The sequence below is a fragment of the Antedon mediterranea genome, chromosome 6, assembly GCF_964355755.1.
Source record: "Antedon mediterranea chromosome 6, ecAntMedi1.1, whole genome shotgun sequence".
NCBI lineage: Eukaryota > Metazoa > Echinodermata > Crinoidea > Comatulida > Antedonidae > Antedon > Antedon mediterranea.
Window position 1 is genome coordinate 23,245,727 of NC_092675.1, and position 110,655 is coordinate 23,356,381.

At 33.1% G+C, this 110,655-nt stretch overlaps 11 protein-coding genes and 1 non-coding gene across 20 annotated transcripts; 7 read left to right on the forward strand and 5 right to left on the reverse strand.

Moving 5' to 3' along the window:
* Positions 1-2,625: 2,625 nt before the first annotated feature.
* LOC140052086 (membrane progestin receptor beta-like) lies at positions 2,626-12,143 on the forward strand. Of its 3 annotated transcripts, none has more exons than XM_072097480.1 (3): positions 2,626-3,086; positions 9,398-9,489; positions 9,844-12,143. In XM_072097480.1, exon 3 carries the CDS (start codon positions 9,910-9,912, stop codon positions 10,918-10,920), a length of 1,011 nt encoding a protein of 336 aa, XP_071953581.1. In that variant the 5' UTR covers positions 2,626-3,086; positions 9,398-9,489; positions 9,844-9,909; the 3' UTR covers positions 10,921-12,143. The 3 variants fall into 3 exon arrangements, with proteins under 3 accessions (XP_071953581.1, XP_071953580.1, XP_071953583.1); XM_072097479.1 differs by having other exon boundaries at positions 2,991-3,020; XM_072097482.1 differs by lacking the exon at positions 2,626-3,086 and adding an exon at positions 6,274-6,292.
* Positions 12,144-16,766: 4,623 nt separating this feature from the next.
* Positions 16,767-19,451, reverse strand: LOC140052190 (uncharacterized). Its single transcript, XM_072097637.1, has 3 exons — positions 19,073-19,451; positions 18,206-18,476; positions 16,767-17,585 (listed from the first exon to the last, which is right to left on the reverse strand). The coding sequence occupies exons 1-3, from the start codon at positions 19,399-19,401 to the stop codon at positions 16,890-16,892; spliced, it is 1,296 nt and encodes a 431-aa protein (XP_071953738.1). The 5' UTR covers positions 19,402-19,451; the 3' UTR covers positions 16,767-16,889.
* A 954-nt stretch (positions 19,452-20,405) lies between these two features.
* LOC140051283 (uncharacterized) lies at positions 20,406-24,850 on the forward strand. Of its 4 annotated transcripts, none has more exons than XM_072096443.1 (6): positions 20,406-20,843; positions 21,446-21,588; positions 22,152-22,268; positions 22,661-22,927; positions 23,131-23,339; positions 23,701-24,850. In XM_072096443.1, exons 1-6 carry the CDS (start codon positions 20,662-20,664, stop codon positions 24,037-24,039), a joined length of 1,257 nt encoding a protein of 418 aa, XP_071952544.1. In that variant the 5' UTR covers positions 20,406-20,661; the 3' UTR covers positions 24,040-24,850. The 4 variants fall into 4 exon arrangements, with proteins under 4 accessions (XP_071952544.1, XP_071952545.1, XP_071952547.1 ...); XM_072096444.1 differs by having other exon boundaries at positions 20,406-20,819; XM_072096445.1 differs by lacking the exon at positions 20,406-20,843 and adding an exon at positions 20,854-21,117.
* Positions 24,851-29,922: 5,072 nt separating this feature from the next.
* On the reverse strand, positions 29,923-39,506 carry LOC140052364 (uncharacterized). The gene is made up of 6 exons (XM_072097904.1): positions 39,027-39,506; positions 38,757-38,816; positions 33,368-33,475; positions 33,144-33,263; positions 32,432-32,486; positions 29,923-31,995 (listed from the first exon to the last, which is right to left on the reverse strand). The coding sequence occupies exons 1-6, from the start codon at positions 39,216-39,218 to the stop codon at positions 31,793-31,795; spliced, it is 738 nt and encodes a 245-aa protein (XP_071954005.1). The 5' UTR covers positions 39,219-39,506; the 3' UTR covers positions 29,923-31,792.
* Positions 30,146-30,484, reverse strand: LOC140052507 (uncharacterized). Its single transcript, XM_072098114.1, has one exon. It carries the CDS (start codon positions 30,482-30,484, stop codon positions 30,146-30,148), a length of 339 nt encoding a protein of 112 aa, XP_071954215.1.
* Trnat-ugu (transfer RNA threonine (anticodon UGU)) lies at positions 35,020-35,091 on the forward strand. Its single transcript has one exon. It is a non-coding gene; the product is annotated as a tRNA-Thr (tRNA).
* Positions 39,507-39,644: 138 nt separating the features above from the next.
* LOC140052362 (uncharacterized) lies at positions 39,645-56,791 on the reverse strand. Of its 2 annotated transcripts, none has more exons than XM_072097901.1 (7): positions 56,673-56,791; positions 44,384-44,645; positions 44,154-44,213; positions 42,757-42,918; positions 42,494-42,622; positions 41,844-41,898; positions 39,645-41,383 (listed from the first exon to the last, which is right to left on the reverse strand). In XM_072097901.1, the coding sequence occupies exons 2-7, from the start codon at positions 44,627-44,629 to the stop codon at positions 41,187-41,189; spliced, it is 849 nt and encodes a 282-aa protein (XP_071954002.1). In that variant the 5' UTR covers positions 44,630-44,645; positions 56,673-56,791; the 3' UTR covers positions 39,645-41,186. The 2 variants fall into 2 exon arrangements, with proteins under 2 accessions (XP_071954002.1, XP_071954003.1); XM_072097902.1 differs by lacking the exon at positions 56,673-56,791 and adding an exon at positions 44,963-45,099.
* Positions 49,278-60,055, reverse strand: LOC140052363 (uncharacterized). Its single transcript, XM_072097903.1, has 7 exons — positions 59,961-60,055; positions 55,015-55,273; positions 54,503-54,562; positions 52,688-52,843; positions 52,459-52,587; positions 51,749-51,803; positions 49,278-51,448 (listed from the first exon to the last, which is right to left on the reverse strand). Exons 2-7 carry the CDS (start codon positions 55,255-55,257, stop codon positions 51,288-51,290), a joined length of 804 nt encoding a protein of 267 aa, XP_071954004.1. The 5' UTR covers positions 55,258-55,273; positions 59,961-60,055; the 3' UTR covers positions 49,278-51,287.
* Positions 60,056-61,573: 1,518 nt separating this feature from the next.
* Positions 61,574-76,999, forward strand: LOC140051684 (uncharacterized). 2 transcript variants are annotated; one of them, XM_072096974.1, is made up of 23 exons: positions 61,574-62,556; positions 62,999-63,742; positions 64,294-64,336; positions 64,784-64,848; positions 66,084-66,130; positions 68,004-68,164; positions 68,584-68,730; positions 69,135-69,282; positions 69,482-69,688; positions 69,982-70,136; positions 70,881-71,045; positions 71,208-71,281; positions 71,710-71,778; positions 71,977-72,017; positions 72,358-72,518; positions 72,896-73,045; positions 73,470-73,611; positions 73,896-74,099; positions 74,505-74,692; positions 75,005-75,184; positions 75,561-75,631; positions 75,891-76,004; positions 76,277-76,999. In XM_072096974.1, the coding sequence occupies exons 1-23, from the start codon at positions 61,707-61,709 to the stop codon at positions 76,417-76,419; spliced, it is 4,269 nt and encodes a 1,422-aa protein (XP_071953075.1). In that variant the 5' UTR covers positions 61,574-61,706; the 3' UTR covers positions 76,420-76,999. The 2 variants fall into 2 exon arrangements, with proteins under 2 accessions (XP_071953075.1, XP_071953076.1); XM_072096975.1 differs by having other exon boundaries at positions 69,985-70,136.
* A 3,777-nt stretch (positions 77,000-80,776) lies between these two features.
* Positions 80,777-97,900, forward strand: LOC140051661 (regulator of G-protein signaling 20-like). Of its 2 annotated transcripts, none has more exons than XM_072096942.1 (6): positions 80,777-81,064; positions 90,833-91,119; positions 91,343-91,402; positions 91,966-92,027; positions 92,542-92,708; positions 93,409-97,900. In XM_072096942.1, the coding sequence occupies exons 1-6, from the start codon at positions 81,032-81,034 to the stop codon at positions 93,598-93,600; spliced, it is 801 nt and encodes a 266-aa protein (XP_071953043.1). In that variant the 5' UTR covers positions 80,777-81,031; the 3' UTR covers positions 93,601-97,900. The 2 variants fall into 2 exon arrangements, with proteins under 2 accessions (XP_071953043.1, XP_071953044.1); XM_072096943.1 differs by having other exon boundaries at positions 90,833-91,011.
* A 1,437-nt stretch (positions 97,901-99,337) lies between these two features.
* On the forward strand, positions 99,338-106,780 carry LOC140052194 (uncharacterized). Its single transcript, XM_072097642.1, has 8 exons — positions 99,338-99,433; positions 102,262-102,405; positions 103,009-103,185; positions 103,516-103,875; positions 104,053-104,979; positions 105,220-105,291; positions 105,458-105,536; positions 105,732-106,780. The coding sequence occupies exons 1-8, from the start codon at positions 99,373-99,375 to the stop codon at positions 106,123-106,125; spliced, it is 2,214 nt and encodes a 737-aa protein (XP_071953743.1). The 5' UTR covers positions 99,338-99,372; the 3' UTR covers positions 106,126-106,780.
* Positions 106,781-107,442: 662 nt separating this feature from the next.
* Positions 107,443-110,182, forward strand: LOC140051637 (uncharacterized). The gene is made up of 4 exons (XM_072096912.1): positions 107,443-107,667; positions 107,941-108,049; positions 108,550-108,619; positions 108,832-110,182. Exons 2-4 carry the CDS (start codon positions 107,962-107,964, stop codon positions 109,199-109,201), a joined length of 528 nt encoding a protein of 175 aa, XP_071953013.1. The 5' UTR covers positions 107,443-107,667; positions 107,941-107,961; the 3' UTR covers positions 109,202-110,182.
* Positions 110,183-110,655: the final 473 nt, after the last annotated feature.

Consider the following 110,655-nt stretch of genomic DNA (forward strand, 5'->3'; position numbering starts at 1 on the left):
TTTCATTCAATAAAAATAAATTTAAAGGTACAGTTACGTAATTTCTGTGATTTTTCTTGAGAGCGTGTTTTTTAATTAAACAGCATTCAATTGCTTAAATAGACCTGATTTTTTCTTGTTTGAGCTTAATTTAGTTCCATTTGATGAACACTAATAATTTCATTCAATAAAAATAAATTTAAAAGTACAGTTATGTAATTTCTGTGATTTTTCTTGAGAGCGTGTTTTTTAATTAAACAGCATTCAATTGCTTAAATAGACCTGATTTTCTCTTGTTTGAGTTTACTTTAGTTCCATGTGATGAACACTAATAATTTCATTCAATAAAAATAAATTTAAAGGTACAGTTACGTAGTTTCTGTTATTTTTCTTGAGAGTGTGTTTTTTAATTAAACAGCATTCAATTGCTTAAATAGACCTGATTTTCTCTTGTTTGAGTTTACTTTAGTTCCATGTGATGAACACTAATAATTTCATTCAATAAAAATAAATTTAAAGGTACAGTTACGTAATTTCTGTGATTTTTCTTGAGAGCGTGTTTTTTAATTAAACAGCATTCAATTGCTTAAATAGACCTGATTTTTTCTTGTTTGAGTTTACTTTAGTTCCATGTGATGAACACTAATAATTTCATTCAATAAAAATAAATTTAAAGGTACAGTTACGTAATTTCTGTGATTTTTCTTGAGAGCGTGTTTTTTAATTAAACAGCATTCAATTGCTTAAATAGACCTGATTTTTTCTTGTTTGAGTTTACTTTAGTTCCATGTGATGAACACTAATAATTTCATTCAATAAAAATTAATTTAAAGGTACAGTTACGTAGTTTCTGTGATTTTTCTTGAGAGCGTGTTTTTTAATTAAACAGCATTCAATTGCTGATTTTTTCTTGTTTGAGTTTACTTTAGTTCCATGTGATGAACACTAATAATTTCATTCAATCAAAATAAATTTAAAGGTACAGTTACGTAGTTTCTGTGATTTTTCTTGAGAGCGTGTTTTTTAATTAAACAGCATTCGATTGCTTAAATAGACCTGATGTTTTCTTGTTTGAGTTTACTTTAGTTCCATGTGATGAACACTAATAATTTCATTCAATAAAAATAAATTTAAAGGATACAGTTACGTAATTTCTGTGATTTTTCTTGAGAGCGTGTTTTTTAATTAAACAGCATTCGATTGCTTAAATAGCTCTGATTTTTTCTTGTTTGAGTTTAATTTAGTTCCATGTGATGAACACTAATAATTTCATTCAATAAAAATAAATTTAAAGGTACAGTTACGTAGTTTCTGTGATTTTTCTTGAGAGCGTGTTTTTTAGTTAAATAACATTCAATTCAAATCTCCATTTTGTAACCACCATGAGTTCGGGTCCATTTAAACAAGCTGGGCAAGCTGTAAATTGTATTAATCCACTATGTATGCATATTGTTTGTATTATTCAATAATTTTGTAATGAATCGATACCATTAATTACAACAAACAAGTGGTAGGGCTACTTAAAATTATTTATGTGGTCCATAGTTACCAACCGTCTCGCATCGTTTGGGACGGTCCCGCATTTCAAGTGATTTTTAATGAAACACGCGTTTAAACCTAAGTAGGCCTATATACGATGCGTTATCATTTTTAACACAATTTGAGAGGAAAATGCATTTAAATTAATTGGTATATTTTAAAAGTATAGAACATTATACGAGTAGGCCTATTTATATTATTACACCACGCATCAATAAAATACGTAATATCAGGGAAAGTTACAATTAATGTGTCCGTGGTCGCTCGCCGTGACGAGGATGGGCCTATAACCATGTGGCGTTTGTCATGATCGCAATTACACATGACATGATTTTGTGTGCGTTTATAAAAGGAAACCCAATTTTCTTGCTATTGGTTGGTGGATCAGTTCAATTTTTACCCTCCAAAAAATGTTTTTTAATAAAATAAATTCATGAATCCGCATGAAAAACGTTGAATTATAGATTAACAAAAAAAGAGTAATATACAATCTAATAATATTTGCTTCGTTTACCGTACCGGAATACAAGAGGTGCCATTCATCATGAATTTTACGTGCGAGAGTAATATTTCCGGCCATAGGAGTGCCAGTGAACTAAATTTGTTTCCATCGCAAGTCGCCACGAGGGGGTGGGGCCTGTAAATACGTATGTGTCCGATCACGCAGGTTGGTAAGTATGGTGGTCATCGTTAAATTGGTTGTTTAAACAACAATTAAATACTTTTAAGTATTTAATTGTATGTATTAAAATAAGTACAACAAAACAAACTCGCTCTAAAAATAACAAAAATTGCATATTTAACTTGGGACTTTGCAGTAAAAAGAGCATGTTAAAAAGATGAATCTGTCATTGAGTAAGATGAAACTTAAATTGAATTAAAACCGATTTTCTTAATAATCATACTTAGAGATGCAAATCATCAAAATAATATTTATATGAAATTTAAAGCCTATGCATGTACGCCTGTGCCATGTTATGCTTTAAAAAAATTATCCAGTATAGTATGACCCGTGCCGGGTATTTTCTTTTTAATACCGTCGATGGAAAATTGCCTTGATCATTTCGAATTTATATCTCCATATTTTGACCTCGTGTTATTTCTTGTATACGTACGGCAATTGAAATAAAACCTTAAATCATACTACAAAAATACACCGTAAAAGTAGAAATGTGAAAGAAAACACGAGAGAGAAAAAAAACAAACTTTACAGTAGGTTTCTACAATATACAGCAAATAGTATCTTTGAATACAGTTAAAAATCCACGGAATAAAATATATAGAGGGCAGCAATCAGGAAATCGTTTGTATATACCTGCAGTTTTTCAATATTTATTATAAATTTGACTGCAATTACCCACAGTAAAATGGAATAGCCCGTGCTATTCTTTAACAGGCAATACCTCAAGACAAATACAATATATGTATGCCTCACTCTCAGCGACGTGCTGCAGCAAACCGCAATTGGGAGAGAGAGCAGCAACAAACAAAAACCTCCGCCGGTACGTTATGTGCTCTTACCGGCTTCACTTTTTTTAGAAACATTACTTTCTATACTATTATTCTGTGTAAGTTGATAATATAATAATATTGATGCACTTTTGCACCTCTATTGAGAATGTCTTTAGACTCTAGAGACATTCTCAATAATGCACCTCTAGTATTGAGAATGTCTTTAGACTCTAGGCCTAGGCCTACTCTAGGCCTACTAGCCTTATCTACTACTACTACTTTATGCCGAAACTAGTGGGACAGATTAGTCCAAGCCAATCTCCCCGAGCACCTGGGTGATGCTAGAGCGCATCAAGGACTTTTTTTTTAACTTTTGCCTCTAACCCATTTCACTGAAGTTCATCTACCAAAAGATGGGAAAGAAGATTGCAAAAAAATGGTGACACCAACAACGAGTTCTACTGGCTTGATCCTTGAGCCAGCAGGTTCGTCTTGTAGTATATAGCTGAGTGTTGTAACCATCAGGATGGAAATGCGGGTCAAAAGCTCTTGATGAGTTTACACAATTTTCTTCTCTCCTCGCCTTGATGGTGGAGACAGATGTCTCCTCTTGGATTTGAGCGATAGCCAGCTGACAGGGTCTGCACTGCAGTCCTAGGCTGGGTGCCAGGTGATTGGATGAGGGAATTCTTGGCCTCTTTGGCCACCTTGCCTATTCTCTTGAGGTCCATGTGGTTTAGCGACATAAATCATAAACTTGATCACCTTCTATATTGCTGCCTGGAGTTCATTCATGCATCATATCCTTTTGGCTGATGCCCCCTTCATCCTCATTTAGATAGGAGATAATTTTGCCATGGTGGCCTCTGGTCTTCCAATTAAACTCCCTGTTGTTTTCCAGATATTGGAAATGCCTCATGCACAAAAGGTTTTGTGCAACCCAGAAACAAGATTCTACCTCTATGGCCGCAGGTTATGATGATTCCCCATCTACCTTTTGCTACCTCAGCCAGATATTGGTCGAATTGGCATACGGAGGTAAAAATGAAACAATAATAATGTATAATCTTTTCAGGTTGAACGTACCTCAGTCTCTGAATTTTGCACATTTTGGGAAAGAGAAAATCAGGGAAAGAGGTTTTTGCACTTGCCCTACTGCTGGCTATTAACTAGCACATACCTTATCCCCATGAGTTTTAGTACCTTTTCATGTGTTGCTGTGTCTCCCCAAGAGTAGCATGTGCTTCTCAAATTGAAAGATAAGGGTGGTCATGTAGCTTTCAGGTGGTTGCTCGTTAGGAGTGTTACTGGCTGCAAACATGAGGCCAGCTGGAAGATTGATTTCTCGTTTGAGGGAGTTGAGGGTGTTCCCTGTTTAGCAATTAACCAATGCCTGAAGGGCTCCAATAAGCTGCAGTACAAGTCCCAGTCCTGCTGCCTGCCTACAAAGCATCTTACAGCATCTATTAGTGTCAGGCTTTTTGCCATTGGCTGCTGGTCGATCTTGTACTGTAGATCTGTTAAAATGTCTCCCTTGATCAGAGTGAAGTTACCAAAGAACTGAATTTGTTGTCTGACAAGCAAGTGGGCTAGCTTTTGGTGAATTGATCAAAAAACATATTTCCAATAAACAAATTTAAACTTAACCATGGTAAATTTACCAAAGATAAAGGCCCAACGAGTTATGTACCCATTTCATTTGTGAACCTGCATGAAACTCGTTTTAGGGGTAACAACCTTTGTGATCAGTTTTCTTATCATGGTTACAAACGTCACAGGTTAATACATACCTCTTTAGATATATCCCTGGACATACCATACTAGTAGAACTCCAGATGAGACCCTCTTGTATCCAGCCAAAGGGAGGTCGTGAAGTAGCTCCAGGAGGCGCTTGTGCTTTAGGAATAGAATGCCATCATTGGACAGGTGAAGGCTGTCTCAATTCAACCAAAATAACTTCATGCCCTTGTCCATTTCACATGCCTGTGCCACTTCACAGGGCAGGTTGTCCAGTATTCTTAACCCCAGACGAGACAGTAAGTCAGCGTTTGCATTTAACTTTATCCCTTTGATGTTTGTCCACCATAGTGTATTGGCTGAGCTCTTCCATCCAATGGGTCAGCTGCCCTTGTGTACCACAACTAAAAAGCAAAGTCAGACTGACACTGTGGTCGGTTCTTACATGGAAAGGCTTTCCCAGCAGTTAGTGGCCAGTAATTCCTAATAATGGCCAGCAATTCCTTACTTATTCAGTAGTTCTGTTGTTCAGTAGATGTTAGCGTTACTCATTCCTTACCAGCTTGCACATGCAACAATTCACAATTGGTGTGATCTGATGCATCCATGCCAACCCAAGGATGAATTCATCGTTTGTTAGTAGCTAAGCAATGGCTGTACAGCTCCAGCAGCCTTTACAGCAGACCCAAAGTGTGCTATCTGCTCTGTTGAGATGTTATCCGCTCTGTTGAGATGTTATCCAGACCAATTGCTGTTTTTTCTGGCTTCATTGAAGATATGCCCTTTTCCAGTTCTTCCATGGACAGGGGGCGGGTATGCCCAGAATCCTCACTGTGCTTTGATCTGGTGAGTTTGGTCTTCTGTTTCACCTTTCCACATTTTCAGTAGCAGTTGATTGGCAACTTGGTTAGCAGTTACTTTTGGCTGTTGAGGTGGTGTTTTTGGGTCGCCACGAAGCTTTCTTTCTTTTTACTGTTTGTTGTCATGTCGGTTGACTCTATCAGGGTGTGCCAGGTCTTGCGGAGCTCCTCAGAGATGCTGTCTATTACTCTCTTGTCTACTTCTGTTTGTTTCCTCGGAGAAGGGATTTACTTAAAACAAGATGGTGTACTTTTCGTAGAGCTCAGAACTTTCCTTGGTCATTCCAGGGATATATTCAGCTCTGCAGCCCCGTGGGATGTGTTTTCTCGTTGTCTTCTTCACTAGCCTGCAATGAGGTTGGTAGCAGTGAGTAGGTCAGGGTTATAGCCGCGTCTCCAGTGCTTTGAAATGATGAAGGAAGCTTTGGGTCATGAATTAGACAGAGTTGATTATTGTCCATCTATTATTCCACTGCCTCCCCATCTTTGTTGGTTTCTCTGTAGCCCCACTAGGTGCTATGACTGTTGAAGTTGCCAATAATGATGTGCGGTTTACTGTGTGCCAGTGGGAAAGGGTGCGGAAACCGGTAGTTTGTAGACAGATGATATTACCTCGATATTATCATCTTCTGAAACTAATGTGGCTTCAATAACACAACTTGCTCGGACAAAGATGGCACTTCCATACTGGCGATGTGGTCTTTTGGTAACAAGTACCATTCCAGGTATGTTTGGGCGGTTGTTGTCGCTCGCTCTATAAGTCTCCTGTAAGCAGAGTACATCACAGTTTGCTGCAAAGTTCTGCTAAGATTTCTTGTTTGGCTGATGATATGCCTTCCACATTTGCAAAGATGACAGTCAAAGCTGGTCCTAGAAAGGACCCTCTTTGGTCTCTTGGCATGTTGTTAACACGATCTAGTTGCGGTAGTGTTAGGATTACTTCGCTAAAGTAGTAGTCCATGGGATTTAGCTAAAAAATGACCCTTTTCTCACACAAATTGCAAGAAAAGGTTTTTTTGATGAAATGTGTTCTTTAGACCCTACTGAACATATTTATCAACGTTAGGACATTTTTCGACAACGGGAAGTAGCCTAATTTGCATAATTAAAAATGGCCGCCATTTTTGAAAACGTACTCTGTATCTTGAAAACCGCTAGTCACAGATACTTAATTATGGTGTCAAAATCGTTAGAATATATGTTTTTATATTCACTTTATTGAAAAAGTTTGTCCAAAAATGAATGGAAGTGCTATTTCTAACATTATTGACCTTTGACCTTGAATTCTCATATCTCAGCAACCACTAATCGGAGATATACAAATTAGGGCTTAAATTGTTCAGAAACTACACATTTATATCCAGTCTAATGGCATGTTTTTGCAAAAAATGGCGGATTCTAACATTATTGACCTTTGACCTTGATTTATCATATCTTAGCAACCACTAATCTGAGAGACACACAATATGGCTCAAACTGTTTAGAAACTACATATTTATATTTAGTCTAATGGCATGTTTTTGCAAAAAATGGCCGATTCTAACATTATTGACCTTTGAACTTTGCACTACATAAAATCGCATAACTTTGAAAATATTGTACATATGAAATTATTTTTAGTGTCAAATTATTCAGAACATACATGTTTCTATAGAGTCCAATGACACATTATGTCCAATAATGGCCTATTGTATGGTTATTAACATTTGAACTATATTTGAAAAGCCTTTAAACCCGGAATCTTCTTCATGTGGACATCCATTAGAACATGTGATTTGGCACTCTAAAATGTAAGAGTTGCAATGTTGACTTATTATGTTTAGTTTAAAGTAGGCCATGGTACACTAAATTTATAAGCATAAACTATTGCATTCATCCATAAACTGCCTACAAGTTTACACGTTTGTTTATTTTATTTCTTATCGTTTTCGCAGCTGAAGCTGAATTACAATATATTTATATTAAAAGCATTAAAATTGATGATTAAAAAATGGTAAAAATTAAACCACATAGAAACATGGTACATACACAATACATTCACGTAAAAAAAGTACAAAAACAAGTAATAAAAGGTTAAAAACTATACACGACTAGTAGTCGTACTGTATATGGTTATTGAAATAAATAAATAAATTCCATAAGAAACTGAGGTTTTTACTGTATACGGCGAAAATATTGCAAGTGGTGGTCAGCCTAATTATGAGTCTCGATAGCCAATTAATTAAACTAAACTAAATATGTTGCATTAATATCGATCTTTTAAAATTCCAGTTGTCAACAATGCGTCTATTAGTAGAAAATGCCTTCTTAATAAGACTATGTTTCAACCTAATGCCCTCAAGAGTGATGCTATCCTTAGCAAAATATAAACTAAATAATCTTTAGAAATTTGTTTTTTGAATATGCCATTTAATGGCAATTTAATTTGATCAAAATATAAATTACTAACTTGAAAAAAACGTTAATAAACCTGCAAAATGGCATGGCCTATTTAAAGTATGTACAATGTAACAATATATTATAAAAAAACTACATTTTTGTTGGCTCTGTTAATAGTGTCAACACCAACTTTCTCCTGAGTAAGATGTAAGACCTAATTAAAAATTTATTAATAATCCAAACCTATAATGTATGTATACATAGTCTAATATTTTTTTTTTTAAGTGAATATTTCAGTTTTTAAATTTAATTTAAATCAACTGGTTACATGCACTTTAAATTACCACCATATTCTAAACAAGTAGTGCCAAATCACATGTTCTAATGAATGCCTACATGAAGAAGATTCCGGGTTTAAAAATCCTTTTCAAATATAGTTCAAATGTTAATAACCATACAATAGGTCATTATTGGACATAATGTGTCATTGGACTCTATAGAAACATGTATGTTCTGAATAATTTGACACTAAAAATAATTTCATATCTACAATATTTTCAAAGTTATGCGATTTTATGTAGTGCAAAGTTCAAAGGTCAATAATGTTAGAATCGGCCATTTTTTGCAAAAACATGCCATTAGACTAAATATAAATATGTAGTTTCTAAACAGTTTGAGCCATATTGTGTGTCTCTCAGATTAGTGGTTGCTAAGATATGATAAATCAAGGTCAAAGGTCAATAATGTTAGAATCCGCCATTTTTTGCAAAAACATGCCATTAGACTGGATATAAATGTGTAGTTTATGAACAATTTAAGCCCTAATTTGTATATCTCCGATTAGTGGTTGCTGAGATATGATAAATCAAGGTCAAAGGTCAATAATGTTAGAAATAGCACTTCCATTCATTTTTGGACAAACTTTGTCATTAAAGTGAATATAAAAACATATGTTCTAATGATTTTGACACCATAATTAAGTATCTGTGACTAGCGGTTTCCAAGATACAGAGTACGTTATTAAAAATGGCGGCCATTTTTAATTATGCAAATTAGGCTACTTCCTGTTGTCGAAAAATGTCCTAACGTTGATAAATGTGTTCAGTATGGTCTAAAGAACACATTTCATCAAAAAAACCTTTTCTTGCAATTTGTGTGAGTTAAAAGTCTAAATCCCATGGACTATAGGGCGAAGTGACAGTACTACTAGCTTGACTACACACTGCACTAAACTTATCCAGGGCCGCGTGTATATGAATACGGACACTCCTAACTTGGCACCAAAAACATGGTTACACAGGTACTGTGATACGAGGGGGTGACAGAAGTGCCCTGGTATTCCGGCTTTGCCCAGGTATTAAAATACGAGAATATACGAGTGTTTGATTCTTTAATCCTCTCCAGATTTTGTGAGAATGGGTTAAAAACTTTTTTGTTTTGTTTTTTTGTAGGCCTTATATGGAAGACTGGCTGAAAAGGTATCCAATTTTAAGATTGCGGTGATGCAGGCACATACAGGACCGACCATAAAACCCAATAAAAGGTAAAGTAAATAGGTTAAAATAGGTTCGCCAATGCATTATTTTTTGTGTTATTATAAGTGAAAATTTGTATTGACCAATCCACTCACTTTGTGGCGATGTCATAGGCATATAATATACAATACAAACTAGAAGTCATTGTTTAACTCCAGTAGAACACAGGTTATATTATAGAGTTTTACCATTGAGATGCACCACATGATATGGTTGTATCCTATCGACTAAATAAAGTTAGAGTGCAGTTTGAAGTAACACCTCTACACGGATATCAGGAAATTATCCCATTATGACACATTTCATCACCTTTCACTAGTAAGAAATAAATGTTGACTTACTTATTGTACTCTAATTTTCAGATTCGCCTTTCTACATAGACAGCCAGTTTACAGCAGCATTCTACAGTACACCTACCAAGAAACAAAATGTGGTTTATAGACACGTCATTATCAGATTGGTTAAAGCACAAAGAAGATCTTCAAACAGTGCAACAAGTTCCTAAAATATTTCGTGAACCGTACATCCAGTTTGGCTACCGTCGCCCTGACCAACCCCTACTCTACTATTTTAAAAGCCTGTTTCAGTTTCATAACGAGACATTAAATGTATGGACACATGGCATAGGGTGTATTTTTATCCTTTGCAAGTCCATACATTACTGTCAACACCTTGACATTACAGACCAATTTGCTCAAATATTTTGTTTGTTTTGTTTTGCTAGCTTTGTGTATCTGTTCTTGAGTATGTTAGCACATCTGCTTCACTCTCACTCATATTTAATGCATTATGTGAGTTTTTATTTTGATTACATGGGTATAAGTATATATGGGCTTGGTGGAGGTATAGGTTATTTTTATCTTACTTCAGATCCTGAGTTTTTAAGTTACTTAAAAAATGTTTACATGCCACTTAATTGGACCTTTGCATACTTACTATGTGCATGTTGTACTTATGCTAAATATCGTTACGAACGTCCATACCCACCAATGCGTAAAGTATGGCAGATGTTACCTGCTGCGTCTGGATACCTGACAGCTGTTTCCCCCTTCCTTGTACATCGCTTACCCTACGGGCTAATACATCGGTCATTTAATGAGGCTGATAGTCTTCATGTTGCTCAGATATGTCTCTTTATCATTGCTTCATTTTTCTTTTCTGTGCCGTATCCTCAGAAATTGATACCAGGGAAATTTGATATCTTAGGGCATAGTCATCAGTTATTTCATGTGTTTGTTGCTGGCTCGACATCTTGTCTTATGGATGCATTATTTCTTGATTTTAAATCTAGGAGGGAGGTTTACTCAAATTTTCATCAACCCACGCTGTTTGATATATTCGGATACATGCTAGCTCTCATTGCAGCTGACATTGTAACCATCTGGATTTTTAGAGAACTCACAAAACGTAAAATACAGAAAGAAAAAAAGCATTGGTGAATCTGTATACAGAAAAAAAAGTACAAATAAAACATTTAATTAATCTCATTTCAGTGTTCACTATTCAAATTGGCACCATTAAACCATCATTCACTTACAAGAACTTTATAACACCAGATATTTTTTTTTCTTTTTTTAATATCCAACCAATTAATAGGTCATGATCACAGGAAACCTGCAATATGTCCCCTGGACAGGGATGTCTCAAATGAGTTTTACTGTGACACACCAAAAAATTCCCTCCCAGTATTGTGTGTGATGTGAAAAACATTTAAAACTAGTTTACATGTATTTTTTATGTTTAACCTTTCCTGATTTATTATATGTTAGTAGATTTAGTAGAACATAAAAATGTTTTATAAGTGTTTAAGAATTATTGGTACAAACAATGTGTAATAACCACTTGCAATAGTTAAATGTCATTCACACTATAATCAAGGCTGTATCATAATCATTTCTTTGTTTGAAGCCTGAACGAACACTAAATAAATCACATAATGTATTTTAGTTTACCTTTTGTGTTCATCTTTTTTTATTAAGCAATATGCAGTTAGATTGCAATATTTTTTTTATACTAAAGAATTAAAATATGTACTTACAAGTACCAAGTACTTTTGGGTTTAAAAATACAACTTCACAATTTACAAACTTATCATTTATAAGAAAAAAAACAATCAGGCAAATACAGTATATCCATACTGTACTAAAATAATATTTTGTATTAAAATCCATTACAAAGTAATTAAGTGTAAGTAAGTGTATTGAACACCATACCATTATTAGATGATTGTGAAAGTGCAAGTGAGCATTTATCCCAACTTTGTTGAATGGTTTTGGTTTCATTACATGCTTTAAAAAATATTTAATTTTGAGTTCAAGCAACTTTGATTTGGACTTGGCAATGTAAAATATAGGATAGAATGTTTATTTATCATGTTTGTAAAATTTAGCAAATTATGCAATAATAATTATGTAACAAAACAAATTTGATGTGCCCATATATGCACATGATGTCATATCACTACCATTTTTAGGCATATCACTACCATATTTGGGCACATCACACTTTTTTTGTCAGACTAGTTTGATAGTGTAGACAGAGCTTAAGAAAAAATGTTACAATAGTATCAATGTCCATTTCAACTAAATTCTTGTATCATTTAAACCCTTTCACATTGACCAAATTGGTAATTTACACAATAGTAAACTTTTTCTGGAATCTCAGAAACTAGTCCAGTCAATCTACCGATAGACCCAAAACAAATTGCAATAGTTTCCGAACCTTTTTTATTTGATTCTATATGTTCCCGGAAGGAACATTTCCAAAATCTACCAAAATCGGTTCAGTGGAACATACTTTTTTAAGGGGTCAAGAGGTCATGAGGGTCAAATTATATATTTGTATATCTCAGTAACCGCTTGGCCGAACTTGGTAATTTTGGTGTCAAACAATTCAGAAGACCCATATTTATATTCACTCTAATGAAAGTTTTTTATAAAAAATGACCGGAATCCATGTTTTTGACCTTTGACCTATTATTTTGGCATATTCATATCTCGGTAACCACTGGGCGTAAACAAGCGTTTTTGGTGTCAAAATACCCAGGTCTATTTTTATATTCACTCTAATGAAAACGTTTTGTGTATTATGACTAGACGACATCATTTTGACCTTTGACATATATTCATTATTTTATATTATTTCACTAATTAAATTTTTTGTATCTCGGTGACCAATAGGCGTAACTTCGTAATTTTTGTGTTAATCAATTCAGAAGACCCTTATTTATATTCACTCTAATAAAACTTTTTACAAAAAAATGACCGGAAACTACTCTTTTGACCTTTGACCTATTATATTGGTATATTCATATCTTTGTAACCAATGGGCGTAGATGAGCATTTTTTGTGTTAAAATATTCAAAAGGTCTATGTTTATATTCACTCTAATGAAAAAGTGTTGTGTGGTATGACCGGAAGTCATCGTTTTGACCGTTAACATATATTCTTTATTTCATATCTCACTAAATATATTTTTTGTATCTCGGTGACCAATAAGCGTAACTTTTGTGTTAAACAATTCAGAAGAACCATATTTATTTACTCTAATGAAACTATTTTTACAGAAAATGACCGGAAGCTTTCAACTATTATATTTATATATTTGTATCTTTGTGAACTATGGGTTTAGATGCGCATTTTTTGTGTCAAACAACTCAGAAGGATATCCACTCTAATAAAAAATGTCTGTGTATATAGTCAATGCGAAAGTAATTATTTTGACCTTTGATATCTATCAGGAAAACGTTTAGTAATTGGGGCAATATATTGGTGTTATAGTTCTTCATAGATCTGCACCCAAGATAACATTTAACTATTCATTATTCTGTTTATATTTACTCTAAAAACACACAAAACAGAAAAATATCCAAATAGGCCTGGTTGAGAATATTTACCAATCGTCTGATTTTGCAAACCCATTGTTGAATCTTCAGAATCGGTATCTTCATTATTATCTAGTGAAATGTTTGCGCATACACCTCGACACTCACTACATGCCATGGAGCAATCTAATCCATTGTTCCTACAGCTGCATTTCATATTATAGCAGCCTGTTTTGCATTTGCATCTTATGATTTGTATGAGCGATTGTGGTGCTGGGGGGTTGTCCGCCAAATATGGTATCATCCTGCCTTGGCTGATCTTCCATCCATATTTATCTGGAGGTACATTTTCTTCATTTCCAAGCCAAACTTGAACTTGTTGGTACACCCTTAGACTATGATACTTTGCCGCTGATGCCGTTGGGGGTAAAGAACGTGGATGAACTGCTTTAGTACTGCATGCAGTCTTTTCATGAAATTTACGAAACCTCAATTCATCTAGGTTTTCATTATCGCTGCTACCATCAAAGATAAAATGGCGTTATTACCCGCTGCAATTACCTCCTGTCTGTTTGCCTTACAAGTCATAAACACTTTGGCTTGTTCAGAAAAGAAACAGTCACTTCTTACTTTAGTTACTGCTTTGATTTTCCCAATACCAAAAAATCGCGATGTCGTGTCACATCCAAGGAACGCGTGACAAAATAGGATATATTTACAAACATCGCTGCCAAGGTCAAGTCTTGTTGCCGCAATGTTCCAACATCGTTGCACCTTTTTAGTTTCTTTCCTTTGGTTTGGCTTGAACCATACGTTATGTTTGGTGTGACCACCATGGTGGATAAGGAGGACTAGGATGTCTGTATCATCTGCGATGACAACTGTGCCTATTTGTTCTGCACAGGACAGAGCCATCTTCGACACAAGATAGTCAGCGTCAGCTTCTGCGTGGTGAACAGTACAACCTTCTTTTTCAAGACTATTTCCCCAAAATCTTAATGAATCTTTGTTTGTTTTGAACGTTTGACAGAAATTCTTCTTTTTTTGGTTTGTAAGGTCATAGATTGGTCAAAGTGTACAGCTACACCACCACCACCACTTCTCCTTGTATGTGTACAGTCTTTTGTACTTAGTGAGTTATCGTACCCATCAAAACCAACAATGGGTTTTCCATATTTGTGAGAAACATATTTAGTGTATACTCTCATAATGTCACCCCATGAAGCCCCTCTTGTCCATGGAATTTTATGAAGTAGTGCTCCTCCATCTAAGACGTACTGAATTTGATCAGGAGGTTCTGGAGCAACCTCGATTGCTGTTGACCACAAACTATCAGCTAAACTAGCTTTATTTGCAGACCTCATCATATCTGGTGATTCAAACAATCTAAATATATCTGATACATTATCGCATCTTGTGCCGGCAGTTACAAGTCGTTGAAATAGAAGTAAAGGATCTACATTGACCACATCATCTTTTATCTTCAATGCGCTTTTAGAGTTCATTGTAATGGATTGGCTCTTTTTCAGAAATGTGTAGTCGGCGACCTTTTGGTTTGTCATTGATTGCACAATTTGTTGACCTACATGCTTGGCATTGTCACAGTCTACATTGATATGTGCCGTCACTCCAGTTGCAATGTTTGTCTGTGATTTTGTACTGTCTGTATTGAATGGATTTCGCTGTGTCAGATACCTTGATATGTCTTGTACATCACTGAGGTCCTTCATCTTTCTGGCATATGTTGTTTCTTTATGTTGTTCACTGGTAGTATACGAAATGTTAGTGAACTCTTGCATTGAATGATTGATCGTGGCGCAGACTGGAGTTGAAAGGACCCAGACAAGTCGTTGAATTTCTGTTAATCCTCGCCCTCTTGTTAGACCTCCTCTTGTTTTTATGCTACCGTACGCATAAGACACTGTTCTGTGGCAAGATCAGTTGATATTCCAGCCCAACGTCTGTCAGATCGCCGCACTTATTATTTGGTCAAATTTAAAATGTTATACTCGAGACTCGAGATTTATTCATGACACGACTAGAAAATGTTAACGGTCAAAATAATGATTTTCGTTTATATTGTACATTTGCATTTGTTTTCATTAGAGTAAATATAAACAAATATACTGGAATAATAGGTCAAAGGTCAAAAACATAGTTTCTATCCATTTTTTAAAAAACGTTTTCATTATAGTGAATATAAATATGAGTCTTCTGAATCTTTTGACACAAAATTGACGAAGTTGTGCTTAGTGGTTACTGAGATATAACAAATGTATTTACTGAGAACTCTAAAATAATGAATATGTGTCAAAGGTCAAAATAAGTCATTTTACACGAATCTTTTCCATTAGAACTAATATAAACATTGACCTTCTGAGTAGTTTGACGCAAATAACGCTCATCTACGCCCACTGGTTACTAAGATACGAATATACGAAAATATACAATAAAATAGGTCAAAGGTCAAAAACATGCTTTCCCGTAATTTTTGGCAAAAAGGTTTCATTAGAGTACATATAAATATGGGTCTTCTGAATAGTTTGACACCAAAATTAACATGCTACGCCTAGTAGTTTTCAAAATAGAAAAATGTGTAATTTGACCCCTATGACCTTAAAACCCCTTAAAAAGTATGTTCCACTGAACCGATTTTGGTAGATTTTGGAAATGATCTTCCCAGATGCTTATAGAATCAAATAAAAAAGGTTTGGAAACTATTGAAATTTGTTTTGGGTTACGCCCTTTTTTGTCATAGATTGACTGGACTAAACACCGGACATACTGTACAAGAATTACCTAATTTCTGATTTATTCCAAAGATCTAAAAAACCATGATTTGTTGGAATTCAATGTCGTGTGTCAGTATGCATGTTTAATTTAAGTAGAGGCTGAACAAACAGTGGCTTATATACAATGGTGTGTGCGCTTTTGTATTTTGTATGCAATAATAAATAATATATACAGACAGTAATAATAAAAATGCATTTTTGGTGTATTATAAAAATATTGTTTCTTCAACAAATACTAAATGTATTTGCCGTATTTCTGCTTTAAATAAAGCAGAAAGTACTTTATTTACTTCGTAATTGTTAAATAGGTTCAAAGAAAAAGACCATGCATAACATGAATATAAAATTTTGTTAAGACTTGAAGTAGGCTTTACTTGTAAAGAGTCTTTATTAATGGACCATTGCAATACTGCAGTCGAACCTACTGCGGTATAGCAATGGTCTATAATAAAGAATACTTGTTACATCACAAGTTATAGTCAGTGAAGTGCTAATACCGTGTATAGACTGCTTATAGCGAATAAAATAGCATCTCAATGTTTAATTTTCACGACGCTTTTGTGGATATGCGCCAATTGTTTTACGTGATATGCGTGCATAGCTGTATGGTGCGTCATGAAGACGAAAAGTCGCTAATGAACTAAAGCCGGAGCAGGTGTAAAATACAACGTTGAATAAATAATTGTTTATATTTAAATGATGCACATTCATGAACCTTGTTTTTCGCATAAACTGCACCAGGATTAAATTGGAATTGAGCTCCACAAAATAATTTGTATTGGAAGCCATAAAATTATTGATTTTTGAGAAATTCTGTTAGTGCATGTCTTGTTTTTGAGGCTTCAGGAAGTGGACATTCACAATGTTCATTCCTTGATGTACTGTTGTCAATACCAGAAAGCCATGCTGGTTGAAACGGATCACCATTACTCTCGCATATATTATGCAAAGTACAACATGCATGTACAAGTGAATTAATAGAATTTAATTGGTTGTGATTGGTTTTGTTTAAAATCTGCCATCGACCTTTTAATCTTCCAAAAACACTTTGAATATTTGCATGAGTTGAAGACAATTGCAAGTTGAAATGTTTTTGATCTTCTGTCATTTGCTCATCATCAGAGTAACATTTCATAAGATTAGGAAGTAAAGGATACGCAGAAGTTCCAAAAAGTAATAATGGAACCGTTTCTCCTTCAATTAACTGTGTTGGATTTGGATTGAACAGTGTTCCTCTACTTAAGCTTCTATGTAGGGACGACAGTGAAAATACATTAGCTTCCAGTAAAGATCCTGGCTGGCCTACATCTGTATCAATGAACATTCCACGATGATCTACCACAGCTTGGAGTACAACGGAGTGAAATTCATTCTGATTCAAGTAGTCTTCCAATGAGTCCTTGGGAGTCTTAATTGAAATATGGGTACAGTCAACAAGTCCTGCTACTTGCGGAAACCCACATTTAGTGTTGAATTCGTCCACAGTATTCTGGAAAATATAAAACTAGTTAGAGACAATTCTGTTAAAAGTAAAACTCTTGCTTAGCTGGAGATTGAATCTTATAAGACTGATGTAAGACATTTTCAGTGTTAAGAATACAAACCTATTTTTATCTAACCAACCACCAACCTTAGCCCCACCATTCTTGAGCTTGGATAAAACACCTGTTCCGGCACGGTTCCGGTCTGGTGCTGGCAAATCAAATCGAACGTCACATGGCTATGCGCTTAACGATTGGTGCATAGCCACGTGGAGCGTCTTGAAAACGAATTGATGTTCGATTCGTCGGACCGGAACCGTGCCGTAACAGGTGTGAAAGACCCTTAAGACATGACCTCCTCAGACAAATGCTCAACAATATACAATTATTTTGTATGGCTATGGTTCTTATGTTTGTTTTGTCTGTAATAAAGGTATACTGTACATTTCCATACCAAAATATTTGAAACCAAAATAAGGGGTATCTCACATCTCACATGCCTACTGTATATTTTAGTCTATCATGCTATCTATACTAATACAGTAATAGAGAGGTAGGAACGTCTCCTGGGTATATTTTTTTAGTTCAAATCATGCTCCTAATATAGAGAGGTGGGAATAATACTTACAAGTAGTTCCCTATTTTCTGGAAATCGAATAATTTTTGGCATCAAATGCTTTTCTATTGCTCGGCATGTTTCATGCACTATGCAACAAACAGTTGAACGTCCAACTCCAAATAGTTTTGAAAGGCTCATATACTCAATGTTTGTTGCCAGCCGCCATAACGTAATAGCTAACCTGTGCTCTACAGTGATTGGTGTTCTCATGCTGGTGACTTCTTTCTCAATAAATGGCCGTAACTGTTCCGCAACAGCCATAAAGGTCGCTCTAGTCATTCTGCAAATAAAACAAATATCCATTTTGTTATTTAACGTTTATCAAACTGAACAATAGATAGTCATTAGATTGGTGTACCCTAAAAGCAAATTCAACATTATTAATTTATTAAATCTTTAACAAAATACTTTTGCAGACCTCCCAACTGAAAACTGAAATATTGGGAGGCACCCTCTATATCCAAATTATAGAGGATGCTATAACAATTTGAAAAATAAATCAAACCATAGAGGGCACTATTCAGAATAGGAAGATCAGATTATAACCGGGGCATTTATTCTAGGTTGTGTGGGGGGTTTCAGGGGGTAGTTTAACCAAAATGGTATTCTATTGGGGGCCGGGGAGGGGGGCGTTTATTCAAATAAATAGTCATAAAGTTCAAATGAAATTTTATTTTAGTTGAAAAAGACTCAATTTTGTTTGGCTTTTACAGCAAGTTATTTGGTCCGATTGAGAAAACTATGTCTCGGGTCCTTTATTTTTTTCCATGGTGGCGTTCCATACATTTTGAGCAACTACTAGACTAGTATAAAAGCATGCAGTAAATGTATCAACAATAATGACATTTGACATAACATTCGGCTAGCATTCTATACCTAAAATTCGTCAACCAAAATTCATCATTCCATTCTTTTAAAACCATATTTTCCCACCAATCGCGATTTCTTGGTAGAGCCCAACAGCTTCTCTCTTTGTTTCCATAATCTAAGCCTCTAGCGGCCTGCAGCAATATGCCCATTGACAGGACTGACTCTCGACGGTAGTGGAGGTATCGCCACAGCCGCTGTCTGCGCTCCGATTCCTGTCTTGCAACACGCCTATGATAAATTTCTATAAACTCGCTTGCAATGGTTAACAGATAATCCGTATCAGCTACTTTGTCTTCAAAAATGTATTTTGCTAATAAACTATTCATATTTTCCATCGAAAGAAAAGCGTACAATAAAAAACAAAAACAAATGTGACCTAACCAGGGAGTTGTTCTAAGTAATAACAACTCCCTGATCAAAGGACTGTTACTCGTTTCTCACACTTGGCAAGGCAAGCTCAGTATGGTATCGCATCGCAAGTACTTTGATCAAAGAATATATATCACAAGAATGAGTAATCCGCGATTTTCCCTGTAACAGTAATATTGTCCATGTGGTAGGGCGCCGCCATAAGTGTGGATGTATCTGGGATGTATACAACTTTTTGTGACGGTTTCACTAATCAAGGGCTGGACCACCGGTAGTATTTTCATGATAAAAAATGTTATAAACTACATGCCAACATCATGTTAAATACTATTTGGATATTTAATTGTTCGTTTTATGCAATTTATTTAGTAAAAGCTGCCGTATAAACTGTTTGCTTTATCAACCGGGCGCTACGATAGCGTGACCGGGCGTGTTGGTGTTTACGCGTCTTCACGAACGATAGTTTAATAATATTCCTATATTTAACTTGTTTCTGGTAAAACAAATAAATGTTAATGATATTTAACATTTTGTCCTATTAATAACATGTATTTTATACTAATTTATATCATAAAAAAATACTTAATTTACCGGGCGTAGAGTAGTACACGGCAATGGTAAAGAATAGGCCGTGCTGAGTAATATTCGTTGATTTTTGGTGTGGCTGTGTTAGGCCTTTTTTGTGAACTAACTTAGCATGTTAGTAAATAATTGTCTGTAAAAGTGAATAAACACTAGTTTGTTAATAAATATGTATTATAAAATAGTTTACAATTGCAAAATATATTATCATAATTCTATTTAATGTGACATGTATAATATCTATTAAATCAAGTCTTATTTAGTATGTATACATCCGCCCTTATGAGGGCGGGCATCACTCTCTGGAGCTCAGTGTTACAAATTTCTCATGCAAAAATCGCGGAATACTCATTCTTGTGATATATATTCTTTGCTTTGATCATATTCGCGTCGTGATTAATGTATCATCCGAACTGTCGCATGTGATTGGTCAACTTACCTGCGTTTTTGCTTCGTCATTGCGCGTTGCGTCCAAGTGTGAACCAAGCTTTAATATAAAAAGGGAAGCAACATTGCGACAACGGTATAATCAGGAGTTCTCCCTGGTATAATCTCTGCTATTTACACGACAGAACTGCTACTGCAGCAGCAAACGCTATTGCCACTGTGAATTGTTTAGCGTAACCAGTTACATTCATTGTGTTATGTGGAAGGCTGGCTTCATAAGAAGAATTTGTATTCACTTGACGAAGGAGAAGATGAAGATCACACCAACGTTTGGAAAAGTATTTCGCGATTCGGAATATGCACTTGATCCAGATGTGACGTTTTGTAATAATGGGGCGTTTTCAGCTGTCCCAAAGCAAGTACTATTTTCACAGGCTAAGTAAGGACATTTGTATAATTTAAGTAAGGGTACAATTGACGGCGGAATAAACGGTATTATGGTAGGCCTACGGTCACTGCAATGCAAGACAATAAACAGTACTCTTTCAAGTTTGATCAATGTGCTTTGCTTTATTGCCGGTCCGCCAGATAGTCTGATGACTTTCCCGCCTCGACTGTGTTGCTTATATCTCGGATTGCTTTCCTCCAGTCCTGTCTGTTTTCTGCTATTCTCCGAATCGTTTCTATATCTTTTATACTATTGATCCTAGGAGGTAGTGCAGTTGATGATTGCTTAAGCGTGGTTCCCACTAGCGACGCAACACAAGGACGTAACGCAACGCAAGTGAATTGACCAATCACAAGCGATGGCTTATTCGCTTGTGATTGCTAACTGTCTATAACTTCGCTTGTCATTGGTTAAAACGCTTGCGTTGCGTTTATGTCCTTGCGTTACGTTCTAGTGGGAACCAAGCTTTATGAAGGGTGATCATCAGGTTGTTATATAGAGTTACCGATAGTATGGATCGTGGTCGTCCTCTATATTTTTGTTGCTTGCAGCTGATCAATGTAGTTGATAATTAAAATTGAGTTTTTATTCAGATTTAGGTATATGCAGGAAACGGACCCAGAAGCCTGGTTTCGCTATAAAGTTAAAGAAGCCATTTCTAATGCGACGGACAATGTTGCCGACATGTTTGGGTCAAATAAAGAAAACTTGGTTTTAGTAGAAAATGCAACTACTGGTAAGACAACTAAACATTTTTTGAGAACAGCATTGGTGGCCCCAGTGGTTTTTCGAGAATGTTTTAAATTCTATATACTTTTTAGTTTGCTCAGAGGATAGCCTATTTGAGGTTGAAGATCTTAAGTTTGGTTCCCACTAGAACGCAGCGACGTATCGACGCAACGTGTTGTATTGCGTAATGACAAATGGAAACCGACGACGCAAAAGTGCTGCAAACATCACAGGTTTATTTTACCCAGGCAACAGGAGGGCAAACACTATTATTGGAAGGGCATTTTGTAAAGCTTGGTTCCCACTAGAACGTAACGCAAAGACGTAAACGCAACGCAAGCGTTTTAACCAATGACAAGCGAAGTTATAGACAGTTAGCAATCACAAGCGAATAAGCCATCGCTTGTGATTGGTCAATTCACTTGTGTTGCGTTACGTCCTTGCGTTGCGTCGCTAGTGGGAACCACGCTTTACGTTGCGTGGGTTGCGTTAAGTTGCGTCGCTAGTGGGAATCAAGCTTTCGGTCTTGTTGCAAAATAAACACATGCTTTTATTCTTCTTATTCCATAGCTGCTAACACCATTTTGAAATCGCTAAGTTTCTCTGAAGGTGATAAGATACTGATAACCACACACACATTTATGTGTGTTAAAAATGCTGCCATGTTTATAGCTAATAATAATCCAGGTAAGAATAAACTTTTTTTTTAAATTAATTTATTAATTTTTTGTTAATTCTCATTTTAGGCAAATTGCCAAGGATAACCACAAGTGAATTCATTCACTATCCAGTGTACCACTCTGTATGCATTGACCATATCTATCTAGCAGTATATACTAGCCCAAAACTAGAACTAAATTATTAGGCACATAAAGCTCTGTCTGATCTACACCATATTATGGTAGTGATATGCCCAAATATGGTAGTGATATGCCCAAATATAGTAGTAATATGCCCCTATCCATATAAATGGGCATATCACATTTATTGTCACATAATGTTTGATAGTGTAGACAGAGCTTAATACTACTTATTACGCTTTTTGGTATCAAGCCTATCCATTGTCAATGATTGTTTAGGCGTTGAGGTAGTTGTCATGGCTATTAATTTACCGATACTGAGTAAACAGCAATTGGTTGATAGTCTTCTAGAGATGCTCAATTGTCATCGTGGAATCAAACTCGCCATCCTAGACCACATCACTGGCCCGTCTGGCATTCTGTTTCCGATTGAAGACATGATACCACTATGTCATCAAAGAGGGGTAATGGTAATGGTAGATGGTGCGCATGCTCCTGGACAGGTAGAGCTTAATTTAGAAGAAATCGGAGCGGATTTCTACTTTGGTATGTTGAAAATCAGTGTAGTCCACACACCAGGTTTCAGTGACGCAATGTGCGCGTTCAAACATTGATGGCAATGCGACGGCATTTGTACGCGCGCGTAAACTTTCTGTTGACACTGTCTAAAACATTTCCGACATGTCCTGTGTTTTAAATGGTGTTCCATTGCCTAATATTTGCTATTTCCATATGTTTTATTCTTTCAGGAAATCTTCATAAATGGTGTTATTCAGCCCGTGGATGTTCCATCCTGTATGTTAACCCTAAACATTCAGATAAAGTAAATCCATTAGTAACATCAAAGGTAGAATGTCCTCGATTACGTAACAGATTCCTGATGCAAGGAAGCAAGGATTACACCGCCCTCTGCTCATCGTCTGCGGCTGTAGAATTTCTTCAGGACATCGGAGGACTAGTGAGTATGAGTATAGGCCTAAGTTGTATATAGTTGGTTGCACAATCGACGTCAAAGGATGTACGCGCCAATTTACACAGACGAGCGGTAACCGTAAGCGGAAAACTACGTTGCTTGTCCTACGTAGAATCTGTATGATTGTATCCTGAGCGGGAATCTCTCGTCCGCTCCGCGCTGTGTATAAGGAATAACATAGATTCTATATTGTTTATTTACCGTTACCGCTCGTCTGTGTAAACTGGCCTTACTTCTTCGGCTTCTAAATCCGTCATTGTAGTGCAAACCACATCATTGCTCTTTCCTTGTCAAAATTCGAATAATAATTTTTGAAACATTATCATTTCCAATGCTTTATTTTTAGTCTGCTGTAAAGAACTACAACGAGCCAATGTTGAAGTGGGCGACAGACATGCTCTGCAAAGCCTGGAATACCACCACAATTCCCATTCACGACAGTTTAAAGGCACCGTTTATGATTCTGATAAAACTACCTGATATTGAAAACATTCCATTATTAACTCCAGATGGAAGTAAGGCAATAGCTCTGAGTGTATACCAAAAACACAAAGTGCACATAGCAGCAACCCGTGTGAACGGCCGCTTCTGGCTTCGACTCTCTGCTCACGTTTATAATACAAAAGATGATTATTATAAATTAAGAGATGCGCTTATGGATATTTATCTACCTCAATTAAGTTAATATATAAGTGCCCACTATTACATAGAATAATTTATATATTGCATTAATGTTTTATTCTAAATTTATCTACCTAAATTAAGTGAATATTATTTTTTCCACAGTTATGAACTATTCTATAATTTTTTGAAATTTTAATTTAAAAACAAAAACAGTCAAAAACTCGATTAAAACGATTTTGGCTTCGAATTTCAAGCTGCTAAGAATATTTAAAAAATAATTATTTTATTATAAATTAATGGATTTCATGATTTTGAATATTAGGCTAAATTACCTAAATTATAACCTTATGGCCGGTTATGAAATATTTTATAGTACTTTATAATTTGTAATTCATATAGTTGTTGTTAATAGGTGCCCACTTACTATTAAATAGAATAATTTATATAGGGCCTATTGTATTTTGAAATGTTTTATTCTAAATTTATCTACCTAAATTAATTAAATAGTATTTATGGTTCTCAGTTATGAAATATTTAATAATAATTTGAAATTTTAATTTTTTTTAAAACTGTTTCTGTTTCTGCCACTAAATTGAAATTGAGTTCCATTTCATCGTATACCATCCGGACACGGAACTTGATAGGCTTAGTCATAAAGTAGTTACAGAGTTGCAGGGCATTTTATCATTGTTGAATGTTTTGATATTAGCCTAATTGTTAAAACGACCTTCACAACCAAAATATTTCTTTGTAATAAAATCTATTTTAAATGGAACGCTACAAAAATAATCCTCTGCTTTATCAGAGCATGCATACCTAATAACCAGACAAGAACGTGTCTTTATTACATTTTACTATCAATCTATTTTCAAGTCACGCAATCCATTTTCAACAATATAGTAGTATAATAACATTTTGATTGAATAGTGAGGGATTAGTTACAGTTTGACTTTGAACAAACAATTGGTAATTTACTGAAAATCCAAAATGAACTTGTGTTATAATACAAAAAAAATTATTCAATCAAAGAAACGCTCTACTACACATGAGAAATAGATGTCGGTCGATAAACTTCTGACGACGACTAAAACAACGACAATCAGCTAAATGTTAGTAATTTTATTTCATCTCTGGCTTGTTACATTTTTCATGACACATTACCGGACTTCCCCCTCCTCTCGCAATGAACGACAGTACAGATCCTCCCTATCTAGGCTCGTGTATGTAGCATACTACTACGTTATTCACAAATTACGCACGCATAGCAGTGTTACTAGAACCATCACAGATTACCTCTAATGGATCAATCATTCACACATGATTTAAAAAATTCATCGACAAACGAAATATAGCCTATATTCATTCCTTTTAAATATTAGGCATATTGCCAAGGCTAATAATCGATTTGTCCATAATTATTGCGTTTTGCCGGGGGTTTTCCATAATCTAAGGCCAATTTTTAGGCCAAATCATAATTGTGCGTATAGTGTTGTATTTCCGATGCGTGTAGTGTTGTATTTCCGATGCGTGTAGTACCCTATTTATTTTCATTTCCGTACGTTCGTCGTAAATAGGCCGAATTTCCGTAGTTATTTATAGACGTTCCAAAATTTGAACCGTGTTATACCGGTAACAGAGCAAAGTTTGCTTCTTTCTGCAAATTTCCTATCATTATTTTCTTTGTTTTATTTGGAGTGTGGTTTAAAACAACACTTTTGTAAAGTTTATAGTGGATAAATGAAAATGAATTTTTGGAAAATGTGGTTTTAACATCTGACTTTATTTAGCATTTTTAAATGAATTAAAATTCCAAATTATACAATTTAACCTTTTGCTCAATTTTTTTATAGCAACTGCTTCATATTTTTTGTACAACTTTTTAAAATTATTAATTGATAATTAATTTACATTAATTGAGTACAGTTATTAGAATGTATTACCGTACCAAAAGTACCTTAATCGGAGACTTCCCCGCGACGTTTGCATTGAACTAAAAAAAATTATCATAAATTTACGTGCGAGAGTACTATTTGCGGCCATCTAGGGGTGTCATTTAACAATTTGCTTGCTCAAATACTCAGTGTCTACAGCCCTGGAGTCTTTGGGCAACCCTCTTAAAATAGTCCTGCGACCGCCCCTGATAGCTCTATCTATATTTATTTACAGCAATTTGTTGAGGAAACTAAATATATCAATGTAAATAGGTGGTATTGATACAGTTGAGTAGGCCTACGTATCGGCTGGTGGTCTAGAAAAAAATAATCGAATGCCATAGGCCTAATATAAACTACAGTACATGATACCATAGATATTATAGTGTAATATATTAAATTCACTATAATCCTCTATGATGATGATACACTATACTTCATAGCCACACATAAATATTGTAGGTAACCGCAGCGTTCCATTTTTTGATGTACGTCGTCGGAAGGCTATATACTTTATGCATGCTTACTACCAGTGATCGAAACAATAGGTACGCGGTTGTCTACTAGCGGTGTTCTTTGTACGATTCGTTCGTGCCCAAGCTTGCGTCAATATCATGTTACATCCTGGGATCAAAAATTCGTATTATTTTTCAGGTGAAAATCGGCAACCAATTCATTTGTTTAACAATAAGGTATGAGTTATTCACGAACGAGTTTACAAATTTTTCAATTTACAAACAACCTTTTGTATCGTGGGGCACGTATTTGGAGGATTTTCAGAGATGAGGGTGTGGTGAGGTATTGTGGATGTCGAGGATAGGGGTTCGCAGTCGGTTAAGGGGAGGGGGGGTCGCTGTAAAGGGGGTTCGCCCGAACCATAAACCCCCCCCCCCCTGGCTAGGGGCCTGGGACTGGGCACGCGCAAACCCCAAAGCACGTGTGGGAGAACAAAGTATATGAGACGTACTGTAAATCTCCTAATTGTAACCCTGGGTTATTACTCTTTGATTGTTTGATCTGTTCAATTTATCTTTGCCAACAATCATAATCCTCTCCATGGTAAATATTTGGCCAATGGAGACTGTACGTTTGTCGGCGGCTGGGAAAATTAAATAGGCTAGAATGTTTGTTACTGGAATGTTGGGGTATGTGGGTCACAACGGCCTTATGAAGTAGGCCTACGCTTCTATACCCGTTATATGTACAGTATATCTAGGTTAGGACAGTGGTGGCGCCAGCGGGGGGGGGGCCTACGGGGGCTCTAGCCCCCTCGTCGGGGAGCCTAGCTCCCCCTCCCCCCCCCCCTTCGTTGGGGAACACGGATACTTTTTGTCGGGGAATATAATATACAGTAAAAAGCGTTCGCGTTCACTTCGTAGCTAGCTTCAGCGCCTAGAAAACCGCGACGTTTCATTGACCGTGAGAGTACGTCAGAGTGATAGTATGCACTTTATGATGCATTCATTATTGCCAGCGATCTAACTTAATACTAAACAATAGTTAGGTTCGCACTTGTCTGGCGGTATCCCTTTGTACGAATCGTTCAACGTTGGGTCGAGACGCGTGATATCAAGTTCCATCCAGGGACCAAAATGTGTAATGTAGTTATTTTCCAGGCGAAGTTTACCGACGGTTACCGAAGGGAACACGGGTACTTTTTGTCGGGGAATATAGTACAGTAAAAGCGTTCGCGTTCACTTCGTAGCAAGCTTCAGCGCCTAGAAAACCGTGACCTTTCATTGACTGTGAGAGTACCTCAGAGTGATATTATGCACTTTATATGCATCCATTATTGCCAGCAATCTAACTTACTACAAAACAATAGCTAGGTTCGCACTTGTCTGGCGGTATTCCTTTGTACGAATCGTTCAACGTTGGGTCGAGACGCGTGATATCATGTTCCATCCAGGGACCAAAAATGTGTACTGTAGTTATTTTCCAGGCGAAGTTTACTGACGGTTACGTCGTGTACTGCGTCGACGTACGCTACACTACAGCAAAAACGAATTATGTTAATTGTTCGTATGTTCACCAATTTTTTAATTTACAAGTAACCTTCTCTACCGTGGGGCACCTAAAATAAATTTTTCATCCATTAATAAAAAAAAAAAACATGCTATTTTCGCTTAGCCAACATCTTATTATAGCTAACAACCATGATAGGGACTTATATATTTTGTTTCATGTTTTGAAGTATAATACAGTAAGTCCAATTTCCGGGACCTCCAACTCTATTTTTCTAAATTTCTTTGAACTTTTATTTTTTAAATTGAAAAATATGGATTGAAACAGTCATCGCGCATCGTTTTTTTGCACGCAGTATTTTATTTATGCATTATAAAAAATGGAAAAAATGGCTACCCTAAATCTGATTAAATTGACCTCAAATGACGCTAGAACGCGTTGCTTCCGGGGGCTTGGCCCCCTGGGCCCCCACCGGCCCTTGCCGGCCCCCTGGCCCCCAGCCTAGTTATGCTCGCTTCGCTCGCATAGCCCCCTCGTCGGGGAATGTAGCCCCCGTGTCGGGAAGATCCTGGCACCACCCCTGGGTTAGGACTAGTTCATCTCGGATTATATTTATGTTACACACAGTGCTTACTGGGCCTACTGATTGTTAAACAAAAATAATTGGAAACCTGTCATTGCATCCTGAAATGGACAAAATTATAGAAGTGGGTGCAGTAACTAAATAAATGTGAAGAAATACTAAACACCTGCTTTTCACCGTGTTATCATCGCTACACTATCCACACCGGGTCCCTCGGATCCACGCTAGACAATCATAAATGTTTTAAGTACATTAGTTGGCTATACCTTCTTTACTCCATGGCTATACAAACTTTTGTAATGGTTTATACTGAGTAGGCCTATATTATTTGTGTGTAAACGTTTTATAGCTTTCTAAATTATTGATCCTGCTCTGTCGTGCATATTCGATCAGCATTCGGCTCATGTGAAAAGAACGTATATCTCTCTCCCCCAGTCTTTGTGAAAATGTGCTTATATTTTTGGTTAATTTTGGTGAGAAAGTAAAATAAAATGACGTTAAAGAATGTAGTTAAGCGAAACTTGACCAGCTTCTCTCTGCTCGCCGCCAATCGACTATTAGGTTTAATTATTCGGATAGCGCATAGAATGCGAGCTACAGTACATATAGTCCTACATGCATATTAACTTATATATAAATATGAATTTTCAGAATTGAAGCCAGCTAATGGTTATGTTACTTGTGAAGGTAATCTCTGTAATCGGTAGGCTATAACCAACAAAAGGAACATGTCAACTGAGAAAATCGATTATAGGCCTCATTATATTGTACAGTAGTTGACCGGTTTTTCTACCAAATTGTAAAAATATTAAAACAGCAATAATTAACAAAGTAATCAAAGCAAGGATATCGAAAAGTTAGTCTGAAAGCCGCCAGATTTTTTCAGAAAAATATTCAAGAACATGGAGTGACAAAAATTAGCTTCAGAGTTGCATTATTGCAAATAGAAATGTCCATGGAATGCCCCATACAAACATTCAAATTAGGTATATTTATTCTAGGGAATAGGCCTACGTTAGTTCGATAACGGTGCGTTCACACAAGGATAAAAGACATTAGTAAACGGCCTATGATCTGATTCAGATTGTGTTCATTATAGTTTGGCTTTTAATCAAGGATTTGAAGATCTATTTTACTTTTTTCAGTTTATAAAGAGTCCAAAATGGTCCTTTTGTGTGAATTCAACTTAATTCAATTAAACTCTATAAGTAGCAATGAAAAACGAAAATGCAGTGACGTTTTAAAACGTTGATAATAGATTTACCATTTTTACCGCGAACAATCCAATGAGTGTTAACAATGTAGTGACGCATTAAAAGGCTGACAATTAGATTTACCTTAACCCGGAAATATTCAATAATTCTCAAATAAACTGGAAAGCCACAATAAAACTCTGTATAAATATAGTTTTGGTCTTTAAACTGTGTAATACAAAATACAATTGTATATGCTTCAAAATTAACTAAATAAAAAGTATGCCATTTTTATTCATATCGAACTCTGATTCCTGCAATATGTTTTATTTTTTCTTTATATGTTCTCAAAAGAGTAGATTTTTAATATATAAAATAACACTAAACAAATCAAGCACATTTTTGTGCTTACAAACAGTATATTAAAGTCATTAAAACATTCAATACAACAGTAATTAACATAATCATTTCTCTCTCGTCGTTCTAGGCCTATACTCATATCTGAGTACTCGTGACCATTCTGAGGTGTCTCCATTCTTGCCGATCTTGAGCTTCATTGTAGCACTTGATTATTGGTCGGTTTGTAGCACCACTTATACCATCAATCCATCTGAGTCTCTGTCTTCCTCTTTTTCGTTTCCCCTCAACTTTCCCAAACATAATAATTTTCTCCATACTATCTCCATCCCGTCTGGCAATATGTTCAAAGTATTGTAGTTTTTGTTTGATAATAGATTCGATTAATGTGCCTTTCTTGCCTATTTCGTGCCTTACACTTTCATTAGTTCTTCTGGCAGTCCATGGAATACCTAGAAGCTTTCTCCAGCACCACATCTCAAAAGCTTCAATTCGTTTTTGATCTGCAGCATTAATTACCCATGTTTCACATGCGTACGTTGCAATTGGAAAAACTAGATCGTTACAACATAATCATTAACTATTACATAAATAGGCCTACGCATGCGTATAAGCTAACGCTTTCGATTCGCGCGAACAAATTCGCCTAGTAGAAAATCGGCTTAAAAGTCCCATTTACACTAGGACAATAACGATCGACGATAATATATTTTTTTAGATAAAACAAAAGAAATTAGAAAGGTTTTCGTTCTAGAACTATTGGATAATCATTTATGCTGTCTTTGATATAAATAATATTTTTAAAATTCCAATAAAATGATGTCATGATACATAAAATCAATAACATCGTTGTATGTCACGATATCATTGCTCTTACTAATCATGAAGTCATTTGATTGGACGTGTGAAAATACGTGTGAAAATATTGTTTTCATCAAAGGAAGCAGAGATGGTTTTTCTATAGTTCTAGAATGAAAGGTTTTTATATTTCTTTTATTTTATGTATGAAAAATGCATTTTTGTCTATCGTCGATCGTTATCGTCCTAGTGTAAATGGGCCTTAAAGATAAGTAATAATGAACAGAGACTTTACACTGAATTTCAGAACAATAGCGAAAATGATTAGTCTATTATGCGCATGGTGTGAAGTTACTCTGTATGATTATATTATATCTTTATGGCGAACGAACTAAATTCAGAATTGTTCTGAACCGTCACTTAAGTCTATGATTTATTTAAAATTGATATTACTGACATTTCATTATGTACAGATATAAAAGCTCAAGGCATCAGGCACTGCAAAAGGGTAAAATATTATATAAAAAAGATTATAATATCTCTCATTGCAATTGCACAAAAAATATTTAAAACTAACATATTATACATTGTCAATACATGAATACAAAACGGAATGTAAATTTAATAAGTAAATAAGGTCATTTAAAGGGACTGAGATTATCATGTATAATACACACTATAAAAACCAACTAATATTTCAGTAATGAACACATTTGTTTGTTTTGTTTATAAGCATGAGATCTAAACCACAGGAAAATGTTTGGCAATATAAATATTCCTATATTGATAATAAAAGGATTTAAACGATATATAAATCCAATGCTATATAAAACAAAATCAATGGTTACATAATAAGCTTTATATGCAAACTAAACATGTATTCAAAACTGCCTATAGGCCTACATATATCATTTTTTTATACAATATAAAAACTCTGACCAAAACAATTAAAAAGTACAACTGTCATCCATTGTTTTATCAACTGATTTATATTTTCTCTGTTTGTTGGTAACTTGGAGGGGGATAATTGGCAGCAGGAGAGAGATAATTGCCAGCAGGAGGGGGATAATTGCCAGCAGAAGGGGGGTAATTTCCAGCTGGAGGCGGGAAATTTCCAGCAGGATAATAACCAGGAGGTGGTTGGTATGGGTAAGCTGGTTGTCCATACTGCATTTGTTGAGCAGGATAGCCTGGGAAGAAAATAAATAAATAAAAGTTACAAATTGTGTTCTTGTTGAAATAGGATTGCTATAATGATAATGTCAATCTAATAGATAATAAAACTTCAGTCAGTTTACTCCAGTAATTAGATTTTCAACTCCCATAATAACATAGCCACAAACAGTTACCAGGTACCCGTTTGAACACCTGAGGAAAGGAGGCAAAGTGTTTGCCTAAGAAGACAAGTAGGACCCGACAACCATTGGTCTCAAGAACAATCCAACGCCTAACAAACTTTAGAACAAAGAATAAGCAGGTACAGTAGAAGTTGTCACAACTTAATTACAAAAGTTTGATTTCAACACACTGTACATACATTTTTTTCTAAATTGAGTGGGTATTTAAACTAGTTGGCATTAAATCCATTTAGTAATCAAAAAATAAATATATAATTAAAGGATATACCTGTCTGAATGACCTGAGTAGTGGTAGTTGGCATGACTTGGTTCGAAACAACAGTCTGATAAAATTAGAACACAAACATTATTTCAAGAATCATTATTTGCTGGTGATAGCACTATGACCTAATGTATAACATCAAGCCACTGATTAAAACAAAATTGTTTGTACTAATTTTTAAATTAATGAAATGAAGAGTTCTATTTTAAGTACAGTAGATAAAAAATTAGGTGTATGAGAGTAAAAGATTGTTTATATATTGTTTATATATTCATTATGTTCAATCTGTATGATGTGAATTCATGTAACAAAAATAAATTATACTGTTTCAGTTTCATTTATTTATCCATAAAGAAAAAAAAATATCGTAGGCCTATAGAATAAAATACATTAAAAGATGAAAAGGTTCTATCAATAAAAAGCTAAAGTTTGTACGTAGAAATGAATTTAACATTTAACTTGTAGGCCTACAGTATAATGGAATATTATTGATTATGTTAATTAATATTTTTGCACATGACCCTAACAAACATATGCGATAACCAGAGATGGTGTTTGTACGTTACGATACAGATACAGATGTTGCATCAGCGATCTTAACAAATTGAAATTTACCACAATCTGAAATGTTGTTGATGAGTAGTGCAATTAAAATGTAAGTTAGTATACGGGAATGTTGTTGTGACATGTATACTTTGTAATGATATTGAGAGCATACCACAGTAGTGTTTGGTCTGGTACGACAACAGCTGGTTCCTCCACACATGATAGCACTGGCATAAATAGACACAACAAATTCAACGACGGCAATGATGGTCAGTATGATGTTGACAACAAACTTTTCAGTATAATAAAACAAAAAATGACTACTAATAATAATATTGTTTTTAATTTCAACATTAGTGTTCATGTTTATTAAACATGGGTATCAAATATACTTACATCATCATCATAACAATAACTGTCGTCGAAGGCTTCGGACAAACTCACAGAAAAGTGAGAGACACTGCAAATGGCTGACAAGATGGACATCACCATACAACCAATAATCTAACAACATTAATAACAAAGGAGGAATTAAAGTGGAGCAGAGTGATAAAGAGAAGACACTTTGACATAGTGCGGACACAGTCTTCGTCTAGTCTCTGATAACCCAGCGCAAAGAACTTGTATCCAAAACCATTAGAAAAATCAAGACCAAGACGACAACCCAACACTACCTGGATAAAATAATTATAGAGAATGATACGGAAAAAAAACCAACTACAGTAAGTCTACTATGCGTATTCTGGCCAAGATGTCGTGATGATGAAAATTTCTTAGAAATATGGCTTTACCAATTCACAGAGCTAAAACACATCATTGTCATGTTCGTATATACTATTTTTAAACTTGAGTAACCTGTAAATTACACTGTGTCACATGACAGAGTCACTTTTCTCTAATATGGCTTTCCATGCATTATACCACCATTAGTTTAATGCTTTTTGTCTTACGTGGGTTCATCCAACTTTTATTACTTCCATAAATACATAATATAATAATTTTACAGTACAGTTCTTTTGAGTTCATCTTTTTTATTGTTATCTTTGAACACTTAACTTTTTTTGTTTATTTACAGTTAAACATATTATGTTTAGAGTATTTACCTTTTTTTTTTTAATCCATAATTTATTTTCCAACTAAATACATAGTTTATTTTCCAACTAAATACATACTTTTATGTTCAACATACATTTCTACTAATGTTATTCCATTTACATATATTTTATAGCATAAACATAATTTGATTTAAAAAAAATTATGTTTGTATCATCATACATATATTTTCTGCTTGAATTTTTAAAATTATGTTAACTCATAAGATAATTTATCAACATGTTTTATTTTTTAAAACTTTCTGTATTATCTATACAGTATATAATCTTTGCTTGTATTCTTCTCCTATTACATTTTTTTTTCTAGTTATCCATTAATATACATATTTTGTATTCGTTAACATACATTTTTTTTTTTGGCATTTACATATATTTTCACTTACATTACATATTTTTTTTTTTTTAATATATTTTGAAAAATCATCATAAACATATTTTCTGCTTGTATTGTTTTCTCTTTTATGTTAACTCATAATATAATTTATCAACATTTCTTATTTTGTATTTGTTAACATATATACTAAAGTTTTGTTTTCTTCTCTTTTTATTTTGTTTTCTTCTTTAACACATGTTAATCTATTATATATATGTTCCTTATAATTTAACACATTTCTACTCGCATTTATTTCTTTAAATATATTTTCATAAACACTTTAACATTGTTTAATACTCCTTTATTTATTATACAATCCATTTTTTATGCATTTAGTTTACATAGCCTATATCCTTTAATAACTCTATAGGCCCTACTCATAAGATACAATTTACGTTGTATATTTATATTACAGATAAATAATATTGTACCTAGCCACTAATTGATATCACAACTTTGGCTATGAATACATACTCCTAAACATATCCTCCACTGATTGTGAGGGCGTTTGTTGTATGAGAGAATGTATCTGGTGGGTGAAAATCTGTGATAATACCATACATGGCTCTGTGGTCTAGTGGTATGATACTCGCCCTGTAAGCGAGAGGTTGCAGGTTCGAATCCCGCCAGAGACATGTTTTCATACAACTAAAAAAAAAATACGGAACTTTCGCCAATGAGCTATGCTCGACGCGATTATGAGATCATGTTCCGAATATGAGCACTGTTTCTATAATTTACAGTATGATTTATATATATAAATATATATACATACTGTATATGCATTATGCATCTTTTGTGTCATTCTCATAGCATACCTTATATTTTCAAACATTTCATAATTTTACATTTGACTGTTCATCTATTTAGACAATATTCTAGACGATTATGATCTAATTTTTCCCATTTCTTTCTAGACGCAAGATTATCAATTGCGTATTCAATTTTTCTTAACATTTTTATTTCTTTAGTCAATAACAACCATGCATTTACAATTTTATTTTCTGTTCGAAAAAGAACACTTGCCTTGTAAATACAAAAAGTAAAAATTGATAACAACTCATTTACAATATTATTGGCAAAACAAGAATAATCAACAAATGCCTGATTTTCTTTGTTACAAGAGTTTAACATGTTGTTAAAATTATACCAAAAGGATGCATTTTTTCACAGTTAATTAGCATGTGCCTTTCATCTTCTATTTCTATTTTACATCTGTCACAAATATCTGAATCATAGATCTTCCATAACTTAAGTTTCTTTTTACAACATAAAATTCTATGCAACAATTTAAAAGTAAATTGTGCAATTTTACTTATGTGCTTCATACAATATACTTTTCTATGCCATATTGTATTCCAATCTAACAATTCTAAATTAAGATCTCTTTCCCATTTCGTTTGAACATTTGGTTCACTGGATTTATTCACCAAAAATTCTTTGTAAAAAGTTTTTACTGAAGCGTTTTTGCCATATAAATCATATTTTTCCACTTCTATTTCCTGAATATTATCTTTAACATTAAAAAGTTTGTTTTTCCAATGCCTGGGAATTGCTTGTTTTAAACAAAAATATTCAACAATCCAGTTTTCTGATGTCTTAAGTTTATCAACAATTTCTTGTGAAGACTTAAAAGTGTTGTCATTAACAATATCACTAATTTGTGTAATTCCAGAATCAATCCAGTTTTGATTATATAAAGATTTATTGTTTAGCACAATATATTTGTTGCCCCACAAAATCGGTTTATTAATTTCATCTATACCTTGTGGTTCAGTGTAAAAACAATTATTATATTGTGTACAAATTGATATAATTTCTTTATAGAAAGTTGGAATATCAGCTAAAAACTTGTTTTTTTTATCTATTTGCGACATTTCGGATAAGTATCTAACAGGATGTAAAAAAATATAATGGAATACACTTCCACTTTCCTGGATCAGGGCTAAGTAACCGTTTTATCCAGTTTAATATGAATGATTTTACAACTAAATTAAAATCAGTTTTATACCTCCGTGTTTAATTTCTTGAAACATAATATCTCTTTTTATTTTTTCTCTTTTTCCATTCCAAATGAACTTAAAAATAATACTTTTAACTTAATTTACAATAGTTGTGGGTACCTCTATTATACTAGCATTATAGACTAGTTTGGAGAGTGCTAGTGTTTTTATCACCATTGCTTTTACCAAAAATACTTAAATTTATTTTTTCCCAGGTTTTTAACACATTTTTAAAATTTTCAATCTTTTCAACCCAGTTTTTTTTGTGGCATTTTGTTTTATCATAACCAACAAAAACACCTAAGAATTTGACAGGCTCATCAACCCATTGTATTGCAAAAGGTTTATGAACGTTGTTTTTTGAAGATCCTATCCACATACCGTTTGTTTTCATTTTGTTAAGTGACATTCATGCCACCTTACAAAACAAGTCTACTGTAATTAAACAAGCTTCAATACTCATTTCATCCCTAACAAAAATTATAGTATCGTCTGCTAACTGAGCAATTTTTACTTCCTGTTCATCATTATACCCTTTCGAAGGCAGTATAATACCTTTACAATGAATATTGTTTCTTATATTGATAGCCATTGGCTCTACAGTAATTAAAAAAAGTAATGCTGAAAGAGGGCATCCTTGTCTAATACCATTATTCATCTTAAAACTTTCTGATACCCATCCATTATTTGTAGTACGGTAACTGACTCAGTATTGAAATAAAAAGTCTTTACCCATTGTATTAGATCCTGACCAAAACCAAATCTTTTCAGTATTAAAAACATTCTATCTATTTTGTCAAACGCTTTAGCAAAATCTAAAAATATTATAGCACCTTCTTTATTAAAATTATTGGTGTATTCTAGTACATCTTCAACAAGCCTTATATTTTCACCGGCAAACCTTCCTTTAATATAACCTTTTTGATCAGTGTCTATTATGTCACCAATTACTAATTTTAATTTATTAGCAATAACATTTGCCATAATCTTGTAATCTATATTAAGAAGAGTTATTGGTCTCCAATTTTTTAAGTCTTCTCTTTTACCATTTTTGTACAGTAAGGATACTACTCCTCTCCTTTGAGAATTTGACAGTTGTCTATTATTAAATGAAAAATTAAAGGCATCACAAACTAATGAGTCAATGGAATTCCAACATTTTTGGTAAAATTCTACTGACAAGCCATCACTGCCTGGGGCCTTATTAAGTCTCATTTCTACTGACAAGCCATCACTGCCTGGGGCCTTATTAAGTCTCATTTTATATAAGGCATGTTTACATTCTTCTATTTCTATAGTCCCTTCACATTTCTTTTTTTGTTTTTCAGAAAGTACTTTGACTTTAGTTTTATTAAGATAATTTAGAATATCTGAAGTTAAAGTTTCAGGTGATTCATTTGAATTTTTCTTTTTGTATAAATTTTTAAAATAATGTACTTGTTCACGAAGAATTTCATCAGTATTGGTAGTGTATTTACCATTACTTTTTAGGACTGATGTGATATATTTTCTTTTAGCTTTACTTTTTTCTAGACCTATAAAAAAAATTGTATTTTTTTCACCCTTCTCAAACCATTCTATTCTTGATCTTATTTGAGCACCCTTTGCTTCTAATGTATATATGTCTTCTATGTCTTTTGCTTTATTAATTAAAATTCTCTCTGTTTTCTCATCATAATTAGTTTCTAGTTTGTTTGTCAGGTCTGAAATTTCTTTTAACAATTTTTCTTTATCCCTATTTCTCAAATGCTTTGTTTTTGCTCTGTAGGCCTATCTGCTTGAGAACTCTTTTATTTTTACTTTCAAGTGCTCCCAAAGTAATTCTGGACTTAAATCATAATGATTTTTTTTTTGACATTGTTATTATCTTAGTAATTTGATTAACGTATTCTTCATCATTTAATAAGCTTAAGTTTCCATATTCCATGACCCTTTTTTTCTTGATTTGTCTGAATTTTAAGTGATATTGCTAGATGGTCAGAACAAATAGCAGGTCTGATATCAGTGCTAACTATTTCACCATTTTTGCACATGGAGTTTGAAATGCACCAAAAATCTAGCCTTCTATAAACATTTTTTCGTCTCCATGTATATTAGTTTAATGCTAATAAAATTTGAATACATACTATATCATAAAGAATGATACATCATTTTGAAACAAAAGATGGTTATTTTATACAAAACAAATAAAAAAAACTTTTTAGCCTACAGTACTAGTGAAAATAATGAAACAGACTAAAATACTGTGAATAGGCCTAATTCCAATTAAAAACTAAAAATAAAGTACAAATACTTACTGGACATGACTGCTTTTGATGACCAGCAATTACACCAAGAATTCCAGCAGGTAAGTAAAACTTTAAAAAAATTAAAAAATTGGAGCATGGTGGATTGAGAAAAAGACAGATATGCATGGAAGATTATAATTTGTCACTCATAATTTCTTGTACAGTATGTGCAGTGTTATGTATATTTGCATTTCAAATTGGGGGAATTTAATATAATAGGTTAATATAATACATTCCAGTAATCATTATCATTAAAAATAAATTTCAGATTTTATTTACCCCTGTTCCACACCAGATGGCTGTGCCACTTGAGGTGTTACATGTTACAATGGCAACAACTCCGAGAATGATTGACAGTACGGCAAAAATAATTTGTATCCATCCATTGACTTTAGCACTGACATCATTCAGGTTGGCGGATGTTATTGGACCAGATTGGTGATGGTACTGCACTGTTTGCGCTGCAGGCATGACAACTGTATGAGGTTGCGGATTTTGAACAATAGTAGCTAAAGAAATTTCCAATGCCCTATACAAAAATTAAAATGAGGTATTTATTCTAGGGAATAGGCCTACGGTAGTTGCAAAATGATCTTGAAACTTCGACAACGGTGCGTTTACATAATGATAAAATACACTAGTAAACGGCCTATGATCTGATTGTGTTCATTATAGTTTGGCTTTTAATCAAGGATTTGAAGATCTATTTTGCTGCGGTTTTTTTCAGTTTATAAAGACTAGTCCAAAATGGTCCTTTTGTGTGAATTCAACTTAATTCAATTAAACTTTATAAGTAGCAATGAAAAACGAAAATGCATTGTTGATAATAGATTTACCATTTTACCGCGAACAATTCAATGAGTGTTATAACAATGTAGTGACGCATTAAAAGGCTGACAATTAGATTTACCTTAACCCGGAAACATTTAATAATTCTCAAATAAACTGGAAAGCCACAATAAAACTCTATATAAATATAGTTTTGGTCTTTAACCTGTGTAATACAAAATACAATTATATATGCCTCAAAATTAACTAAATAAAAAGTATATGCCATTTTTATTCATATCGAACCAGATTCCAATTAATCATATTATTATTGTTTTATTTTTTCTTTATATGTTCTCAAAAGAGTAGATTTTTACTATATAAAATAACACTAAACAAATCAAGAACATTTTTGTGCTTACAAACAGTATATTAAAGTCATTAAAACATTCAATACAACAGTAATTAACATAATCATTAATTATTACATAAATACGTATGTGTATAAGCTGACGCTTTCGATTCGCGCGAACAAATTCGCCTAGTGGAAAATCGGCTTAAAAGTCCCATTTACACTAGGACAATAACGATCGACGATAAATATATTTTTTGACATAAAACAAAAGAAATCAGAAAGGTTTTCGTTCTAGAACTATTGGATAATCATTTATGCTGTCTTTGAAATAAATAATATTTTTAAAATTCCAATAAAATGACGTCATGATACATAAAAACAATAACATCGTTGTATGTCACGATATCATTGCTCTTACTAATCATGACGTCATTTGATTGGACGTGTGAAAATATTATTTTCATCAATGGAAGCAGAGATGGTTTTTCTATAGTTCTAGAATGAAGGTTTTTATATTTCTTTTATTTTATGTATGAAAAATGCATATTTGTCTATCGTCGATCGTTATCGTCCTAGTGTAAATGGGTCATAAAGATAAGTAATAATGAACAGAGACTTTACACTGAATTTGAGAACAACATAGCAAAAATGATTAGTCTATTATGAACATGGTGTGAAGTTACTCTGTATGATTATATTATATGTTTATGGCGAACGAACTAAATTCAGAATTGTTCTGAACCGTCACTTAAGTCTATGATTTATTTAAAACTTATATTACTGACATTTCATTATGTACAGATATAAAAGCTCAAGGCATCAGGCACTCCAAAAGGTTTAAATATTATATAAAAAAGATTATAATATGTCTTATTGCAATTGCACAAAAAAATATTTAAAACTAACATTTTATGAACATTGTCAATACATGAATACAAAATGGAATGTAAATTTAATAAATAAGGTCATTTAAAGGGACTGAGATTATCATGTATAATGCACACTATAAAAACCAACTAATATTTCAGTATTGAACACATTTGTTTGTTTTGTTTATAAGCATGAGATCTAAACAACAGGAAAATGTTTGGCAATATAAATATTCCTATATTGATAATAAAAGTATTTAAACGATATATAAATCCAATGCTAAATAAAACAAAATCAATGGTTACATAATAAGCTTTATATGCAAACTAAACATGTATTTAAAACTGCCTAAGGCCTACATTATATCATATTTTTATACAATATAAAAACTCAGACCAAAACAATTTTTTTCAGTACAACTGTCATCCTTTGTTTTATCAACTGATTTATATTTTCTCTGTTTGTTGGTAACTTGGAGGGGGATAATTGCCAGCAGGAGAGGGATAATTGCCAGCAGGAGGTGGGAAATTTCCAGCAGGAGGGGGGTAATTTCCAGTAGGATAATTTCCAGCAGGATAATTACCGGGAGGTGGTTGGTATGGGTAAGCTGGTTGTCCATACTGCATTTGTTGAGCAGGGTAGCCTGGAATATAAAATAAATAAATAAAAGTTACAAACTGTGTTCTTCGTGTTAAAATAGGTGCTATGCTATTATGATAATGTCAATCAAATAGTGCTTAATGCTGAAAGCGTTTAAGCACTTCAGTTAGTTACTCCAGTCAATGGATTTTCAGCTTCCATAATGTCATAGCCACTAACAGTTACTAGGTACCCGTTTGAACACCTAAGGAAAGGAGGCAACATATTTGACTAAGAAGACAAGTAAGACCCGACAACCATTGGTCTTAAGAATAATCCAACACCTAACAAACTTTAGAACAAAGAATAAGCAGGTACAGTAGAAGTTGTCAGAACTTAATTACGAAAGTTTGATTTTAACATACTGTATATAGATTTTTTCTAAATTGAGGTAAATCTCTAACTAGTTGGCATTAAATCAATTTAGTAATCGAAAAAATAAAATTATAATTAAAAGGATATACCTGTCTGAATGACCTGAGTAGTGGTAGTTGGCATGGCTTGGTTCGAAACAACAGTCTGATAAAATTAGAACACAAACATTATTTCAAGAATCATTATTTGTTGATGATAGTACTATATGACCTAATGAGTATAGGTAATAACATCAAGCCACTGATTAAAACAAAATTGAGAGTAAAACATTGTTTATTATATTGTTTGTATATTGGTTATGTTCAATATGTATGATGTGAATTTATGTAACAAAAATAAAGTATACTGTTTCAGTTTCATTTATTTATCCAAAAAGAAAAGAAAAATATCATATATAATAAAATACATTAAAAGATGAAAAGGTTCTATCAATAAAAACTAAAGTTTGTACGTACAAATGAATTTAACATTTAACCTGTAGGCCTACAGTATAATGGAATATTATTGATTATGTTAATTAGTATTTTTGCACATGACCAACGTACTCGATAACCAGAGATGGTGTTTGTACGTTACGATACAGATACAGATGTTGCATCGGCAATCTTAACAAATTTAAATTTACCACAATCTGAAATGTTGTTGATGTGTGTTTGATGAGTAGTGCAATTAAAATGTAAGTTAGTATACGGGAATGTTGTTGTGACATGTATACTTTGTAATGATATTGAGAGCATACCACAGTAGTGTTTGGTCTGGTACGACAACAACTGGTTCCTCCACACATGACAGCACTGGCATAAATAGACACAACAAATTCAACGACGGCAATGATGGTCAGTATGATGTTGACAGCAAGCTTTCCATTCTAATACAAAGTAAAAAAATTAAATAACTATGGCTTTAATACTAATTAATAGTAATAATGTTTTTAATTTCAGCATTAGTGTTCGTAATTCTTAACCATGGGTATGTGTTTGTTATCAACTACGGTATACTTACATAATCCTCATCTTTATAATAATCAAGGTAGTAGTAGTAGTTGTAGTAATCTTCATAACAACCGTACGGATCACCTTCGTTGAGAGCTCCGGACAAATTCACACCAAAGTGAGAGACACTGCAAATGGTTGACAGGATGGACATCACCATACAACCAATAATCTAACAACATTAAAAACAAAGGAGGAATTAAAGTGGAGCAGAGTGATAAAGAGAAGACACTTTGACATGGTGTGGACACCGTCTTTGTCTAGTCTCTGATAACCCACCTAGATGAAATTATAGAGAATGATACAAAAAGGAAAATAGGCTATGCGCATTCTGACCAATGATCACTCTGATTGGAGAAGTGCACAAGACGTCCAGTGTTCATAATGATGATGTGATGATTAAAAGCATCTCCTTAGAAATATGGCTTTACCAACTCACAGAGCTAAAACATTGTCATGTTTGTATATGCTATTTTTACACTAAAATTTGTATTACACTGTGTCACATTACAGCTTGAGTCAATTTTCCCAACGTATGGCTTTCTATGCATGACCATAATCTGTTCATTAAACTTTACTACCAATATTTTAATGCTACTAAAATTTGAGTACTTACTATATCATAAGGAAGGAATGATATATCATTTTGAAATAAAAGATGGTTATTTCATATGCAAACCTATAAAAAAACTTTTACTATATAATCATAGCCTACAGTATAGGCATACTATTAGTGAAAGTAATGAAACGGACTAAAATACTCTGCCGAGAATAGGCCAACGGATTGCTTAAAGATGTATTGTCCCCCAAAAACATGAAAAATGAAGATTAATTAAATCAGACTTTGAATACCTTATTTTGTAGTTAATATAAAGTTAATCACATCCGTAGAAAAAAAAACGAAAAAAAATAATGTTTTCACTTGTAAAATGACAAAATAAATGGTTAAATTCAACCAAAAATCCATTGGCTGGCAGCCAATTTGACCATTTTTTGCTTTAAATTACATTTTTTTCAGGTAAATACACTTTTTTTAGACCCAATTTTTGGTCAAAGTGGATAACTATTACGTTACATTAAAATGGAATATTGAACAAAATTTGTTTTAAGAATTATTTTTTCAGGGGGACAATACATCTTTAAATAGTATTTTGCATATCACATACTTGAGTAGCTCAGCAACTTATGTACATTTTTAAGCTGTTTATACTGAACAATTTGTGTGTTTAAAACAAAAAGTGGTATTTAGACGTTCTGCTGTAGCCATACAATCCTGTTAAAAACTGTGTTCAACGTTTAGAAAATCAATACTACTGTATCTTACTACTATTATTCCTGGCACCAACCCAATATTGGAAAATAACAATAAAAAAAAAAATAATAAAATGATGCCTGTAAAATACTTACTGGGCATGACTGCTTTTGATGACCTGCAATTACACCAAGAATTCCAGCAGGCAAGTAAAACTAAAAAAGAACAATTGAGCCTTAAGACAAACATGAATGAAAGGTTATAATTTGTCACAAATATTAATAATATCTTCATTTCAAATTGGTAGCATTTAATATAGGCCTAAAGATAATAATACATTCCAGTAATCATTTCATTAAACAAGTAAATCTAAGATTTGATTTACCACTGCTCCACACCAGATGGCCGTGACTGATGAGTTGTTACATGCTTCAATGGCAATGGCAACACCTCCGAGAATGATTGATAGTACGGCACAACTGACTTGGATCCATCCAGTGACTTTAGCACTGACATCATTCAGGTTGGCGCTTGGTAATGGACCAGATTGGTGATGGTACTGCACTGTTTGCGCTGCAGGCATGACAACTGTATGAGGTTGCGGATGTTGAACAATAGTAGTAGTAGCCATTTTTCTTTTTAAAATTCTAAAAGAAATTGATTCAAGGTCAGTTCACTATGATACTATTTATCTATATATAAATTATATAAAAGTGAATTAAAAAAAAAAAAGTTAAAATAACTATAGTTATGTGATTTTTGCCATGCTATGTTTTTTGTACAAATGGATACCAAAGATTGTGTACTGGGCAAAATGAACTTTCACTAGAATCCCCTTCTAATTTAAAATCATATGATCAATACATTTTTTTGGCTACACTATGATCGAGCCCGGCCTTTCCCCATTGGAAATACATAGGAAACAAAATGAACTATAATAGATACAATATTAGCTTACACTTACCACTATTTGTATGGGTTTAACGCTATTTTATAACAGGAAAAATGTGTGACTATTCAGTTTATTACTCCTATGTAGTCAACAGACTGCTGCGTCATTGGTGTGGATTGCATACTAAACATGTTATTGTTGTAATGGATCGAAAAAACAGTTGTTCAGTGATGCATGACCAAGTTGATCTATATCCTAGAGTTTCAATAGAATTCAATGTGCAGTCACTGTGATGACAATGACTATATACGTATGTATTATTATCTATATATAAATTATGGTTAATTCTGACATAGGCGAGCACAATGGAAAAACTTCGGTACAAATCTTTGCCTTGGATACCTACCTGATCTATCTCAGATGTACCGTGAAATGTAAATGTGATAACATTAGTTTTCACTATTACGATATTGTTCCATATTTCTATCTTAGAAAGATATTATAAAGAGTTTCTTAACAACTCGACTATCAATTCTACGCGGTCAAAGCAATTTCCGGGTTTACGATGAGTTCACAAACTGGTTTCATAAGTTGGCCGTTATAGTGGCTATATAGCCATTTTAGTTTTTTTGTGTGAATGTACAGTATTATTATATTTAAAAAGAAGATAAATAAAACAATTAAAAACACAACACTTTTGAAGATGCATCTTGAGATCTGTGAGATGAGTATTTGCAAGCGATGATATTATTTTTTTTTACTTAATACTTGTAGCCTAAATGTACTTTTAATCAAGTTTAATAACCCGGGGTGTAAATGGTTAATAATTTAAGATAAGTTTGGTGATAAAAATGTTGTAATACGTATGTTAACAGTTAAATTTAAGTGTAGGTAAATAATAATATTACTGTATTGTGATATTCTGAGTATTATTATATTTAAAGAGAAGATAAATTAAACAATTAAAAACACAACACTTTTGTCTACATTTTTGTCTGCCTAGTAACCCTGTTTACTAATTAAGTTTAATTAGATAATTAGTTATTGACGATTAAAATGAAGTTAGGTTCAACTATTTGTTTTCCTATCATTGGCTAATCATGAAGTGCTTTAAAACTAAAATGGCTTGAAAAAACTATTAAAGAAATGTTGGAATATATAGGACGTAAAGCATGTGCGGTGTAGTAGTAGACAGCGTGAGTTGCTGTAGTATAAAATTTGTATAGCCTTAGTTTTACAGCCGTCTAATAAACGTCACCTGATATTCGATTTTGTCGATAGGTGGCGGTATAGATTACGCAATATTTGACTGCATGACGATTGGTGTGTACTGCATGACGATTGGTGTGTACTGCATGACGATTGGAATGTACTGCATGACGATTGGTGTGTACTGCATGACGTTTGATGTGTACTGCATGATGTTTGGTGTGTACTGCATGACGATTGGTGTGTACTGCATGACGATTGGTGTGTACTGCATGACGATTGGTGTGTACTGCATGACCATTGGTGTGTACTGCATGACCATTTGCGTGTACTGCATGACGATTGGTGTGTACTGCATGACCATTGGTGTGTACTGCATGATAAATGTGAACTGAAGGCAGAGGAGGCGTTCCATAGAAAAATACGTTTCCGTTTGTTAGTGCGAGTAATCAACACGTTACCGAGAGTGAATACAAGTTTTTTTGCACTATTTGTAACGTGAATTTGTCATGCTCACCGGGAGGAATCAACGATGTTGCTGTGTACACTCCAAGTTGTTTGTTTTAATTTGTATTTTTGTTATTGAATTAATACAACTAAGTACAGATTTGATTTGTATGTGAATGGTTTTTTATTTAAGTGTATACAACAATATAAATTTAGTAAATAAAGTTTGATTTATAATCACCAAACAAGTTCTTTTCTTTTTGTTTGTATTACTCTGATTTGCAAAGAGCTGTCTTAAAGCTCAGGTACAGGCATGAATTTTAAATATAATATTTGGTTAATTGTACATAAATCAAATATTTGTAACAGAAATCGAGACGAAAAAAACATGAATTTCCCTTAATATGGTCAAATACAAAAACCAGGAAGACTTTTTTTCAGTAGTTAGGTAGTTAACCTAATGTAATAGACGGTGAAAAAAGATGGTGGATATACGGTGGATAATTTTTGCTATAGCATGAAAATAAAAATCTGAAGTTGAATAAAAATATCAGAAATGTAATATTCTAGTTATATTACCTATATTTAGTCATCTGATAATATTTTTTACCACACCATTTATTTTTCATAGCTTTTTAAAATGCCTCTCTATTTACAAAATGTGTGTACAAAAGAATAGAGATTTTACTGTGAAATTTGAACTATTTGAACTGATATGAAAGTGCTTATTTTCAACAAGCTCGTGTAACACAAATAAATTCCCAAAAATTATGAAACATAGGGGAAACTATAGATTGATAATTATTTGAATGTATGATCAATAGAAATTTTTTGCCCGTCGTGTTGGTAGAGTACAGTATAGTTTTATTCTTGAACGTTGGTGCCGACAGACATCACAGTGTTAACGTTGGTGGCGGTATACCCTCCCGATTTTTAATTCATTTAGGTTGGAACGTCTGCAAGTAGGTAAAATCGTATCCGGATATTCACCCCCTGGACATTTACCCCCCGGACAACTACCCCCCGGACAACCACCACCTGGACCACTACCCACTTAGGACAACTACCCCTTTAGGACAACTACCCCCCGGACAAATACCCCCCGGACAACTACCCCCTTAGGACAACAACCCCCTTAGGACAACTACCCCCTGGACAACTACCCCCCGGACAATTGAATTACCCCCTAGGAACAATTACCCCCCGGACAATTACCACCCAGAAAACTATCCCTTTAGAACACCCTAACCACCCAGACCATTCAACAACCTGACTCTGCAACAGTGTATAATAGGAATTAATAACTATATTTTAATTCGTTACTTTGACGAATTACTATTCATTATTGTAAACAAAAGTAAAAGATTGAACATAAATATAGCCTGGTATAAACTGAAGATTGTCACACATGATCATAGGATAGTCGAACGTATTATATAGTACTCCCTGTATTTACTGTAAAGACTGGGTTCGCTAATAATAATAATAATTTTTGCGTCAGGACAATGCTTCGATAACCACTGGTCTTAAAAGAATTAATTTTTGTCTAAAATTTGTCATATATGTATTTTTGTACACTTGAAGAATAATATCACTTTTGATATTTGACCTCAATGTTCACTCACCGAATAAACGTCGATCTTTAAATAAATTCCCCTCAAATAAACGGTGACCATGTCACTCCCATGAAACATCATATGGAATAATCGGCGTCTATTTCCATTAGATTATACCCCCTCCCATTGAATAAACAACTTTCTTCCAATAAATGTCCACCTAAAAACCACCTAAACAATAAACAGCCCAGGCCGTTTTTTCAATAAATACGGTACTTTAAATCTAGCGCATCTAGGGTCTAGCGTGCTGTTAAACAGAATAATCGGTTAAAAACGGGTGTTTCGAAACTAGAGACCCGAGACCAGAGACCCAATACGAAAAGGGAGACCTAAATATACGAAAAGGGAGACCCACGTACGAAAAGGGAGACCCCACTATACGAAAAGGGAGACCCCACTATACGAAAAGGGAGACCCTAATATACGAAAAGGGAGACCTAAATATACGAAAAGGGAGACCCAGTTATACGAAAGGGAGACCCAAATATACAAAATGGGAGACCCAAATATACGAAAAGGGAGACCCACTATAAGAAAGGGAGACCCCACTATAAGAAAAGGGAGACCCCACTATACGAAAAGAGAGACCACACTATACGAAAAGGGAGACCCAAATATACGAAAAGGGAGACCCAAATATAGGTATCCCTTTTCGTATTGGGTCTCGTGTCAGGTCTCTGGTCTCGGGTCTCTAGTTTCGAAACACCCGTTAAAAACAGATGATTTCATTTTTACAGAAACCGGTCCTATATATTTGTCTACTTTTGGATGGGGGGGGGGGGGGGCGGGTAGTTGACCGGGGGGTAGTTGACCGGGGGGTAGTTACCCGGGGGGTAGTTATCCTAAGGGGGTAGTTGTCCTAAGGGAGTGGTTGTCCGGGGGGTAGTTGTCCGGGGGGGTTGTTATCCTAAGGGGGTAGTTGTCCTAAGGGGGTAGTTGTCCGGGGGTAGTTGTCCTAAGGGGGTAGTTGTCCGGGTGGTAAACATCCGGGGGGTAACTGTCTAGGGGGTAGGTGTCCTAGAACCAGGTAAAATGTATGGGCCCTTGGGGATAAACTTTACAATACTGTAGTTAGTTATAAGTAGTGTATTATTATAAGAAGATAAATAAAACAATTAAAACACAACACTTTATCTACCTTTTTGTCTGCCTAATGTAACCCTGTTTACTAATTAAGTTGAGTTAGATAATTAGTTATTGACGATTAAAACAAATTTAGGTTCAACGATTTGTTTTCCAATCGTGGTATACACTGGCTGATGGATGCCGATGCTGAACAATACCCGCACATAATAGGAGGATGCTTCGCATCTTCTTCTACAATAGTTGATTTATTGGCCCTTGGGGGTAAACTTTACAATACTGTAGTTAGTTAAGTAGTTTGACAATACTGTAAATACATATTAACCATTTTTGGTAACCATTTGAAGTGCACATTTAGATATAAAGACATATACAAATAGTTGCTCTCTACATTTAACAAAAATATATAAACGTAGTACTAAGTAGCGGTGTATCATTACTGTTACATATTTTATAGATATTACCCTTTTTTTAGACTATGACAGTTTGAACAAAGTATTAAATCGATGTTTAATTATTATTTAAAAATTGTTCGTCTTTGCACCTATTCTCTTCACCATCCATAGATTCCAACTGTCCCGCTTTCAGTGGGAGTGTCCCGCTTTTTATGCTCTCTTCCGCTGTCCCACCCCAACCCTTGAATTGTCCCGCTTTTAAAATATTTTATGATGAAAAAAAAATAACGAAATGATATTTTGAAAACTACCAAGATTGAATGTCGATACGCCAAATTCTACTATTAGGCCTAGTACATTACATAAAAATGTTATCTCAAAAGTGTATATTTTTATGATATAAAAAAACACTAAACAAATCAACTTCAAGCACATTTTGTGCTTTCAAACAGTATATTAAAGTCATTAAAACATTCAATACAACAGTAATTAAGATATTCATTAGTTATAATACGCATGCGTATAAGCTGACGCTTTCGATTCGCGCGAACAAATTAGCATAGTGGAAAATAGGCTTAAAGACCCATTTACACTAGGACCATAACGATCGACGATAAATATATAATGCATTTTTATTTACATAAAACAACATTAGAAAGGTTTTCGTTCTAGAACTATAGGATAATCATTTATGCTGTCTTTGATATATATAATATTTAAAAAATTCCAATCAAATGACGTCACGATAAATAAAAACAATAAAATCGTTGTATTGTCACGATGTCATTGCTCTTACTAATCATGACGTCATTTCACTGGACGTGTGACAATATTATTTTCATCAAAGAAAGCATAGATTTAGGTTTTTCTATAGTTCTAGAATAAAAAGTGTTTATATTTATTTTATGTATGAAAAATGCATATTTGTCTATCGTCGATAGTTATCGTCCTACAGTGTAAATGGGCCTTAAAGATAAGTAATAATGAACAGAGACTTTACACTGAATTTGAGAACAACATAGCGAAAATGATTAGTCTATTATGAGCATGGTGTGAAGTTACCCTGTATGATTATACTGTATTATATGTTTATGGCGAACGAACTAAATTCAGAATTGTTCTGAACCGTCACTTAAGTCTATGATTTATTTAAAACTGATATTACTGACATTTCATTATGTACAGATATAAAAGCGCAAGGCATCAGGCACTCCAAAAGGTAAAATATTATAAAAAAAAGATTATAATATCTCTCATTGCAATTGCATAAAAGAAATATGAAAAACTAAAATGTTATCAACATCGTCAATACATGAATACAAAACAATAGAAAAATAAGGTGATTTAAAGGGACTGAGATTATCATGTATAACACACACTATAACAATCAACTATTATTTCAGTATTGAACACATTTGTTTGTTCTAAACAACAGGAAAATGTTTGGCAATAATAAACGATATATAAATCCAATGCTATATAAAACAAACTCAATGGTTACATAATAAGCTATATGTGCAAACTAAACATGTATTAAAAACTGCCTATAGACCTACTTTATATAATTTTTTATATAGAATATAAAAACGCTGACCAAAACAATTTTTTTTCCAAGTACAACTGTCATCCTTTGTTTTATTATCTGATTTATATTTTCTCTGTTTGTTGGTAACTTGGAGGGGGATAATTGCCAGCAGGAGGGGGGTAATTGCCAACAGGAGGGGGGTAATTTCCAGCAGGATAATTACCAGGAGGTGGTTGGTATGGGTAAGCTGGTTGTCCATACTGCATTTGTTGAGCAGGGTAGCCTGGAATATAAAATAAATAAATAAAAGTTACAAACTGTGTTCTTCTTGTTGAAATAGGTGCTATACTATTATGATAATGTCAATCAAATAGTGCTTAATGCTGAACGCGTTTAAACACTTCAGTTAGTTACTCAAGTCAATGGATTTTTAGCTCCCATATTGTCATAGCCACTAACACAGTGGAAGTTGTCACGACTTAATTACTCATTTTAATAATAACTGAATAAATGTATATGAACTACTAGTTGGCATTAAATCCATTTAGTAATAAAAAAAATAAAATTATAATTAAAAATATACCTGTCTGAATGACCTGAGTAGTGGTAGTTGGCATGGCTTGGTTCGAAACAACAGTCTGATAAAATTAAAACACAAACATTATTTCTAGAATCATTATTTGTTGATGATAGTACTATATGACCTAATGTGTATTGGTAATAACATCAAGCCACTGATTAAAACAAAATTGTTTCAACTAATTGTTAAATCAATCAAATGAAGACTTTTATTTTAAGTACAGTAGATAACAAATTAGGTGTATGAGAGTAAAACATTGTTTATATATTGTTTGTAATTGATTATGTTCAATCTGTATGATGTGAATAAAAAATAAAGCATACTGTTTCAGTTTCATTTATTTATCCAAAAAGAAAAAAAAAATATCGTATAGAATAAAATACATTAATAGATGAAAAGGTTCTATCAATAAAAAGCTAAAGTCGTACGTAGAAATGAATTTAACATTTAACATGTAGGCCTACAATATGGAATATTATTGATTATGTTAATTAATATTTTTCCACATGACCCTAACCAACGTACTCTATAACCAGAGATGGTGTCTGTACCTTATGATACAGATGTTGCATCGGCGATCTTAACAAATTGAAATTTACCACAATCTGAAATGTTGTTGATGTGTGTTTGATGAGTAGTGCAATTAAAATGTAAGTTAGTATACGGGAATGTTGTTGTGACATGTATACTTTGTAATGGTATTGAGAGCATACCACAGTAGTGTTTGGTCTGGTACGACAACAGCTTGTTCCTCCACACATGACAGCACTGGCATAAATAGACACAACAAATTCAACGACGGCAATGATGGTCAGTATGATGTTGACAGCAAGCTTTCCATTCTAATAAAAACAAAAAATGACTTTAATAATAATAATATACTGTTTTTAATTTCAGAATTAGTGTTTATGTTTATTAAACATGGGTATCAAATATACTTACATAATTATCAACATAATAATGATCATAGAAGAAGCCATAATATTCATAACAATAACTGTACAGATCACCTTCGTTGAGAGCTCCGGACAAACTCACAGAAAAGTGACTGACACTGCAAATGGCTGACAAGATGGACATCACCATACAACCAATAATCTAACAACATTAAAAACAAAGGAGGAATTAAAGTGGAGCAGAGTGAGAAAGAGAAGACACTTTGACATAGTGCGGACACAGTCTTCGTCTAGTCTCTGATAACCAGTGCAAAGAACTTGTATCCAAAGCCAAAAACTAAATGCGCATTCTGGCCAAGACGAGGAAAATTTCTTAGAAATATGGCTTTACCAATTCACAGAGTTAAAACTCTGTCATGTTTGAATATGCTATTTTTAAACTTGAGTAACCTGGAAATTATACTTTGTCACATGACATGACTATGAATACTTAAAGATGTATTCATAGTAAGATGAAACACACAAAAATGAAGGTCAAAATATACTAAATTTTAATTGGCCATATCAAAGTAATATTAAAGTTTATTCACTTTAAGTCGAAAATTCAGGCCAAAAACAACAATTTTATGTAATTAACAGCTAAATTAATTACATTTCGTCTGGAAAATAGTCTCGAGCAAAAGTAAACAAAGATTTCAAACCATGAGTATACATTATGCATGATGCTAATTAGGATTGTTTACAACTCGTCATGGTTGAGAGGGTGTTTTCACACAGATCGCTAGGAAGTTTTATGATTATGCATACAGTAGCCAAATAAGCGCATTGCATTATAAGATATGTTTTGATCAAAAACTTTGACTGGAAGTCGAAGTTATTTTTTGAACCAAAAAACGTCTATATTTCAGTTAAATTATTTTTTTTTTTGACTAATTTTTTGTGAAAGGTAATAACTATTATGATACTTCAAAATGACCCACTTTTTTTTTAAATCTTTTTATTTTTTTGGAATTTGACAAAGGGACAATACATCTTTAATATATCATAAAAAATGATATATCATTTTGAAATAAAAGATGGTTATTTTTATACAAAACAAATAAAAAAAATCTTTTTAGCATACAGTACAAGTGAAAATAATGAAACGGACTAAAATACTGCGAATAGGCCTACGGATTGTTGAATGTATTCTGCATCGATCACAATACAGTACTTATATTAGAGTAGTTCAGAAACTTATGTACATTTTTAGGCTGTTTGTGTTCCATGTATGGCATGGGTTTACTTTTTTCAGTGGCAGTGTAAATGGGGTTAATCGCGCGCTACTGAATGGATTCAGAATGTGTAGATCAGCGTCATGCCATAGAATATTCTTATGTTATTTACCCAATGTTTTTTCGCTTTTTGTCCTCAAAACTGTTTGATTGGATTTGATTTGATTTATTCAATATCGGCTCATTACAATTACAACAGAATACATAAAAATATATGATGAAACAAAAAGCCAGGATTGTCACAAGCGAACCCAATCACTGTTTAAAGACTTTCCTTTAACATAAATAAAATACAATATAAATATAAAATAAATGACGAGAAAAAATTAAATAATAAAAATCTAAGACATAATGTAAAAAAAAAACAGCAGGGACCAGGTAAAATCAAAAGAAATAGTGTTAGAGGAAAAAAACAGGGGTATTTAGGCATTTTGTAGCCATACGATTCTAAATTTGGAGTTTACTTGTTAAAAAGTGTGTTCAACGTTTAGACAATCAATACTACTGTGGCCCTCTTTATTCCTAGCACCAAACCATTTTTAAACAATACCCCAATTAAAAACTAAAAATAAAGTACCAATACTTACTGGACATGACTGCTTTTGATGACCTGCAATTACACCAAGAATTCCAGCAGGTAAGTAAAACTATAAAAAAATTGGAGCATAAAGATTGAGAAAAATATGCAGATATGCATGAAAGGTTATAATTTGTCACTCATAATTTCTTGTACAGTATGTGCAGTGTTATGACAATTTGCAGAGAATTTAATATATGTCTACAGATAATATAATACATTCCACTCATAATTTCGCGTACAGTATGTGCAGTGTTATGTAAATTTGCAGAGAATTTAATATAGGTCTACAGATAATATAATACATTCCACTCATAATTTCGTGTACAGTATGTGCAGTGTTATGTAAATTTGCAGAGAATTTAATATAGGTCTACAGATAATATAATACATTCCACTCATAATTTCGTGTACAGTATGTGCAGTGTTATGTAAATTTGCAGAGAATTTAATATAGGTCTACAGATAATATAATACATTCCAGTATTCACTATGATTAAATAAATCTCAGATTTTATTTACCCCTGCTCCACACCAGATGGCTGTGGCTCTTTCGGTGTTACATGCATCAATGGCAATGGCAACAATTCCGAGAATGATTGACAGTACGCCACAACTGACTTGGATCCATCCAGTGACTTTAGCACTGACAACATTCAGGTTGGCGCTTGGTAATGGACCAGATTGGTGATGGTACTGCACTGTTTGCGCTGCAGGCATGACAACTGTATGAGGTTGCGGGTGTTGAATAATAGTAGTAGCCATTTTTATTTTTAAAATTCTGAAAAAAAATTTATTCAAGGTCAGTTCACTATGATACTATTTATCTATATATAAATTATATAAAAGAATTGAATTAAAACAAAAAAGTAAAATAACTATACTGTAGTCATGTCATATTCTCACTCATGAGGACAATCCAAGCAAATTGTCGAGAAACTCAACAGTTCTTTTCAGAACTAATACACGTGGTGTACCACAAACTTTATATCAACATATATAGTCATGTGATGTAAGTTCAAAGACATGTACAAAAAAGAAACCAGGATGATCGATATTAAAATGTATGATCAACATGACAATTCATTCAATACAGAAAACAAATATTGACTGTGGACGTGATGCACAATGGGTAGGCTCAGGATGTGGTTGAAAGCACAGCCCATCATGGTGATCTGGGGCTTCCTATAAACACTATCATCGCCTCCTGATCACTCAAATTCCCTCAACCAAGTCAATAAAAAAATAATAATTTTCCAAAAAATGTTCTGTCCAGTAGTCATACTGTATACAGTAGGCTACTAATTATCTTTAAAAAGAAATATTTTTATCTTGAATGATTAAGAAATGACATATTGAGGGAAATCTTTTTAAAAATAGCAATGCTTGACACACAATAGCTGGATGGTTTGACAGTAAAGATAATAAATGTAATTGTAAACAAAAACATAAAACCATTGTTGATTTATTTTCATTGAGTATTTATATTTAATGGCTAAAAAAATGCTCATAAAGCAAGCGAGTCATATGGCCGAGCGGTTAAGGCAGGGGCGCCGTTTATCGTACCTAAAGAGCCAACAACAACATCGGCAAGGGTTCGAGGCCGACTCGCTCCTAGTTCTGGTGGTGGAACAAGTCTTCTCGGATAAGGACTATAAACCGTAGGTCCAGTGTACACAGTTATAACCTGTGTGTACTTTAAAGAACCCAGTTCATTATTCGAAAAAGAGTAGGGGGTTACCCCGGTGAACTGGTTCACAAAATAGCCTCTGTATCAGGGGGATTACCACCTATCTGATAGGACAGTGATTAATTCACTATTGGTAATCCTTGGCCACAGTGCCTAAAGACATAAAATAAAAAAAATAAAAAAATAAAAAAAAAAAATAAAAAAATAAAATAAATCAACGATTATTTTAATAAATACAATACATGACATACTGTAAATGTGTCATAGAAAACAAAATGAACAAATGCAATACTATTGACTTACACTTACAAGGAATAATTTCGCCAGTGTAGCATAGAAAAAGCTATACAAAACAACCATTTTGCTACAAATTTCTAAAATTGTGTAGCAAAAAATACAATACAAAACTATGTTTCTCGACTAAAAAAAATAAGTTTGATTAGCAATATTGCTAAACAAAATTTTAAAATGAAATTTTCCCCTGACTTACCACTATTTGTATGGTTTTAACGCTATTTTATAACAGGAAAAATGTGTGACTATTCAGTTTATTACTCCTATGTAGTCAACGGACTGCTGCGTCATTGGTGTGGATTGCATACTAAACATGTTATTGTTGTATTATTATGGATCGAAAAAGAAGTTCAGTGATGCATGACCAAGTTGATCTACATCCTATAGTTTCAATTCAATAGAATTCAATGTGCAGTCATCGTAATTACAGTGACTCGAGTTGTGTATTATTATTATTATTATAATTGATGTAGATTTTTAAAGTACGAGCATCCGCTGTTTCTATCTCATTACCAGTTTTTTGCAATACAGTGATTTTAGAAGTTTAGAGAAATTATAGGTAATTAAAGGAAAATAGTATATATTTTTATTTTTTTTAACAAACAACACTGTAGGTGCATACCAAAGCTACACACCATGAAACACATTGTTGTTGCAATCATTTCTTTCCTTTCCTTTATTATAAATGTTTTGTGAGTATACCAGCACTATCAAATTGAATGGTTATCACGACTAAAATATTTCTTTTTAAATTCAAATGGCACAATACAAAAAGACTAGAACGACGTATGTAATTATCTTTTATAACTTTAATTTATGGCTGTTTCTCAAAAACCTAGAGTCAAATGCTTCAAACCTGTTGTGAAACAAGGTAAAGTCAACTATATCTTACTTTTCAGCAATAATTTATTGAAAGAATGTGTTTTTCTTTGTAAAATTATTAAAAATCCTTTATCATGTCAACATTAATTTGAAATTGGCAAACTATGATATGATTACACATAATATTCAACCATCCATCAATGACCAACAGAATGTAGTGAGAAAGTCAGTTGAACTGTTTTGAGATACCTGTATAGCAAATTTAAAAATGTACAGAGACCAGTGAAGTTGAATTTGTGATGAGGGATGAAAGATGCATCTTGGATGTGAGATGAGTATTTGCAAGCGATGATATTTTTTACTTAATACTTGTAGCCTAAATGTACTTTTAATCAAGTTTAATAATCCGGGGTGTAAATGGTTAATAATTTAAGATAAGTTTGGTGATAAAACTTTTGTAATACGTATGTTAACAGTTAAATTTAAGTGTAGGTATAATAATAATATTACTGTATTATGATATTCTGAGTAGTATTATATTTAAAGAGAAGATAAATTAAACAATTAAAAACACAACACTTTTGTCTACCTTTTTGTCTGCCTAATGTTACCCTGTTTACTAATTAAGTTGAGTTAGATAATTATTTGTTGACGATTAAAACAAATTTAGGTTCAACGATCGTGGTATACACTGGCTGATGGATGGCGTGCGATGCTGAATAATACCTGCACACAATAATACGAGAATGCTTGGCAATAATAGAAAGAACAATTGAAACAGGTCCATCCCAAATTACACTCATAGCGATGTTGTTCAGGCCCTAGCCCTTTATGGTTCGGGAGAACACTCTTGACGTTTGCATTGAATGCAACCAGGGGAAAAAGTAGGATACGATTGTTTTGGCAATTGCGAGCGCGCTATTTATATTATTAGAGTATCATCATTTCCAGCCTACAACTAGCCTTTAGAGGTGCCGTTTATCATGATTTTTATGCATTTCCAGCCATCTAGGGGTGTCATTCAACCAAAATGGGGTGGGGGGGGGGGGGCTGTGGCTATAATACGCAATGTTGGGTCGCAAGAATTCCCAAAGTAGGATCATGGGCTCGCGGTCAAAAAAGGAGTTGTGTTAAGCTGTTCTAGATGATACGCAAGCGAATCGAGCGTACCATCTAGGCTAGGCCTAGTATTAATCAGGAAGGCCTCTAGCTGGCTAGCTAGAGGCCAGGGAATAATTTCGCCAGTGTAGCATAGCAAAAAGCTATACAAAACAACCTTTTTGCTACACATTTCTACAATTGTGTAGCAAAAAATACAATACAAAACTAGGATGTTTCTTGACTAAAAAATCAGTTTGATTAGCAATTTTGCTAAACAAAATTTTCAAATGAAATTTTTCCATGTAGAGGGCCTCAGTCTAGAGTTAAGAGTAGGCCTACTAGCCTAATACTCTAATAGTACTAGGCTACAACTTACTACTAGGCCTAGCCCCTAGCTAGCTCGGCCTAGTAGTATCACTCCGGCCGCGCTTCACTCCGGCCGCCGTATCAGTTTAGCGCGATGTTATGCACTCCGGCCGCTATTCAATTCGACTTCCTGTGCAAAGGGGCCGTTAGTATGGAGCGCCCATATCTACGTTTTCTATACTGTTCAGTGTTATAACAAATTCTTGGTGAATTTAAATGGAACTAGTTGAATATTTATTAGCAACAATTTTACTTGTTTCATTAACAATAACATTCAAAGAAGTTGGAACTGCTTTTTCTTTCAAACTAAACTTAACTTAATTAAATTCAATAATAAAATAATAATCAAATACCCGTCTAATTAATGCTTGAATAACAATATTTAATTTCTTTCTATGTACATTTATTTTTATAGCTTTACATTTATTAACATTAAAAATTAGTTAAAACCCTTATTTTTATAACACTTTATCTTGCCAGTACCCATACTTACTAATTATAGTTAATAACAATATTTACAATATTAATTAATTTATTTCAAATAATCAAATATCCGTCTAATTAATGTTACCTGGAATTGTATCAAGAATTAATATATCATTTTTGTACAGTCCAATTTACAATGATTTTATATTTTAATTTATATATGATAAAAATAATATGACATATAGGGTACATTGCAATAAATTACATTAATTAATCACATTACAATTAATATACTAGCCTATTACATTGGATAAAACACATAAATTATTTTGTTCTAGCATTAGACCTAATTTAAAACACTTGCGATGTTGTTGTGATCCTGAAAGAGAAAAAATATACTGTATTATTACAAATGTTTATTTTGATTCTCTACAAAAAACGTGTCTCGGTTGTAAAAGACTCATTGGGCGCTCCATAGCTGCGGCCGGAATGAATCGCGGCCGGAATGAATCGCGGCCGGATTTGAAGCGCGGCCGGAGTGAAGCGCGGCCGGAGTGATCTGTATTCGGCCTAGAGGCTAGGGCCTACTCCTAGCTAGTAGTAGTACTAGCCTAGGCTAGCTAGGCCTAGGCCTAGTAGAGTAGTAGGGCTAGGCCAAACGAAGTTTGGAATTCAATTAGGCCTGCACAGTTGGCCAGCAGGTAATAAGAGGAAGAGAGGCAGCTAGTATAAGTAAGGAAATACAGTTAGTAGTATCCAATAAACTTACATTTCTGGCTTTCAGGTGTATATAAATAATCCTTGATTAGAGAGAGGTAGGTACGTTATGTTGGTGTCACGTCCCGGATGCTCTTTAAAGTTTTGAGAGTGACGTCAGTTTACGTGCGTAAACGACGTGCGGCGGCGGCGTAGCGGTTCGATTGTTAATATTATTATGTAACCTTGTTTTAAAGCGTGCGGTATGGCCGAATATTAAACTGATAAACAGAGTCATATACTAGGCATATTAAATTCTCTGATAATAAATAGAGTCATTTGTATAATACTATGTGATAGACATTAATAAGAGCCATTATTTATTCAGAACCTAATTTGAAAATAATATTACTATGAAATAGTATTTCAAAGGTAGAAGACCTAATTTCTTCATGCAAGTTCGAGCTGCCAAAAATACTAAATGAAGTATGCTGACATTATTGTTACATCTTTAATAAAATTCAGAATTGTTTTGAAAAAAATTGAAGATTACATCCAGTTTTTAAATTTGTCTAAAAACAAATATATAAACCTATCTTTTTACAAAAATGATGTAAAGTTTGGATACGTGTTCATTTACGCTCTCTATAGGCATATCATATCACCACATTTCAAACACTAATGATTAGTAGATAGGCGCGGCGGCCTACCTAATTTAGCTGCCGCCATGTAGCGACCATGTGAAATAGATAGCCCTATACTTGCGGTCATAATTTTCGGTTGAAATAAGCATTCTTTTGACAGAAAAAAAAGTAGAGAAAATATCTCCTCAATATCAACAGAATGCTTGCGGGATCTAAGAACATTTTTAGAAAGAATAAAAAATGTAAATGCACTTTCTGAGAGATAAAACGTAAGACCAAAGCAAAGTAAATGCTTTAAATGCATAACTGATCTTCTATAATGTAGCATCAGAATATTAAGAGGCGTATCATCAGAATAATCAATCTTAGGCTAAGTATCGTGCTTAAATGTACCGTATGACTTTACGTCATCAAGAGATCAACAAACTAATTTCAAAATAACATGTTTGATAAACCAGAAATAACCTATACTAATGTCCCTCAATAATACCAAAATTCAACCGTATAATAAGAATTATATAAGAATTATACAGGAGAGCATAACAAACTTGTATAAAAGAGAGAGAGAATCAACAGTTCTCAGGGCAAAAAAGCCTACAAACAGAAGTTACTACAAAATTGGTTTGTTTCTTACATTATAGGGCCTACCGATATGGTTCACAAATAATGTCGACCTCTATCATTGTATTTGTTTTATAGCGCTTCAAATAAAAAGAAATGTAATTTTTTATAGAAAATATCAAATAATTATTGCATGTTTCCTTGTTATTGATCTTTATAAGCTTTATCACCATTTTCTGAAAATCAATCAATATTAGTTTTGTTCGATAATGAAATCAAAATTACTTTATAATTGCGGACGTTCAAACACACAAACAAAAAGGCAAGTCATATATTTTGCATTTTGAAAGAGAAACAATTTAACAGCATGTTTACTAATTTGCAAGTCGATCGTGATGGTCCTCCTACAGGACATAAAATCATTTTGTTTCTTACATTGCATTATAGCTACAATGGTCTAGTGGTTCACAAATAATGCCGACCTCTATCATTGTATTATTTTTTTTAGCGCATCTCACTTTTCCCGAGTGACGTATGAAAAGTAAAATTATTTCCGCCTAACCTTCAAATTGTTCATATACAAACTGGAAATCCGCTTTCATGCATTTGGCATTATGGAGTCATTGGTGCCGTACATAATACCATTCGACGAATTAGAGTTAGTAAAACGTAATATTGGAAGTGCTGGTGCAACGTCGGTAATACACAAGGCATTATGGAAAACAAGAGAAAATCTTCCAGTAGTAATAAAGATCTACACTAAACACCCGTGCCAAAAAGAAGTCGAGATTCTTCGAAAACTGGATCACATAAATATCATCAAGTTTTATGGAATTGTGAATGGGTTGGCGAGTGGTATTGTTATCGAATTTGCTCCAGGTGGTGATCTATTTACGTTTTTGGCTTCAAAGCGTGAAGAGAAGGTAAGATTATCGAAAACAAAGTTCTCTAAATGGTGTTTAGACATCGCATTTGCTATACAGTATCTTCACAAGCGACACATTACGCATAAAGATATCAAATCACTGAATGTTCTTATATTCAGCAAAGATAATGTTCACGAGGAAAATGACGATTCGCTAAGTTATTTGAAAATATGCGACTTTGGAATTTCAAAAGAAACCACCATTACTGAATCAATTATCACCAGTTATGGTGGATGCTCCAAACCATGGGCAGCTCCTGAAGTTATTAAGGATCCTCGAATTGTTTCCCAAAAGTCGGATATTTACTCTTTATGTATTGTTATTTGGGAACTTTGGACTTGCCAAGAACCTTGGTCTGAGTTGGATTATGATATTGAAAAGAGGATAAAGGGAATTTCTCTAGAAATTCCTTCAGACTTTCCAGAATTATTGAAACCAATGATGACAAAATGTTGGCAGACTGAGAGATGTAGACGATGTGAAATTGGTGATGTAATCTCGTTCTTCAAACGTCAAATGTCTGAATGGAATATCGATGGTAGGTTTTTATTTTAGATTCAAGTGCATTTCACGTGCAATACTGATAAACATCTTCTAAGGTATGGTGTATTTGATATAATGTGCCCGACAGCTTCAAATATACACATGTACGTGACCAACTAAAACATATCTTTTTGAATAATTTTATTAACATTCATTTAATTTGCATTCGAAAAAAGAGGTCAATGTGTCCACTCAACCTCTGCAACAAACAATAGCCGAATTAAGAAAATATTCAAAAGACAAACTGATTTTTTTATATTTATAATGTTTACAGTTATAAACGATAAAACTGTCGATAATGAATAGAAACGTTTACCTATCTTATCACTGAAGTATGAAATTGCTCTATAACCTATATATATTGTGTTACATCCGGGAACAATGTGCAAAACAGTATAATCATAATTAATACGATTTACAACCTTATTTTATTTTAGACCATCGGGTAAATCTACCAGAAACTAAACACACAGACAATACTGGACATGGAATTATTTCTGATGAAATGGGTAGAATATGTGAGGCTGATGGCAAGGAAGACCTGTATCAGTCTACTAGTAGTAATCTGAAAGATCCAGTCCAATCAATAGCAATCAACGACAACAATCCTATTGGAAAGTCTTCGGAAATACAAAACATATCGAATGAGATTTCAGAAAGCATCCACACAGCAAATAATGAACATGTCATCATTTATAATGAAATAGGTAAGGACGAGGGTGGTGTTGAGGAAGATGTGTACCAATCTAACACTATTAGTAGTGATGTGAAAGAATCAGTGCAATTACCTGAAATCGAGGGAAAGCATTCTATTACGAAATCATCGAAAATACAAGAGATATCCAGTGAGTTGTCTTTAATCAGTGTCTTACCTAAATCTGACAAAGCAGACAAGGAAACTGAACGTTCTACAGAAAGCACCGAAGAAATTAAGGAAAAATACTTATCAGAAATTGGAAGTGATAATGCTGACATAATTAAACCACACGATGAAGCAACACAACATCAGAATTATGAACAGCAATCAACCGAGGTTACTGCCGATAAGTCTAATACATTTGAAGGTGGTCGTAATGTAGCTTATATTATCAAACGCTTTGAAAGTTTGGATGCGTTAGATGGCAGTGAGAAAACAACAACATGTACTACTAGCAATGGAAACAAAGATTCCATATATGATAGTAAGTTTACATTTTATTGGAAAATATATGACGATTAGAAACTGTTCTTGACTGGGTACCGTATTATTTAAATACATTATTATTTTTGACATTCATAATAATACAGAATACATTAAAGAACACTGCGAGACTAAAGAAAGTGTATCCTAAACTTCTCTTTTAAAAAGGTATGCATGACATCCGACTATTATATAATGACTTCATATTATGTTATTAAGTCCAATAGATAACATTCTTCATTCTATTTTTTTTTTCATTTCCTGTTTCTCAACGTGATAATGTTTATTATTTTGTTTTATTTGTAAAATGGTATGGTATTTAATCCGTTTGTGCTCAGCGGATTTTTTTTACTCGCCGCATAAATGTCGAATATAGATAAACTAATTTGTTAAAAAGACAAAGCAAACCACTCATGAGTTTAAAATAATAAACCGATTATAATATTACCCGATGAAAACACATTGATATATGAACCATTTTAACTTGTTGTTACATTTTTAATTCTTTCATCTAACGTGTTTTAATATTGTAATAATAATAATTAATTTTAGAAGACCGACCACGTACCCTCGACATTGATAAAGAAGAAGACGTGTAAGTTTGAATACTACTTTTAAACAAATTATAATATTTACTCAAGATAACTATAATCATCAGCGCCTTTCACCCCTGGACAACTTGCTGATTATCCTCTAGAATTAGCAAGTCAAATTCCCACTAGCATCATTCTTACAAATGAAAGAGGCAGGACTGGTGTAAGAGTGGACATGAGAAGAAAAGTTATAAAAAATATTGAGTAGGGATGATGTACATACAATTTAAAATACTTAAATGAATGATTCCAGCTGAATCACGGTTTGTTTATTTACTAAAATAGAAAAATGCAATATACAGTGTCTGTAGGCCTACGAAAAAACGTTTAGTTATTTTACAACGATGTTTATAGAAAAGGTTCGAAAATGTGCACTGATTTTCATTTATGTGAAACAATATTGGTGGTTCGCTAACACTAATTACAAATGCTCTCGTTTTATGCTCCAGATATCCAGATCTTGTGTTATACCAAAATCTCATCTCACCAGTCCCGACGATTGCGTATTACTATGGTAAGTTAATGTCTTGGCAGGCATCCAGTTGATCTTTTTTTGGCTATGTTAGTAGTATGCCCTTTCTGTTTCGGTAGTCAGAAAAGACTAAAAGCAATCATGCTCTCCATTTGCTGTTGTTTCTTTCTTAAATAAAAAATAAAACAAATTAAATCATTTACTGCAATTTAGAAAATGAAATAATCATACTTGCCATATTTACAATTTGAATGTCCAAAAAGATGAAAAAGAAGGAAGACTTTTCCTTTTTAAGATACTAAGTACAAGCATATTTACTTTTCTAGACATGCACTATTTAGTTTAGTTAAATAGAATTGTTATTGTGTCAATATGTTTATAAAATTCAATCAAACAGATAGCATATTGATTCATAGGTTTTACTATAGATCTAATCGAACTTTGAGCTTATGATTTTCCTCGTACAGAAAGTCATAAAACGCATAGATGCAGAAACCACCGTTTTTATTTAAACAATTGCATATTATCTGATCAAGCAAAGAATCCTCAAATCGTTAAGTCTGCCTTTGTAGAGGCATGTTAAGGTAGACAACAATATAGACAAACGTTTCAAACTAACCTTTTTCTATTGAAATACTATAATTGTATTTCTGTATAGCACTTTCATTTTACCGTTCTTTCTTTCTACAACAATATTGCATCAGTTCAATACCAATACACATTATCAAATTTACAATTAAAAAATGAACTCTTGTTTTTTTCCATTTATACTGCTATTATATTTTTATTTTCTATTGTTGTAGCAAATGTTGTTTTAATTTTCCTAAGGATGCTTATTTGCATAAGGATGATGTGCTTTGCCTTTCTTTGTTGATGTGTAAAAAAAAGTGAAAACCACAACATATAAATTTACGTAAAAGAAAATTCAGTAAATCGCATTAGATTCTTCAATAGTATACATAGTTGGTGTATATTCTCAGTACTGATAATGATGAAAAACAGTACACTAATACGAGGGTGCTTCGTAGTATCTGCCTTTAAAATAACTATTTCTAACTACCGAAATTTGGTACACAGTTCAAGTACATCGTAATTGTAAACGGGAAATAATTGTTTTATGAATTACAATTCTATCATCTAGACCCCTATAGATTAAAATTACTACAGTAATTACAGACGAAGCTTAATTCCAAAAACGCACACACATTTTGAATTTGCTGTTAATAAATTTATGATATTACTACTGTAGATGATACATTGTTTCATTTGTTTTGTAGACGATGTTGAACTAACAGATTTACGACCAACGGGTCAACCAGGCAAGGTTAGTATAACTGTTTGAGTATTTCCAGGGAAATTCCGGTTATTATCCACATCCTGGATCATAATAACAATTTTAGGTGACTGGGCTGAATACTTGCTTTCAGAATGTCTGTGAAGTTAATTACGCCTACTGTAGCTCCTAGTTCCTTATTCAATTTAAAGTGAAAGTTACCGCTTTCTAATACCTGATGTCTCTCAGCTAATACTGATCAATACTGAAATACTTTATTTGTCACCATCATGATAGAAATTACAAATATTCTTTTTGAAGATTAGCAAATGTTAGTACGATAACGAACATAAAAATAAAATATAAAACAAAATGAATAACACATACGGCATACACACATTGCGCAAACCTAAGTTGTAAAATGTAAAAGTAAGATAACAACGCATAAAAGGCTGAACACTTTAACAATTTAGATACACTAGATGGTACGCTCGCTTCGCTCGCGTACCATCTAGGTCGTGCCCACATATGGTTATCGAATACATAGTAATTTCAGCGTAAAAAAACTGGCGATTTCAAAATGTAGGCCTACGTACCGCATGACTATAAAACATTTATTTATGTATTTATGTAGTCAACCAAAATTAGCACCGTGCGAATTACTTCCAAAAGAGAAACTTCTCACAAAATGAGTCCAAATGTTTAAACAAACCCAATTTGTATTTTGTATCTAACATTATTGAGGGTTGGGTTTTTTTTTTAATAGGCCTATAAATAACATAACACTAAATAGAGTAAAACATTTCCGATTTAATAACTGTTAAAATTGTCACTGTCATAGTGGATTGAAATAGTAAAGTACATGTAACGATACACCACCACGACGTTTATATTTTTTTGTAATTATTAATTAATACAAACGTTGTGAAGCAACTGTCAGTAATAAAGTATTATATTATTATGTGTTTATAATCTAAAAGTAGGGGCTACCCACACTCACAGTAATAAAGTTTATTAGTATATTTGTTTATATTATAATAAACAGTAGGCCTACCAACGCACACAATAAGAAATTTGCGATTCAAATGGCTATCAAAAGTGGTTAATACCTATTTACAGTATTGTATAGCTTTACAATACTATTTATGTTTATTCTCAAAGGGCCCATAAATTGACCTACTTGTGTTAAATCATGGAGGTATGCAAGCATGGTTAAACCAAATAATTTGGAATGTTCCATTCATCGCAAATCAATACATTTGTATAAACGTATATTAAATCTATCAAAATAGTATTTTTTAAAGAAAATCGGCCTGTCTTCAACATTATGATACTCTACTCGAGCTGTTCAACCGGTTTTCAGCTATTAAAAGCAATTATCGTAGGAGGAGATAGGAAAATGCGAAGTATCCTCGTATTATTGTGTACAGGTATTTTTCATGAGGACATCCATTAGACAGTGTATACCACGATCGGAAAACACCCCTATTTGGGGCAAATGGTTGAACCTAAATTCGTTTTAATCGTCAATAACTAATTATCTAACTAAATTTAATTAGTAAACAGGGTTACATCAGGTGGTTAAAATCAGTACCGAGATTATAACCAACTTTATATACCATCGAGTACACATTCTAGAAATAACGCGCGATTTACCGAATTTTGCCCTTACGTAAATTTATATATAGATAGATTATAGGTCCCAATAAAGTTAAAATAAACTATTCAAACACTGCAACAACACTAAACAAGTTAGAGCAATAATTGACCACAACATTATTATGCTTTCAAAATGTTTGTAAAGTTAGTAGTTATTAAACATTATACTTTTACGCACTTCGAAATACTTTGAAGGGAAAGTGATCCGATGTTTCAAAATACAAATGATCAGTTTTTGTTATCACTTATTGCATGATATTGACAGGAGTTATCCAAGTTGTATTTGCATATTGAAGAAAGTCACAAGGACCTAGAACTTGTTAAAGAAGAATTCATAGAGAAGGATCGATTGAACCAGATTTTAAATAAAGGAGAAATAAGGCATCTACTGATTAACACATCTGATGTGGAAAGTATAATGTCCAGGTAAGGTGATAACTTCTTAGTTTGTTAAAGATATTATAGATAATCAATAAATGGGTTTTCAAAAACGAGTTTGACCTTTTTTGACACAACGTATTAAACTATCAACCAAGATTATACAGTCGTAAATCGTTGCAGCTTTTTGGTCTTTTCTTTGCATTCATATTTATAATATAATAATAATGATTGTATTTTCATATGAATATTTAACTCTGATGGCTAAATAAAAAAATCAAATTTGTAGTCAACATTTAATGGCGCACTATATTACGTACATCTAAATAAAAAAATAAAATATTGATCATATCACGAAATAGAATATATAAAGAATATTATTGTTTTAAATTGGTAATACTAACTTGACTGTTAAAATATAGTAATATAAGGCATATATTCTTATTTATATTTTCATTTGAATATAGATTTCATTTGTGGTTCGGCAAGTGTAAATATCATGTCCCAGCTGTGTGTAAATTGATAAGCAACATTGTTGAGGCTGACTATCTGCAACCGATCATAAACTTTGCTATATATTCACACCTTCAAATGAATATGCTGAAATTAATAAGGTATCGTATTATTATATATTTGATATAAACCCAGTTTAAAAGCAAAGAAGAAAGTGACTGTCAATCATCAGCTGCAAATGAGCGAGTGCATCCAACTAATGACGTCATACATTTTATAGTATAAATAACTGTGTTCATTGTATAGAATTTAATATTTATCAATCTCATTTAATTGGCTGATTCATTTTTTAATCTAAAGTTAAAGAGTTCCTTCAGTATATATTAAAATGCATACTTTCAGAGCGGTTGGTTCATTCTTATGAATATAATTTAATGAATTTTAATAATTCAATTCAGTAGCACAAAAATAAAACAAAACACATTTTTTACATACTGAATCAATTTAGTAGGTACATATGTATGTATATGTATTTATTTTCATTTAGTGCATTCATTTATTCTAGACAACGTTGTCTCGATTTTGACGAAAAGCTGGACAAAATGCAACAGCAAGGAAGTGATGACATAACCTATCAACTCTCATTTAAACAGCTTCAATCAATCTTCTTAAAGCAAGCAAATTGGTTAAAGAAATGCTATGGTATACTGAAGGTAATTACAGAGTTGTTTAAATCTACATTGTATTTCTAAATGTTTTACAAGACGATACATTAGTTTTTTTAACTTCTGTTCTCCACATTTTCATACACATGTCTTTTATTATATAGACCTATTTCTTCTTTAAAGTTTTATTATTCTTTTAACAGTAATAGTATTTTTACAAATGTTTAAAAAAAATTGTATTTATAAGAGTTTCTACGATGCTCTCGTTGTTGAGAAAACGATAGAAAACGAATCATCAATTCAAGATTTAAAGGAAGCCTGTTGCAAACTAGATACACTCATTAAGAACTGCGCGGAACGAGAAACTCGTATCACTGGAGATATCCAAGAACACAGTACGTCCGTGTTGCAAAAACTACGCTTTGACTCAGTGAGTAACGAAACCATGTCACAGGTAAATATTTGCTTCTGTTTTGACACGATATTTTGAAAACATTATAATATTACATACATTAATTCATTTTCTGTAAATTCATTTAAAATACATGAATAATAAACAATAGAATATTTAAAAAATACGTATTTTCTAGTGTATCAAACTGTTCCACCACCAGAACTAGGAGCGAGTCTGCCTCCCTTGTTCTTTAGGTACGGTAAACTGCGCTGCGCATTTGACTCCGCTCGGCCAATAGAATATAGATCTATAAACTCGATTTTTAATTAGGACAATGTTTATTTTTTTGGAAGAAGTCGATGGTAAGCGATGAAAGTTGGATAAAGAAGAAAGGTACTATATGTATAATAGAGGAAATAAAACATGGCAAAAGACACTCTAAAATAGAAAAGAAAGAATGTACTATGATTGCCTTTGTGTCAACAGTACTTATTGCAGAGGTTAACGGGTGAGTTTATGTAAGATAAATGTAAATAAAACAATTCTGTAGGCCTCTGCCTGAGTTACTGAGTAAACATCGATTCCTCGACTACTCATACTTTGTTTAGCATACATTAGTCATTGTATTTGTGACAAAAAGTGAGCCTCTAAAGGATACAAGCCTCGTACTTCCACAGTTAAAATTCAGTTTAAGCACCAAAAATACCTCGTTAAATTGTAATAACATTTACTAATAGTAGGTGTATCATCCTAATTATAATTTGAATGTTAGACATTGAATCATCCAACAACTTTAAAGTTGATTTCGACTGCTCCCTGACAATACACCAATATCTAAAGATATGAGAGAAAGTAAAATGTATTAAACTACTGTATAAAATATACAATATAATAGTGTACAAATTAGTAACATCATGGCATTACTTTAATGGAGTATCAAATAGTTTTAAGTTTCTGTAAAATAAACGAAACGCAAATACCATCTTTAGTAGGTGGCTGTAAAGGCTATAGGCCTAGGTACAACTACTTATGTCATCATTTAAAACGTGTTGTTACCTACGGCCTGATTACGCTTAATTTATGTTTCTATTTTTTATAAATGTACTACCACTTTCATTTTTTATTTAGTATATACTTCCTGCTTCGACGAATACCCAGATTTAAATGTAAATGTAAATAATCGATGCCACCATTAATAATAGTGGTTAATATTGAGTGTTTTATTGTTTATTTATTGTACTATACATTTCAGAGAGTATTACAAAGTTATTGATTGTATTAGCAAGAAGGACATTACATTCCAACGTCAAGACTATTTGAATGTCGCCTACATGGGAAATGAAGTATTTTCACTTACCAAGTTCAACCCAATTACACGAGCAGCTATCAAAGAATATGAAATTACACTACAGGACAGGTTAGAAGTCATCATGTATATTTCAATATTATAATAACATTCTGTTTATTCACTCCAGATTTTTATCTTAACTAATATGTATATAATAATGTTGTATTTTTCATCCGAAAAAAATGGTGGGACAATAAACATTTCGATATATTGTATAATCTATTGTTTTAGTGGAGAATTTCAAGAATGGTCCAAAGTATTGGCGTTTTCCGAGGAAGAAAAATCTTATCAAGATACAGAATATAGTAAGTCTTTTAACAAGAATAATGGGTGTGTGCAATGACTTAACCACCCCCTTCATCTATCTTCTATGATTATCTTCTATTCAACAGAAAACCCACTGTTTATATTAAAAGCCAACTCGTAGCAAGCAAAATTGATATTTATATGCCACAGAAGACCCTTTCTAATTAAAGTTTAGTGTTCTTGACTCTTTATCAAACCAGATATTGATGACATTAATACAAATATTAATTATTGATATCACTAATGTAAAATGAATATTAGTAATAATAATCCAGAGTTGTAGATTTTCTGCTGGTTAATTTGAATTCGAAAAAAAAAAATTTAAAACAGATGTCGAATTCAAATTTGGGCTAATACAATTCAATTCAATTCAATTCAATTCAATTCAATTCTATTAGGTTACTGTTATTATATTTGTCATTTATAGTCACTCCACTTGAAATACTGAACTCACCAGACGTTGAATCTGTGTATGAAGACTGCTACAGGCCAATCGGTAAAGTATTGAAAATGACATAAGGAAACTTAATATAATAACTAAATGCACATTATATTTCATTAAAATGTATAGCGATGTATTGCTGGTCACTAGTACATTTTTAAAAAAGTTTCCATCTCAGCATGATATTTGTATTGGACTATTTTTATTCATAGTGGTTCATTTAAAAATTATGTTTTGCTCTTGTTTTCAAAGCACGACAGAACAGCATATATGAAAATATTGAAGCGATACAAGTAAGTTCACTTATTTTTTCCTACTTTTTTTCTACCACCATGTTGTTAGGCTTAACGTTAATTATGACCACCTCTACTGCTATTATTTTTGTATGCCAGAATAGTTAATTCTTACATAGGTTCTCAACAAATTCTTGCCAGAATTACATTTGAAACCTTAACTAAAGTATGGTATAGTATATGTTTTCCAAAATTAACGAAATATGAAATTTTTATTATTTCCATAATTATCTGAGCAAAAGTTTAATTACTGTACTGACTGTGAAACATTTCACTCAACTGAAACCATTATTATGCTGTTGTTAGGCTTAACGTTAATAATGAGCTTACATCTTAAAAGGTGCTGTCGGGTATTATCACCCTAAATAAGAAGACAATTGAAAGTCTAAGGAAGCTTAAGGAATTGTACATTGATAATGTCGTTTTAAGTTCGATTATTGGTAAAGGAGAAAAACATCATTTATACCTAAATGTCATGGAAGTGCAAGACGCTATTGAAAGGTAAAACCAATTTTTCTAAATCTGAAATAGTAACGAATTTGTTGGCTTACAAGATAGATGCCAAATCATATCTGGAGCAATTGTCATTTACATAGACTCCTATATATTGTGTGTGTTGATGTTTAAAATGTGATTGTCACATTGAGTAATTGAAAGTAATTTATACATTTATTGACTAAAACTTTTTAGGAAACAAAACGATTTAGTCAAAGTGGTGATCAAAGCATTTGTCATGGAAAACAAACAGTTCGCAGTATAGTGTATTTCATGTCGCTAGACAAAATAATGATAAAAAAAAACGGCTGATTGTTACGGGGGAACCTATGTGGTACATGTACTTATACTGTATTAATGCATCTTTTTCTCTTTTATTCCAGCTTCAACCAAAAGCTAGAAAACAGCGGGACTTATGACAGTTACCAATTATTTACTGAATTACGAAAGCATTTAGAGGAGGATAGGTTTCATCCGATAATTGATTATGAAGCCCATATGTGTTTCCAGCGAAATATGATTAGGTTCCAAAGGTAGGCTTAACCACTTCTTATACCATCCTTATTTTGCAATACTATTTACTTTAGCCGGCACATTTCCTATATTCTTTTTATTCTTTGTAATACATTAGTATTATTCAGGAAGTTATTCCGTTCTATGTTCCGCAGCACTGTGTTGTCAATAGCTGTGATGAATTCCGATATTGTAACTATAGCTATTTAAAAACCCCGGTTAACTCTATTATAATAAAACAATTTTTATATAATGTTGCAGCTTAATGTAATTGTTATATACAATGTATTTTAAAAATAATACTTTTACAATTATGATGAACCCTTTTAAACTTTACTACCAAATCAATGTTTTTGACAATCAATAAAAATAAAAGCTAGAATCGTCATTATTTATTTATCATATTTTATTATTTGTAATGTTGATGCTGTTGTTTTACATCAGAAAACACAATACAGCATTTCACCAAGTTCTTGGAAACTTAGAGCGAGATCCTCAAACAGAAATGCGTGTATCTGAGATTGATCTACAAACACGCCTCTCAAAACCTGCTGATTGGCTGTCGAGGCTTTACCACAAATTAAAGGTATATTATAATATACTCAGAGATTAGATGATGATCAACATTTTGTAAAACATAACATGATGAAACTGTAAAAAAAAATTGGTAACTATTTGCAAGCTGTAATTCTACATGATATGTGAAATGGTCATTTTTTTCTGTCGTTACAGTCTGTCGTCATCAATTATATATATATACGTTGCTTTAGTACAGAAGGTTACCTAATCTCAGTAATAAACGTATAGCGTCAAAATTTAAGAATTTGAATTGAAGTTATTTTTCTTTTCTCTACATTTCTGTCGTTGTAGACTTTAGAAGGTACAATTAAAATCGATCCTGATCATCAAGAATCCTTCCACCGGCTCAATGCCGAAACTTTACACATGTTACAGCAACTCATACATCGTGAACAAGATCTCAAAACTAAAGTCGAATCAGCTTCTAAGGACCATATCACAACTGTGCTCCTCAGTTTACCAATTCCTTCAGTGCATGCGCCAGGATTAATACAAGTAAAGTAGCACTTCCAATTTGCAAAATCTAGTGCCGGTATCAGACTGTTATAGGTCATTTTGGTTTAATCTTACTTACAACTGTTATAAGTACTTTTCTTATTTTATTTTAATTTTAACTTAGACAATTTATACCTAATGGGCTATAACAGTCACGCAGTATACCAACATTTCTATACCATCAGTAATTACGTATATGAATTTAAAATTATAATAATAGGTAAATAAATTAATAGATAAAAAAATATATGGATAAATGTTGAGCGCATAATTTGTCAAAACTCTATTCACTTAACATTAACGTAACAAGTTTTCCATAATAAACATATACAAACATTGGATTGGATATAATATTGATGCCAATATTTAAAAATTAAAATTATAATAATATAATTATAATTATAGAAGCTTTCCAACATACAAGATGACTGGATAACGAAACAGGGCATTGTAACAATGTTTTGGAGGCGTAGTAAATCGCTGGCAACAGTAAAAAGAAGGTATCATTCAAACAAAATCAACCTCTATGTATCCAAATCAGCCGTTATTTTAACTGATTCAAAAGTTAATACCGGTCTTGGCGATACCAAAAAGTAAGTATAATTTTGGTAATTTATAACAATCATTTTAGTTTCCACGTTGGCTCCCTTTTCTGAGTTTCGTTCTTTTTAAAATTTCTTCTCATTCAATCTAATTATTGTCCGTACCTGTATGGAACGAGCATACAGATATTGTCCCTACGACATTTTTGTTATTGTTTTGTTACTCACTTTTACCAAAAATTTGATCGAAAAAATGATTCACATGAAAACAAATATAATTGCAACAACGTAGCAGCTATTTATAAATATACTGGATAGCAATTTGACATTTCCGTCACGATTTGACAATAAAATATTTTACAGACCTGTACTTTGTCAGTGCTATGATCGTAACTACGTTGATGTGGAAATACTCGATACAAAATCACGAGAGATGTGGATGCCTGAAAGAGAATGTGTGTTTAAGCTCTGGATATACGAAAAACAAGACGGTGACTACACACAAATTGAGTATCTTCTTGGTCTGAATCCGGACCAACCAAAGTAAGTGTGTACTGAAACTAGAATATCTTAGTGAGATGTTGTATTTATTTGTTTGAAATCTGTTAAGTTCCTTTTAAAACATATAATTAAAATTCTTACTTAAAAAAAATTTACTTTTCGTTGTAATAGAAACTCCTAAATGTTTTTTAGGCCCAGAAAAGTCTCAATCACGAATAAAAGACACAAACCTTTATTTTTACAATGTTTAATATCCTCCATTATTCTGTACTATGGTTTGGTCTGAAATATCTACGACAGAGCTTGTGATTTTGTGATTCTGATACATATATATCAAAAAGCTCCTCTTCTACACCTTTAAACCCCTGTCTGATTGTCATTGTTATAGTTATCATGTTGATTTGTATGACAATTTCAGAGAGGATTTAAATGAATGGAAGGCGTTGCTTGTTGTAGCAACAGGTGAATCAGGAATTTTCGACGACTATAGTGAGTCAAATTTTATCACATAATTATACATATTTCTCGATATGTATAATTATATTTGTATTAAATTAATTTATATTTTGTTGTTTATTTTATTTACTGCTATTGCCGCTAAATGCTACCATATTGGATTCTAGTTGGATGAATCATAATACAAACATACCGGTACCCAATTTAAAAAAAGAGAATTTGTTTCCATGAATTCGCTTAAATACCATATTTAATATTCGTCTGTGTTAACAATGTTTAATTCTATTCTTAGGGCGACCAAGCCATATTGTCTCTGAGTCTTTTGCGACAGATAGGGAAGATGAACTACATTTAGAAGTCAATGACTTTGTAGAGATTTTGCAAATGGAATATGCTATGGACAAAGGTATAACAAATAGGAAGAGGTTTAACAAAATCAGGCCTATAATTAGTATTTCATTTTTAGACGAACACATGTTATAGCATAAAGTTAGGGTGTCTAGAAAACTAAGACTTAAGATATCTTAGTTTTCTAGATCTAGAAAACTAAGATATCATCTTAGGTCTTAGTTTTCTAGATCTTAGTTTTCTAGACACCCTTAAAGTTAAACTAGATTGGTAAACTGTATCTCTGAACTACGGAGTTACCGCATTACAATTCGTTTTTTTTTTCTTCAGCTTGGGTTAAAGGAAGGCGGATAAAAGATGAGCAGATAGGATGGTTTCCACGTAAAATCCTTGGTCATGAAATTGACAGCGAGTACAGCAGAGGACAAGAAGTAAAGCTACGGTACAAACGCGAAAGAGAAAGCAAAACTTAACCAAAGCCATGAAGCTATCATAACAACTGTAGATTAATATCTGCATTATTGTTATAACTGTTGTTCTGTCAGGATGTGTATTACTCGATTCTTCAATATCCACCAACCTCTAAATCCGTAACCTCTTCATGCATCTTCATAATAAGAATAAAATAAATGATCGAACTTCTTATGATTGGTATGATATCTGTATCTATATTTTTTAAACATCTCTGAGTCGTAACATGCCATCGAATAGAGGACACAATTCAGTGGTCTGATGACATAATTCTCAAGGAACCACATGCACATAGAGCGCATGTACTAGGACTATAATTCAGGAAAATTGTAATCGGTCATTAAGTTAGTGTCCATAGATGGTTATCGAATACTGAATGACGTTCTGGCGTAAAACAACCAGACCCTTTTTCCTTCATTATGTAATTATTTATATTTTATTCATTTCTGAAATAATAATACGAAAAATCATGAGACTACAATTGTATCTATAACTGACTAAAAGATAAAAATAGCATATACATGCAGTTTCGTGCATTTACGTTTATAAGATTAGATATTTGTAAATAAAACTATCAATGAACTACAGGTATTTATTTAATTATAGTCTTGTACTGTATTGGCGGTAGAACTAAGACTAGACTATAATGAATTATACTTTAACAGCAGTTTGAGGATCTCGACGGCCAGTCGGGTAGGTTACGCATATTATAGCTAGAACGTTAATGCTTTCTACCTGTTATCAGAGATATCACTGACAAGTACAGTAAAATTATAATCATTACTTAGACTTTGTGTCTCTCAATTAAACACAGCTTATACAATTCTATTTGGCTATCCATGAACAACACAAATTAATAGGTGGTGCTATACACATTTCAACTTATCGAAACACTTCTGGATGAATCCTTGCTGGAATACTTCTCCATCGTCAGTACTTGAAATAATGCACCTCTTTATTTTTAAAACTACATTTCTCCAATATTTTTTTCGAATTCCTGGGATCCGATCGCTTGATAGCTACGGCTACATAATGTAGGCATATTTGCTCATTCTCCTTAAATGTTTTAGTCGCTTCATGATACTAATTTTGATTCATCAGTCGTCATAATGAGTTGTAATCACCATACTGCTACTGGCATGTCTCTATAAAGTTAATTGCAGCCACACAGTTTGTGAATGCTTTCTTATAAGACACAAACGATCTCTCTGTCTAACCATAACTCTACAACACTATGATACACTTATATTTAAATGAATGACTGCTTCGTGTTTTCTGAAATAACACATCAATTAGATTATTGCTATTTTTTCTCAATATATGTTCAATACTGTGTTTCTTGTGCTTGTTTTAAACTTACTCCGGTGTGGTGTAGTACCTCAGTCGATTTAACTACGCCATGATTGTAATGCAACTTTAACCGATTGTGGGGATAGAGTAGGCTATATTGCTACAGAGGAGTGTCAGTACCTTGTGGATACAGGTTTTAACAGAGCAATTTCAGGGCCCTATCCTCTCAACTTGTATACTATAGATTGTAGATACATGTTGTTACAGAGTATGTGTCTGTACCTTTCTCCTCCCAACTTGAACATTATTGTAGAACCAGTTGTTTTAGAACAGTGTAAGTACCTCCTCTACTCCCAAACTTAAACAGATCGCGGGGATAAGTTATTACAGAGAAGTGTCAATGCCTTCTCTCCTACCTGAACTTGAACACTTGTTATCGACTTGCTGAGATTGCTTGTTTAATACGACTAGGCCTACATCATTCGCATATGATCATTCTTCTCCAATGTTTTGCTCGCTCCATTTTTACTCTATTTAAACCTTATTCTTCCTTTTACGGTTCATAGAGCTGGTTTTCTGTGCAACTGCTATAGTCGAGTCGAAAGGCCGCAACCCATAGCTATACAATCAGCACAAGTTCAAGTCACTCCTCGACCATCTCTGGTGGTAGAACAAGTCTCCTCGTGTTCATCTTTCGGAAGAGTAAGGGGTTACCCTGATGCACTGGTTCATATATTCGTTGTGGAAAGACGAGCATGCGCCGTCAGCACTCGACAATACTCTTTATTCTCTTAGAGGGGAAGAAATTAAAGTACAGTTAGGCCCGCAAGCCATCGTTAATTCCTCCCCTTGTACAGGACTTTCTATTTAAAGCGGCGTCAAAGCTTTCGTACACTTAGTCTAACTTCGTCCGACTATCAGTAGATTTTCCTTTGCTCATCTGACCATGTATCGTCATCGCTTGATAGCTACGGCTACATAATGTAGGCCTATTTGCTCATTCTCCTTAAATGTTTTAGTCGCTTCATGATACTAATTTTGATTCATCAGTCGTCATATCAGAGTTGTAATCACCATACTGCTACTGGCATGTCTCTATAAAGTTAATTGCAGCCACACAGTTTGTGAATGCTTTCTTATAAGACACAAACGATCTCTCTGTCTAACCATAACTCTACAACACTATGATACACTTATATTTAAATGAATGACTGCTTCGTGTTTTCTGAAATAACACATCAATTAAATTATTGCTATTTTTTCTCAATATTTGTTCAATACTGTGTTTCTTTTGCTTCTTTTAAACTTACTCCGGTGTGGTGTAGTACCGCAGTCGATTTAACTACGCCATGATTGTAATGCAACTTTAACCGATGGGGATAGAGTAGGCTATATTGCTACAGAGGAGTGTCAGTACATGTGGATACAAGTTTTAATAACAGAGCAAATTCAGGGCCCTATCCTTTCAACTTGTAGGCCTATAGATTGTAGATACATGTTGTTACAGAGTATGTGTCTGTACCTTTCTCCTCCCAACTTGAACAATTATTGTGGAACCAGTTGTTTTAGAACAGTGTAAGTACCTCCTCTACTCCCAAACTTAAACAGATCGCGGGGACATTAGTTATTACAGAGAAGTGTCAATGCCTTCCCTCCTACCTGAACTTGAACACTTTGTTATCGACTTGCTAAGATTGCTTGTTTAATACGACTAGGCCTACATCATTCGCATATGATCATTCTTCTCCAATGTTTTGCTCGCTCCATTTTTACTCTATTTAAACCTTATTCTGTGCAACTGCTATAGTCGAGTCGAAAGGCCGCAACCCATAGCTATACAATCAGCACAAGTTCAAGTCACTCCTCGACCATCTCTGGTGGTACAACAAGTCTCCTCGTGTTCATCTTTCGGAAGAGTAAGGGGTTACCCTGATGCACTGGTCCATATATTCGTTGTGGAAAGACGAGCATGTGCCGTCAGCACTCGACAAGACTCTTAGAGGGGAAGAAATTAAAGTACAGTTAGGCCCGCAAGCCATAGTTCATTCCTCCACTTGTACAGGACTTTCTATTTTAAGCGGCGTCAAAGCTTTCGTACAGTTAGTCTAACTTCGTCCGACTATCAGTAGATTTTCCTTGGCTCATCTGATCATGTATCGTCATCGTTTGCTCATGTATAGGCCTCCAACTCTATTCAATTCTCATGCATGCTTTTTTTCCGTATAGCTGGAGGCTGGGTACCGGGGAAAAAATTCGGTAGGCCTACGGACGACCATACAAATAAATTCGTGTAAGGTACCAGTCCACGAAAATTAATTAGGTGAAAGCAATGCGTTGAGACCTGATTGTGAATCAAGGATAAGGTACAGAAGCAGCGGAAGAGATGAAATAGACAACAGGAGCAGGGGAAATCCTGATATACCCTTTGAGGTTTTCAATCTATTGCGAGAGGGGGTGTAGGCGCTCTGTAGTATAAGATCACAGCAGTAGTAGGCCTAGTAGTAAACACTAAAACATTTGTCCATATTGAATGCATATGCAAAATTCCAGTGCTACTACGGTCTGGAAGTGGCGCTACGACCATAGGCCTAACGGTTTTGTTTCCTTCCTGTATCCAGTTACTAGGAAAGAGATAAACAAATCTCAGAAACCAGTTTTTAACACACGGAGGGTTGACCTCTACAACGTATTGCAGCTGGCCTCTATATCATTTTAAAAATGACATTCACATTACAGTTAAACCAAATAAATTATAGAAATTAAAACTAAATGGAGAAAATGGTAACTCAAAGAAATTGTAACAAACACATAGGCCAGGCCTACTGACAATCAAGGAATGTCGACTCTCGGGCCAAAATAAAACAAACAACATCTATATATTTTTATGGAGACAATTTGGATGCACATTCCTTATATATAGACGTAATGTTTGCTCAAATACGGTACTTCAACAGCTTGCTTTTATTGTGACCGTATAGTTTGTAGAGTAAAACATGCTTGCTCGCTAGTCATAGGCCTAATTAGCCTTGGACTGACTTCGATGGCAAATAGTGTATTGATGCGGTTGCCGGGGCGATATATTGTGAGGCAGTGCTTCAACTCGCTTGCGACGTGTGATTACATTATCATAATTACCACAGTCAAGCTGTGTTGCTGATCGCGTCTTCTACTCCCGCTCTAGTGCTTGTATTGCCGTACAGTAGATTTTTAATAAGCATCTGCCGTAGCCTACCGCCATCTTAACCCGCTTTTCCTTATTTTGCATTGTAACTCCTACTAAAATGCACTGGAAGTTGTGCTGAGAATTGCTTCAAGACTTGACCCATGCAGCGACCCGCCTGGGAAGCGACGACAACGGTACGTACTTACATATTTACACGATTTTTGTTCTTGTACTACTTTACATAGGTTAATTCCAATGTATATTATTTCTTTGATAAGACAATCGTTTTACAGTTATATCGTACTTGTAATAATCGTGTGTATAAAAAAAAAATTATGCTCATGTTATAAATGTGTTTAAAATTATTATAATCATCATTATAGTATGTAATAATAAGCTATAAAAGGAGCGAGATGAGGTAGGCCTATATGGATTTTGAGTATGAAAAAAAACAAAGAAATCGCCTTGAATAAGACTGACCTTTATCTTCTGTTTTAGCCTACCGGCACTTTAGTGTATAATGGTACAATGTTGCAACCACTCTACTTTATGCATAGAGAAAAGAAAACAATAATGGATTATTATAATGTGCATAATCACAAGTGTCATCAATAGAAGGTGATACAATTTCTTCTATGTATGTAAATATATAAATTCACACTATAAATACCGTACGCATTTATAATTAATATATCATCAAATAGCATAATAAATAAAGGAAATAAATATTATACTATTTTACTATATAGAAAAAACAGGCAGCATTTAATTATGTGGAGTGATAAAGGGTTTAATTTTGTTATTTTTTATGTCTATTCTACTTTTCTGTTTTTGTTTTTTCAATTGGTTCAGTCTTTTTGGTTTTTAAATCGGTTTCGAACAATCATTCATTTTCATACAATTTAGTTCACGTGACAGACCCAGTGAACACAACATAGAGTGGACCCCAGTAGTTCTTATCACTCTCATGAGCATTTATTTTGATAGGCCTAGTAATTTTATCATCCAACCAAGAGTAAAGTGTTAAACACTGCTAATTTTTTAGTATAGCTTTATAAATTAATAAGAGCAAGCTTAATGTGTCGTATCAGCAAAAATGATGGGATTCGAACTGCTTCTCACGCTATTATAGTTCATTGTATTTAGTATGGTATAATAATATTGTCATTACAGTATTATAATGCAGGGCTAATATGTCATTCCCTGTTCATGGTGTCATAGTTCATTATCGGCCTGTTGATAATATCATATTTAATTAATTTAATTCAAATGAAAACTCTGATAGTGATAATTATCATAAAAAGCAGGTCGATATTTCTTGTTGACATTTTTTTATTTCAGGAATTACAGTAACCCACAGATTACACCTTAATTTCACATACTATTCCTGAATGGATTAGGTCAATTAATATATTATAATTGATAAGTAATTGATTACAAATAACTGTGCTCTCATTATCGTGTTTACACACATATTGTACTATGGTACCATTTTGTTAAACGAATGTATAATGGTATCAATTCTTGCTGATAAACTGTTTTGAGACAACGTTCCATTGATAAGCTAACTCTAGCTCAACTCAAAACAAACTACTGATACGATTAATATATTTGATGAGAAAGGAAATATTACCAAAAACAAATAAAGCAACAACATTTTATTGCAAACATTTCTTCTGAATCCAAGAGTTGACTGCTTCACTCAACAATCATTCCACACAATATTAATCGACGTAGGCCTATACATAGGTAACAATCTCAATGTCAGATCTCTCTTTATACGCTATAAAACTTATTCAACATAATTTTGGTGACGCATGTTCATCATGCTATTCTGCAAGGTCAAAGAAAAACAAAGTTTTGCAAAATAATATGGTTCGGTTGTACTTCATGAAGGGCCAAGGTATCATATAGAACAAAAAGAGTTAGACGAATTAAGACTATAGAGTTGAATAGACATAAGATTGGTACCACCGTACTTAAATGTTAACTTTAAGAAAGTTTGTGATGATCATAATCATATATATAATATATGCATGTTTTCTGTGTTTGATGGAAGGGTTAACCCTTTTAACCATTTCTTGAATATTTCTTCTAATCCTCATACATTTTTCTTATATAATTGTTTGTGACAGAATAAATAAATGAATGATCTTCTATACGGTACATGATTTTGAAATAGGGGAATTAGGAACTGAATTACAGGTGCTGAAAGTAATGCTGAAAGAAATGTAATTTCCGAATTTTAGGGGCTGGGTAGAGCCTCATATGTATGCACACAATTGGTTCTTGAAATTTCAAAACATTTTTTAAGCATTCGATTATTTTTATAACATTGATTCATCTGTTCATTGGTCAATGTTTTCATTACAGTATTAATTCACTTCATTTTATTCAATTGTTCAAATATTCATTCACATCATTATAATATTAATCAGTTATTATATTCATTCAACCATCTCGTTCATATTCATTCCATTCGTTGCATTTTGGTGTGTGTATACAACAGCCGATTCTCTCTTCTGTATTTAGATTCTCCTCGTATTGTATCTGGAAAATTATGTTAGTTATTTATTATGTACTAACTACTGTAACATAGACACGATGTAAAAAGTAATACTTCTTACAATATACTGTATTTCATTCTTTCATTTTCATTTATTTTGCCTCAAAACGAAACATAACAATAGTATTAATACAATACATGGAAAAGTAAAACAGGCATAGACATGATTCTTTAAAAAAAATCAATTATCTAATAGGTTTGCTATTGCACTGGAGAGAAAACCTTTATAATATAAACACAAATATATGGACATTTTTGGTGAAAATAGCTTTATAATATATTATGTTTATGCACAATAATAATAAATAAATTTGATTGAAATTAACTATATTTTTGGGGGGAAAATAAGAAAAGACACTATAATAATAAATAGCAAAATATAGAACAATCTTACCAAAAATATAATTTGAAATTGTTATAAATTCTAAATATTTAAAATTAATGAATCTCACATTTCTTATAGTAGGACTATATTAGTACCGTAGTAATTCCTCTCATGTGAAATTTCACAAGGTACGTTTTGCGAAAGTCGAATGATATTAAACTAATTTTAATATATCGAAACTGGTAATAGGCTATACGATTATTATATATACCTATAATTATTATAATTCAAGTTCAGTATCGCAGCATTAGTATTTTTTGTTTACAGTACAGGTACACAAATATATATATATATACAGTGCGCTATTATATGTTGTTCCTTCTTTACTCAATTTTCTTAAACCTTTCACGGCAATTGAACGTTGACATTTCATTACAGATTGTTTAAAATACACCTTACAGTATTGTAGGCCTATTTGTTTGCTTGTTGACAAACTCTTTGTCATTTTGACTCGCCATGTGTGTATAATACAGCAACAGATCCTTACCCACAAGGTCACCATCCTCATGTAATGTTCGGAACACTAGCAAGTACATTAGGATTTTAACTATTTAAATTAAATTATTTTTACTTTTGTAACTCGGTCTAATTAAGGTGGTCATTTATTGTAAAGCAGTCAGTATGGGCCTACCGTGTTGAAAACAGCTGATATTAAAGCTAACTCTAAAATCGTAAAGGCCCGAGGCGATACTCGTTTCATCCTTATGGGTGGTCAGTCTATTTGTATTTCTGCGGCAGGCTATATAATAACAACTTTATTTTAAAACGGATGCAACACTTGAATCACCAGATTGGCCGTTAATTACTGTAAAACTATTTACACAAGTTATCATTTACAGTATACATATGATTCAAAAACTATAAAAAAGAGACATAACTGATACAATTAAATAAAAAGATTTTATGAAAAACATAGAGTTTCAGGTATATCTTATCTTTGGTCATATTTTTAAATATATGTATTAGGAGCTGTAATTGCATTTGAGTTTATATCATTTAAACTATTCCATAGCTTTGTGCCAAAATATGAGAATCTTTTCTCATACTCAGTGTTTGACTTCTGTAAACCTAGAATATCTTTTCATCTAGTATTATATGTTAGTTTACGTTCATGGGCTCATTACATTTGAACATTGCCTCTCTTTTAATTAAATTAAAAGGCAAATAATAATCATATTAAATTTATAAACTAGCCCACGTGATGATTCATCAGGCTACGCATAACAACTACACATTTATTCCAAGAATATACTGTAGGCCTATGGCACATAATTTATGTATGTATTATTTTATGTGGCTATTCAATACCGTACCAAATGTAACAGATAAGAGCACTTCAAGACTAAAATCGACAGAAAAGGCGGGGAAGCTAGATTATTAATTAATTATTCAGTTTAAGTTAGTGACCTCCTACCAATAATTGACCCATAAAATCAACTTACCACCTTATTAAATAACTAAGCAAGAACTGCCATTAGAACATGTTTATAATAACTTTTATGACATCCACCATTTTGAAAGACCAATATCATTATAGACAGAAGCAATTATTTTATTTCGAGTTACAGTACTATGTCCGGTCGAAGACATTCTGAATCTTGAACAAAAATATAAAAGTAAATTTGTTAAACCATGGGCAGAAGATTTAGTATAACATTCGTTAGTCGGAGACTAAAACGTTTGAAATTTAAACGAATCAAGAATTGAAATACTATATACAGTACACTACGTGTGTGTATTGGATTATATTTGTATAGGACTACAGTATACATTGTATTGTAGGCATATACTGCTTGATGTCGATATCTCAATCCGTAGTATTCTAGATTCATATTCTTTCACCATTCATGATGATGTTGATATTAATTAATTGGGCCTACCGGTAATAGAAATAACATGTCAACAATTATGTTAATTTATTCATTTATGCACACACTAATCTAAATAATGATTATTATATATACCATTGTATTATACTCACAATATACAGCCCATGTACAGCAGCAAACCAGCTGTTTGCTCTTGGCCAATCCATTCAGGCTGCCGCGGTTATGTTAATTATGTTTGTATATTTGTTGTGTTTGTATGAAAAAATATAGATGCTTATGTTAATGATTTCATGATGATTGTGATATAAAATATATACAAATAAAATCTAACTGTAATAACATACAACACACGTTTATTTTATGCAAGAGCACATCTCCATGGTAAGACCAACTCATGTTATACCTGTCGATGTCCTTATTTTCCCGGTCATAACCTCGTTTTTCTAGCAGTTTTTTTCATTTTTACGTATATGGTTTTCATTATTTAAACCTAATACATACTTCATGTTATGAGAGAGAGAAAACATGCACATGTTATCTATACCTTTTCTCCTTACATTTCGGCTTTTCAAGCATGAAATAAGACTTGTTTAAAACATCTCGTGCGTATGTTTGTCCGATTCTTTGTGAACAGGGTTGCTGGCCACATTTAATAAAGAGGATAGTGAATGAAATCACAAAATTGTTAAAATCAAAATTGTTATCATTCGGTATGCCTAAATTGTGAATACAAACAGTTATGCTGTGACTCCAGTAATATTATATAATAGAAGAATTATTTATAACAATGCCTTTGTTGTTAATTTCAAAATTATTCCAACCTTAGTGTGTTTCTTTGTTTCGACTGAAGCATCTTATGTTTCCTTATAATGTAGTATGTGGCATAAAACAGTTGTTCTTGGTAATAGGCAATATGGTTTATAAACTAACCGCATTCGGTAATCTAAAGATTTAATTGATTGCCTCTAGTATAATGAATTTTGATTGCTTCCTTCTTTTCATCTGTTATTTAGATCATTCACTACAGACCATTGCAGTTGTAAAGTCATTAAGTTGTGTGGTTACGATTGAGTGCAGCCAGGGAGGTATAGATATAGGTACAGATACCTCCCTTCTACAGCACACCTACTATTACAACATTATAACATTTGATTAAATGAGATACAAATTGAAGCTGAAATAGGTTTAAATATTTTCCTTATTATGTCATGCACTTTTTTAAAGCCGAACCTGTAAATTGTCTCCCACCCCGATGCACTTTTCACAATCAGGGATTGGTAAAATAAATCTCCCTGCACAAAAATACTTCATCTGCTTTCATTTGGCCAGCCATTCAATTCGTTCATTAAAAACTAATTAATCTATTAAAGTTAGGTTTGTGGTACACCATTTGTTTTCAAAGGGAAATGGTTGTGATGTTACGGTTTTCATGCTACAACAGGGAGTAAACTTTGTTTTTTTAAATTTATAACTTAATTTACAACTCTCTGCTGTAACCGTCTTCAGGAGGAGCCTATTCTCTCTCTCTCACGTGATGTACCACACAACACTCAACTTTTAGTCATTAATAATTATGTTCCTATATTAAATATGTTAATTAAAATATTATATTTAATTATGTCTGATACTTTCAAATTTAAAAAAAATATATATATATAATTATATATAAATATAGTGCACGTAAAAGAATACGTATGAAATTACCATTTATTTAGGTGAGTACTTACCCGCATTACCAATGGGTTTTTAGAAACAAATAACAGAGATAAAATAAATAATGTTTACAATTTCGATTTTTATCAAGCAAACATGTCTGCCTTTGTACAGCTACCCTGTAACTGACCACCATGAGAACGGTTGTCCTGTTTATTAATTAGATGAAATCCATTGAGTTTGTTGACTACATTTTTTTAATGAGCCAAGCCAGGACCAAAAAGGTTTTGTTTTGAGTACCGGTAATGTGTGATAATGCACAACAGATGATATAACAAAACCCATATAAAAGCACGAATATACAAGCTAAAAATAACAAGGCCAACAGCCATAAGTCGCGTGCTAAAACGCATAGTGATACCGGACCGACAGACCGACCGACATATAGTGAACTATTAGAGTCGCGTCCACGCGACTAAAAACGAGTTAGAACATTAGCTTTTGATGGCTTTCCTATATTCCGTTAGCTTAAGTTATTCATTATAAACAAAATGTATAGAAAAGGTAAGCATCTATACATTGAATCCTCTACATCGTATATAAAAAATCCTTATATACAACCATGGGGGATTTCCCGCATATTCATTCTCATTATGTGTTACGACAGGGAAATATTCCATAGTGACATAAAGCAGTATAAAGCGAGTTTCATCTGTCTGTGACTATTCGGCAGAAAGGTTTTTGCCGCTTAAATTAAACCAAAATTAGTGAAAGTGGTCCAAACGACCTTCCGATAACCTGCTGTTAATAACACATGTTCAATCCGTGATATTACGCTCCGATTTACACACGAACCCATTGTACAGAATTTGGAATGTGATAATGATTTTATCCGGCTATACGAATTACGGACTTCGAGTCAGTGTGAACGTACATTCTAGAATATACCGATGTCGAGGTTTGTTCAGCTTGGCCTACATTGTAGCTAAGAAAATGTATACTGTATATCTATATACAGTGTAGCATAGGTGAAATTAAAAAAAAATAAATTACGATAACGTTATCAAATTCAAATTCAAATTCAAATAAACATTTATTTCTTTCATTCATATTTGAGTAAAAAAACATTATAATTTCTGATATTTTATAAATAAATATATATATATATTTTTTTTTTAGAGATATAATACAATAAATCATAATGTATAAAAGGATGATTCAGTTATATACAAAATGAAAGAGGCAAAAAACCCAAGAAAGTATCGATCAATTGGAAAAAAAAAATCCAATTGAAACTTGTATGTTGGGAAGCCATGTAAGAAGATTATATACTTATATATATAAATGTAAACATATAACTACACAAACACATATAGATCAACAGACACACACACAATCAGAATCAAACATGAAGATGACATTTTTGGAATACAAGATACACTATAACATTTAAAAGAAAATTAGACATTGAAATTAGAAGTGCGGTGCGCGCATTTTTTAAATTTGCATAACTTTGACAAAAGATGAAAAACTGTTTTTTAACTTTAACTGGCCATATTATGATAACGTCACAACATCCGATAGGCACAATTTTTTATATTTCATATCTACATTTGCAGCTTTCACAATAAGTTATAAACATCAAGATCATTATACAGTCGGTGAAATTACATGACCCAAGTTGGTCTGGACATCGGTGGACATCGGTATCTTTACAATGTTCTACATTTGTTCTTATTTTTTGACATTATAACATGGGTGTTCTTAAAATTGAGGGAGCCAAACATAAAAGGTATGAGACCAACACAGGTGGCGTAAGCCAGAGGGAAAACAATGTAATGGTGTGCACTAAGGCACTGACACAGTCTTAGGGTCGTTTCAACGACATCAGATGCATTGTTGTTGCCTCATGATGTGGTGGAAAGACGTATAATTATGTGAACCCCAAAAACAGTAGCTTGCATTGCTTTAAATCTATTCCACCAAATGAACGTTCCGACCAGCGAGGGATTCGAACCCACGACATTCGTGTTACTAACTTACACTTTTACTTGTTTATAGATAGGTTAATACGGTACTAATTTCGTAGCCTCAAAATGAAGTTCATAAATATGCATATTTATGACGTAACGATGAACGTATAAATAGACTATTTTCAGCTGTCTAGTCATGTACTTTGTGGCGTAACGGGTATTGATCTGTTTTGAAAAATCTCCGGTTTAAATCGCGGATATGTTTTCCCTTTTTTCCTCTCTTTTTTTTAAACTGAAAATATTTTCTTTTATTTTAAAAGAGAGATATTTAGAGGGTTACGTTAATTTTAGATAAGCTATCTTTGCGATTTCCACCGTCATAAATGCATAGTCAACTGTCATTATGCATGCATAATCACTATATCTATTTACAGTAAAGGCTATTTATTATAGGGTTTGCCACCGCGGCCTGTTGGCAACCGCCTTCTGTCACATCAAAAATTCATACAAAATAAAGGCAAATTTTCCACAAATCTGCATGAACGAGTCTTGCACCACAACCTGGAAATTGACAACCGTTAGCGGCGCCAGACCCATTAAATTTAAATTTCATGTAACTAATACCCCTTCCCCATTCCCCCTCTCATCTCTTGATTGATTTTTTTTTTCACTAGCGGAAATATCGTTTTCAGACACCAGACTGTACACAAATACCGATAATGATCAAACCTCGCCTCGTCCCGATCATATCCGGCAAACTTTGTTTATATAACCCGTTATTTGTTTCTGGGTATATTCATGTGGTTTTCTTTGTTTACCGGCAATTTACAGACAACAACCGACAGTACATTTTTACTATCTTAATGCGCGCTTCAATTTGTACCTACGAACAATTAAATTCACACTTGGCCTATCTTGTTGAATACTTCAACAAATCCTAGAAATCAAATAGTTATTACGGTCAGAAATTGCTATGCCTAGTACTGTACTGTCAATTAAAGTTATCAAAATGATCAGTTTCATGTTTGAATGGTGTGACCAATTGGCATATATAGGCTATACATGATTCAATAATAAGAAATACATTTTTTTATACAGTGAAAGCGACTATTAAATTATTTTATACCAATTTATGTTCTGAAACAAACAATATTTCAACATGTAAATCGATTTAAGTGTGCGTTTTTGTTATATATTGTAATAATTAATATTATGGGTATTATTAATGAGTGTATTTTTGATTATGTATCATATGTGAACTCTACATCAACTTTAAAACGACGATGTAGACTGTTCGTCAACTTTAACCTGAAACGTCATTTTATCTGTTGCGGAATAGACTATTGTTCTTACCTTGCCAAGAAAGGAAATAGTAGAGATAGATCGGTACAAGAAGGTTTCAGCTGAAGTATTTAGGTATACTGTATTCTATTTTCAGGTCATATTCATTTTTTTCGTGTTTCGTGGTCTTTATTACATCCTTTTGTAATTAATGTTTACATTTTTGTGACGGTAAGAATAGAAAAATAAGTAGTTGCTTATTTTTGTCTTATTAGACTTGGACCTTTTGTCGGACCAAGGAGCGATATTCGGCACTGTCAATGAGGACCGAAGGAGAGGAGTTGAGAGGGCCTGGTACGGCGTCTGTGAGCAATCTGGAGGCAAACGATGATGAAGAAGAAAATTCACCTAGGGCTTGTTGTTTCTGTTGGTGTTGGTGCTGCTCGTGTCGATGGTACGTAGTACATGGTCGATCATGCTGCCGACTGAATAGCAGTTGCAAAGCAGATAACTTGACACCGGCTGGAGTTTCGTTACAGAAATGTGAAGTCGGTGCCGAGAGGTAACATAATTAAACCGTTTAGTAAGATTTAATTGTAACAAAATCTATTTCACTGACAGCAGTGAAAATATTTCATTTTTAACTGTGCGATTAATTTTTACTCAACATCATCCAATACCGTACAAAGTTTTCCATAACATGATTAGTATGATGATTACAAAAAATACAATAACATAAAGATTGTTGATATTTAATTGTTATATTGTATTCTGGTTGTTTACAGTTTAACAATGAGTCCAAGTGAGACTTCAGCATTACCAGCTTCTATGCAGACCAATTATGCGTAAGTATAGAGGCCTATTTCAACTAAAAAGGAAGAAAACAAAGTATAGGCCTATAGACAGCCTACATAAGTTGATATGCATTAGCATAAAGCTCTGTCTACACTATCAAACTTTATGTGACAAAAAATTGTGATGTGCCCATATATGGACATGATGATGTCATACCACTACCATGTTTGAGGACATTACTACCATATTTGGAAACATCACATTTTGTCAAAATAGTTTGATAGTGTAGACAGAGCTTAACTATAAATAAACCGTGTTTACTCTAATGACCCTATACTAAATTACTTTAATTATATTTGACCTTTAAGCCCAACTTGTGAACTCTTGAGGCACCAGTCCTACTCATAAAATTGTAAAAAAAATGTGTACTACCGTTGTCACTATTCATACTTAAGGGAATTAGAGTTGGGCAGCAACACATAATACCAATTAACCAATCAAGCAGTTCGGATACAGTCACGTGTGTAATAATATCGAATATTTGAAAGTATGCGTATTACCCAGTCTGTTATAGTATATGCAAATAGATAATAAATATATTTCGTTGTTGCAGTCCGACGGAAGATGAGTTACGGGCGTGGAGTCGTAGTTTTGATACGATGGTGAGAAGCACCAGTAAGTATTATCAGTCTTCCTTTTTATAATCTGAACGAAACTACGCATGCAGTAGACAACCAAGCGAATTTTTACACACAATGGCCGTGTTTCCGCAGCCAAAACAAATTATCGTGCGCAAATGCCCAATCAGATCGCAACAATTTGTTCTTCGGGTCAAAGGTTAAACATTATCGCATTTATCCGATAATTATCTGATTTGAATTAAAAAATTATCGGATTTTCTCTAGTGGAATCGGTTATACCCCGTTTCGAGAGGCAGTTTGTCGATTATTTTTTGTCTGCGGAAACACGGCGAATGTATAACTGGTAATGGAAACATTTAAATCAGTTTCAAAAATATGTTAGATCAGATTTCCCGACCTTGATTTGATTGAGATATTTTTTCATTCTGATCTCTATTTATATGATAACTGTAAACTTTTGAAAAATAGGAATTTTAAGGAAGAATTAATTGGAGCTGTAGTAACTACGTAATGTTTAAATACTATTTACAAAGTGTTTATTCTTATAGATGGATTACGGGCATTTAGAGAATTTCTGTGTTCAGAATACAGCGAAGAAAATTTAATGTTTTGGTTAGCATGCGAAGAGTTGCATACACTATCTGAGGCAGTCAAGATTGAGGAACGAGCTCGCATTATGTATGAAGATTATATCTCAATATTATCACCTAAAGAGGTAGGTTATAATCACTTTGGCTTTAACTAACAATTAAGGGTCTAAGTTTAAGGACTTGTGTGTCCGTAGCGATTGGAGAGACGCCGTGGATGAAACGATAATGTGCTCCGAACGTGTTCACATAAGGTAGTGGGCTCAAAATTAGCCAATATTTCTGGATTGAATTTTGGCCTATTTAAGGCTACTGCTGTGGTGAAGTCTCGGTGGAAGTTTATGGCCGGGATGGGAGAACAATTCCTTGAAATAATGTATGTACTTTAATCAGTATGGAGTACAGGGAGTGAGTGGCCGAGCGGTTAAGACAGTGGAACCGTAATTACGTAGCCATAACATCGGCAGGGGTTCGAGGCTCACTCACTCCGTGGTTCTGGTGGTAGAACGAGTCTTCTCGGATAAGGACTATAAACCGTAGGTCCAGTGTACACATCTAGCTCGTGTGCACTTTAAAGAACCTAGTACATCTTTCGAGACGAGTAGGGGGTTACCCCGATGTATTAGTACATTACAGCCACTGATCACCAACTGGGTCCTCTGGGAGACCAGTCTTTGACTGAAGAGGTTACCCAGTATAAATATATATTCAATCGATATGCTGGCATAGGCCTATGTTTCTTAAGATTATATCGAAGTTGACTTCGAAACCGTTCTATTATGATTGTTTTTCATATTGCAATTATTTTGTTTACCATTCTGATTTCAGGTTAGTTTGGATTCAAGAGTCCGTGAAATTGTGAATCGCAACATGGTAGACCCGACAGTGTACACGTTTGACGAAGCACAGAAACAAATATATACCCTTATGCAAAGAGACTCTTTTCCTAGGTTTTTAAATTCCAAACTCTACAAATCGCTGCTGCTAAAATCTCAATCTCAGCCTCAAGGGAATTGCTAGATGGAACTTAGTGGATTGTTGTACAAAGTGGACAAGAATTGGCAAAGTTGCCATACGAAGAGAGCTTTCACTGACAACTCAGGTTCTGCTAGTTGTGTTTTATAAGACGTCGACTATCGCATTATGGATATCAAGTTATTTCAACCGTAATGTTGTTGCAAAGAATTGTCAAGGATTGAGCGAGGATTATACACGTTTGTGAGCAAGATTTAACGCGTTTATGAATGTAAATCCAATGCGTTCGATGGATGATTCGATGCGTTTGAATAAATTCACATTCGTTAGGCATTTGTGATGGATAATTCAGTGCCGTTTGGCGAGAATTCAATGTTGTATGGAGAAAATGTGTTGCGTTTGAGCGACATTTATTTACGATTGTAATTCAATGCATTTGACAGATAATTCTACGCAAAAATGTTGAGCTACAGTTAGAAGAATGTGTTTGGGTGTTAAACCAATGCATTCAAACGAGAATTCAATGCGTTTAAGTATGAATTCAAAGCGTTTCAGCAAAAATGCAATGCGTTTAATCGTAAATCTAGTACGTTTGAATTCAATCACGCATTAGCTTCATCATTTATCATCAGAATACGTTTGCACATCAGGTATTACCATTTAAAAAAATTATCTTTGCTTGAAAACGATAAGACGAGAAATTCGATAACAAATCGATGAGTGAAGACAAAAATTATTTCTTTTCTAAATATTGTTTTTGACGACAAATATTTTCCACGTTAACTTAATCTATAGGTACCAAGTCAGTACGCTAACACACTTCCATTTTACTAACAATTATGGTTACACTCGCATCCATACAGTAGTTCGGCCAATCCAGTTGGTTTTAATGATTTTACATTACGCAAGCATATTTTTGACAGTCATTGTATTACAATATCGGCAACTGGAATTATACAATGGAAACATGTCACTTATTTAAACAAATAGGGAAATGATGATTGTTTTAACAATACAACAACCCTCACAAAAACAGGATAATAGTATAGGAAATAACCAGGGAGTTGTTATTAAACAACTCCCTGAAATAACTTTCATACAGCACTGTGTGATACGATCTGTTGTATACAATGGGCGCGTGTAACCATTGTGACTGTATGCCTGTTTGACGTTTTCGTATTGAGTAATTTTACTATTTTTTACTCAGAAAACGACACATTTGGAACCATGAATATTCTACCTGATGGTGTTTTTATAGGCCCATAGTGTGTTAGAAAATAATACAATCAATTATTTTCTTAGATACATTTTATTTGAATTTTAATACTATACGTAAAATGTTTTAATATTACTACGTTTTAAAATTTAGTATAAGAAACTTTAAACAAAAATGTAAATGCTTCCAGTTAAACTTTTTACTATCATAAAACATTACAAACTAAATCAGTGTAGCTAAATAGTGTATAGATATAGGTCAGAGTGAATTATTCTTGTTAGTAACTGTTGATATGTGTAGTTAATTTTATTCAGACAGTATTGTTAAGCCTAACACTATCAAACTTTATCTGTCAAAAAAAGTGATGTGCCCATATATGGACATAATGATGTAATATCACTACCATATTTAAGCATAGCACTACCATATACGGGCACTTTTTTGGCACATAAAGTTTGATAGTGTAGACAAGGCTTTAATTTTACAATCAAATATTATTATGATCTTCGGTGGAATATAGGTGCTTTACTACTGGTGCTAAACCGTAGCCTTACCTTATCTAATTTATTAAATTGATGCGTGCGTTCTGGTACGAATTACGTTATTCATTACGTCAACGTTGATTTTTCGTAGTTGTCATTCATGGTTTGACAAAACGGTACCACATCTTTAATATTCGTTTCGAATACCATCATGATACTAACCAACGAAGAACGCCGCCGAATTATGTGGAAACTGAGCTTTGTATTCCCGATAGACCTCCTTAACTATATTTTAAATAGATAATGAATGTTTATGAACGAATTAAATGTGAACAATGTTCATTAGTTGGAATTCATTGTTCTATTCGACATGGATTCATGCTTTCTACGAATACAAATATTACCTATCAACAAATACAAAACTTTCATTATTTATTATTTATATAATGCATTGATGACACCCGATTTTCTCTGTGCTTTATCTTCACATTTTTGTCCAGTATCATAGGAAAATTCCATAATACAGCCCCTCATGGCATCACATGTTATGACTGTATCATGTAAGGTTAGTATAAGGGTTAGGTTATGGTCTAAACATGTGATGTATCACGGTATTTTCATGTGATACTGGACAAATTTTAATACAGTACCTGGAATCGGTTAGTTTTGGAAGTACTGTACGGTGACCGCTAAAATCCTACCGAGCCTTCGTGCCACTCCGATAAATATTTTATTAATCTACCCTTGTATACATTACCGGTGAGATATTAAATGTGTTACATAAATACCGTAGCCTGTGTATATACGAGAACGTGATCGGTCGACATGGCATCACATGAATCGAAACGTTTTATTGTCCGGTCGGTAGATGAAAATATTGACCGTAATCTTGCGTCATTGGATACGCTTCTGGAAATGTAATCCTTCGAGAAAAATAATATAATTCCTATGATCTTCAATGTTATATTACACTTCGAAACAGGCAATATCTGTATGGTAGTATTATAATATTACAGTAAATTCATGTGTGAAATGGTACTGCCATTGTTAAAACGCAATTTCTGGTGCTATTGCAGAGAAAGTGTAATAACATTTGTACTTAACAAAACGTACCATCATTAATTGTTGGGATAATACAAAATATATACAGAAAAATCCTTTAGAAGATGACTGATTTTATGAAATATGACGTTACACTTTATTAGGGTTCAGATTTTACTCATACACATCATTAGATCACATGAATATTTCGAGTAATGTTTTGAACAGCATTTTAGTTGTTAGAAATATATTTTCTTGAATCAAGATCAAGTGCTGTGTAAAACCATCAAGACACTTACCATTGTTGTAAACATTTTTCCGTAGCCCGAATTATTTTATAATTTTAAGCATACCAACTAGGGAAGAAAGGGTACTGTAAATACATGCAAGTATCATTAGTATCATTTAAGGCCAATTTACACAGACGAGTGGTACAGTAATTTGTAAGTGGAAAACAACAATAAAGAATATATGTTACTCTTTATTATATTTCATGTGCAATTACACAAAACGCAGAGCGGAAGGGCGGTGAGCGGAAACCCACTTAGGATAGGTACAGTTTCTACGTGGGACAAGCAAGTGGTTTTCCCGCTAAAGCTTGGTTCCCACTAGAACGTAACGCAAGGACGTAAACGCAACGCAAGCATTTTAACCAATGACAAGCGAAGTTATAGACAGTTAGCAATCACAAGCGAATAAGCCATCGCTTGTGATTGGTCAATTCACTTGCGTTGCGTTACGTTCTTGCGTTGCGTCGCTAGTGAGAACCACGCTTTACCGTTACCGCTCATCAGTTTAAATTGGCCTGTCATCATTTATGATAACCAACCAGTTTCTTTCTTTTGTTAAAATTAACATTATTAAAATCAGACATATATTTATACGGTATAATGTAATATCGTTATGTCTTTTTACTACCGTTGGTATGTCTACACATGCCTGCAATTGAATTCAGTAGATATAGTTATTTTAGCGGTTTTTGTTCGGTTAATAGGCCTACAGTATTAAAGTCCGATTCAGAAGTTTCCAATGTTCAGTAATATACACTGACATGATATTAAGAAAACATTATGTACCGGTGATCTTACTTACCGGTAATATTACTAAAATGGGTTAAATTATGCTTTTTCTTAACTTTAATAATTTATAATGTATACACACAGTAGATTACTGTATAGACTTGCGTTCAAGTATGCCTACATTCGAACATTTCCACGAGAGAGCGGTAAGATTATAGAATGCTCTCTTTAGTCAGAGACTTAATAAAGAGCAAAACCATAGTTAATTTAAAACCTCTTGGTGCCGACTTGTACGTATTTAATAGTGTTTTACTAAGATACGCTTTGCATACGTTTGTATACATGTTTTTATAATACGCCTATATACACACATTAGTGTTGAAAGTTGATATAATAACTATTCTACATCGTTTATAGGCCCGAGTTTTCAACAAATTGGTATTTATCTTTCAATTATCAATGTCTTTGAAATTTTGTTATTTTGAATTTTTTGATGTCAAAAGTTGTTCTTTGTAGAAATATGTGACGTCACAGTATATTGTTCAGTTTATGCTAATTAGTAAAATATGAAAATAAAGACACTAGTCGTTAAACATGTTTATTATTTATTTATGTGGAATACAATGAACTGTTATGTTGATGTCTTTTAGTTCGTGTATACACCTGCGTACTCGCGCATTGTTAATTTTTAAGCTTTGCTAATGAAAATACTTTCAGAAGAAAATGCTTGTGATTTTGTTAATATGTCAGTTCATGCTCATGTGTGTGTCTACAAAAATTATCAAGTTCTTCACATGAGTATATATAGAGAAAGACATCGCTACATGCAAAATTGCGTGCGTGTCCAACATAGAGAAAAAGAAGATTTCCACATTTTAGAGAAATCTGATTTTTTTTATAAATTGGACAGTTTTACACATCATTTTCGCTATTTTGAAGAAAATAGAATTGTCTCTATTTTGGACTCACCAACTTCTCTCAATCAAAGGACATTGATCTAATATTATTGACAATAAAACTATTATTATCTAACTCAATTATTTACCTTCACAAATCTGATGATCATCAATATTAACATCATTATAAAGAGAATAAACGGAATGTCATTTTCATGACAAATTACTTTTTCATCACCGGAAATCATTGGTGCTCAAATCATCATTCAAATATATTCAACAAATATATACCCAGGGTAAGCCGCCAGTGTTTAACGAGTATTATAAGCCTGGTTGTTGAAGCGGAAATATGTAATTATGTTATTTTTAATATTCCGCTTAGGTCCTAAATAATAGATTGACTAGAAGTTGGTGACAATTTGTGACGTTTTGCAGCGTACAGACAACGATACATACAATAACTAGACTTTTAACTCGTCACAATAGTTAGTTGATCCGCGCTGACTACTTTTTTTAGGTATTTCTCCACTACACTTGTCGGTTCTTTAACAAAGCACTCGCTATGCTCAAGCTACCGACGATGACCACCATACATTATACAATTGCTTTTTAACCTCAGGTGGGAAGAAGGTTCTGTTCCTCATTTCCACAGCTTTTCTTATCTTCACAGATTATAAATTACTTAATCCAGTATGTCACAATCATATTTTTACTAAATTATATAATACAAAAATCTTCGGAGATCATGTCTAGCCAATTAAACTACAAGATATTGGGCGTATCAATGTGATCTATGTTGCATTGCATAGGGTACCTGAGAACTAGTTCTGCACCACCATTATTCATTCAATCTTTCGTACATATTTTATTCACATTTCATTTTTGTACATTAAATTAAAGCCTAATTTATTACTTACACAATAGCGTAGAAACATAGAAGACAATTGATAATCAAAATAGGTGTACCGCACAGATCACACAAAAATTGTATGCTGCACTTCTTGTATTCATACAGTGCGATTATCCGCTTCAATAAAGATATAAAATCTTTGCGATTGTTGTTGGGTGACGTTAAGCTTTTGTGACTATGTAAATATTCTAACTGTACATGCTGTTCGATTGTGTGTGTTGTTCAGACGTAGATTAATAGGCCTACTGTCAACATGTTCTACATCAGAGTCGTTATTCTTTTTGCCACTGCTTTAGTTATATCACATGCTCAGGGTAAGTTGTTTTTCTTGTATTATGTAGTATAATATACATGTTGCTTTAAGGCTTAGTGATATCAGCTTCATTTTGTGAATACCGTAGGCCAGTTACAAACACAATAGGCCTTTGGTTGGTCTACACCTACTGGCACAACTTTGAGATTGTAGTTGCATACTCATTGCGTTTTACTAAAGGTATAGAGTCAACAGAGCCAGGTTGCTTAATTAGGCCTACGAGAAAGAACAAATTTAAGCTATGCCAAAACATTATAATATTATAAACGGAGTTAACTGCCCAACCAGCTGATAACCTATTGAAAACAATTTTAAAGGGTTAAAATAGGCAAGAGAAGGATTTCACTCTTGCCTGGTTCAACCAGCCATCATACAGACAATCAATCAATGGTTATTTTTTTATTACTCTAGGCCCTAAACGTTTGCTAATTAATTAACACAACAATTATTCTTTGTGCCATGTCGTACGTACAAACTTTATTTCCTGCCATGACGTATACTAGGTACCAACAAAAAATACATTTTTTGCCATGACGCAGGCCTACTTTAAATACTTTTTTATTTCCTGCAATGTCATACTCTAAAAACGTTACACTTCATCTTTGGTATTTCTGATGCGGTTCCATGCAGATGTATCTTCCACATTAAACATGCTACCATTCACTAGGCCTACTACCTTGATATGACTTTAGTGTTCAGCATAACTAACTTGGTACACGATATATCGGCTCTTAATCATGTAGACTACTTTCGTATTGTGTCCGATATGTTTTAATATAATAGTGTACGTTTAAATTCACATACAATACCGTTTTCTATATGGTGATTAATAACTACCTATTTCCTTTAATAATATGTCCCCCTGAAAAAAAAGATTATTTTTTTTAATGTGCCATTTAAATTTCAAATAATAGTTATTCACTTTGACCAAAATTCGGATCGAAAGAATCAATTACTCACCTGAAAAATTATAAATTTAAGCCAAAAAATTATTATAAATTGTCAGAAAATGTTTTGGTTAAATTTAACCCTTTGTCGTTTTATAAGTGATATTATTTGTATATACATATATATTTCTGTGAAAGTGAATAGCTTATAACTATAACTACAAAATGGCCCATTCAAAGTCTGATTTATATAAATGTAGGCCTACATTTTTAATGTTTTTGAATGATAATACATCTAATGTATTTTATTCGGTGTAGTTTTGGGTAGTTTCTTAAAACCTAAAATTACTATTACAGTAGGCCTAGTTTTATTACGTATTTTTCATTGCTATTACTTTTTAGACGTACTCAACAGAGTCTACTATAAATGTTATTTAATAATTTTATTTTTGATAGTATAGGATCATTGCCATTTTTACACAATATTTTGCTTGTTGACATTATACATTTACATATGATATTCACATCTGAAAAACAATGGTGTACAGTAGTTTTTTTTTGTTCAAACAACTCTGATTTTTTCCCCAGTGAATGCATTGTAAAAATACTGATATTATCAATTTTACTTTATCATTAATCTGTAAAACAATTTATATACTGTTAAAAGTTTATCGGATTTTAAGAAAACACTGAGAGAACGGTATATAGTTGTATAAAACAACAAATTTAAATAAAGGTGTTTCTTGTTCCTGAAAGTGAATGAATTGTTAAATGCCGACCGATATTATCAATTTTACTTGTTATCGTTAATCTTTAAAACAATTGATTGACTGTTAAAAGTATCGGATTTAAACTAGGAGAACATACAATTGTTACTATTAATAGTCTGTGAGACAGATATGTGAAGAAAAGAATGGTATAGTTTTATAAAACATATAATGGTTGCTGTTCGATAAAATGAATAAACTGCCCAATGGTAAAACCGGTACACCGATTATATCAATTTTACATTCTTGTTAATCTATTTTAAATAATTAAAAGACTGTTAAAAGTTTATTGGATTTGAAGAACTTCTGAAACAGTCTATAGCCTGTGAGACCTACCGTACACGATATAAACAGTTACACACAGTGCTATTTAACATTACCACCCGAATAATAATAATAATATTTTTATACAATAATAAGTGACCTCGTCATTTGGTCTATCATATGCTGTATACTTTAACTGCCTATCCCTCATTCCTTAGCATTGTAATGCTTTCGAGCGTACGGTATGAATACATACTATTATTTTTATTTGTGTGATATAGCAATTCACGGTTCTATAAGTCATAATAGATATTTTATTGTCGTACCAACTTTGTTATTCAAATATCAGGTTCATTGGAGTTTAGCAAGCATTAAACGTGTGTCTAGTATATTGTCGCTATTCTTTTAAAAACTTGTATCTCCTTTCTTTGCTGTAATTGAGTTATTGAGCCCAATATGTTGTCAGTGTTATTGTGCAAACAATGGTGACGTTTTTAGTTTCAACTGTGACCAATCAGAAATCAGAAAACTGTTTTATTTTCTGATCGTGATATTTTAAAGCTATAATCATAATGTCAGTATATGAAACAGCAAACGTTTTTATATAATTGTTTAATAATTCAATTTTACTTTACGTTTTTTATATAATTGTTTAGAATCTTGTGTATTGTGTAATTCGTTATATATTTTACAAACAGAAAATACAATAAACATAAATGGTGAGGACGTAATGTTGTGTCCTACTGTAAAAATATGTCGATGGTTTTGTTGGTTTGAAAAAAAAGTGAATGTTAGGTTTTACATGGACATACCCGTATGCTATGTAGGCCTTCGCCTATTCTGCGTAGATTTAAAAAAAAAAACAGAAAATAATAATATAACATTTAATTTTTTTTCTTAATCTACCATAGTTTCTGAACAATGGAATATATCTATCGAGTTGCAAGGTAGTTCACTGTGGGGTTATGTACAAGTTTTAAAAGATGGTCAATTGAAGTATATATGCAATGATTACTGGGACATTGAAGATGGACGTGTTGTCTGTACACAATTAGGTCAGTATAATGATGTATTTTTTGTAATCATCTACAAAACTTTAATAGGCGAACAAAGACACGGTCACACTAATAATAAATTAAATCATATTATAATATTAATATTATATATAATAATGATGACAGTTATAATATTAGGTATTGCGACCATTGATGGTTGATATATTAACCAACCTGTCAGTTGGTTATACAGGAACCAAGTGAAAGATTGTAGTAGTCAGCAGTGAAGAAACTGCAGATACTGTTTAGTGTCGCTAGACATAATACTTTGTACGACAATCGAGTGGCATAACTATAATACTGCAAGTTTCCATCCCACTGTAGAATAACGATTAACGTTCTCAATGTTTGAGTATCAAGTACAATTTACTTCAGATTGACATCTAATGAGTATTGTTATATTATTAAGCTTCATATATATTTGCTGTTATTCAAAATGGTAATTAGAGAACCTGTTTTGTATTGTATTGATGCCACAATTGACTATTGTTTTACCGGTACGTGTTTGTAGAAATAACATTGCTTTAATGACTAGAATTATAATTCTAGGGATGTCATAGGATTATGTTCAGAGACATCATTTTAAATAGTATTTGCCTTTAGGTCTTGGTGATGTATTTACGGTTAGTGGAGAGACATACCCTACAGAAAATACTATACCAGATGGGTTCTTGTGCGATGGAACAGAGAGTACGCTAACCGAGTGTCAACGTACATCAGATCTACCAGGTGACGAAAATACACGATGCAATGCAGCTTACGTATCATGTGGTCCAAAGGGTAAGTTAAATGTGTTGAGAGGACATAAAAGTTATACATTCTAATACATTAACGCTAGGCTGAAATCTAGAAAGACATCTTGAAATATAATTATTTTGATATGAAAAGTCATTTCGCGCCCAACTCAGGAACATACATGATCATGCGCAGAATGTTAGCTGCATATAGTGTCCCATCTCTACTCTTTCTGCATTGAGTAGGCCTATGCTTCATGAATGTATGTCGACTTCTTAGAACTAGGAGGAAATTCTCAATTTGAAATGTCCTACAAAAAAATGGTTTAATCATGTCAGTAAACAAAATGTTTTAAGTCTATTATCTCAATTATAGATTCTAAAGTGTACGATTGGAAAGAAATCGGCTGTTTTCAAGATAACAATAACCGAATACTTCCTGACTTAAAGTGCGATGAATCCACAACCGAGATATGTAGACATTGCTTAAATGACACCGGCCAGTATTTCTGTGCTGATTACCACGGAATGACTGTGGATCTATGTCTACAAGTATGCTGTGGTTATGGTTATACGTACGCAGGCTTACAGAATGGAGATCAATGCTTCTGTGGACACGAATCTGCTGACTATAGTAGATATGGGGAGAAGCCATCAACTGACTGCTCTTCCGAGTGTGAAGGCAACGCTGGGCAGGATTGTGGCGGTATATTCAACATGAAAGTCTACGAATGTAGTAAGTTAGAACATACTATACAATTATTTCCTTATTTGGTCAGATGTTTTCCTCGGAGTGTTTTCTTGTTGTAACGTCATTCATTGATTATTCGCGTCAACAATAACCAATTTTATTTGACGTATAGATTTTTGTATCTTATACTAATTGATATGGTATAATGTTATTATTTCCTAGTTTATCCTGATGCTAGCACAATACAAGATATATCAACTGAATCATCGATTCCCACTTCTAGTGTATCACCAACCTCTAAAAGAGACACAAATACACCGGAAAATAATGTAACACCACCGATGACTACGGAATACTCAAGTAGTGTAACAGTTTCAAAATCAAGCGAGCCATCTTCTTCTTCAACTTATCTTACTTCCACTAAATCAAACGAAGTATCTATGACTAACGGTGTAACAGTCCCAACTTCAAGTAAAGAACCAACCAAATCCTCTGTCACATCATCTTCTACGGAAGATTCAAGTCGTATAACAGTTTCAAAATCAAACGAAGAAACAAGCAAACCATTCTCTACTTTAACTTCTTCTATTTCTACTCAATCAAAAGTGTCTATGATCAGTGACGTTACAATGACAATATCAAGTAAGGAACCAACCAAATCCTCTGTCACATCATCTTCTACGGAAGATTCAAGTCGTATAACAGTTTCAAGATCAAACGAAGAAACAAGCAAACCATTCTCTACTTTAACTTCTTCTATTTCTACTCAATCAAAAGTGTCTATGATCAGTGACGTTACAATGACAATATCAAGTAAGGAACCAACCAAATCCTCCGTCACACCACCTTACACTATTACTAAATCAACGAAAGGTCCTGTATCTTCTTCAGTTACAAGCACACGTCAGTATTCAACAAGCGACGGAGATAAATTTGTAAAAACGACTATCGCGTCATCAACTGGTGACGCAATGATGTCACGTAACCCATCTGAGTATTCAACATCAATGAGTTCAGTGAGAAACACGGATGGACCAAGAACATCTGAACAATCTTTATCATCGAATCTACCAAGCAATAATCCTACTACATCATTTAACAAGTCCCTGACAACATCTAAGGTGCAAGAAACACCGGTCGTTCTCACAAGTAAGTTACAAACGGTACACTACACTATTTTCTTACTACCGTCTTTGCATCAGAGATTATAATGAAAGATAACTGATGTCTTTGTTATCATTTGCTATTGGTATTTGGTATCGGGAGGTTGTATCCTGTTTTCTTTCTATAATTTAATTGATAATGATATAAAACATTATAGCATCAATATGATTATCTGTGATGATACTGTATAATGTACGGTAATATGTTACTGTTTCGTCATTACAGCAAAGAAAAACAACGAAAACCCCGTTCCAAAGGACAGCTTAACGTCTAACGAAGAAGATGATTCATTTTGGTGTAAGCTTTCAAATTATAAAAAGAGTTAGCGCTCTTGTTTTGAGCGTAGGTCATTGTGCAACGAAAATTCCACATGATTTTCTTTTATATAATAAATAGGATCGAGTGTCAACAATAAACTTTTGTTGTACAATGTCTTTTAACAATGTATCTTTGTTTTTGGTAGACTGGTATATGATATTGGGAACCGTGTGTTTGTTGCCTATTGTTTTAATTTTGTTTCGATGTTTCTGTTGGAAAACCAGGTAGGATTATTTATAACATTATTTAGTGTATAACTACACCAATGATTTGCTGAAAACACGTGTTTAACTTTCTGCAGAAGTAACAACTATAAAATCCTCTGTTCACTTTTGAGTTTATTCTGTTTTGAAAATATTTTCAAGTTAAACATTTTTCAATGGTTCAAACAAATGAATTAATCTTTTGACTTCTTGTAGCAAGAAACACAAGTTCAACTACTCACAGAACAAGCCTAGCAAGATCAAAGGTGAACTGGCAGACGACTGTGATTTCGATTCAATTGATGATAACTGTATTGTTACTAAAGGCACCATAGTAGATGAAGAGGTTCAACCGGTACCAATACCTTCATATCTATATCCACCACCAACTGTAAACGATAACCAGAAGTTAATCGAAAAAGATGATCCAGAATTTACCGACTGGAACGTTGATAATAATGGCGTTGTCAACACTGGTGTGTCTGTTGAAACTGAAACAAAACCCATTAACGGTGACGTTGAGGCGGCTGTAGACGCTGCAGATTTGTACAGTCGAGTTGATTTTTCAAAGAAAAAAAATCGACGAATGATTGATATGAATAATTTGTAATTCTTTATTGTAGTACATTTATTTATTAACTTTATAGATTTTAATACTGACATTATTTTTTAGCACTATATTAATTTTTTCTTTACACTTGGCACAACAATTATAATATTGCCATTATTATTATAGTTATATATGTTTGCCAAACGTTAGTTAGATATTAGTTATGGATGAAATAATAACATTAATTTTTGTTATAGGCCTATTATTATCATTCAGCATTAAGCCAACATGATAAACATAACAAAGAGGACAATATACAAATGCTATATTTAGTATAAACTATATTTACAAATGGTATGTCAAAATTGCAGCTAACATTAACAAACAAAGTCTGGAAAGAACTTTGACTTTGATTACAAATATCAATTGATTACAAATGTTGTTATTTACCTTTTACTACTATAATTTCGCTTACTTATATTTAAATCAAATGTTTTTAGGATCATAAATAAACACAAACACTGGCATACATTTCAGTAAAATTAGCTGTATAAATTAGAAACACTTTACTTATTAGGCATATGATAATTATCTTGACATAAATAACGAATAACGTTATGTTTTAAAAAAAGTTGTACATCGGATATGTAAGTTTGTATCAGGGTGTTATATATAAGAGAGGCGAAGATGATTAAAAGCGAAAACTGTTTATTGATCACAACTCGTGTTTTATTGTATTGAAAATGTTTTAGACGAAAGGTAAAAAATATTTAAAATCAATTAAAAATTATGAAATTTTATATCTGTAAAACTGTGTTCAGAACTGCATACAATAGAAGGCATGTTAAAGGAGAAATTCTATGGACCCAACAAAGTGTCTGTAAAAGACGAGTGTCCCTTGAATAGTGGTTGATCGTGTTATACAGGTATTCCTTTCATACAAAATGTCTCCAGAATAGGGGTGTGCTTTGACTAGGTGCTGGTAGTAGGCCTAGTGTTAATATATTACCCCTTATTCGTTTACACGGAGACCGTCCCCTCAAAATGTCTCCAGAATAGGGGTGTGCTTTGACTAGGTGCTGGTAGTAGGCCTAGTGTTAATATATTACCCCTTATTCGTTTACACAGGAGAGCGTCCCTGCAATATGTTCCTAGAATATCAGTGATGTCTCAAAGGAGGGGGGCCCTACTGTTATCGCCTTTTGGTTTCAAGAAAGAAAGTAGGACAGTAACAATGCTATAGTTATAACACATTTTCGTAGGCATCTTGCTGTTCAAACACACTTTGTATGAAGAAAACACATAAAGATAAACACAAACAGAATAGTTATTTAAATGTATACAAATATTTGGTCTATCAATCGAATAAGGAAATCATCGAAACGTAGCTGATATACACAAAATATGCCTTTATTTTTGTTGTTAGTGTTTCCACGGTAACAATTCGGAGTTGATGATCCGTATAGAACGTGATTTTATTTTGCCAGAATTCGTATATAATAAGCCTGCAAATGCCTGTATATTTGAGAATGAGTTATATTTAGTGGTTTCTAAGAAGGACAAAGGAACTAGACGCCATTCTATCTCGATGACTTGTACAAGGTAAAATCTCTCTGTTAGCTTATGAAAGAGTAGGCCTATAATCAGTCTGTATTAGATAGAAATGTCCATAATAGTTGTAATATTATGTAAAATAGCACAACTGAGACTTGGGCCCTACATTCATCAAAACAAAGAATTAAAAACTTATAAATGGATCTGTAAAGAATTGTGTCTTTCCTTGCCTAAACTGTGGCAACTAAATAGTAGATAAATTTATATGCAGCTATTAGGCCTAAATACGTTTATGTTATGTTTTTATTTGATTTATTTAAGGAAAAGTAAATCCGCTTTGCAATGAATACAACGACACCATTGGATTTTAATAACATTCCATTGATAGCAACTCAGAAACCATCAGAAAATAGTAACTTAGACATATTAGGTAAGTATATCCATTGAACGATTACTTACTTACTTTATCTTCTAGGAAATGATGAGAAAGTCTAGTAATAATTTTTATCTTTTACATTATAAATATAAAAATACATTATTATGATTGCCTTAAAAATCTCTCACTATTAGTATTACTATACCTTTGACAAGTATTACTTATGATAACGAATACGTATAAATTATAACAAAGCTAGATCTTATTAATAAGTATAATATTAAAGTTAAATATTATAATTTGATACATTGAATATAGTATAACATAATACATACATATTAATACTGTAATACAAGATGTATTATAAAATCGTTTTGTAAGAGAAATAATTTTATTTTCAGAGAGTCGTTTGATTGCAGACAGTATACATCCGGTACTTTTGCAATAAAATGTTTAATACAAATTAATGTGTTAAAACAGTTAAAAGAGTTATTAGATTAAAGATCAATTAATGTAAATATTACGGTAAAATGCATGCTTTAATTTCTATCCAGCGTACGTGACTATATCCTTTGCATTGGTGTTTTTGTTGTTCTTTTTGTGGATAAACTTAAAACATGTAAGGTAGGTAGATTTATTTTACATAAACAAAAGTTACAATTATAAAATGCTAGTAAGTATAAGATTTACAAAATAAACATTGAATATATCCTGAGTATAAATATAATTAGCACCCCACGGGTTTATTTTGATTCTGTACCACATAAAAATCGTTTCTTCATTTCCTTCTTTTTTTTTGCGTTAACTTTACAAATTAATCATTATCTTCCAACCAGAAATAACAATCGGTTCCAGGGTTCTACACCAGTAATGGTACCACAAATCATCCAGATTTCTAGTATTAGCAGTAGGCCTAATTCATTAAGATCCATAGACCTAGATCGTACAATAAGCAGCATTCCTAGGAGCCAGCACTCTTTTGTTGCAGAGGACATGTATTCTAAGGTTCAGGAAACAACAAGAGAGAACATGAAAAATGATACAATTGAAAGAAACTCAAAGAAAAATAAACATAGGCCTAATCATGATATATACGCTGATATCGATACAGTTATTGTTGAACCTTCATCAAGTAATACAGGAAAAACTGACCAAGCAGCCGTACCTATCTATGCCAAAGTAAATAAACATCCGAAAAAAGTGTAATTCGTACTGATTTTCTCAGTTACATCTGACATTATCTTACGGTAAGCACCTGTAGTTTCTTTTCTTCTGATTACAAGCTATGTCTACTCTTACATTGCCTTTTTGTCAACCATTTGCGCAATCGTGAAGACAAGCTTGGTTCGAATCCTTTCGACGTGTGATTTTTACCTATTTACATTTACGACTTGGTTTCGGAAACATTTAATTTTAATTATTATATTAATTAATATTATATTATCATTTATTTTAAAGAATTGTGCAAGTATATGTGTTAGCTAAGTTATGCGGTTTACTTTTTCCAATATCACTATAGGTTTCTTTTAAGCAGGATGAATGAATTACTTATTTTTTATATACTGTTACTGTGGAAAATATGGATTTTTAATTATTATCCATACATTTCATTTAAATACAGTAGGAATAATAAGAACATGCCAAACATTAAAAGCTATAGAAATTATGTCTGAATCAAATGTTTAATTACTACAACTCTACATTATTGATGTTGCTGATTCATAAACGATATTTTCCTCCCAAATCGTATTTTTTAGATCACTGTAGTCATAAGTTGGATTGTTATCATTATTTAAGCTTATATTATTTTTGGGGTCTTTTGTATGAAATGTGTTATCGTACTCTCTGCTGTTAATATATGTTGGTTCCAAATCCACATAAGACGGCTCTACTTCATGGTAAATATCACCAGGTTCAGTCCCATTAGCTTTCGCCGATTCTTTATCATACTGTTTTGTAGTAGGCCTTCGAAAAAAAAAGGAAATATAATAGTAAATTATGTAGGGTGTATAATTATATAATAATATGCAGTAATGTTATATTTAATTTTTATTTAAATTTTTCGATAGATATACAATTTAAGTACACAATTTAAATTCTAATAATAATAATAATAATAATGTAATGTTTATCGTATTTTTGATGTTCTTATTTGTTGCTTTTAAAATGTTGTATCCCTGTAGTATTCATGTCTGTTTTTAATATATTGATTGTTTTAAATAATATAAATATTGTATAATATTTTTCTTAAATTTTCTTAGTATACATTTTAAAATTTTGAAAATGTACTAATATTATTTCCATTTTAATTGGTAAAATAAAATTGAATCTTGAATCTTCTGTTTCAAGGTTTGTTACTAAACAGTACTACATTCAATGATTGTATTTCATCACACTTAAATCCACAGTCACTACTGTATGAAGTTTATTTATGTTTATTTATTTACAAACATATTTAACTGGATAACATTTTCATTTACAAAATTATATTTTTACAAATGGTACACGGAGAGAATAAATTATTCAGAAAGCCTATTAGGCCTAAGTCTTCCAATCAATCAACTCATGTTTAACAGTAAGTAATTCAACATACCATTTGAACAAAATAATTCCCCCAATAACAAGTAAAACGACCACACGCAGACAACACCAACGGACAA

Excerpts from the sequence above, each read along its gene's own strand:
- LOC140052190 (XM_072097637.1), bottom strand. The coding sequence starts at position 19,401 with ATGGAAAATATGAATAGTTTATTAGCAAAATACATTTTTGAAGACAAA. Across the intron at positions 18,477-19,072 it reads TTTTGGTTGACGAATTTTAG|AATGACTAGAGCGACCTTTA; the intron begins GTATAGAATGCT and ends TTTTATTTGCAG. Across the intron at positions 17,586-18,205 it reads CAGAAAATAGGGAACTACTT|AATACTGTGGACGAATTCAA; the intron begins GTAAGTATTATT and ends TATATTTTCCAG.
- LOC140051684 (XM_072096974.1), top strand. The coding sequence starts at position 61,707 with ATGGAGTCATTGGTGCCGTACATAATACCATTCGACGAATTAGAGTTA. Across the intron at positions 72,018-72,357 it reads AAAATATTGAAGCGATACAA|GTGCTGTCGGGTATTATCAC; the intron begins GTAAGTTCACTT and ends ACATCTTAAAAG. Across the intron at positions 72,519-72,895 it reads GTGCAAGACGCTATTGAAAG|CTTCAACCAAAAGCTAGAAA; the intron begins GTAAAACCAATT and ends CTTTTATTCCAG.
- LOC140052194 (XM_072097642.1), top strand. The coding sequence starts at position 99,373 with ATGTTCTACATCAGAGTCGTTATTCTTTTTGCCACTGCTTTAGTTATA. Across the intron at positions 104,980-105,219 it reads AACACCGGTCGTTCTCACAA|CAAAGAAAAACAACGAAAAC; the intron begins GTAAGTTACAAA and ends TCGTCATTACAG. Across the intron at positions 105,537-105,731 it reads TGTTTCTGTTGGAAAACCAG|CAAGAAACACAAGTTCAACT; the intron begins GTAGGATTATTT and ends GACTTCTTGTAG.
- LOC140051283 (XM_072096443.1), top strand. The coding sequence starts at position 20,662 with ATGTGGAAGGCTGGCTTCATAAGAAGAATTTGTATTCACTTGACGAAG. Across the intron at positions 22,269-22,660 it reads TATAGCTAATAATAATCCAG|GCGTTGAGGTAGTTGTCATG; the intron begins GTAAGAATAAAC and ends ATGATTGTTTAG. Across the intron at positions 22,928-23,130 it reads CGGAGCGGATTTCTACTTTG|GAAATCTTCATAAATGGTGT; the intron begins GTATGTTGAAAA and ends TTATTCTTTCAG.
- LOC140052507 (XM_072098114.1), bottom strand. The coding sequence starts at position 30,484 with ATGTGGTGCTGGAGAAAGCTTCTAGGTATTCCATGGACTGCCAGAAGA.
- LOC140051637 (XM_072096912.1), top strand. The coding sequence starts at position 107,962 with ATGAATACAACGACACCATTGGATTTTAATAACATTCCATTGATAGCA. Across the intron at positions 108,050-108,549 it reads TAGTAACTTAGACATATTAG|CGTACGTGACTATATCCTTT; the intron begins GTAAGTATATCC and ends ATTTCTATCCAG. Across the intron at positions 108,620-108,831 it reads ATAAACTTAAAACATGTAAG|AAATAACAATCGGTTCCAGG; the intron begins GTAGGTAGATTT and ends TCTTCCAACCAG.
- LOC140051661 (XM_072096942.1), top strand. The coding sequence starts at position 81,032 with ATGCAGCGACCCGCCTGGGAAGCGACGACAACG. Across the intron at positions 91,403-91,965 it reads TCTATGCAGACCAATTATGC|TCCGACGGAAGATGAGTTAC; the intron begins GTAAGTATAGAG and ends TCGTTGTTGCAG. Across the intron at positions 92,028-92,541 it reads TACGATGGTGAGAAGCACCA|ATGGATTACGGGCATTTAGA; the intron begins GTAAGTATTATC and ends TTATTCTTATAG.
- LOC140052363 (XM_072097903.1), bottom strand. The coding sequence starts at position 55,257 with ATGGCTACTACTATTATTCAACACCCGCAACCTCATACAGTTGTCATG. Across the intron at positions 52,844-54,502 it reads ATCAAAAGCAGTCATGTCCA|ATTATTGGTTGTATGGTGAT; the intron begins GTAAGTATTGGT and ends TAATGTTGTTAG. Across the intron at positions 52,588-52,687 it reads ATTATTATGTTGATAATTAT|AATGGAAAGCTTGCTGTCAA; the intron begins GTAAGTATATTT and ends TGTTTTTATTAG.
- LOC140052086 (XM_072097480.1), top strand. The coding sequence starts at position 9,910 with ATGTGGTTTATAGACACGTCATTATCAGATTGGTTAAAGCACAAAGAA.
- LOC140052364 (XM_072097904.1), bottom strand. The coding sequence starts at position 39,218 with ATGCCTGCAGCGCAAACAGTGCAGTACCATCACCAATCTGGTCCAATA. Across the intron at positions 38,817-39,026 it reads CCATCTGGTGTGGAACAGGG|TTTTACTTACCTGCTGGAAT; the intron begins GTAAATAAAATC and ends ATTTTTTTAAAG. Across the intron at positions 33,476-38,756 it reads ATCAAAAGCAGTCATGTCCA|ATTATTGGTTGTATGGTGAT; the intron begins GTAAGTATTTGT and ends TAATGTTGTTAG.
- LOC140052362 (XM_072097901.1), bottom strand. The coding sequence starts at position 44,629 with ATGGCTACTACTACTATTGTTCAACATCCGCAACCTCATACAGTTGTC. Across the intron at positions 42,919-44,153 it reads ATCAAAAGCAGTCATGCCCA|ATTATTGGTTGTATGGTGAT; the intron begins GTAAGTATTTTA and ends TAATGTTGTTAG. Across the intron at positions 41,384-41,843 it reads TACTCAGGTCATTCAGACAG|GCTACCCTGCTCAACAAATG; the intron begins GTATATCCTTTT and ends TTTATATTCCAG.